The 144,179-nt window shown below is 32.1% G+C and overlaps 1 protein-coding gene across 2 annotated transcripts; it reads right to left on the bottom strand.

The window, feature by feature from the left end:
• Nucleotides 1-9,257: 9,257 nt before the first annotated feature.
• On the bottom strand, nt 9,258-117,775 carry LOC143244828 (protein O-mannosyl-transferase TMTC1-like). 2 transcript variants are annotated; one of them, XM_076490205.1, is made up of 18 exons: nt 117,364-117,775; nt 83,072-83,249; nt 72,327-72,400; nt 66,575-66,736; nt 55,809-55,878; nt 49,088-49,191; nt 45,269-45,458; nt 42,656-42,777; nt 42,279-42,443; nt 41,705-41,818; nt 39,121-39,264; nt 25,853-26,064; nt 23,473-23,608; nt 22,958-23,102; nt 16,103-16,240; nt 15,162-15,284; nt 14,567-14,644; nt 9,259-10,520 (listed from the first exon to the last, which is right to left on the bottom strand). In XM_076490205.1, the coding sequence occupies exons 1-18, from the start codon at nt 117,663-117,665 to the stop codon at nt 10,362-10,364; spliced, it is 2,616 nt and encodes an 871-aa protein (XP_076346320.1). In that variant the 5' UTR covers nt 117,666-117,775; the 3' UTR covers nt 9,259-10,361. The 2 variants fall into 2 exon arrangements, with proteins under 2 accessions (XP_076346321.1, XP_076346320.1); XM_076490206.1 differs by lacking the exon at nt 66,575-66,736 and having other exon boundaries at nt 9,258-10,520.
• Nucleotides 117,776-144,179: the final 26,404 nt, after the last annotated feature.

A 144,179-nucleotide genomic window follows, 5' to 3' on the forward strand; every position in this document is an offset into this window, starting at 1 on the left:
AGAAAGTTTGTTAAACACCTTTTAATATGTGTGAAAATAGCGAGCATATTGCTCAAATTATTGTATGAAAATCATTGTGAACTATTGCTCTTTTATCAATTTTCCATAATATTAAAACTGCATTCAACACACTTTTACAACTTGATGTCAGTATTAGTCCTAGGATTCACAATCCATGGATGACAACTACTAGATCATGTCAGGCCCTTATATATATTATAATTCCAGAGTTTTCCGGAAACCATTGTTGAAATCAAAATAAAGAAGATTTAAACTTTTCTTGGCCCGGCATGGCCAGGTGGTTAAGGTGCTCGACTCGTAATACAAGGGACGCGGGTTCAAATCCCGGTCACACAAAACATGCTCGCTCTTTCAACCGTGGGGGCGTAATTTCTTGGTAAAAAAGTAGCTTAAGAGTTGGCAGGAGGCGGTGATGACTAACTGTCTTCTCTATAGTTTTACAATGCTAAATTAGGGACGGCTAGCACAGATAGCCCTCGAGTAGCTTTGTGCGAAATTCAAAACAAACAAACTTAAATGAGAAAAGTAAAATAATATCTTCAAATACGACTTCGTATGTGAATATCTATTTTTTATTCAAATATTAACTTGTTATTACATCCAAGCGAATTTGGGTAATGTTTATAATTACGTGCTATTTTCGAGGCATAATAAGTATTTCAAGACTACAGGTGTTGTTAGAGCAAATATAGACTTGATCACCAACAAAATATTTATCTTTTTCACTTGTTCATTTATTTAACCTCATTTTAAATCAAAAGTGTGATTACCAGATCGTGCACGAGAATTTAATTATCCAGTGGTGAACATTGCATTTGTGTTATATTGAGAAACGTGTGAAACAGCGCAGAATGCAAATAATATGATTTGATCGTAAATTGAAATCAAGCAAATATAGAATAATTTAAAAACCTCTCTTTGGAAATCACTATAATACTAAACATCTGCTCAATAAACCCACTTCGATTTTTTATATTAAAAGTGAATATTATACATTTTTAAGATAACATAAATATCTTTGAATTTATACTTTCTAATTTAGTTTTTTTATAATACCTTCTCTGAACTATTTGCTGTTATCAGTAGTCCAGAAAATAATAATTAGTGACGAAATTACTATAATGATTTTGTAGCATCGCTTTAAAAATTCTCCATTTCTACCATTACCAGATTTTGTATTACTCAACTAACAAATTTTAATCTTAAACATGCCAGTAACAGTTCATTATTCATTTTTGATACATATTTCCTGGTTTTGTAATATATCATTGAATACGATTTTATATTTAAACAATCCACTTCTAAAAGGAATAACGAGAACAAATGGAAGAAACGTTGGCATTTAGTTTTCCAAAGTAACTAACATAAAAGACACTCTAAAGAGTACGTCTTTATGATTGTTGTTTGGCAACAATGTCGAATGTGTGGCGAAATGCAGCTAAACCTTAACTTTCTTTTGATAAGATTTTTCAAATTCAAACTAAGACCATATAAAATATTTTAACTTCATAAATATCAGATGTCGTTTTTAGGATGCATAATTTTATACAGTCTAAGTAGCATGGATCCATTTCGGAAATATAAAATCAGATGTCCTATTTGGTTACACCTATGCCATTTTCAATCTCTAATAAACACTCAAAAATGTGTGATCACAAACTGTTCGTTGCATTTGTTTACATAAATTAGTTAATTTTCTTACCAGAAACCGTTACACAGTGAGGCGAAGAAAACTTGAACTCTTAAATAAAAAGTTGATCATCCCGCTAACTCTTTCCCAATAAAAAATATAAAAATAGCGAGAGTAGAGACATTATGCAAAGCAAAATATAGTCAGTATTAATAAAATAAAACGAATTATTCAAATCCATGTAGATGGTTAAATTCCTTTATTTCTGAATAGAACAGATAAGATAAAATATGTTAGTTTTGTTTCTTCAACTTACTAAACTAAATTAGCAGTTAATGATGTGATACTATTCTTGTTGATTACTTAGTTACAATAAACAATTAGTGAATTTCTAGGATTCTGTTGATAAGACCTGTGATCCACACTAATTGCTTTAATCATGTCTGTCTCGGAAACTCCAGCATAGCCCGCTAATACCTCAAGAGCGGCACTGGATATAAGACTGGTGTATTGCTTGTCGTTTTGGTAACATGGAAAATACGTGCAAGTGCTATCTTATTAATATAATGAACGTATGCAGCTATCATGATAAGGGTTGTTAGTAAGTATGAGAGGTGTGTCTCGCAAACCTAACGAGAACAGATGGTAACGTTGAAGGAATTATTCTTGTAAATATAAGAAGGACTTCGCCTGGCATGGCCAAGCGTGTTAAGGCGTTCGACTCGTAATCCGAGGGTTGCGGGTTCGAATCCCGGTCGCACCAAAGATGCTCGCCCCTTTTAACCGTGGGGGCGTTATAATGTGACGGTCAATCCCACTATTCGTTGGTAAAAGAGTAGCCCAAGAGTTGGCGGTGGGTGGTGATGACTAGCTGCCTTCCCTCTAGTCTTACACTGCTAAATTAGAGACGGCTAGCACAGATAGCCCTCGAGTAGCTTTGTGCGAAATTCAAAAACAAATACGTATTTATATATATATATATATATTAGTGAAATTAAATGATTAAATCCACAAATGAAGCCAAATAAGTAAACAAAATCAGGGGGAAGGACTGCATTAAAAACAGTAAATCCCAACCTCTGATTAATTATATTATAACCATAAATCTTCAAGCCATAAACAAAACCCATTGAAATTAAACAAAATATGCTGCATATTTTTAAAGGATCCTCGAGTACAAGCTACAGCATGGGATTATAAAATGCATCTTAGGTTTTGGAGGTGGTTGCGGAAGTAGGACCCACCTTGTGGTGGCGATACACCATTTATCAGTCTTAACTTCCAATTTGCTAATCTCGCATAAGAAGTTTAGAAATTACAAGAGCGAGACATGGGTGCTCAAGCTCAAATGTCAGATAGCCCTCGAGTAGCTTTGCGCGAAATTCAAAAAACAAACAAAGACTTTATTATATATGTTATTAACATAACAAAGTCTGTATTGATAACGTAAGAAAACCATGTTCAGCCATTATAACAAGGACTGTATTATTAAGTTAAAAAAGGTGTGTTTAAAGACTAGTGTTACGCCAGTGTAACGATGATTATATTGGTAATGTAGATGGTGTGTTCACAACGCCAGTACATTGTATTGAAAAAAACTCCATATGAACATTAAGTAAACTATATATTCTAGAACAAAAAAATTGCAAATAACTTAATATAACCAATTCTAAGGATGTTAGAAACAAATGCAAATGTTATAAATTAGAAAAATATAATATGTATTGATCAGATTGCAGAAATGATTGTTTGAGTCGTAATCACAATAACAACTCACGAGGTTTTACCAGCTTGGAATACTTAGGTTAGTTCTAAGTCCATATAATAAGCTAACAATGCAATATTACCATTATATTTATAAGTTGTTATAAATATGTTATAACAAATCGAGCATGTTGAACTTGTTATAAAGTAGAATACTACTTAGAGAACACATAACCAGTAGCCTTTGTTTTTAAAATTCATACATCTTCGCAATTTTCAAATCACGAAAAAACGTTAATGTAATTGCTGTAATATATATCCAATAGCAACTGATGGCGGATACTAACATAAATGCAGTGTTATTATTAAGTTAAAAAGACGTGTTCTGTCAAATATAACAAGAAATAAGTAGCAATGAATAAGATATGTATGCTTCACAAGTATATCAATAACTAAATTAATGAAGAAGAAGACTATGTGTTTCACAAGTATTTGAATGAGTCAAGTCCTGTGTATGTCCAATCAGAGGTTCGCTAGTACTTGTAAAACAGTTTTGGTATTTAACAAAATTTATTGGATGATTCAGGAAGGAATAAATATATATATATATTACAATAGAGCTGTATTTCTGTATAAGACACGAAAAACAAGGGACCATATACTCCTTCAAAGCTTTCCTCCTACACTAAACCTTGAAAAACTGTTTATTTGTAGGAAATCAAATTCTAATCTTAAACACCTGCATGGTGAAGGTTTTCATTTCTGCTTACAGCAACTCATTATCATAACATAATGATTTATATTACTTTAAAACAATTACTCTGTTAGAAAAATAAACTGTCTTATATAAGCTTTGGATGTGTTTTACAAAATGAAAGTTATGTCCTTTCACCCTTCATAATACAACAAAAAGAAATCAATTGTATTTATCCTGTCGCGATAATCTTGTAAATTTCAATTTGGACATTACATACACTTCTTATCTCAAATCTTAGCATGTAACATCTCCATGTCTGGAATCATTCTAGTTATCTTTTTTCTAAACACTTTCCAATAAGTCAATATTATTTAATATGTACAAAAAAACTACACTCAGTAGTTAAGTGAAATCTCACCAGTTATTTGTAAGAAGGAATATTTATTATGAACATTTTGATTACAATATAAAATAGAAATGTTCATAATACACCCTAAATTTCATTTTCCTACTAATAGCAACAAATCACTGCTTTAACGACTTTATCAAATTGTCTACAATTATTTCAATATAGTTTCCTTAACTCACGCTATTGACAAGTTTCTCATCCATAACTTGTGTTCCAACTTACTAAACGCAACATGTTTGCACTTGATATAAATAAAGGCAATTTATAAAATATTTCTCTAATTTACTAATTGAACTGTGTCATACTGTAATACCTCAACGTCCTCAATATCGGCTCTAGAAATACCAAAGAGTTTAATGTCATTTTAATTTATTGATTTACTAATTATGTCCCTGTCAATATCATAAGAAAATACTTAAATTCAACCACTAATAAACGGTTCATTTGTAACAATATTTCACTTTCTCTCATTCAATGACCAGGTGGTTAGAGCGCTTAATTCGTAGTCTGAGAGCCGCGAGTTCGAATCACCCTACCACTAAATATGCTTGCTCTTTTAGCCGTGGGGGTGTTATAAAGTTACAGTCAGTCCCACTAGCTATTGGTAAAAGCGTAGACTAAGAGTTGGTAGTTGGTTATGATAACTAGTTGTTTTCCTTCTAGTATTTCACTATTAAATCAACGATAGCCCTCTTGTAGTTTTGCGTGAAATTCAATATAATCGAAACCAAACTCTCATTCAACCACTTTGCAATCATATCCGTTCCCTACCTCTATCGATGTGATTTTCTTAGCTAATCATCCATATACCACCTTATAAAAGGATATTTAAAATATAATTATGTAGCGCATATAGCTCTCGTGTAGCTTTGCATGAAATTCAACACAATTCAAGAGGCTAGAGGGAAGGCAGCTAGTCATCACCACCAACTGCTAAATCTTGGGTTACTCTTTTACCAGCGATTAGTGGGATTGAACGTCACATTATAACGCCCCCACAGCTGAAAGGGCGAGTATGTTTAGTGTGTGACAGTATGAAGAGAAAAATTATGCCAAGATACACCATACTCATCAGAATTAAAGAGAAGATTGTATAAATTTCACTTAGAAGATTTAATTGATTTATCTCTAACAGGATCAAGTGCCTGGACGTTCTTATTACTTGATTATCGCCAGATAATTGATACTCAAGTAGATGCGTAATTCTATAAAATAACAAAATATCCTACAATTAGACAGCATGCGACTTTTTAAAGTGCCTTTCAACCATAACCTTCGCTGCTACCTTTAACCCTAAAGAGTGATAGCAAAAAGAAAAGAAAACTCGACGGGTCATTCTAAAATTATACTTTATCTTTTATTTGTCAGCGTTGGTTTAATAACCATTACCAAAAAGGTAGTTCGTATATTTTGAAGTTTTTAGAAAATATCTCATTCATCTCTTTGAGTTTCAATAGTTTTTTTTAACTTTTTCAAACTTGTTTCGAGTATTGTGAAAGTATTTTCGACACCAAATATTACTTGTTAATATATTGATAAACTGGAATAAAGTAAGGTTCATCATATTACTTTAAATCAATCAATCTTCTTCTTTACACATTTTTTGTTGTAAAGTTATGTTAATTACTTTGTTTAGTTTAAAGCAAAACCACACTGAGCTATCTGATGTATCCACTGCCGAGAATCTAAAGTCGGATTTTAGTATTGTAAGTCCGCAAACTTACCACTGTCTCACCGAAGAATATATATATTTTAAACTAAACTTCTACTGCAGTTAATGTTTCAGTGAAGTTGAACATTCAAATACTTTATCCAATTTTAACATATTTCGTAAAAAAACAACGGAAAACACTAATTTAGCTTCCTTTAGAATTCTACAAACACAGTTTTTGAGAATGAAAGATATTATCTCTGAGTTAGTGGGCAGGGGATCATGTACCAAAGGCTTCTAATATTAAGATTAAATTTGACCAGGAAAAGATAGGACTCGATCTTAAAAGTACATTAAGTTATTTTATATGCAAATTAGTTATTTCAGCAAAACGATTGAGTTCGTATGTGAAAACAGAGAACACAGTAACGTCCTTTGCAAACAATAAACGTTTTAGATACAATAAACACACTTATGTAAACTTCTATGGAAGTCATTATTTTGAAACAACAAAAAAATCTATCATTTTGATTTTAAAATATAACTCAAATTGAGTAGATTGTACATGTCACCTTAATGTTGAAAAAAATAAGTTATACATAATGAATATATTAATAAGAAAGTATCGAGCTGTAGCAAGAACCAAAACTGTGACTTCATTATGCCAATATATATATTTGAAGATTGTATTAAATGAAGATGAAGATTTGCTCCAATGGGCAACTGTGTTCTCACAAGAGCACAACTGTTACGGTGTTTTCCAGAAGTACGTTTGTCTTCGATGACTTCTGCCAAAGTGCGATAAGCCTGAAAACTCGTTTAATTGTCTACGTAAGCAGTATTTTATGATTTGTAACTGATAAATCCAATAGTTCGTTTATAAAACACACCGAAAAGTGTACCAGAGCTGAGTAGTCTTTGACGAAATCAATAAATTGACGCAGTCAACAATACTATTGTGTTAAAACTTCGTCTGTCTTCGCGCTGGATATGGATTACAGTGTTACTTTCTTAAATATATATGTGTAGGAAAAGAGAACTTTTGTGTGTGTGCGAAATTCTAAATTCGTTCAGTTTGTCAAGTAAAGTATGTGATTGATATAAATTAAGCATTATTAATATATTTAAACATTAAAACAATTTCAAAATAATTTTGTTTTATGTAAAATAATAATAATAAGTTTTAGTGACCGACAACATGTACACACGTCGTTAACAGTTGCTACAAATTAGAAGATAAAAAGTAAAAAAATTAACGTCCCGAAAGATGCGCAAGGTGAAACGAAATTGGCCTTTACAGATAAAAAAGTCCTTTCTTTTTCAGAGATTTTTATCTATAATTTTTCATTGAAAACTACTCATTTTTTCAATAAAAGTAACAAAGTTAACTTTTCAAAGTAACTTGAGGATACAGAAGAAATAATTACCTAGCATCATGACTAGAATCACGATTAGTCATTCATATTACTAAACCCCTTTATAAACACCCAACCATTTTATTAAGTATCGGTTTTAAGAGAAGTAAGAAGATTATCATAACTATCAAATACTTTACAGGGAAGGTATGTATGTTCAGAAAGATAAATATTCATATTAACCTTAGTTAGTAAAGTTATTGGTGCTATGTTCCAAAATGTTACTAATATAACGTACAGGGTCAAATATTTTAAACATACACTTAATAACGTGAAATAAGTAAAGTTGTATTAAACGCCCGTTTCAAAAATATCTTAATGGTATACAAGGAAAACAGTTACCTAAACCAGCGGATATATCAAAGTATATAAATAAGAGAAGAATATTCGGAAAGCTCAAACACTGTACAGTGATAGGCTAACCAAGTAGTAGTGAATTTGCTGGGAAGTCAAAGTTAAATTTCTATAGAAAAGAATATGTTGTTGTATTAACAAATGTGTTTTCTGTACAGTTTGATAATAATTTATTATACGAAGCTGATAACGAAGAATATGAATGCTTCTAGCATACGTTGATATATCTAGACAATATGAACATCAAAACTGTATTTTCAATTAATTAAAATATGTTTTTTCATGAGTATAATAGGTGAAAATCTGAAAAATTATAGTCCATGACACTCTGGTTTCTTTTTGTGCTATTTTACAACAAAGGCTGAATTTGTTTATTTATAATGGTTATTTTAACTTCCTTTTTGCACCAGAATGACAGTTCTGTTCTTATCTCTTGATGTTCTTTGGTGTATTTCTTTGTGTTTCAATGTAAATAATGATTTATTTAATAGCTTATGTGTTGTTTTTTTAAGTTTTATGTAAAATAATTGTCATCCGGGTGTTATCTTTTAATAAATGCAGCTTTCTAGTTTTAAGCAAGACATTTTGTGAAAATAGGTTTAAAAACATAAATACTAACTACATTCCATTAAACATACAAAAAAAAACTACGTTAGTGCAATATCTGAGCTCTGTTGAGACACAGATGAAGTTTGACATGTCCCTCTGTAAGTGCGCTCACTATTGGAGAACTTCGTTACTGCGTATAAAACTATCTAATATTTCTATATAAACTAGCAGAAAACTAGAAGACAAAGACACAACATATCAAGTGATGTAAACAAAGGTTTTGACGTTTTATGGCGCAAGTAAACAAAGGGAAGGAAACCTTAGAATTCAATTACTAATTGAACTTTTTGAGTATATTTCTTTTATCTCTAGCATTTGGACAACGGTAGGTTTTCAAAGTTTCTGTTTATTTCTTTATTCTTAAGCACAAAGCTACACAATGGCCTATCTGTGCTCTTCCAACCACGAGTATCGAAACCCGGTTTCTAGCGTTGTAAGTTTGTAAACATCATGCGGTGTCATTGGAGAGTTTCTATTATACTTTCTTCAGAACTGTGATAAAAAAAAATGGGATCGTGCACAAAACTATACTTTTGACATTCTTCTATTTTAAATTAATTAATACCTTGGAAATCAAACAAATCAACCAGAAGGCACTCATCGCCATAATCACTGGTCGAATATATTCTATGAGACGAATAAGCCATGTGAGCTCATTTTTGTTCTGGATGTTATCTATTGTGTTGTATAAATTACTATTTTAATTCATTTTGAAAATGCCTTTATAATGTGCACATTATTAATACAATATTAAAGCGTGATTAAAAACCTAAAGACAAAAAGAAATATATCAAAAGTAACACGAGACGCAAGTGTTGAAGGTCAATATTTACTTTTAAGTTTAAGACGATCCTAAAGAGACTCTTTACACCAACACACCGTTGGAGGTCACAGCCTTTGAAATAAACTTGAGTTTATAAAAAAAAATACTGCTATACACCACTGTAATATTTGAATGAAGCGATACAAACGCAAACACATGGAGGGTTGCTCGACATATTTCACTGGATCGTCTTGTCGATTTGACAAAGCGACGAAGCATGATATAATGTTTCATTTTGACATTACTTCTAAAAATCAGGCTTATGGAACAAGCTTATATAAATGAATACACTTAAACTCTTCGAATGCTTAGGGAAATAAACAAGAATATTTCTGTATTTGGATTTAATAATAATACAAAATTAATTTCGTACGGATTTTTCATAGAGCGGTAGTTTTAGCATCTAAGATATTCTTCGTAATTCTAATAACAAACTTAGGACGAAAATATATATGTAGATGTGAGATAAATTAAATAGGTTCTTATCTTCTCAAGTTTAGTACTGAAAAAAATGCGACATACAAGTGAAAATTACACACACTCAGAAATTTATCAACAATATTTCTGACAAACATACAACATCCTTTCTAAGATTTTGGTTTATAGCTTCATTCACGTGTAAAACTCTCTACGAATTTTAGTAAATCCATGAGTCATCCAGTTGCTTTTAAGAACAAGCCACTTATCATAGTATATCAATTTTCTCAGATGTTATGAAACCACTTGGGTTATATTTTTAATAAACAGACTTAGAAATTTAGAAGTTGCAGCCGAGCGCTTCTGAAATATTAAAAATGTTTATTAAAATAATTCCAAGCATCCACAGTTTGTCTACTGTCGACACAAACACAGTTTTTTATTGGCCATACAGACCACTCTTTTTCCAGCTTTTTAAATTAAACAAATAACGTTTTTGCATCACTCCATACTCATTAGGTTCCACTTGTAACAAATATATTATACAAAAGACCACTATACAGTCTCATTAAGTGTAGATCATCCAGTTAAACAGAGATTACAGAACCCTGAAGCATGTCAATCTACTGCATTAGCACGTCCAACAGGTGGCACTCTGACTCACACACTCTCGCGGCGACGATTTGAACACTTGTTTTTTTAATTTTTTCATGTTTTCCACGACCACAGGGTTGTATGGGTCTAGATTTTGAGCTGACTGGTAGTGTTTCAAGGCTTCATTATATCGACCCTTCATTGAGAAACAAAATAAATGAAAAACATTGAAAGGTTTATGTAACAAACGTTTCAGCTTAGAGAAATTATTTTTATTTTGAAGTATCATAAATACAGTTAAATATATTGATTACAAGAAAAAACATAAATCAGAATATAAGCAAAATGTTGATTTTAAATCAGATACATATCATGTGTGTAAGAAATCAGTTAACTCCTAAATCAAAAAGTCTAATTCAATAATCGTAATAAGAAATAAATCTGCTGAAATAAGTAATCATCGTTAACACAATCTCAAACCAATCAGTTGGTATAATGAAATTAGTACACGTGACTATAAAATAAATAATTTATTAATTTATATATCGTTATAAACAATGCTCATTTAAAAAAAATTAATGCTATACTTAAGATGAGTGTGAATATATTTAAAGTGAAATATATCAGAAAAAATAAGTAAGTTGGATTTAAACAAAAGTTCAAAGCTTCTTTTATCCTATAAATGTATTATTTATTTTTATTTGTTTGGTTGTTAACACAGGAAATTAATTTTATTGCTTATATTCAATCGATATAGAATCTCTTAATCTTAATCAGGGACTCACTTTCACTACAATCAGAACCTGTTAATAATAATTGCAATATAATAAGTATATATTATTATTATAGTATTATATTGCAAGAAAATTATTAATTTTACATTAATGTCAAGAACTATATTTTACTTACTCTTTAATTTTATGGGTGTAGAAGTATATTACTCTGAAAATACAGCCATATTTACTATAAAATGTGACTGTATGCAGTTAAGGTTTTAACGACATTAAACGTTTTGCTTCTTAAAGAGAACCAAGTTGGACGTAAATTAAGTAATCTCTCATAACACAGCTATTCCTTTGCAAATCTTTCGAACAGAGGCTTCACTTGTACGATCATTTTTTTTCTCAAAACATATTAGTATGATGAAACAAGGCATACGCCAAGCAAATTAATTTTATTAAATTGAAATATTTGTGTGGAATTTTATCAAATATATAAAGTTTCGTAAACATTTTTTTTCATAGTTGGTTAATTTCCTTGATTTTATTGTCAGTACCGTATCTTCTTGTAAAACAAATTTCTTAGCAAGATATTTTGTGACTAAGTAATTTGTTGAGATTTATAGCTAGATAGGTAGGCTGATAAGGAGTGAGGAATGAAAAGTAGGTAGACAGATAAGCTGACGTAGAGCAAGACAGGACAAACACACAGATAGACTATCACAAAACAAGACAAGCAGTTAGGTATTAATGATAATGTTATATGGCTAGAACAAGCAAATAGCTATCATTTATAATGCTATGTGTTCCTTAATCAGATAATAAGAAAGCATATGTCCAGAATGTGTGGACATAGTTGAAGCTATATATCTCTAAATACGGTATTGCTTAACGTGTGAGGATGAGCAAGGAAATAATAGCAAAACATGTTATGTACTGCTCATCATAGTCTCTTATTTCTCTTATAATAATATAAGAGACTTTTATAAATACCTAACTCAGATTTTCGATGTTTTCAAAAGCTATTAAGATCCTCAGTTTAGCCAAAAAGAAAAACGTCGTTAAAGTAGAGAACCGGTGAATAGTGTAACAGTAAAATTTTTTGCTGATTATTCCAATTTTGTCGTGCAAAAAGGACTGGCTCCCTAATGCTTGAGACTGCTGCGATAACTTATATACCGAAATATTGCATTTTAACTTATGGAGTGCAAAAGCAGTATGAGGTTTCACCAACTTCAATACATGATGTTCATCAAGACACCTCATCACATAGGTTTAAACTGCTGTCTTCATAGCGACTGAGGTTCATTATAAAATATCCATTGGTATTGTTTAAAAAGAGGGGAAGCTAGTAGATAAAAATTTTGTAAGAATCAAGTGTGATATATGGATAACAAAAAGCATAGGAACGTGATAGGAATGAATACAAAAAAAATCGCACACAAATCCATCTATAAGTAGCCACTGAATCAATGATACAAACATATACCAATTAGCCATTGTAAGACTTTATAGCATTATTCAGTTTAAATGCCTGGATTCTTATTTTTCAATTTTTTTAACTTCTATATTTCAGAAAGGCGTTAGCACTTACCTAGGTTGGGATGGCCCGAATTTCTCTTCAAAATGATGTTTAAAATACAAAATCCCAGTAGGTCATCAGATCTCTACATTACTATACAACATTTCCTTTTATAGCAACATTTATCTAAAGGTGTGTTTGTTGATTGTTGTTTTTCGTGTGATTTTCGAAAGAATATTTTGCATTATAAACAAATATATCAAGTTTATGTTATTCAATAGGACAAATTACTTTCTCGGAATTTATAACGGAAATATTATTCTAAAGATTGGATGATGTGGATTTACAAAAATATTGTGTGAGCTTCATAAATGTCACAGAAGTGGAACGGAGAATTTTCTTCCGTTGTGAACTGGTGGATCTAGATTAAGAAATATAATCTATAGTTTGACTCTATAACTACTGTTCTAACAAATCGGTATGGTGAATATATCTTGGCATTTTCTTTTTCAGTTTTATAAGTAGTTTGAATGTTTTGCTAGGTTTGAAATCAAAATGTACTTTGGCAGTGGTAGTGTAGGGAATATTTACTTCGAGGATAGCAGAAAATTTTACTTTGGGACAAGTAGAAGGATCAATTTCAGGTTTAGTATTTATTAGAAGGTTGCTAGGAACAAAACGGATCATGCGGGTAGGGAGAATTTGTTGAAGAGATATAGAATATTTTCATTCTGCGTTTGGAAGAAGAAACGCCTCAGAGGTTGAAGCAGTTTGGAAGATTATCAGGATTTGAGCTTAATAGAAGGTTATTAGAGATAAAAGTGAAAGCCTTCACTTCGTCATAAGCACCAAATTTAAGAGAAGAGCCAATGTAAACTTTAGAGTAATTCTAGAAGAAGTAATGATAGAAATAATTTATTTACACGAACTTTAGGTTGAAAGATTATGAATGAGGCAGGATCACTGGTTGGGTGTCAGATTTAGAATTTAAGAAAAGTCACCCCTACAACAGCAAGCGTTGTCAAAACTGTAAGTTCTTGCAGAAAACTGACAAATTTTGTGATAAAGATAATCAAAGACAGTTTAAAATCATTAAACTAATAACATCTTTTTTATAAAAAAACGCTATTTATTTAATCCAATGCCGAAAGTATAACTTCCAGTGTGTTGGTCAGGCTAAAGCAACTATACTGGAACGGTTTAATAAACTAACAGGTATAGAGACCAATTTTTCATGGAGCAGAAACAGGGAAATTAAGGAAGCTTATGGAATAGCACCGTTAAATACTGTTAGAACTCTAAATGGTATCAATCTCTAATCAGTGAGTATTTACCTTCGTATTTACCTAAAACACTACCAAAACCAACTTAGTAATTAAATTTGATTTTTACTATTAGCATTATCCATACTTTTATTCATATTTTTATTTCTATACATTGGTGTTATTTCCTGTATATTGCTATACAAGATCATTTTCTGTAATTCCAATCCCTTTTTGTTTTTCTTTTATTTTTCTATCTTAGGAAAACACTTTAAATATTTTTAACTATAACTACCCTTATGTCTTTCATTTAATGTACACGTTTATTTTCTTACAAAATGAACCTGACATAAACGTCTCCAGTTATGATTAGCTAGTCTCCGAGGTCAACTCATCAGGAACATCTAATTTACGTAGCGTCAACATCTGTACCTTTATATTACAATGTACTCATCACTGATCGCCCGTTATTATCTTGAAAAAGAATAGTCAACTATTTGAAATCGCTTGAGCTTTAGGTTATTTTTGAAATTCATTGTACCTTTCTTACGTGATCCTGTGTTCTAACTCTTTTATAATAGTTGAGAGCAATATTTGAAAATTTAAGTGACACTTCCTGCTAAGGATGGATTACACCAAGGATGAGATGAACACGAGTAATATTTAACTGACGCATACGTGCAACGATGGATTACACCAAGGCTGAGATGAACATGAACAATATTTAACTGCCACGTACCTGCAGGTGATGGATTACACCAAGGTTGAGATGAGCGTGAGCAATTTTCGGATCAATTTGTACAGCTAAATTGTAGCTCTAAAAATAATATGTTAATTAACTAATTTGAGTCAACTGAATTAAAAATAGTTTAAGAAACAAAGATAAACTGGGTTCTTACATTCAAATATTTATTCTTTATGTAAAATGTACAATCTGTCAAGTTTTGAAAATGAACAAAAACTTTAAACTACAGAAAGTGTGAAAATACTGATATAAACTTTTCATTGAGAGCAACATGTATCGTTCTGAAATTTATTTAATTGTATTTTTAAATCATATCAGTTATTGTTAATAAATTTCTATCAGAGGCATTTTTTGTAATACATTGACTTTTCAATCGATACAAAAATAAAACTGTTGCTTGCATATATGTTTGTATTCCAAAGTTAACCTATATGGGAAAGGAGTTCAGGCGATATCGCTCCATATTTCTTTAAACACTTTTTAAATATTCACTTAGTGTTTCATCCTGATAATAAAACGTGTTAATCACAAAACTAATTGATGCATTATTGGAGCGAAATTATAATGCTAAAAATTGAACATTGGCTACCTGAGCAGCAGCATTCAGGTCCTTAAGATCTTTCAGAATGTCCCCATGACATACATAGAGCTGCGCACATGATGTTTTTGTGGTAGAACAAAGCTTGATTGCCTGAAGGATGCGTTCTAATCCCTAGAACATTATCAGTCAAACAAAATCAGATGAACTTCCTCTTAATTTTTTTTCATCTGATCAAACATCATCAATTTAAGTAAAGCTTTATCTATAAATGTGTCAAAGAATATCTTTACTTCACTAGTAAAAAGAAAGGGGCATACTCAAAACCCAAATAAATATACGAAGATATCCAACTTTCACTTCTAACACTTTTTGAGACTTAGCTTTACACAAGTCAGATGGATTTTATTCTAACAAAAATTATGAATAAAAAATATAACTAAATCTCCTAATCTAAACTGATTTTATCTAAGTAAAAGATCGAGTGATATATTTTAATAATGTAATTATATTCCTACAAAACTTCTTTTATTACGTGTTTTGCTTCTTTTAGTGGGTTCCATCTGTGGCATTTTGGTAAGTCTGGGGACTTACGATAGAAAAAGTAGGATTTTGATACCGCACAGGCAGAGTACATATGGTCCATTGTGTAGCCTTGTACTTAACATCAGAGTAACCAAAACAACTTTGTTGTAAAAAGGATAGAAAGCAAAATTATCCTAAACATATTGCAAAAATTTATTTCTAATAACTTAAAAATAAGTGCGATTTGCTTAATTAAGAAAGTAATCAATTGTTTGAAAATATCAAATACAATTTAGTTGTGTGACCATATGAGAATTACAGTTTTAATTCATAAAGAGAAAATAATCCATTTTCAGAATGAACAAACTCTTGACTCGGTATTTCTGTTGTTTTGGGTAACCCAATGTATAGTTATTGCTAGACGAATCTACAAATACTTAACACCCATAGAAGTATTACACTCTCACCTCAGCGCTCCTGTTTATATGAGTATACAGTATAGCCAGCTGATGGTATGCTTCGTAAAAGCTTTGGTTTCCTTTTATGACAGATAAGAGGGCGCTTTCAGCTTCTTCAAAACTACGTTCTTGTAGTAACAGCTGTGCCTGAGAACAGGAAAGAAAAATCTCATCAAGTGTTCTTGCCTTTTATGACGCTTTAGTGACTTCGATTGCTGGAGGCTTGAAATGGAAGAAAATAAACTTGGAATACATTTTTCAATAGTTTAGAAATGGTTTTAGAGCAATTTTAGGGACACGGGTCGTTGAGAATGAGCCAACGACCATATTTTTGTTGTCCTATTAATCATGAGTTACAAAGTAAAGTCAATATTTTTTTCCAAAGGAATTGTACAGCCTTCTAGTCTTATGGCTTTAACCACCACGAGTTTACTAAGGATATTTATATTCTATTTTATTTTATTTTTAGTAGAATTTAGTTGCGTTATAAATCTTTACACTTAATTCAAACTCTTTAACGGCGCAAGTTGGTGATGAGTTCTGTTTTATTTTGAACAAACAAACAACCAATAAAGTAGAATGAAACTGTGTTACGTTTTAAGTTTCGAAACATTTTGGACCATTTAATTCGTCTATCTGTATGTGTACACATATAGACAAATTAAAAGAGTGTACGAAATTACCAATCAAGGTACTGTTCAGCATACTACAAAACGTTGTGTTTGAATGAATGTATTATGCTGCTCACAGCTAAAATACAAACATTTCCTTTACAACTTCCCATAACCCTTAGCAAAAGAACTTTCTGATAATACTGTGAGACAGCTATAGAAATGACCTCTTCTTTCATGACGAGTTAAACAAACAGAATAGCATGCCGTTAAAGGATATGCACACATACTGCAGGTACTTTCGTCACAATCAATTGTTAAACTTTCATGCATTTTCTTTTTATTATCAAACTAACAAAACCAATATTTCAAGTTATCAATATTTTCAAAATAAAAAGCGTTAAAAACAAAATATATATAAGACAAACAAAATTTGTGAACCGGAAAAGGATGGGCAAAACGATGATAATATATTTCTTTTCCATTTACAACGATTTTGACTAATTTGTTGCATCGTAAGATATAGATATTACTGCGCTATACACAAAGTTAACATTTCTATCTATTTCCTTGTTGCAGTATCAAATCCCTAACAACCCATGAAAACGTCTTCACAAATTCAGGTTCTTCATTTCGGAATTTTTTCGTACACTGCATTTCATTCCGATCAAAGAAAAACAAATCATAGAGCCCCTACTTCCTACTGTTCTGCGTCTGCACGACGTCAACAGTATATTCTTTCTTTTCACAGAGGGTCGATTCCTATCTTTTCATATCCAGCTGGATTTCTGGTGGTTTATTGTGTGTAATTATTCAACCACCGCCGCCTAGTCGACAAACAGACCATGATCAGGTTATAAGGTTTCTATTGGTTTATCTTGCGTGTTATTATGTTTAAGTTTAATAAAATGAATCGTAGTAATTCGATGATGATTTATTAGATAAGTTTGTAAAAATAAACATTTTTTGTTGATGTGATATTAACAGAGCGAATTCATCTTGAACAATTACAAGATGTAACACAAATTTTGTTTCTGGATAGTATGACGCTATTTCTTAATTACTTATTTTGTAAAAGTACAGAAAATGGTCATTATTCCCTTCAAACTGCTTTTGTGACTTGGATAATGAAATTTAGAAAGTAACATATTTTCTATGTAAAAACGGGGAAATGTGCACATTTTCATTTATATTGGTTGTGTATAAAACAACATATGAATCAATATTTATACTAGAGTTATAGAAACATGAACAAAAATGTTTAGAAGTGAGTAGTTTCTTGAGATTTGCGACTGTAATGTAAATCACTTTCACCTATCAGCCACCAAATATAGTCTCCCTTCATGTTTTCGTTATACGCTTGTTGGTAGCGGCGTTCAAAGTCCAGTATATCTTTGTGGAAGCGCTTGCCTTGCTCCTCTGAGTATGCTCCCATGTTCTCCTTGAACTTATCAAGATGAGTGTCAAGAATATGGACTTTCAGGGACATCCTGCAGCCCATTTTGCTGTAGTTCTTCACCAGAACCACAACCAGTTCCACATAATTTTCGATATTGTGATTGTCCACGAAGTCCCAAACCACTGCGACAAAGTTGCACCAAGCTTTTTTTCCTTCCTACTGAGCTTCTTGGGAAATTCTGTGCAATCCAGGATCTTCTTTATTTGTGATCCAACGAAGACACCAGCTTTGACCTTTGCCTCAGACAGCTTAGGGAAGAAGTCTCGAAGGTACTCGAAGACTGCAGACTCCTTATCAAGAGCTGTGACAAATTGTTTCATAACACCCAATTTTATGTGCAATAGTGGGAACAACACCTTCTGGAGGTCCACTAGTGGGTCACACTTGATATTGTGCCTCCCCACAGAGAACTGGGTCCGTTGTGGCGAGTGCTTCTTGTTGCAGTGCGCTGCGGTGTCTCTTCTGTTCCAAAGGCAAAGATAAGAGGGAAACTTGGTACAGCCTTCTTGGAAACCCATCAGGAATGCCACCATTTTGAAGTCTCCGATAACCTCCCAGCCGTACTTCTAGCAAGATCTTGAGGCTTTTGTATTCCTCTTTGAGGTGCACCGAATGAGCCAGAGAAAGACATCGATACTTAGTCCCCTTATGGAGCAGCACAGCTTTGAAGTTTCTGGATGAGATTTCAGTGAAGAGAAGCCTCTCGTTCGGGTTACAGGCAATTTCAATTGCCTCGCACAGACCGGATACATTGTGGTAGAATCAGAGCCCATCTTGACGAGTGAAAAAAACTTGAAAATTGTCGATGACGCTTTCTCTGACTTCTGACTTGCATACTTTCATTTAACAAATCCCACTCTTTGATCCTAGATGTCAAAAGTTCGGCATTCGACTTTGTCAGACCAAGATCTCTGATCAAGTCATTGAGATCCCTTTGGTTTGTGTAGAATGGGTTTTTCTCACCAGCTGCACCTCTGAAATTGTAATCTGGATCTTCAACGTCTACCTCCTCTTCTGATTTGCTGTTCTCTTCTGATGATGGCTACTTTCTTTCTGATGGAGTTGATACAGGGAGTTCAGGGCAGTGTAGCACCGGGACGATGGATGATGTAAGGTTCGGATACATAATAGTAGATGCATTTTGTCAGCTCGACGTTAAGAAGGGTGCACTACGCATAAGTAGCAATTGCTTGAGTGGTCAGTGAGTTCACCAAATTCTTGGAATAGCGAACTTCATGGCTTTCTTTTCCATTCCGTACCATCCTGCAAAAGAGCAAAATAAAATTGCTGTTATGAAGAATAATAACTAATGTATAAGAGATTCATGCAAATATTTTATATGTTATCTTTATTGTATACTATTGGAAATTAAAAAAAAAACATAATTAAAAGATATTTAAATTTTAAAATATCTAAAACTTGTATAATATAAAATCTTACTATTCAAGCAAGCAAAAATTGTTCGTCTTACCTTCTAGAGTTTTTTTGCAGTGCTCGCAGCTAAAATGAGGTGCCACATTTTGTCTTGACCAACGACAGGCATGCGAAGATATGCCTTGTAGGCTTTACGCATTTTAGCAGATGCTGTCACAGAGTATTTTTTCGCTCTTGTCTTGATAAATTGGCTACATACATAGCAGAATGCGTCTGGAGAATGCTTGCAGCTTTTTGATGTCATCTCTGATCAAATCAAATAGGTCTATGTGTTCACTTAGGCAGCTAGAACTAAACTGAGGTAGTGAATGGTGAGCCCCTGTATATATATTACTATGGAAAGTTCTTGAAAATTTTAAAAGGTTCTTGTAAATTCTCGTAAGTTTTACAACATTCTAGAAAGTTCTTGAAAATTCTTGTAAGTTCGAGAAAATTCTCTATTAGCTACTCAGCACTGAATCTGCCTGGAATGTTCTGAAAAATGGGTAAATTTGAAAAATTTCATTATCCAGGTCACAAAATCAAAGTTTGAAGAGAAAAATAGCTCTTTTCCATTTACTTTAGGCATAAGCAACTGGAAAATAACACTTTCTGCCTAGGAACAAAAAAGTGCACATTTTTTTTTACATAGTGTTATAAAATACACAATTTCAGAAAGCGTTTCTATCCCTTTTCTTTTTAGTTTTAAATTCATAATTTCACGCTAACATTTCTTTTCATAACTAGTGGCAATAAGTACATTGAAAAATAATTATTCTTGCCTAAATCACTATCTTTATTATTAGATACTCTTTTTATCCTTCTATTAACTGAAATCAGTCAATGAGTAATCATATTCCACACTAAGCCAAAGATCAAGCTCTGTTAGCCTTGATTAATATTATAGTTATTATATTAATAATTTCTTAATACATAATTAAAAAGAACAAAAATGTATACTAAACATTACCTATATGTACGTAGGTGTGAGCGCCTTGATTTACAAAGAAAAGTCTTAGAAATATTTAGTATGTTTTTAAGAAATAGTTGTAGGTGATTATTAAAATTTATGTAGACGTTTATGAGATGATTTTTTCCACTGGAATCAGTCTACGAAATAAGTAATGAATATTACGTCAATCTAGAATATATGTATAATGAATATTGAACCATTATAGAAAGAGAGTGATGAAATTACACCAGTCTGTGCTTTGAGTGACGAACAGTTAACAAGAGAAGAGCGGAATAGTAAGTAATTGACCATTCTATGAGATTGCAATGAAATTTACATCGATAATATGCAATAATAAAATACTAACAAACCTCTAAAAAGTTTAATAATCATTAAACTAGTCTAGAAAATGCTTAGCAAATACTACATTAATGTAAAATAACGTATTGAATACAACATCATTCTGTGTGGCATAAAAGTTTATGTTGCATCAGAATATATAAATAGTGACGGTTACTACACCTGTGCAGAACACCATTATCAGAAATTATACAGATTTAGTAGATATGTAATAACGTAGAGAACGTTTCTTTCTAAATATTCTCATTTTGAACTTGACGCAAACTTCACGATTTTTATTAAAAAAAATACACGCTAAAAGGAACATTGAACTGATGGTGTTCTTGCACTGACCCATAACAGTGTTTAACAGTATTATGATCATTTTACAAATATTATATTCATGGACTATGCAAGTACATGTTTAATTTGTGAAGAATGGGAGATAAAAAGTTTCAAGAAATTTGTAATGGAAAGCTTTGATAATTATAAGCGAGAGAAGATACATCAGAGCCCAGCATGACCAGGTGGTTAAGGCACTCTAGACATAATCCACGGGTTCGAATCTCCGTCTCATGTTTATGCCCACTCTTTCAGCCGTGAGGGAATTACAATTTTCGGTCAATCCCACTATTCGCTAGTAAAAGAGTAGACCAAGAGTTAGTGATGGGTGGGGTGAATAGCTGCCTTCTTTCTATTTTTACAGTGCTAAATTAGGGATGGCTAGCGCAGATACATCAATTTTCTGAGACATCTGTGAATGTATAAAATAGTCGTTCATTATTACAAAAGTTCCAACCTTATGTTCCTTTGTTTTATTAACTCATTACTCTGTAATGTATCTTATTTCATATAGGTAACTCTTGGAGGGAGTGAAATAATTTTACTGTTTTTCATTGTGAAACGAAACGACTGTGCAATTGAATCGCATTTTAAAATAAATGATAAAAGAGAAGTTGAGCTAATTTACAGTCTAGCCTAGATTCGGATGTTTTAAAAAACATCTTTTATAATTCTATATAATCCAAGACAAACGATTAAAAATATTCCACCATTATAAAATATTTATTTTAACTTTTGTTACTCGGCGACTGTAAACGGGACTAAAACAAGCTCAATGTTATCATTCTCTCTTCCTTTTTAAGTCATTCTACAATAAAAAAACCAAACAACTAAGCTCATTCGTTCTAAGCCTCTTGGACCATTACCAAAATAGATGTTCAGATCTTATGCAAGTATATAGGAGACTGAGAGATTGTATAACTATTCGTTCGCTTTGACTTAAATATACAAATATATATTGACATACAATAAGTAATACCCAAGAGTCAGTCATAAACTAGTTCTCAATCCTGAACGATGTACACAATGCCACGTCACTTTCAGCATATATTTGAACTCATGTTAGAAACTCAGCTGTATATACATTTCATGTCTCAACTTTCATGAGCAACGTTATATGTTCTGGAAAGCTTCAATCTGCATACAATTTATAGGCTTTAATAGTTTTTACAAGTATAACTGCAAACACTATGTAACCATTGATTCATGGCTAATGTAAAAAGTAAATAATAAACTTTACTTTGGAACTTGACTTTACAGAAAAACGCTTTCATAATATCTGCTAGCATTTCGACAAAAATAGTAAAAAAACACTCGCCGTCACTCAGATAACAGATATTACACTTTTATACCTTAGCCTTTACAAATGGTGGACCTCCTTTAAAATAACATTAAACAAAATACAAGTATATATTCTTTTGTTTCTACTCAAACATTACTAACTTTATGATAAAGGGTAAGATATTTTATTATTTAATACTAAAACATATGATTATTTTTATTAGTAAATTTTCTGATTTTGTTTTCTTATTTATTTTCAAATATAGCAACTTAATTGTTTCGCTTAAATTTGTGAATTTAATGCATTTAGTCGTATTTGATGAAACAAATATTGATATTTTCTATGATTACTTATCGATTAAACGTATAAGACCGACTTATAAAATTCAATCAAAGTAGCTTTGATTGTAGTTTCCAAAGTCATATCGAATTTAAAAATCAAAAAGGCTTTTGCATGGCGTACTTACATAATGTATTTTTCCATCTTGGTATTGGCCAAACTGATTAAAAAGTTGACGATAAACTTGTCGAGCTTCTTGCAACCTACCAGACTTTATGTAAAGAATACCTAAGTTATCCAGTACTTGGGGGTCAGACTGAATCTGGAGTGCTCTGAAAAAAAAAAAATTAACATTTTGAAAGAGAAGTAAACAATTACAGAAACAATTTTAAATCTAAACTGACAACAGAAAAAAAAACTTGAAACAGGGTCAGCTGAATAACTGTAAATTTATAAAGTAATATATAAACATACAAGCAACTGTTCTTAAACCTTTACTGTTGGCACATAAAATAACAGCAGAATTATATTGTGGACTTCAAAAAAAGAGAATCAGAAATTCAAATCAGCGGTTTCTTTAAAGTCAAACACTTGCATGAACGATATCCTCAGCTCCAAAATTTGTGAGATTGCTGTGTAATAAATTGTCCTTTAATCAAAAATGTACCACAATTATCATGAGTAATGATTAAGACCACTTACCTTTTATACAAGCTCTCAGCATCCTCAATACACTTAAGTGATCGGAGGGTTCTTGCTGCGTTCAAGAGAGTCACAGTGTGATTAGGTTGAATTTGTAGAGCTCGCTGATAATGCTGTAGTGCTTCGTCTATCCGACCTGTTAAGAAATTTCAAATGAAAGACTTCCAATAAGAAATGTTATTACGTACATATTTCTTTTGCTTTAAATTATATCTTCTCGGGAGCAAGGATGAAGCTGTTTGATTAACATTTTATTCAGGACATATCTTGTGTATCCACAAACTTTTCTTATTCTGTAGAATTGTAGAGCTCATGTATTAATGAGCATGCGCAAAACACAGCATATAACCAGTCGTCCATCCTTCGCCGTTGTTTATTGGACTGACACATAAATGCCACTTCTAAACATTTCAACATCAATTAGAGTGTGGATAGCAAAGAAATGCTACGCACTAAGAAAAGTTTGTGCATACACAAGATGCATCCAAAATCAACCGTTAATTATAACTTTTGTAAACGCATACCGACTATCCAAATATTTAGCTTGATTATTCAAAAAATTAAGTACAAAATATTATATTATTTAATATTCAGGGTTTCTTATTGTCGATACTACTAATAATAAACGTCATCTATATCTAGCCTATTTTATTGAGAGTTTAGAAAGAAGTAAAATTAAGCTACCATTATCTTAAGACGAAAATGTAAATCGATCTTACTTACCGAAAATATTTACACTTTTCAATTAAATAATCATGAACTAAAATACAAAGTACTAAATGGATATTTGGAATGCCTAGAAAATATTAAAGAATTTTAGAATGTTCACATTAAATCCTGGCTAGGCTTTGAACTTTGTCATTTGTTGTTATCTAACAAATTTTACAGAGTATATAAGAGTCTTAATCATGTATACGGTTTTTAAGTTGTCCTCTGTTCATTATATATAATCAAATTTATATTCAGATATTTGAAGGATAACGTTTACGCTGCTGATATATTATCTTCAAAACTTTTCATGTTCAAAATGTTTAAGGTAATATAAATTTTATCTTTACCAAGGCTTAACAAGTATTTGAACATACTACCCCTGTCACTAAATTAGATTAATTTTGGTGACCCTGAGCAAGAATAAATTCAAGATGACAAAATCTAAAAACAGCTCAAAAGCCGAATGAACAAACTGTTTCTTTGAGTACTAAAGTAGTTAAATCAAGAAAGTTCAATAAAAACTGAGTTACTAATAAGTTTTTAATCAACAGGTGTCAAATCGCACGCGAAAATTTATTACTTTTGCATAATATGCAAACAACGCTCCATTCACTTTCTTTGTTCGCCATCAGGTTATCCACTAGGGATTCATTGTAAGAAATGTCAAAAAGACACCGTTTGAATGATTGTATGAAATGAAGAACTCTAAGATATGACAAGCGAAAGCAAGCTAGCTGAGATTAAAAGAAATATAAATGTTTCCAGAGGCGTGGTATCCATGTTCCTTTTTTAGAGCTGATATTGGCCCTGTTTTTATTTTAATTGTCTACAATGGTCGATGCTGTTGGATCAATGCCTTGAAAATGAAGATGTCGCCCATATCTAGTGGCCAGCGAGATCAATGTATCTGATGACCATAAAGCATATATACAATGCTTTAACATAGTTGAATTTTCAATTGTCAACCACTTTCAACAACCCTACGCAAGCTTGGATATTAATTACCTCGCACAGGAACGAAATTTATTTCCTTCCAGCTTGTTGAATGACCTCATGTGAAACATAAGAAGACGCTGTGAAGCTTTTGTTGTTGCAAGAAGTAACCATGTTCGTTTTTAGGTGCGTTTTGCTTATCAATTTCTATGATAATTTTGGAGAATTACTTGATTGGGCATAACTAATCGAAAACAGATATATTTACTTCTTTTTTCTATGTATATTTATGCGTCATATAACAAAATACGTTTCTATCTGATTTTCTTCACATTCCTTTAAGGGGTTTTTGAAAAGTGTTATCCTTTGCGCTTATTCATTATATATATATGATAAGCGAAAGCAAGCTGAGATTAGAAGAAATATAAATGTTTCCAGAGGCATGGTATCCGTGTATTCATTAACTACACGTGCACACATACAGACATATATATGTGTGTGTATGTGTGCACGTGTAGTTAATGAATAAATAAAATGAATGCTATGAATAAACTTTTCAACCATAAACCTACTTAAGATAGTGCTGCTATCTTAATTATTCTGATAATTACATAAATATATTTCTGTTGTGTGTATGTATATTAAATTACAGGCATGGATGCAAGTAATTTTTTTCGCTTAATTGTATATTACATTTTACCTTTCACTCTGCTTAACTTTTTCTGCTGAGACTCACCTAAACTTTGTAGAAAAACTCCATAGTTGTTCAGTGCATCTACGTTATCCGGACTTATACGTAATGCTGTTAAGTGTAGTTTTTCCGCTTCCTTGGATCTTCCGGTTTGAGCGTAAAGAGAAGCTAAAGACGAGTAAGCTTCGGCAAAATTTGGTTCAAGTTGAATGGCTCTTTTCCAAAACGATTCTGCTGTGGGTTTTTTATCTTGTTTACTACGAGAAACATTATAAAAGAAAAGCTGAATCGTTTGAACTAAGTTTGCAAGAATCCATAAGTTATTCAACTGGTTTTAACCTGTTAAATCACCTTATATGGAGATCCGATAATTTTGCAAATAACAGTAATACTTCAGACTTCTAAAATGATGGCTTCACCAAATAAATAAAAAAACACAAAAACAACAAACATTTTGTTATTCACAATATTTAGTATAAGATACGCAACGTGAATTTCAATGGCTGTACCCGAAACAAAGTTTACGTCTATCCAAGAACTCTACCGTTGTACCACCAATTCCTATTTTTAAATCCGTATATTTTGAATGCCTGTGAGTCAGTTTTATTCCGAATAAACGATTTCACGTTTAGTAAGATTGTATCATTTCACAAAACGTTTGTCCTTCCGTAATAATAGCTTCTTCTGAACGGTAATGTTTTTTCGTAACTTAAATACGCTAGTCTAATACAGATTGACAGAATTGGGTTTGAGAGAAAAAAAAGACACTGTGATATCAGCTTAACAGCTAAAATTTATTCAAAATATTCTTCAACTTATACGCAAACTTCTTTATTTATATACTCGTAACCCAATAAAATGCTTAATTATGATTTGCCGGTTCTTTAATAACTAATTGATTTTATTGTTGTTTTTTTAAAAATCAGACTAAATAAAAAAAGATTCATGAATCTAAATATTTTCATGCTAAACTACGGAGATGATAAATTAGATATTTTAACAATAAATAGACATTTTGTGCTAATGGAATGACTTGTAGCTAAAACCTATTCGATCCTTCCATCAAATAACTCCTGGGTCTGTTAGTTTACAATTATTTACGATAAATGTGGTTGGATAAATCGGCGTTAAAAAAGAAGAACAACGTTAGAGATGAGTGAAATAGTGACTTTGAAACAGGAAAGTTAATTTTAGCTTTACCCATAACATCTTTACATTTGATTTTTTGCACGATCTAAAGTTTAAATAAACTTTTAATTAATATAACGTGAATTATGTGGTTATTAAATTTGACATCTAAGTTAAAAATATTCTAAAGTTAAATTCAAGTTAAATCGAGATTTGATCTTTGTACAAAAACAAATGAATTGTCTTTCTTTAACTGGAGACAATAAGGATATTTAGTCTTGAAACACTATTATAGACACTACGGCATTATAGTGGGCACCAGTTGTTTCATAGTGAAACTGTATCTGATGTATTTAGTTTAACAATAGGGATTCCATTAAACAAATAATTGAAAATAAAACATTCGAAAATACTGAAAATATAGACCAATTATAATATAATTCAAATTTTTTGTAATATTGAAGATTAAAGACCTTAAAAAAATATATGTAAGTTCGGACACTTCGCTTAGAAGATGATCACAGACCACACAGTTCTACACATCACAAAACAGAATACCAAAACCCCACAATACTTATGGAAACAAAATCCACGAAATGAAAACCATAAACTTCATATACAGAAATACCACAAAATACACACATGTACATACTAAAAAACAAAATACTAGAGCCCTCCAAGATGATACAAACAGAATTCGAGGAATGAAAACCTCGTACTTTACAAGACCACATTTATCGTTTTTTCCACACGATTTAAAATAAGATAACTCTTATGTGTTTGGTACGAGGTCTGTTCAAAAAATACGCGGACTGTTTGAATTGCGCGGCTCCAGTTGGTTCCAGGGGAATCCGCTTGGTGTCGCTAGGTTCGCACAGATCAGCCGATTACGACGCCATTTTCCTATTGCAGATATCTTCATTTGTGTATTAGATACGCGTTTTTAAGTGAAGTGCGATTTTTTGGTTTGGCGGATTTCAGAATGAATGACCTGAAGGAGCAACGACTTGCTGTGAAATTTTGTGTTAAACTTGGAAAATCTGCGACTGAAACTTTTGCTATGCTTAACACGGCTTACGGTTATGTTGCTATGAAGCGTACAGCATGTTTCAAGTGGCATGAACGTTTTAAGGATGGTCGACAGTCCATTGAAGATGATGAGCGTCCTGGACGTCCTTCCACGTCAACTGACGACCCACACGTCGACAAAATCAACACGCTGGTGCGGGCAAAACGACGTCTGACTGTCAGGGAGCTTGCTGAAGAGTGTGGGATATCAGTTGGATCTTGTTACGAGATTTTGACCGAAAAATTGAAGATGCACCGCGTTGCTGCGAAATTTGTGCCTCAGAACTCGTGAGTTTTTAGCCAAATACTCGATCACTGTTCTTCCCCACCCCCCTACTCACCTGACCTTACTCTTTGCGATTTTTTCTTGTTCCCCAAACTCAAAAGACCCTTAAAAGGAAGAAGATTTGAGACGATTTACGATATTAAGGCAAATGCGACGAAGGAGCTGGAGGACATTACAAAAGAAGCGTACCAGGACTGTTTCAACAAGTGGAAACACCGTTGGGATAAGTGTGTGCGTTGGGGAGGAGAGTACTTTGAAGGGGTCCCAGACCTGTAACTTCTAAATAAAGTACATTTTGTTTTATGACGTCAGTCCGCGTATTTTTTGAACAGCCCTCGTATATTTAGAATTTCGCGAAAAGCTACACCAGGGCTATCTGCGCAAGCCGACCCTAATTTAGCAGTGTAAAACTATAGGGAAGGCAGCTAACTCTCATGGGAGAAATATATATATATATATTTAAACATTAAAAACTGGTTGCCATACAAAGCTGAAAACTAAACACTCGGATATAATTTTACTGACATAATACTTTTAACGTCCACATAACCCATGTAAATACATGAATATGCAGATTCCACATATTTCGCTCTTCTATTTATATATTTCATAATTACAATATTTAAAAAAAATTCTCAATATTTAATATGGAACATATTAAATCCAGCCAAGATCCTGTGCTAAACTAAGCCCAGCAAGAAATTACTTTCTGAAGCGGGAACAGACAACGAAAGCTGACTAATGTTTCGTAAGATAATTATATTGTGTTTTCTTTACTTTGTATACGTGGATTGATTACACTATTTAATATATTCTTTCAGTTTATTATTGGTCAAGCATAGAAAATTGAAACTATAAACGAAATTTTGTTGTTTTCAAACAGATTCGTTTCGGCCTGAGAAAGTCAGATATCGTAAATTAAGTCATTTTTTTCATAGTTTTCTCAGTACCTTCTTATTGTGCGTGGTTTGTCATAGTTTTAGTGAAGTTTCTTTTGATTGATCCTTTATCAAGTACATTATTCGAATATTTGTCTTCACCTTACAATCAGCCAACTTCCTTTTTTATTATTCTACTGAGTTTACAAATAATGTTTTTATTTTATTCAGTTTCTCACCAAATCTTGTCTTTTTTATTTTATCCGTAAAAAACAATCCCTATACAAGAAAAATTAACACAAAATACACAAGGATGACCGTCATAAACACCAAGAAGTTAAAAAATTATTGATATTTCGTGATTAAATAGAACATATTTCATAAGAAAATATACCAAAAATTTAACATGGCAAACAAAATAGAGACTTTGAAAAACTGAAAACCACAGACTCCATAAGACTAATGGACCGTAAAATTTATAATGTTGAAGTCGCGAACGTTTTACAACTACTTCAGACTACAGAGGTAACAAGACTACAAACCTTAGAGTTAAAACATGTAGAGACATAAGATTAGAAAGATAGTAGAGTATCTACAATATTAAGATATTGTAGGTATCAGCAAATTAAGACCACAGTACTAAAGACAGAGAGCACTTCAAGACTAAAGAACATAAGCTTCCCTGTAACAGAATAAAAATAAAATTATTTAAAAACAAATACAAAAAGGATGATTTTACAAAACTTAAAACAGCAAAATCGATAAGATTCCAGGTGTAACAGAATTAAATTAATCAGTAGAAACAAAACTTCACCATGTGCATTATTTTCGAAAAACTTTTAAAGATATTTATTTCAATGCTGTTGCTGCACCAACCTCTAGAGGTTTCTAGCAAAAAAAACAGAAACATATTTCTGCAGTTGCCGTACAGTGCTTTAACACTCCTACGAAAATTGGGGCCTAATAGGCCCAGAGCAACTTGAAAGGTTATTAATATTAGGCTAATAATTTTGTATTTAAATGAAATTGCCATTAACTGACCTTATCCCTTTATATTTTAAGGAGCAATAATATTTTAACTTTTCAGAGATTTGCGAAATAATATTTAAAATTTTTTTAAAACATCCATTAAGGGTATTTTGGGGCCTATTAGCCCCCAGATCAAAAAACATAAAATTGACTTTATTTATTTCCTGAATAATTCTAGAACAGGCCTTGGCAACCGAAAAAAGCAAATTATAATAAAAATATATTAATTTTACAACTTCTTTTCAAAAGATGGATAATTAGGATAATAACTCTACTCCAACAATAATTTTAGACGGTCCTGATTATTGCCTAGTTTGCCCACGCCTGTTCTAGAACATTCTAGAAACTTTACAGAAGTATTTAGAATAATCTAGAATATTCTTGAAGCTTCTAGAATATTCTAGAAGAATCCACAGATCCTATATATATAGGAGCTGAAATCTTCAAACCGTGTCAAAAATGATATCTCTTGATGAAGCTGTACATTTACTGACAAAACCATCCGACGATGAAAGTGAACATGATAATGTCGAAGACTACTCTGAAAGTTGTGATGATGATCCTTCTGAAGCCGAAAATGATGAACAAATCGCGCCGTACCCTTCTGAAAGTGAAGAAAGTAATCAAGAAGATCTTACTACGATGCCAGTGAACGAACTTTTGTCCAAAGATAAGAATTTTAGTTATTCAACAACACCTTCAAGGATCAACAGGAGAACCGCAGCTCTCAATATATTCAATGGGAACCCAGGCATTACAAGGCAAGCTGCTCCAAGAGTCTCTACACCATTCGAAACATTCAAAATTTTCATTTCTGAAAATATGATGGAACAGATCATTCACTCAACAAACACCGTCATGAAAGAACCAATTTTTGAAGAAGACCTCTGGAAATGGATCGCAGCTAATCTTTTCCTTGGAATAAGCAAATCCAAAAATGCATCGATAGACGAAATGTTTTCAACCGAATTCGGTTTGCCATTTTTGCGAAAACTGATTACACAAGACAAATTCAAAAAAATGTGCTCAAAAATCAGATTTGACATCCACTCTCAAAGACATAGAGAAATCAAAGATGCCGCCATCTCTGGAGTCTGGAATTTTTTCATTGAAAATTGCAAAAACAGTTACAACCCAAGCGAATACCTGACAGTGGATGAACAACTATGTAACTTCAAAGGAAGAGTTGGCTTCAGAACATACATTCCGCCAAAGCCAGGCAAATACGGAATAAAGATTTGGTGCCTAACAGATGCAAAGACAAGTTACCTCCTCAACGCTCAAATTTATACTGGAAAGGTTGAAATATGACAGAAACAAATCAAGGAGAAAGAATAGTCAGAGAACTGAGTCAGCCATTTCTTGGAAAAGGAAGGACAATAACGACAGATAATTTCTTCACAACAATGACACTTGCCAAGTACCTACGAACAAAAAGAACAGGACTTGTTGGAACCATACGGAAATCAAGAACCTTCCTGCCTCCTGAAATAAATGCAAAATCTAGAGAGTTATCACCAAAGTTTTTCTACCATGACGACATCACTCTTCTCAGGCACTCAGACAAACCAGGAAAATATGTGCTACTACTGAGTTCTCAGCATCAGTCTGGTGAAGTAGAAGAGAATGGAAAGCCCGAAATCGTCAATCTTTACAATGCAACGAAGGCAGGTGTCGACACTCTCGATCAACTGGTGAGATATTATACAACAAAGAGGCGATCAAAGCTCTGGTCAGTCTGCATATTCTGTAACATTCTAGATCTTGCTGCGTACAATGCTTTCGTTCTATACTCGACAAAACATCCAGAATTTCTTCGTCAACATAAATCAAGAGCCAGAAGAGAATTTATACGGCAATTGGTGCTTGAAATCAAAGAAATTTACTGTAAAGATAATGACAAAACAACCTCATGTGAACCGCCTAGAAAGAGAGCAAAAAGAGGACGATGCCATTTGTGCGGCAGATCTAAAGATAGACAGTCGAAAATTGTTTGATCAAATTGTAAAAAAAAAGTTTGTCAGAGCCATTCTAAAGTTGTTTGTAATGAATGTTGCTAAATCACTGTGTTTCTATTAGAAAAATATATGGGGTCTGATAGGCCCCAAAATCACTTTAGTGGATATAAATATTTTTTCGTAGTAGTGTTAATTTAATCGATATTCATCAGTTTAATAGACACATTTCCTGTCAGGTGTTTGGGTTCTTTACACAATATAAAGACAGATCGATAGATTAATTGGCAAATAGCTAGAAAAAATAACTAGCAAGTTAATGGAATTAAAACCGTACGTCAGTTGATAAATACAGAAATAAATCGATGAAAGCAAAAAACGACGAAATTTCTAAAAAAAAGATTATATATGTAATTATAGTCAAATTCTTAAAGGTTTCTATAGGCATAACCACTTTTTAAAATATGACTGACAACCGGTAAAATTAATCATACTATATTTTATAAACTGTTTATTCAAAACCCATTGTCTAGATTACTTTCATTACGTTGAATTTGAAAGCACTCTTACTTCATGATACAATATCAATGATATTGACTCATCAAATCCAGAAAATTAATTGTTCTTCTAAAATATGACCTAGCTTTAACTTTATTTCCTTCTTTTATAAAGGAATCTTAACTGTAAAACTTGTCCCCTTTAAAACTGTTAAATAATTTACAAAGACAGATCCTAACAAAAATATATTTTAGGTAAATAAATGTAGTTTACTACAGCATCTTATGTATTTTATTAAAAAATTCAAAGAATACGTTCAGAAATAGATGTTTCAGAAGAAAGACTTAGTAAAACAGCTTAAACAGAATAAGTGGCCAAGATTTCATAGGTACATATTAAATCCCATTTCGTCAGGTTCATATAACATCATTACGTTTACACATGATATGAGCACTGTGAATATGCTAGATCAGTGTTTCTTACATTAGGTGGTGCGACATAGAGGGAACATGGGTCGACTAAAAATTAATACACCTATTATCCTACAAGGTATCAACTGAACACCCCAGAAACAAACTTGGCATCAGTAGCTTTACACATTAAAATTGTTAAATATTGAAAATTACGTATATGAATATAACTTTATTTCCTTTACGTGAATATTTATTTTGGAATATTCAAACATAAAGGATGAGCATTTGTGATACATTTGTACAAGAAAAGAAATGGTAAGATTTTGTTATAAATTTGGATAACGTCAAATGTCAGTACATAGACTTTTATTTTAGACGATATTAATGTAGTCTTTATGTATTTAGCATGATCAATATTACCTGATTGCTTACCAATTCTGTTCAAGTTTATGATATGCAGCAACACAAAGTTATTGTCAGTTATGCAACAAGAGCTTTAGCCATGTTCATAGCATGAGCAAGAGAAGCCCTTCGGGCCTTCTAATGACTATTTACTTTATGATTCGGATGTAGTTTAATGTCTTACGCTTGTAGAAGTGTTTTTCGAAAATCTTTCTTGATAACGATAAAACAAAATTTTCAGTGATTATTGTATTTATTACAAAACATTTGACTATACAAGTTGTTTATGCTCGAGATTTTTCAACGAACATTTTGCAACAAAAGTAAGATTTGATTTGATTTAATTTCGTCACTAACTATTATGTGCTAGACTAAATAAAGGGCGACTCTTTAACAACCCTCATCGCAAACTCTTTACGAAAAATTACGAGATTGAGCGCTCTAACCACCAGATCATATTAGGCTGAACGACCTCAACATTGTTATTTCTTAAACTTTTCATTGAATCATTTGGTGAAGATTTTCAGTTGTGGTTTAAAGATAGTTGTATATCCATGTAACTACTTCACAGGATCCTCACCACACGATGTCGATGGGAAGATACATACAAATTTTCAGTGTGGTATTTTGCTTTTTGAATTTTTTATATCGGCGTTTTTCATTTTTTACCATTATTCGTCTCCTGTTGAGGAATCTTCTCCAAATTTGGCAAGAAACATCATTGGATCCATGAAGAGGTACATGCAAGATGCGGTTTAACATTTTTTGTTTGCAATTTTATGAGTGTTTTTTTTTTGCATTTTTTGCAATTATATATTCAGAAGGCAACTTTTCATGTCCTAAGATAAAATTTTATTGAACATGAATTTACATAGCTTTCGTCCAGGTGACGGGTACTCAAGTAAGTATATATATTGTGTATCAGCTCTAAATAAAACTCAAAATATTTGGTAAAAATCAAGTTGAGTTGCTGTATATTAACGACTGGAAACACTGCAGTGGAATACATTGATTATTTTTACTTTCCCTTTATTCCAAGTCTGCACCCCCCATTATTAAAAGAGTTTAGTTTCATAACACACACCCATACAGAGGCTCAACGGTAAATCTGCAGGCTTACGATGTTAAAACACTAAGTAAAATACTCATGACGTAAAGAGCATAAATACCTAATTGTGTAGCTTTAGATTAACAGCAGGAACTTTATATGCTGCAAAGCTGTTAAAATTAAATTTTACTTTTTTTTGCAAAACGAAGTATCAACCTCTTCCCACTACTCTACAAAAAAGTCTCGGTTAAAAGATCTGACGAATGTTTGTATAAGGTTCTGCTATTCAGATTGTAGTGACACCTTCTGAAAATTATGTCATAGAACAAAATAGCATTGTATATAGACATTTCCAGCAACCAATAAGCAACCCTCATAGAATTCATCACGATGAAGACAAACTTCATGTTCAACAACCACAACTACATAAAAATAAATGACCTAAGCATGGGCAATCCAGTATCACCAGTTCTAGCCAATATTTTTATGACACAAGTTGAAACACAAGCAATTAACACAGCATTACATCTACCACTATACTGGTACCGATATGTAGACGACACGATTGCGGGATTCACATCTACAGAACACACACTTAATTTTTTCAATCACATTAACTCTATACATCCCAACATTAACTTCACATATGAACAGGAAGAAAACAATCAAATATAATTTCTTAATCTCAAATTTAAAGAACCGATACACAATTTAACACAGAAATCCACCAAAAAATCACCCACGCTGGATTATACATTCCTTGGGACTCAGCACATGAAACAAAACAAAAACTTAACATACTAAGAAACCAAATAAACACAGCCATAAAACTATGCCCACCAGATAAAATTAACGATGAATTAGACAAAATAAAACAATACTTCATCAGCATCAATAAGTTTCCTCCACAAACCGTAGAAAACATTACACGCACACACCTAGACAGAAAGCAAAATCAACCAACAAAAGTAAATATATCTCACGAATAAAAAAGTCACGAAACCATATACTGCTGCATACCATATATTCCTGACATCAGCAGAAAAATAACCAATATTTGACAAAAACTACTAACAAAATATGACATTCTAGTTAATACCAAATTTATTCAAAAACCAGGCACAAACCTAAGGTCTATACTATGTAAAAACTACACTGACAAATACCACACCAACATTATTTGTAAAATACAATGTGATAACTGCCACGACTTCTATATTGGAGAAACAAGTAGAAAAATGGAAACCAGATTCACAGAACAAAAAGTTACCTTCACACGTTTTCGAACACTGCAAATCAAATAAATACAACATAACCATAGAAATCACCCAAATACTAAATAAAGATACAAACATAAACGCAAAATTAAAAGAAACCTTACTTATACAACAACTCAAGCCCAAAATAAACCAATACAAAGGAACATCTTTATACCTATATTAATAAATATATCCAACATCTAATCACGCCCTTTACATTCCTACACTCAATTACACAACCATCTTCAAACATGTGGTCAGCTATGGGTCAGTTACCTCTTTCTTTCTTTGTGAACATTTCGATGGCCGAAGAAGGTCGAAATGTTGTCTGCTCCTCCACATAGTGCTTTTTCTACTCATACCATCCGTTTTTACATGTATAATTTTATACCTTTCAATCCGTTTTGAGAAGATTTTTCCCAAAATTCCTAGTCCCTTCGTTATATTCTCATTTCCTTTCTTTCATTTCTTCTAAACCTCATATCGATACCGTACCTTTTTACATATTCTTCTCTTCAATATGTTTATTTTAACATTATGTTTAGAGATAACATGGAGCCTATATGTCCATCTCGGTATACACATCATCTAAATTATTATACATTTTTCAAAAAAATCTTTAAGCCAGCTCTTGCCATTCATACTGTTATCAAACATTCTTTTAAACTCACTTAAATATACTGCCTCCACAACATTCAAAGAGCAACCACCATCTTAGAAAAATAAAACTGCCTGAGGTGAAGGTGACTATTACAATATGAAAATTTATATTTGTATACCCTAGTCCTATTATTCTCGTCGTTAAGTATGAACACATAAAACATTAACACTATCAAGAGAAAACTATTTCAAAGATCTTAATCTCTTTTTATGTGACAACCCCTACACACTATGAACCATTCTAGAACCCTTTGTATGAACCATTTCTAACAATTCAGTGTCTTTTCTAAGGCGAGGCGCCCAAGTCTGAACACAGTACTCCAAATGTGGCCTAACCTGTGACCTTAATTAAATTATATTTTATTTACATTTTATTCAGTATTTCTGTAGATACAACCTAAAATCCTATTTGCCCTACCACTAGCAAGAGCACACTGCTTGGATAGCTTAAGAGACTAATCCACCATTACACCAATATTCTTTTCTCATCTTTTCTGACACTATTAAAGTTATTTTATCCAAATTATGTTGCCCACCAGTGGCTCAGCGGTATTTCTGTGGACTTACAATGCTAAAAACCGAGTTTCTATACAGTGGTGGGCAGAGCACAGATATACCATTGTGTAGCTTTGTGCTTAATTCAAAACAACAACAACCAAATTATATTTATAAATCAAGTTATGATAATCCTCGTGCATTATCTCACATTTATTATAATTAAAACTTATCTGTCATTTACTTGTCCAACTCAATACATTATCTAAATATTTTTCTAAATCAGCAGCATCCTCTTCACAGCTGGTAAACCTCAAGACCTTAATATCATCTGCAAATTTAAGTAACTTTTACTATTCCTTTATCTATGTCATTGATTTAAATCAAAAAAGCACACATCTTAAAATTAAGTCCTTATGTACCCAAATTGTGATATTAATGCAGTTCGATTGGACTCCATTTATAAAAACTATCTGCTTTCTTACATCCAGCCACTCTTCTGTCCAATTAGCTACCTTACCACTCATGAAGAGATATTTTTTTTATAAACTTTTCATGTGGCATCTTGTAAAATGCATTCTGAAAATCCAGATATACTATATCTACACCCTTACTCTTATTTACATAAGTAGTAACTTTTTCTAAGAATGAAAAGATTTGCAAGGTAACATTTTCCTTTTGTGAAACCATGTTGCTTATCCAATAAAATTTTAAACTTTGTTAAATGACTTTCTATAGCATCTTTTATCATACTTTTCGAAACTTTTCAACAACTTATGTACGACTAATTGGCTCATAGTTACTGAAATATATTTTGTTATCTTCCTTGAAATGAGAAATTAATTTAGCTAACTTCCAATTCTTTGGCACCTGCTCACTACTCAAGTACTTAGAAAAATAGCAGCAAATGGCTCAAATATCAAATTCTTAACCTCTTTCAAAACCCTTGGAGAAATATTATTTGGCTCAGGAACTTTATCATTGTTTAATATTCATAATTTATTTAATAAGATCATAATTAAGGCAGTCATATTGTCTGACCTTGTTTAAGATGAGAAATACTACTTAATTCTTTATTAGTAAAACGTGAAGTAAAAAAGCAGAATTTAATAACACAGTCAATTCATAATAATCAAATACAAACCTTCTTTTATCATTCATCGAGAGCCGTACTTCCATTCAAACATTTTTTATATTAATTTAGTTGAAGAAATCCTTGCTGTTAATCTTTATCTATTTTATCGGCATGCCTTGTCAAAGAATCACATATAATTATTATAACCTCCTTATGATACACATCCTTCTATGATCGTTTTATTTCCCTACCTTCCAGTAGTTCTTCATTTTCAGAACCCAAGAGCTGAAATCTGCTCCTCAATAGATTAAGCTCGTTGGAATTAATTCCACAACTTTGAACAGTAATAGTATCCTTTCTAACTTTCTGAAAGTCACTGTTAACTGATGTCCCTCTTACGCGTAAAAGCTTAAACTCATGAAATTCTGCTGCCATTTCCCACAGTCTACCCTTCTCTTTATCTATTGCCTCCACTTTAATTAGGGTAACTTCCAATTTCTCCTCTAACTTAAAAACTCTACATATAAATTACACGTATTCACTACTAGTATTAGCTTCCTTAAACGTACTGACGATGTTTGCCTAACAAGTTCTTTAAAAAAGGAAAACAGTCAGTTATTTTTGACAGAGATATTGCTACCAGGTAAAAACTTGTGTTCGTTTTTAATATTTATAGTTTTTTACAGTGTCTAGTTTGTTTGAACTTAAGCATAAAGCTACACAATGGGCTATCTGTGTTCTGCCCCCCAAAGGTATCGAAACCCAGAATTTAGCGTCTAAGTCCGCAGTCTTAGTATGACCAGAGTTGTTATGTATATGTTACTGGTAAATATTAAGTCCCCAAGAAAAGTTTCTTACTGTAAACAATTCTATATTAATTTTACAGTTCTTTACATAAGCCTTGAGAAAAAATATACGTATGTTATAAATTTCCTGTAGACATTTTGAACTTCTTACATTGAAAAAAAACAAAGACTTGACAAAAGTTATTTTTAAAGAAAATCATGTATTCTTGAAAACTCATAATTTTGCACACCATTACATGGGCAGAGTGCTTTTACAAACAAATATAAAATTAATCCTAAAGGTTTTCACATGAAAAATATATTAATTTCTTACCTGTATAGATTAGCTAAGTTAAAGTAAGCTCTGGCGTGAAGTGGGTTAATTGACAGCGCAGTTTTAAAATGACGCTCTGCTTCTGTCGGCTCGCTAAGCAACGTCCCTAAATTGTTGTGAGCGCTGGCGTGGTCAGACCATAAACTAAAAGAATAAACAGATAATAAAGCAGGAAGAATGTGTAATTTCTTACTTGAATGTAATGTCAAATACATCAATTTTTAATAGCAAATAAATGTAAGAAGTTAGTATTAAATATAAAATAAATAACTGATTAGGTTTTCAAAGAAAGAGATAATATAAATTTTTTATAATATTATTATTCGTCTCAATAATAATATTCCATCTGATAGCGTCGACAAAGTCTTTTCTGTCCTAATATGTAACTGTTTGTTTTCACATTTGAAGAGCGTTATCCGTTCTAAAATGATAAGTAATATGCATAAATACGACTGTACGATGTGAAATTGTACATTCCTTATAACAAAAGTAATTAAAAAAAAACAACGATATTAAAAATTAACTTATATTATAAAAACGAGCTACGCTTTTTGAAATCGTGGCTGCGTTACAAAAGTAACGGTCAAACCACATTATTCGATTAGATAACAGTAGCTTAAGAATTGATAGTAAGCGTTGTTCACTGGTTGTCTTCCGTCTAGTCTATAAGTTTAAAATTAGAAAAGCCTATGAGCAGATGGCCAAAATTTTTAAAAAATCAAAGATTATTGTTTGTTAGTTGCTTGGTGTTACGCATAAAGCCGATATTTTAACATCATAACTTTCAAACTTATTACTGAACCACTGGTGGTGGGGGTGGGATAATAATTATTGATTACATATATTCTCCTCCGTAGTGAGTTGAAAATACCGCCTACTCATTGTGTTTATCTGTTTTTACCCTTTGTTAGAATGTATTAAATGAACTTCCATTAAAACTGGATAGTACTGAATAGACGCTAACGAGGTCATAGAAAAATATTAAAGCTTATTACAAGTGAGGTGCAAGAGTGTACGAATATGCATTTTTCAGAGTCTTACTCAATTTGCTCTTACGTAATTTAGTGTGTGTTCCTTATAGCAAAGCCACGTTGGGCTATCTGCTGAGTTCACCATGGGAAGTCGAACCCATGAATTTAGCGTTGTAAATCCGTAGACTTACCGCTGTATCAGCAGGGGGACTGTATTTTACTAAAAATTCGTAACTGAAAATAAGTTGTGTGCCCTTACTCTCTGTGATATGTCATAAGTATTTTTTGATAACTAAATACATATAATACGACATTTTTAGGGGGAAGGAGAATCTTTTCATCAGATCTTCTTGATAGAAAAATGCTGCAGACTGTCTCTTTATAACTAAAATGGAGGTTTTCACGTTTTCTTGGTGAAGAAATTGCGGACGAAACGTCGTCTGTAAATCTTTACACAAATTTTGTAACTTTGCTTATCTAATTGACTGTATGATATATTCTATCAAATATATTGTATCGAAATAAACAAAAGATGCTGACAATTATTATAACATAAAACAGCCACTCAATAAATTTTACCAGATCTTTAGTCGTTACATTTTTATTTTGTATAGTACATTCTATGAAGGACAGAGATACTTTCATTAATAATGGATGTACCTGTGTGATGCACGTGTTAAGCCAGTAAAATAAGTGAGTTAAGATCAATCGAATAACAACGTATAATGTTAACACACAGTCAATAACTTCGATAGAGTACTTTAAACAAGTATGTAAAAAGTTAAAACAGTGTAAAACAATATCCGTTCTAATTGAAAGCAACCACAAGTAACGTATTTTGGTTTCGTCCGTTGCCAAAACACTGGTTCTTTTAATGCAGTGAGTTGGTTTCTACAACTACCATTGACGACATCATCTATGCAATGTACTGTTCTTTAAAAGCCCTTTCCAAATAAATCGATTTTTTCCGACGCAGGAATTTCTCTGCTCTCTCCTCCTTTGTAAGTCAAATAAGGTTTTCTTCGTGCTGTTAGCCAGCTCAAATTAAAGAGCAAACATGTTTTTTGTGCGTCCCTAATGAATGTGCTAACGTTGAAAACTTATAAACTTACATACCTGGTTCATTTCACTGAATATTTTTAGTTGCATTCTTCTATTATATTGGCAAGCTCACTGTAGTATCTCCATGGGTATAGCAATAGTTGAAAAATATTGTCTTCCTAACCATATGATTACAAGTAACAAAAGACTTGAAGACCTCTGCAAAGAGTAATTCAATTCCTTTATACATAAGTCAGTGACGAAAGAAGCGTACTGTTTCTCACCCAAGAGATTAAGTTTGTTCTGTTATCGCTACAATTACACTATCCAAGCTTTAAACCTTACATGTAGTACTTGCTTTTCATTATCAACTGGTCCAAACAGTCAACAATGGAAACAGTTATTATTCTTTAATCCAAAACCCCTACCGGAGAATTACATAGATGTTTTGGAACAGTAACATGAGGTGAAACTTAAGCTGTAGAAAAATATATACAATATTTATTTAGTTGCTCTGCTCTGAATGCACTGTAAATTTTTATTGTTTGTTAAGAATGAATTAGATATATTACCTGATTGCTATTCTGTAGTGTTTTACTGCAAGGTCAACCTCACCCAGATCCTTTTGAAGATTAGCAAAATTGTAATGCACCTTTGCATTCTGAGGTACTGATTCTAAGCCGGATCTAAAATAAAATTTTACCTTTTCGTAATAAGCAAAACATCTTTGCAATCTTTCATAATCTTTAAAATAATGCAGATGTGACAACTATCAAAGGCTCCTAATTGCAATAAAAATATCTTTAAATAATCAAAAATGTTCTTTGAAATAAAACGTTAGGCAGTATTTTATGTTGAATACTTTTATATCTCATCTTTTGCTTTCTTTTTAGTTTTGAAAAAGATGGTACGGACTCAAGACGAAGTCCAAAATAAACTCAGTACACTATAACAAAACTAAACATAAGGCAAGATCAGTCTGTAGGAAAAAATTTGTAAAAAGTAAGTTACTGTTTTTTCATTGCACATTCTATGTTAAAAAAGCCAGATCGAGCTATTAAGACAGTATTTTTTGGTTTTTAGTAATTTTTAGGTCATAGAAGTTATACCTAGTTATTAAAATTATTTTTAAAGCATGCAACTTGCCGGAAAAGTGCCTCCCTAGACGACCAAACATTGTTTCTTCTTGTCGTTTTCAGCACAAAAATAGCTAGAATAGCTAAAGTAAAACATCTACATGCCCATATAGATTTGGGACATGTGCTCTTCAGCTTCTGAAGGCCGTGTACAACAAGTATGAAAAATCCAGCGCTAAATGAAAATGAAATAAAAATATATGTTAGTTTAGAGATAAAACGTCCTTTAAACTTATCGTAATCCTCATATAAAGTGTACATATCGAAAAGGAAAACAAAATTAGAAGGCAAAAGTACTTAGTTTTGTGAAAATCCGTGTTATGATTGGCGCCTGTCTTTTAAAGCTCTGTGAACAGCTGAGTTATCTCGTACGAAGAGTAGTCTTACCTCGGTATGTAGAGGACCCGCTCAGCTACCACAAATCCTACTGTTACAAGCAGATTTGATGCTGGCAAAAACGAAATAACACATGTTGCCAAGGCGATTGTTACCGTCTTTGTTTCGTTATTCTAGAGAGGGAAAATAAAAGAACGAAACGAAATTCAAGTATAAAACTTACTATGGTTTGATTTCTTACAAGTGTTATGTTTTGTTATTACTTACGACGGCAACAAATGTGTGTCATATCATTTCAAAGAACGTCAGAAACTAACTTCGACAATAATCACAAACAATCTCAGTTCCCTGAAATCTAACATTACAGTATTGTTATTCTAAACAATAGAGTTAGATGTTACAAGTACAGAATCCTCATCTTTATGTTCTTAGTAATCATTATTAATTACTTTATTATGTTAATAAATCAGTAAACACATGTGATAAAACAATCCCATATCCTGTATTTCTTACATTGTTGTTGTACGTCGTATCACACCTATGAAAATCGATTACAACACAAAACTGATTTGTTAGATAATAAGAAAACATCAAGTATGGCTCTTCTTTGAAAATAACAGTGCTAAGATAACATAATTACGTACTGTTTACAAAGTGAAATTCTAACAGAAAACAAAACTCAGAGTAAAAATCTCCGTTCCTGTAGCACAATCTGCAATTCCGCTCAGTGTTTTGGTCTGACCTAATGTTTACCATAATCCCTTTATCTGTGAGAAAATACTAAGAGACATGAGAATATAATTAACAATCCCATAGAAATGTTTGAGAAATCGTTTCGACCTCAGAGATTTAAGCATCTATCATATATTTTTATTATTTTCTTTTGGACTGTACCTTTTGAAACATGAAAGCTACTATACATGCATAGACATATTCGTGTAAGTGTGTGTTCACTGTTTTAAAGAAATCCTTTCCTCAAAACTATATAAACCGATGATGACATAAATTTTTAATCCTAGCTCTGTCTTATTACAACGAAATAGACCTTACTTAAATATTTTCCCAAAAATTATTGTTGCATATGTGTCAACAGTGTTCAGTAACATTGACACGAATTAAGTTATAATTTGTGCAACTTACTTCTATAGCAACTTGCTAGGATCTTCATAAAACAGATAGCGTGTTTATACTGGTATTTAAAATGTTTTAGTGTACGTGGTTTCACTAGTCTTTCTAAGAGAGGCTGAAGACAGCCTAGAAGGTTCATCTGTCTTAAGCACTTACACCATGATACAGTAGTGTGCTGTCTATCAGTCAGTCGGTACACACTAAAATGGCATCATAAAAGGGGCGCTCAACGTTGCAGTTTGTGCTGTTGTGAGTTTGTTTCTTTTATAATTGAGCATAAAGCTACACAAAGGGCTATCTGTGTTCTGTCTACCATGGGTATCGAAACCCGGTTTTCAGTGGTGTGAGTCCGTAGAAATACCTTTGTGGCACTGGGTATCATCATGTGAATAAAATATACGTACGTCATGAATAACGACAGTAATTATGAACTCTGTAGGCTACAACACAGCATGACATGTGACATATGAACTTCAAAAAGAAAAAATAATAAAAGATATATTATTCTTAATTTTGGTATTAGTGGTATATGCTCTTGATAGAGAACACTTTTGAGATCCTGCGCAAGTACTTTTAGTTTGATAAATGTGGTTTGAGAAATTGAACACCCTGTAACGTGAGAGTAATTAAAGAAGTTATTTTAATCAAACATCTTACCCCTTTTCAATAAGAACTCTGGTGTCTCTCTTTATATTTCAAGTAGGTATACAATGGATCACGGTAACTTTACGGATTAAAATTAAAAACGTTAAAATCTGAAGTTCGGTTTAACGACATGTGTAGTTTTGAGGGGAAAATAAATAGGTTTTCAAACAGAGACATCTATTTTATTATATATGTATATATATATTGATTGTCAGGTTAACTTTGTCGTGGCTTATTATGTAATCATGTTATTTATTTATTTTATTCTAGATTCCAGTTTTAACTGAATATATAATTTAAGTATCTGAAAAACGTAAGGGATGACTTGAAATCTTTAAATATTAATTATCGTGATGCTAAAGTCTCTTGTATTATGTAGAAAGATTTCATGGCGATTAATAACATACTATCAAGTATTAGGTTTTATCGGATTAGAAATTACTCGTTGTTTAAATTATTTAACATACCGAAATGCATACTTTGTTTTTGTAAACGTTAATTAAAATAATATTTGAAGAAGGCTAACAAAACCTAGTTATAAGAGCTTAAAAGCAAACTGTAACACATCTTATCACACATTTTTTCTAGAGCATTGACAAGTATTCTAAATGAACTGTCGCATCTCACGTGACTAACTTTGAAGATATGTGTTAACCGTGTTAAAAAAAGAAAAGCCAGATATGGATACAGCGTTTGTGCAAGGTGATTTTTCTTCTCAACACACTTTAGAAACCTCACGCAGATCCAATGAAAATTTAACGTTTATAGTTTTTAGGCTTAGATACTATGTAACTAATCTATAGAAACATTGTATCAGTGTAATCCCTCTACATTAAATCAATACGTCTACAAGTGCTCCACCCAATGACCACAACACCTACCTCGCCTTACCTTAGGTGACGAAGTAGCAAAATGGGTGATTACAGCTAGTCCTGTGAAGGAGGATAACGTAACCAAATTTCGCGGATCCAACAAAGACTCTACTAAGGGGATACTCCCCATCTGCCAGTCGTAGGAGAGACATGCTGGGAAAAGGAGAAGACCCACGTTGAAGGTGGTTAAGTAGCAGTACGTAAGGAGCCTTTAGAATAAAAATATTATGTTCAAGCCAGAGTTTAATAGATACGAGTTACTATACTGCATCCTTATACAAGAAACGAGGAGTCTGAAATGCAATAGTATTATCAAGTTTTCAGAACAAAAATTTAAAAAAATAACAATTTAGTTAAACAATATCACATTGTTGCCTAACGCCAGCATACAAGAGCATCAGAACGTTTCATATAGTAGATTGTCTGTAACGTTAGTCACAGTACTATCGTAGGTTTGAAACCGAGAGAAGATGGAGAATATTGGACTAAAAGTTTCACAAGTTGTTAAATAACAGAAAGCAGCATAATTGAATACAGACCATCACAAAGCTGTCTAAGAAAAGAATGAAAGGAACATAAAATATCATACAGTTGTCTTGGAAAGGAATAACAGGAATGTCAAATATCACACAGTTATCTATGAAATGAATGACAGGAACATTAAATAAAATGTTAAGAACAGAACATAAGAAATTTTGGAAATATTGAATTATTTATACAAGTTTTGCTCAATAAAACTCATTGATATATCTTGATTTTTAAGAAACTATTCAGAAACTAAAATACTGGAAACTAATGTTAAAACCAATCATTTTTTCCTGTACACGAATGAAATATGTAGAAATAATTAGTTATTTTTACCGTATGAGGTTGCCTGTCACATGAAATTATTTTGTGTTTTTACTCAAAATACTAAAAGATAACGTTTTTGGAACATCTCAGATAAATTGTTATTTTGTTACATATCTTACAGAGGTAATATAGTGGGTCTCATATAAAACAAATATCTCTTTCTAATACTTTTTCGTACTCGCTCCTATATAACATATTTTTTAAACTGTCTTTTTAAAGTTCAACAGATTCTCAGAACCTGGGTACAAATATTCAATATTTCTTCAACTTTGCCCATGTTCTGTTCGTGTTTAAGATACACCTAAACTCTGCATGTGTTTAATGCTCCTACTTCCATAACTCTTGATGTGTGGACATCATATATAACCATAAATAAATGCTTAACGTGTTTTGCAATTCTTAAAAAGACATAAATGTTTCAAATTACCTTCACAAGAATAACAAACCAATCTTCTCGTATACCGTTCCATTAAAATTTAAGTTAATGTTTCTTTTATTAAAATAAATAATCATAAGACAAAGTTAACAAGTCAAAATAATATTTTTATGATGTATTTACTTAATTTTCTACGAATATCTTTCGCACCGTTTGAGAAATATTCAGATTTAATACTTTTTAAACTTAGATACGTTTTCTTAAATTGCTTTTACACCTTATCTAATAGCTTTGTTTCTTGAAGCTCTCGTACATATATGACCCGGCATGGCCAGGGGGTTAGGGCGTTCGACTAGTAATCTGAATGTTGCAGGTTAAAATCCCCATCACATACCAAATAAAGAGGCTTCATAATGTGATGGTCAATTCCATAATTCGTTTGTAAAATAGTAGCCCAAGAGCTGGAGGTGAGTGGTGGTGACTAGCTGCATTCCCTTTATTCTTACGTTGCTAACTTAGAGACGTCTAACACAGATAGCTCTCGTGTGGCTTTGCGCGAAAATTCTAAACAAACAAACATTAAATTAATCGCACTTGATAGAGACAAAGGTTCAGGATCTGTTCTGTCCTTGAAGCTACCCTCTCTATTGCCTAATGACCATCATTGCACACTATTGACCGACACCTTAATAATTCATTACAACAAGCGCTTACGAAGCCCGAGATTTCAATATTAGATCAGCATCTTGATAAACTTTTCATAAATCTTCCACTAGATATTGAGATTATCTAAAGCCAAATTTAAATTAGACAAAAGCATAAAAATCCATTGGAATTCCATTGAGGGACTTGGTAGGTATGTAGTCGAATCGATTTGCTATGGTTTCAGCATTTTTTACCATTTTTCACAGAAAATCAGCCCTTCCTTTTGAGATGTGGTTATGAACTTGTGAACCTTCATCAGATTCAAATCTTTGTTTATTGTCGGGGAATGTAAGTCGAATTTTATTGAGATGTTTTATTTTTGTTACAGATACGTTATTTTCATAAACACAACCTTGATTTTACACAGTCTGTTTTCCATTTCTATGTAGAACGCTTAAGACTCCTTTCTTCAGCGTATTGTGTCATTTGGAACTGTATCGTTTACAAATTTCGTTATTGGAATATCATTCCTCAGAAATATCTTTCAGTCAATTCGAAATGTCGAGAAGTCACCGTAAGCGAAATATATAGATGATAAGCAAACTTTCGTGGTATCACAAAATGACAAAATTAGTACTGTTATAAAATGTTTTTAACTTTTTGTAAACTGCAATATTTACGTTACCACATACTACCTCGCAGGTCTTATAGCTTCAAGCACCCCAAGAGATTAATTACTCTTAATACTTTTAGAATTATTGGTAGGCACCGTTACAACACTAATTGTTCGCATACTTCATATGGCTGTCATTGGCCTTGAACAAAAAGCATTCTGGGAATTGGCTCTGGAAAAAAAAATATAGAATTATTATTATATTATTATTTGGTTAATTTTTTAGTCCTATAATAATCCAGTAATGAAACTTATGTAAAAATATTTCAATTCTGAACTTATGTTTCATCATATTCTTTAGGCCTAAAGATCCTTTTACGGTTGACAGTAGAGGCATTTAATTATATAATAAAGAATTTTTTTAAGGGAAGATTCTTCACCATATGCACAGTAAAATGTATTAATTTATCATTAGCATAGTTCTTTATAATTCTGATTCGTAGAAGAGAATAATCAATTTTCATCTACATATGACTTTCTTTGAATTTTGTTTAGAGTTAGGCTTGTTTTCAGGAGGAGAAAAAGAGAAAACCACGTGCACAGACCTTTTTGTTTTTCTTTGATTATAAATTATTGTTTATAGTTGTTTTCATAGTTCAATGAATCATTATTTGTCAAGTTACTGTGGCGTTAGAGTAAAACTATTCAGAACACGTTGAGAAGCTTTTTGTTCGTAGTTGATTTTTTCAACCAATGGTGTTGCAGTCGGATTACTCCACGTTCCGTACTGATATACAGGTTGTAAATGTATATTTGAGCTTTATTCTTAACCACTCTTTGGAAATATATTATTCATCTGTAGTTTTATTGAAAAGTAGATTCAGATGGTTTTGTACTTAATTAACATTGGCTTGGAGAAGGCTGCGACCTGCTAAGCAAAGAAAGGGAGAAGATATATGATTAACAGCATCCTAAAGAAGGTTTTTGAACGTAGTTGATAAAGACTTGTAAAAGGTTTGTTTTTTATCTATTTAACAAGGGATTGGAGGAAGGTTTCTACTTGCTAAGAATGATATGACTAAGAAGTAACTTGAAGTGACTGGAAAAGTTTCTACGATTATAAAGTAATGAGAGAAAAGCTATTACCTGGTGAGGAAGAATTTGTTGTTGTTTTTTTAACCCGGAGAGAAATTTCTGGGAAAAAAAGTTCTTCCTGGTGAGGTTTTATAGAAAGTTATTGCCAAGTGAGAGAAAAATGATTTTAATGAGAAGCAGTGGGACGGAGGAAACTCTGATAGTGTGAGAAATAACAGAAAACGTTTTTACGTTAAACAGTGAGAAAACTGTCTTACCTGGAGAGCAATGACTGTGAAAAGGCAGCCGGATTGTCTTGTTCAGAAAACTGAGGTAAACTTCCGTTCAGTATCCACACCCGAAAACTCACAAGAATACTGAGCTGTAATACGAAATAAAAAGCTTGTTTTGTAGAAAATTCGACATCGTAAAGTAAATGTATTTGTAATATTTCTTAAACAGTAAATTTTTGTTGTTTTTCAGTAATTAGAGCAGTTTAATATATGAGCCAGTTATCAGAGACCTTCAGTAAATATTTCTCATACCGTAAAGTTCACAAATAACTTGTTCGCTATTTTCAGTTACCTGTTATCCACGTTTAATTTTCGTGCCGAGAACTTTTTGTATGCAATACACTAAATATGTATTTGCAGTGAACCTTAAAGCCAATTATATGTCGATTTTCAAGTTGTTGTTTTTCTCATGAGACGTGCTAAGTTTAAAAGCTTGAACATCTCTATGACTTAAGAAATTTAACTTGCAAAGCAATGCATTTGATGGTAGACATAAAACTCTAAAACTACTAAACCAACCCATTAAACGTATTTGTTTCAGAATGTTCGAGTAATTCTACAGAAAAGGCGATTCACGCATAATTGATGATAGTGTGTATCTAGAGCAAGAAGAACTGTATTAAGATAACTGAAACGATGTTTTACTTCTGCAGCAATACAAACAATTTATTACCAAAGAGCACACCTATTCTAGATGGGAATCAGCATGAAACGCACGTAAGTACATCCTTCATCATACGAACTTGATGCACTTCAGTATATTTACCCATTTTGGAAGACGTTACAGCAACAAATAATTACCAAAACTTTAATCCATAGGGAAAATGGATTTGTTTGCACGTGTGTGCCTGTAATACTACTTTAGTTTTCAAATCAGTTTACTGAGAATGGGTTTTGCGAATTATATATATATATATATATATATTTATAAAAGCTAGAAATACATCTCTTTTTTGTAGAAATTCAAATAAAATACTTTCACAAAAGAGAGGGAGAAGTGGTAACATGAGAAATGAAACGAAAACAGAAAAATGTAGCATAAAAAGTTATCGCAGAACCTGTTACCTTACAACGACCAGTCTGTGTCGAATAGTTAATGAGCTCAGTACCTGAATTTTTACACGATCGAAACCACACAGTTGAGTAAATTCTAAAAATGAATTTTTGAAAGCCCTATAACAAAGGGTGATACAAATATATGACAGTGGCAGTGATAATGTAGCCTTATATGAAACCCCACCACTTTTAATCGCCGATCCAGAATAATGATAAAATAAAAAGCAGTAAGATGTAAATAGTCTTCATTATATATAGAGATTGATTCTAAATCAATTTTTAAAAATGAGGACAAGTTGATAACAACAACAATATAAACATTTTAATCTTTCTACTCGATACAATTGACAGTAGTAATAGCATTTTGTTTATATTTTAAAAGCAATGCCATACAATGTTTGTGATGTCATTACTGGCATAATTAGAAATTCTGAAATATTCTATATTAATTGTAAAGCATAAATTCACTATTGTGGATAAATAATAATATCTGCAACTTCTGTTGGCTCATATGAATGACTTATGTTTGAGCTTTAAATCATCAAATTCAGCATTATGGAGAGAGATCAAAATCATTGTCACATTCTGGGCGTAATGGATTTGACAAAGTCTTGATAAAGCAAGTATTGATACCTCGTCTTACAGAATCACAGGCTTAAAGTTCCATCACTGATTCAGGAGATGGAGGTGCCACACCCAATTTGTAGTGAGTTTACCTTAACTTTCACTAGACTCGAGCTTCTATCCAAAGCAAAGAGGACTTATAATGTAAGGGATGTTTTCCAATCATCTCTTCCAGTGCATATTTGATAGTTTGATCTCTTCATATTTAACCAAACAGTTGGCACACGGGGATAACTATACGACGCAGTGTCATTATTCCTACCATAGAATAGGTTGTACAAAATCATTCCTTTCTATTGTTTTGGACTTTTATCCACGCTACCATCGTGTCTAGCTCGTAGAAAAAAATTGGAGAAATATTCACTCTAGGTCAAAGTTCCGAAATATATATTGTATTAATTTGTTAGTTTTCAGCATTTTAAGAGCACTAATCTTTCCAGCCCAGCAATATACTTACAGAATCAAAACTTGTGAATGTACAGATTTCTAGTATCCTTTTTCACACACCTGAACCACAGCTATTGGAAACCGATGTCAGCGAATATTGTGCTAATGCTGATTCCACAGATACACACTACTCTCCTAAGAAGTAATGACTTCTGCTCTTCTTTCAGAGTTCGTAGTACAATTCGTGGAGGAGAAGTCTTGTATTTACTTCTTGGTGTGACTTTAAGTCAACCATCTCTTCACTGGCGTTCTTGATGCTTTATCTCAATACACAGGAAACAAAGTGTCACTTCGTGATCTTCGGGGAATTTTGCTGAGGGCTACTAACAGAACTGAAGAAGTACCCTGTACAAAGGTTCTTTATCTCTTTTTACGTTGTGGCTCAATGTCGTTTTAAGAATAGTTATTGTTGAGATCTAATAAATGCTCTCAGTAACAGTTGCCTCTTTCTGAAATTCTCTTGTTAACTTTCTTTGCTTGACCTTCTGGTGTTGACAGAGTTGACAGAGACCATAAGTCTAATAGGACGACAACGAATATTCTTCGTATTTAGCTCTTTCCTGGTTTGGGTGAAATGATAATTTGACCAAAGAGTTTACTGTCCTTGCACTTTGCTTTAATTTTTTGTCATGACTTATTATATCTTCTTAAATACTTGCCAGTAAAACAGTTTCATTAGTGCATTCATTAATATATATTTTTTCATAATTTGATATACCTTTAATTTACCCCAAACAAAATCACAACTCCTGGACCATCATCTTTGGTGATAAAGAAACATATACACTGCATACTGCTTATTTTCCTTTTTGCAACCACCTTTATTTTATATAAAAAGCTAAATCTATCACATTGCCGTCATATATGCTTAAACATCTCTTAACTAGAACTAAAAACTAGCACAGTTTACATTTTGTCACCAAAACAGTATCGATTAATCAGCTGCACGCATGGACACAAAAAAATAAAAACAACGAAAACAACTCGAACAATTATTATGAAGGTTTGTCATTAAAGAAACATCTAATAACCTCTAACAGATACAAAAACCCAAGTAAGACACTGTGATTGACATGAACATTGGACAGAATGTCAATGGAAGGAATGTTTTTTTATCATACATATAATCTTTACTTTTCCATCACATGGACTAGTTTATGTGTAGCAAAGGTTAACATAACAAATTCTTAGAATCCTGAATTCCAATGCCATCAGTTAAGTAAAGTGAAAGTTTTGTGGAGGTATGGGTAGTTTTCTGTTGGAATGGTTTAGGACCTATGACTTCCTTGAAAAGTGGGTAGCAGCAAATGGTTACTGAAGCCCTATAGCAAACAAATTTGCCCTATGATCAATACTTTATACCAAACAAAGATGTATTTTTAAGGAAACAATACACCAGTTCATGCTGCTGAATTTTTAAATATTGGTTAAAAGAGCATAAAGAAGAGTTTGGACTCCTACCTTAACCACCACAATCATCAGGTTTAAATATTATCGAATTATCTATGCTCTATAGTTAGCATTTGGCATCAGTTTATAAAATATATTTCAGTCACCATTATCACTTCAATAATTATAAGAAGTTTTGATCGACGAATGGTTATAAAATATCATTGAATGATGCACAACACCTTGTTTTATCCGTCCTATTACTATTGTATTCTGTACTCGTGAAGGACCAAATCTTTATTGGTAAATATTATGTAGAAATTATCATGTTTTCGTTACTTTACTCAATCCCTGCATTTATATTTTTCTTTCAAAACTGTACAAATAGCTTCTCTTTTAAGAACTTAAAAGTTTAATTTCTTTACATTTATACTCTCTTTGATTGTTAATTATAAAGGCTCAACATTGAAATATATTTGTTTAGATATTTAAAATAAGTACATCTCAAAGTTTAGCTGTATAAGTTTTTGTGAGTTTAGACGTCATTTCGTTTTTAGTAAACTTCTTTGCTTTTGTGTGTGTATTTATATCATTACGGTTGAAAGTACGTCTTTAAATTGCTCTCCATTTCATTTTTAGGTAACAAACGTTACAAAACACTTTCTTATTTTTCAAGTTTAGACAAGTTTCATATTAATATTTGTAGAACATAATTGTATGTTTCTCACGTACCAGAGAAAACAGTTACGTTGGTTTTCTTTATAGGCACGATATGATGGTATAATTGAGAAGAAAAAAAAACAACATAACTTCCCAGACAAATATATCCTTAAGCATAGATTGTTTATCTTTCTTTATGACTGTTATTCAAAGAAGATATTCCGTTCTTGAAAGGCTCTGAAGAAAAACATAAGTGTAGTTGCTTTATTTAGCTGTGAGAATACATAGATTTAACCACTAGTTGTATTTGGGATACAATAAATAGTAAAATAGTGTTTGTCAGACAGTATTTAAAGAATTGCAAACAACCCGTGTGTTTTTATCAAGTCAAGAAAATTATGAATAACATATAATACAATGCTTAAGATTTTAAAGTAGTTTTATCTTGATCTTGCAAAATAGACAAACCCTAAATGTAAAGTTTAACACAATATCATTACTTCAATTTTTAGTTTAACAAAATTTATTTCCTTTGTCATTTGATTTATCTTAAACACTCAGCTACTTTAAATTAGCGTACGTTTACGTAACTTTATTGAATCGAAAATGATTTCAATATCGAAATAAGAAACTTTGGAATAAGCAAAAGCTGTCAGAGAAGTCACGTGACAAAATATGAAAAATTTTGATACAAATAACATCGTTAAAATAGTATAACACAAATATAAAAGCTACATAACTAAAGCATTTTGCGTGAACTTGAAATAAATGGTGAGATTTAAACACAACAATATAGTTTCAATGTTACAAAGTTTCTAGCTTGAAGGTAATGAATGCATTTAATAGTCGAATGATTTTTAATGTCCATCGGCTGGTTATTTATACAATGCATTACACCACGAATACATCTAATATGAAGTTATGATTTACTACACTTTATAATAAATAAATGTATATATGTGTAGATTAAACAGTTTAATATATCGTCAAAGTTTCAAAAAACACTTATGCATTAGCTGAAATAATGAAATCTCGAGATTGAACACAAGCATCACTGGAAAGCTTGGAGACTTTTATTTAATGGAATTATCCATCTTTCAAGTAATTTATGGAAAGCGTTACAAGGAAAATGATTTATGAACAAAAATAGGCAGGAAAAATAAACAAAAAAGTAAAGTTCCTTAAAAGTACATTGAACAAAATCTTGTTGCTAATCGTGGTTTCTGAGTTAGCTATCGTCTTCAAGGTAATTGGTAATTAATCTAGTTAGTGCACCTGACTGGCAAAACATCTCGTTTTTTTAGTTTTTGTACTAAAATTAATTGGCTAGACTTCATCTCCACTAATTGACGCTAAGGAAAACCTCGAACCTCAAAGTGGCTTCACTAATACATAGAACTATATGCAAACATTAATTTAACCATAATTAGCGCCACATACCCATCAAAAGGAAAAAAAAGGCAAGAAAGTATCAAAAATTTGTTTCAATATCTCCTGACGGCATTTTCAGAGTTTACTTTACAAATTTTGAATAAGACGTTAGAATCTTTAGTTACAACATACTGACGTTTATAAGAAATACCAAAGCTTTTCTTCACTACAGAAAATTAACATTTAAATCTGCCTATTTTCGAATATTCGCGCAATATAACTCAAAAGCATTCTGCTTTAGCATTCTCTAATTTTCTTACTGATAAAATACAAGCAAGGTAGGTAGTCGAAAGCACCCACCGCAAACTATTGTGTTACGCTTATCTTTCTTAATAGTAGGATCTACACATCAGCTTCACAACACAGATATAGCCCTGCATGTTAAACTGGGTCACGCTAGGCTTTTTAATCTAAATAAGTATATGTTACCTATTTCTCTTCCAGATCTGTGAGGAAAAAGAATAAAGATTTTGTAAAGTCATTAGAATCAATTCTTCTTACTATTTCTTTACACTTACTTTTCATGGTGTTCAAGGTATAGTTCATATTTTTGCTAATTTACCATACATTTAGTTTTTAGTTCATACTTATCTATTTCATAGAAGATCCAGGGCTGAAAACGTGGCTGCTCTGGTGGTTAGGAAGCTAGACTCGTAATTTGGGAGCGGCAGGCTCGAATTCCTATCACTGAATATGCTCGCACTTTCAGCAGTGGGGCGTTATAACGTAACGATTAATCCTAATATTTGTTGGTAAAAAAGTAGCTCAGGAAGTAATGGTGAGTGATGTTGACTAGTTTACTTCCCTGTAATCAGTCTATCTATCACTGCTAAAGTAGGGAAGGCTAGCGTAGATAGCTTTCTTGTAGCTTCGAACGAAATTCAAACGAACTCAGGATCGAATACTGGCTATTACCAATAGAGAACTAGACCTTTCACGTTAAGAACTGAAACGTAGGACAAAAATTAATAATTAATTAATATCTATGTGAAAAACTTGTTACTAATTATAACTAGATTTAGATGATTGTCTAAGTTACTAATTATGACAACGTCAAAATTATCACGACCACTTTTCTACTATTGGGCAACACACTTACCATACTAACTATTGTAAGGGTATATTTGTCCAGTCCAGGCCACTTAAAGTTACCTATTTCCTTTCCAGATCTGTGAGGAAAAAGAATAAAGATTGTGTAAAGTAACTTGAAACAGTTATTCTGACTAAAGTTTTATTCTCTATTTTATCATTAACACACGTCTGACATATTGTTCACAACAATTAACGGAAAATCATTTATTCTATATTAAAAGGCACAGTAACTGTAATTAAATAATTCGAATGGCATCTATGCACTACTCTTTAAGGAAAACAAGTGTCGAATGACATTTACGTAATTTGGCATGCACTTTTAAATTGTACAAATAGTGAAGAAACATAACGTGTTTTCATTAAACAACTTGTACAACAGTAAAGTAAAAATAAAGACATCTAGATTTGTAGTAAACATGCCAAGACCCCCTTCGCTAATCAACTCAAAAATTAGGAATTTCCAGGAGAAGTTGAAAGCAGTACGTAAGCTAGAATCTTGTCAAACACAAAAATTATTGCAGGATATCCAAAAACATTTCACAAAGTGTGGTTTACAGGATCTGGACTCGTTTGCAAACAACTGACACAATTCGTCTGAGACCAAGAAAGGATAAACAAGTGTTAAAAAGCCCACGAGAATTTGGTAATAATGGCTCAAAGCAATCAGCAAATCTTAGTTTTTTAACCAATTAAACTGTCCAGAGGAGTAATATGATAACAAATCAGTATGTTATCTTTATAAGGTTGGCTTAGTTTCTCTACCTAGTCTTCACATTTGTGTAAAAAAAAGTGGGTTAATCAAACGACATGTGGGCTAATATCGTACTATAAATGAGTGTTTATCTCTGATTTTCTAGTTATTGGAAAACAGCAAGTCAACATCACCCACGATCAAATCTTAATCTACTATTTGACAATGAAAATAATGACTTACTGGCACATTATAATGCCCCTGACTGAAAGGGCGAACATGTTAGAAACCACGTTTTGATCCTGCAGCTTGCGAGTCGATCGCCCAAACCATTATGCCATGGCAGACAAACGCACAAATAAATTATGTTTCACTATGTAGCCAGATAAGAGACGTAAAGATATTTGGAAAGATCCAACCTCAACAATATGGAGCAAAGCCAAGTTAGTTTTCAAACAACTTTAATATGTCACTGATTCAAAATTTACTAAAGTTCAGATTCATTTTATTTGTGCATTTCCTTTTGGTTTTAATTATACTCATAATTAGCTATTTTCTTTAATGAAAATTAGGTTGTAAAACTTGAAATAAACTCATATAAGGTTCAATGAAAGTTATTACATTAATAGTAACTTTTCTTGTTCCTGTGGTAAGTAGAAAACATATTTACAAGTTGCTACAAAATTAGAAATATGTTTCAAATTTGAAAGTGTTGAGCAAAATGTAACATCAACGAAAAACAGATTTTTGGAATGCTGTAGATTGTGATGTCAATATACAGCTACTTGTAAATACCCATCGATCCAGGAGAGGTCGATGGTTTCCACGGTAGTCTTTAACGTGCCGTCTCGGGAGTTTCCTAGACAACGGCTTCTCCTGGAGGCTTGGGACAGGAAACCAAAATTTTTACATTGTAACTATGTTTCTGTGTCTATCAAGAAGGATACACGTCACTTTGAAATAAGAAGGTCGTCTTCAAAGTTTACAAAGAGAAGCAGCTGTCATACAGTAATTCAGTAATTCACACACGCGCAAATTTTGTCTAAGTAAATTTAAATTAATTTTACGTCACTTCAAATTAATGAAGAAATATTTAAAAATACGTCTTGAAGAGTTACATTTTTAGTGCATAATCCCAAAATAAAAATGATAAAAACAATACACCACGTGTCAAAACAGAAAAGGTGGCATCTTATAATTTCAATATATACTAGAAGAATAAATGTTAAAACAGACTGTACTATAACAATAAACATTTTACAATTAATTAAGTGAACCTAAACATATGAAGGCATTAAGACAATAAACTTATACGAATACTTGAAGAGTGAATCTTCTGGTAAACATTCTGTAACAATGAACACTAAACAGATACTTATCAAAGATCCTAGTAATTCAGTAACTTGACCCAATAAATCCTTAATAAATGCTGTAAGAGTAAACGTCTCTTAAACAATACGAAACAATAAACCACAAAAATATTCTTGAAATGAAACTTGATATTAGGACAATACATTTTATACATATGTTATACCGTAATCATTAAAACATGACAATTTGAGACCTTAAGAAAATCATACAATGATACAAGAATATCCTAAAAACACAAAAATGCTATAGCAACTTACCCAGTTTAACACAAACATAAAAGTAGAAAATTAATTTCACTACCAGTAGGAGAAATTTTTAAAATACAAGATAAAATTGTTAAATTAAACTTTGAGCAGACACTTGTATTGTGATCCTAGAAACGAATAAAATCAGAAAAAAATAATATCGGAAAGATAAACCAATAGAAACAAATGTTAAGTATGGTAATATAGTACGATAAATCGTGTATAATACTTGAAGAGATGGCCCTGAAAGACATCAAGTTAACTAAAATAAAAGCTATTAAACACTTTTAGCTGAAATGCTCCAAAATCAAAGGTAATAACCAAAAACAAGAAGTAAATTATACCAAAATAACAATAAAAATAAAAACGATAAATTTGTAGAAAGTGAAAACAAGAAAAAATAGAATATTTTAATATAGAATATTTTAAAAAATTCAGAAAAAAAGTCAGGCGTCTATAGGGGTGAGAACAAATAAGTAAAATAGAAAAATGGAATTCAAATTGATCAAGAACAAGTGAAATGCTAAAAAATTATCACATTATAGTTCGTTTGCGATTGAATTATAAATGGCAATGAACAGAAACCAGAGGTAAAGCTCAAATCAAAGCTGACTGCGGAGTTTTCTAATGAAAAACTAGGAAAACAAGGGACTTCAGAATATTAACCTGAAATGCAAATTTAACTACAATAACCTTTAATAACAAATACTGGGACAGTGTTAACATCAATCTAAATAAAATCGTCTTTATTATGCAACAAAAACTAATACCATAACATCAACATAACCAGAACACAAAGAGCATTACATTATGGTATTATAAAAAATTATACACAAGAATAAGGATCCGGTTACCTTGTCTATCATGATATAAACAAAAATAAACCAAGAGATTTACTTTATGGTATAATAACAGCTAACACAGAAAGATTAAAATACGATTAATTCCTGCGAAATCATATCTATTAAAAGTTCAAACGGGAATACCTATCCTTCAGAGAAAACTGGAAGATTTAATTTCCAAGAACCTTACGTGAACAATTTCATCAGCAGATAAAATGCTTACAGAAGTAAAATTAAATTAAAAAATAATTTTATTTCTCGACAATCTTGATCAATTTCATTGCTTAATATCTTCCTTGTATATTTTTATATTAAGTTTGAGTTAGCATTCTTCCAAACATATTACACGTATTTAAAAGTTTGAAATGCCAAAACTAACCCAAAGTATTGTATACGTTTCTTTTGTTTTACTTTCAGCAGTCATTTTTGCAATTTATCATCTGACCACCATAATTCGTTTCTATAAAAAAATGTGGATAAGACTGTTTAACTAACTGAAGAAATTGTTGCAACCTATGTGAAGTCACAGTGAACTGGCATATATCAGTACTTCATGTCGAGACTATTAGGTATTTGATGTAACCAGTTAACAAGGAAGTTGCGTTTAGATCAGGGATTTAATTGCACTGAACAATAAAGGAATATGGATTAACTTAGAAATAAAGACCATCTAAATAGATACCTAATGTGGGTGACATACCTTTTAAGTGTACAGACAATCCACGAGTTTATTCATGTGAATAATTGTAGAAGTTATAGTGGATTGTATAGAGTTAGAATTCAAACACTTGTATGAATAACGATAAGTGAGATGTTTTACTTCAGGCAACCTTTCCTACTTTTGTGTTACGTAGTCCTTAAAGTAAGTATTATATACGTATGACTTACAAGTATTTACATTGTTAACCTTTTATTCGGAGATGGGGATTTCTTTTGCAACTTAATCAAATGTTTATGGACTCTTAAAATATCATTGGGCTTTCAGCGAATCATAAATTGAATATGTAGTTTGGAAATATTGACCAATTCTTATAACTTCTAATATATACTCCTTATTATAAATTATTCCTGTTACTTTTAGAAAATATGACATAGAATTTCACGTACTAAAATAAAAGTAACAAGTAATTTATTTTAGTAGTATCCATAATATCGTAAACAAATTGCCGTATCTTGTAACAGGTTAGTAGTTAAGTGTCGAAAACCAGCCCACGTGCTCCAGATGATCAAAAAGGACTCAGTTTTGAAAAGCATCACAAGTCAGGTGTATCCAAACAGCTTCTACGATATGTCAACTCAACTATTGCATACCTCAAGTAGCTGGAGAATGAAATTGGCATTCATGCTATTTCACATGCTATTCAAGTCATGAGGTTGGATATAGCACTTGGATTTCACTGTGATTGGACGGTTGAAACGGATGCTAGGAAACCGTCATTCTCGTACACTGGATAAATTATGAATGTTGTTGGGAGGAGAGATGTACTGTGCATTCTGAACATGATAGCCTTACGGCAGATATTTTTCCAATGAAAACTATGCTGCAAGTCTGCTGTTGAAATGCACAGTCGTTAGAAAGAGCTTACTGGATATGGCAACACGAACTGTAATGACGGAATGAGGCTTCAAAGTTGTTTTAATATGATGTTCTCAATATGAATTATTCTAAATGAATAAATCTGAAGTGTAAACCTTAACTATATTATATATAGAGAGGGAGACAGCATAAGTTTTGAACATTTTAAATAATTGCTGTTAAATTTCGACAAATGTTTTTTTTTCGTATGGTTTGAAGTGATATTGGCAGTCTTTATGATGTTTTCAAACTTAATTTTTAATATTTATTTCATACATATGTAACAATAAATGTGGTTATCTGCGTAATATTCTAAAGGTTTCGAAGCCTTTGGCACTATACATAATGCTAACTCCTGCACTACGTTTAATAATTTCTTATTATTGGTTTTTCGTAACAAGAGGACGCCTGAAAGAAAGCTATATCTATGATTAGATCGATATGGACCAGCTGACCTTATTCTTAGTTTCGGTTCAAAAAATTATTTAAAAAATCTAAGAAAACCAAAAGCAAAAAAACCTAATTTTTGTAAAATAATAGCTATTTATCGTAATATATTCTGGTGATAATGACAAATATCTCAGGGTTTGTTGTTATTTTCGAATCTTACAGAGATATAGCATAATTCAGTGTACGTGTATTTAATCCACGATCCCCTTTGCAGGATATATAATAACGAAAATACTGACAACTTTAGCTTTTTGCAAAATATTTTGACAAACATCTTCATTATCATGCTTTTAATTAATATTCATAAGTTTAAAATTGAGACTTAGGCTCAGATTAGTTATGTTAATTTAAGAAGGGGAAAGTATTGTCCACATCAATTAGAGATGAGTAGATACAGAAATATTAGAGAAAGTAAACAACGTTATTAAAATGAGTTTAGCTCCAAGAAACTGTCATTAAGATCAAACACTAACTGGTATAATACTTGCCTGGATTGTGTTTTACACGATATACAAATTAAATGAAGTACTGTTATTTTACCACACTAGTTATCTGGTAAAATATCAAGAACTTTTCAAAGAAAAAGATGTTATGTTTAAATTATGTTTTTACATTACCTTTGACCCAACACAAAGGAATGGGTGATATAACATAGTTTAATACCAGACCACAGTAAATCGCAAGCGGAGCTGCATAAACAATAATCATTGCGACAGTCATAACCTAAGTAAACACCATTATTAATATACGAACTGAATTTACCAGTTTTGGTATTGTTTGTTAAGCAAATCGCTTACACAATGACCTATCTGTGTTGTGAACACACGGGTATCGAAAACTAGTTTTAGACTTATAGACCTCCACATATATCGCTAGGACACTGGGGGTTTGGGTTAATGAATTATTTGAAAAAAAAAAGTCACTATCCAGTGTAATGAAACATTCTACTTATTACAGATGTAACTGCATCGTAATGTATATTTCTGTATTACATGAGAGTTTTTCTATAGAACCGTGGACAACTAAAGCAATTACCTATGTTTGATGCTCTCACCAACCTTTATTTAAAATTTTAAAACATCCTTGAAAATCCTGGAATTGTGTTCCTTTCATTATCTTATCATAAGGTTTTAATTAAAACTAGTATTAGGGTTTTATGTATGGAATCTTCTTTCTTTTTTTCATTTTAAACTTGTTTAGCTTTATAGTATTTTATTATAGACTGAATAATATAAAATAATTAAGTATTTCAAACTCACTTCGTGTTAAATATACATGTAAAAACGGCTTCTATGAGTAAAGAAAATTCCCAGTAGAGGAGCGAACAACGTTTCGACCTTCTTCGGTCATCGTCACGTTTACAAAGAAAGATAGAGGTGACTGACCGACAGCTGACCACATGTTTGAAGGGGGTTGTGTAATTCAGTGTAGGAATGTAGAGGGTATGCTTAGATGTTGGATATATTTATTAATATAGGTATAAAGGTGTTCCTTTGTATTGGTTTATTTTGGGCTTGAGTTTTTGTATAAGTAAGGCTTCTTTAGTTTTGCGTTTATTTAGTATTTTACTTTATTTAGTATTTGGGTGTTTTTTATGGGTATGTTGTATTTATTTGATTTGCAGTGTTCGAAAACGTGTGAAGATAGCTTTTTGTTCTTAAAATCTGGTTTCCATTTTTCTACTTGTTTCTCCAATATAGAAGTCGTGGCAGTTATCACATTGTATTTTACAAATAATGTTGGTGTGGTATTTGTCAGTGTAGTTTTTACATGGTATAGACCTTAGGTTTGTGCCTGGTTTTTGAATAAATTTGGTATTAACTAGAATGTCACATTTTGTTAGTAGTTTTATCAAATAATGGTTATTTTTTTGCTGATGTCAGGAATATATGGTATGCAGCAGTATACGGTTTCGTAATTTTTTAATTCGTGAGATATATTTACTTTTTTACTTGATTTTGCTTTTTGTCTAGGTGTGTGCATATAATGTTTTCTACGGTTTGTGGAAGAAACTTATTGACGTTGATGAAGTATTGTTTTGTTTTGTCTAATTCGTCGTTAATTTTATCTGGTGAGCATAGTTTTAGACCTGTATTTATTTGGTTTATCAGTATGTTGAGTTTTTGTTTTGTTTCATGTGCTGAGTTCCAAGGGATGTACAGTACAGTATGGATTCGGTGGATTCCTGTTTTAAATTGTGTATCGATTCTTGTAACTTTAAGGTTAAGAAATGATATTTGATTGTTTTCTTCCTGTTCACATGTAAAGTTAATGTTGGGATGTATATCATTAATGCTATTGAAACAATTAAGTGTGTGTTCTGTAGATGTGAATCCCGCAATCGTATCGTCTACATATCGGTTCCAGTATAGTGGTAGATGTAATGCTGTGTTAATTGCTTGTGTTTCAACTTGTGTCATAAAAATATTGGCTAGAACTGGTAATACTGGATTGCCCATGTTTAGGCCATTTATTTGTATATAGTTGTGGTTGTTGAACATGAAGCTTGTCTTCATCGTGGTGAATTCTATGAGGGTTGTTGATGGGAACGTCTATTGATGGGTTAGGGTCTCGGGTATAGAGTTCTGAAGCTATCTTGCAGGCTTCAGCGGTTGGGACTTCTGTAAAGAGGGATATAACATCAAAACTAGCCATTAAGGCTTTGTGATTAAGTTGATTAAGATTAGACTTGAAATTAAAAGAGTCTTTGATGAATGAGCTGGCTGATGTTACATATTTGGAGAATGTCCATGCTATGTATTTACCAAGATTGTAATTAAACGATTCATATGTACACATTATTGGTCGTAATAGAAAATCTGGTTTACGAGGTTTGGGGATGCCGTATATTTGTGGTGTGCGTGAGTCGGTCTTGCGTTGGTAGGAATCAAGTGTTTTTGAAATTGTGTTCGCTTTTTACATTTTAATAGTATTTTGTTTAGTTGTGTTTCATATGCCTTTGTTGGATTTGTTTGTGTCTGATAGGATGTTATTTGTGTCTGATGTTAGTCATTATGACCAGAGTGTTTCCTTTATTTGCTTTTCGAATTTTTAGTTTTTATCTTGTTTTAGGTTTTTAATGGAATTAATGTCACTTTTCGTAAGATAGTTTTTTAGTTTTCTGTTTTGTAAAAGTATATCGATGGTTTTGTGAGAAAGTTCTTTAAAAATCGTTTAAAATGCTGTTTTTAGGTGTTTCTGGAAAATATAAATTTTTAATTTTTTCTGGAAAGTTTGGCTGCTTGATGTTTTGGAACACTACAAATCGAATAAACACAACATAACCATAAAAAACACCCAAATATTAAATAAAGAAACAAACATAAGCAAGTGCAAAATTAAAGAAGCCTTACTTATACAATAACTCAAGCCCAAAATAAACCAATAAAAAGGAACACCTTTATACCTATATGAATAAATATAATCGAACATCTAAGCACACCCTCTACATTCCTACACTGAATTACACAACCCCCTTCAAACAAGTGGTCAGCTATCTGTCAGTTATCTCTTTCTTTCTTTGTGAACCTGACGATGACCGAAGAAGGTCGAAACGTTGTTCGCTCTTCTACTTAGAATTTTCTCTATCCATACAAGCCATTTTTACACATATATTTTTCTCTACAAGTAAGTTTTCTCGTCATCACGGATCACTTCATGTTAAATTTTTCATATACTTTGAGTAAAGAGTCGAGCTCTAACTTTCCTCTTTAAAAAAAACTGGATTTAATAGTTTATTACGGACAGATAAAACTTTACATTGCATTTGTTTCAACGACTGCAGAATGTATAGAGTTATGTAAACAGTGACGTTTCAAAGATTAATATTTGGGAACAATGGAAGACTGTTTTGTAAAAGAATTATTTATTTCATCAACTGTAGGAGTAGTAGCTTTTAAGTATACAGACAATTCACGTGTTTATTAGTATGAATAACTGGAATTCCGACACTTGTATGAACAAAAATGGGTGAAATATTTTACTTCAGGCAACATTTCTTACTTTTATGTTAAGGAATCCATATGACTTACAAGTATTTACATAGTTGTCTTTTTTTTAGCAACTTTTTCTGCAACTTGCTTTAATATTTGTGGACTTTTAGGATAGCATTTTAAAATATCATTGTGCCTTCAACACACCAAGAATCAAATATGCAACTCGAAAATATAGGTCAATTCTCATAATTTCTAATAATTTCTTAAAACCTTCACAAAATATGTCATTGAATTGCACATGATAAGGTGCACGGAACAAAAAAGTTTATTCTAAGAGTTACTAATATCATTCTAGTTTTAACTTGTTTTATCATGTTTCAGGATGATTGTGCTTTTTAAGTCATTTTTCAGATATAAGCATTACTTATAGAGAAGATTTGCTACACACCCTGGAGTAAAATTAAGTAAACTTGCAAAGTAATTTGTTTCATTTACATCATTATTGGTATTCTGAAATCATAAAGAAATATTTCAGAAGACTATAATAGTAAATAGTTGATTATTCTATGCGGTAAGTTTTTCCCCACATCAGATAATTTATCGTCAAATACATACAAAATGAATTAGGGTTGTTAACAAACCGATTAACATTATTGATACCACTTAATCCAAGCAACTTTTACGATTACACAATCTTATGTTTTGTTAGAAAATCGTATTTTGTGGTTTATTTAGATTAATATAGTATGTGTTTGTCTCTGTGTGTGGTATTTGTATAGCAAAGTCTCATTAGGCTACCTGCTATGTCCGTCGAGGGGAATCAAACCTCCGATTTTAGTGTTGTAAATCAGTAGACTTACCGCTATCCCAATGAGAAACACGTTAATATAGTAAATGCAATTTTCTTTTCTAAATCTATATTGTTCACTGCATTTGTTGACAGAGATTAAACTAATCCAATTTCATATTCTATTTTATTGAAGTGCGACTCAAAATGAGCAATAACTTGTGATAATTGAAGTCTTCAACTAGCTTACCAAAGGCTTGGTTTCAAACAATATGGCTCAACTGTTTTATAACTATTACAGTTTTAATGCATTAGTTAGGATATTAGTTTTATTCCTTGAAGTTTCTGTACATAATATATTGGGGGATTATAAAGAAAACTACATATTTAAAATGATTATATGTTTAAAAACATGTCTTATAAGAACTAAATTTTATCAAAGGAAGAATGTTTTTATTATATATCCACGCAAAGCTGAGGGGTTGTTTGTGCTATCCGTCTCTATTGTTGAACTAAAAATAAGAGGGAAGTGTACTAGTCATCAGCAACAATTTCTAGTTTTTGACACTCTTGTCAGTTAGCGGGATTTGAGATTCTCTCTCACACGCAACTAGTGCCCAAGAAATCATAATAAGTCAGTATCTCAAAATAAAAACGAAAAAATTAAAGTCAGGATATGATTTACGTGAAGTGTAAGAAACAGTTTATATCCAAATAAATCACATTTTACTTCGACGATTGAAATTATTTATTGACTAGTTTATAACAATAGAATATTATATATTTTCGTTTTTGAAGACACTGGAATTCACAATTCAAGTGTATTAAAATTAAAACCAGATCATCTAAAGTAAATATAACTATTGTGATACAAACCGTCCCCTTTGGTGTGCGCAAACCAGTTGAAGATGATAACACAAACAAACAATCAGTACCGTAACACCTTGTTCCTTAGCCAGCAGTGCCAGCCATGCTGAGATAACGCTTGAGGCTGGGAGAATAACTGATCGGGATGGTTTAATTGTTTTCGATTTCCATCTACAGCAAAAAAAAATTATTTATATGTATATATTCGTACAAACTTATAATTTGTAATAGTCTTTTCGTATATTAATATATTATTGCGTTACATAAATTAACTGAATTCTGCATAAAATATGGTTTGGTTTATTTTAGATTGCGCATAAAGCAATTTGAGGGCTATCTGCGCTAGTCTTCCCTATTTCAGTAGTGAAAAACTAGATGGAAGGCATCACCACTCACTGCGAACTCTTGGGCTATTCTTTTAGCGAAGAATAGCGGTCCCCCGCTGGTACAGCGGTAAGTCTACGGATTCACAACAATAAAATCAGCGGTTCAATTCCCCTGTGTGGACTCAGCAGATAGCCCGATGTGGCTTTGCTATAGGAAAAGTACATACGCTAACGAATAGTGAGATTGATCGTCACATTATGATGCCCCCAGATGAAAATGCGATCATAAACTATGACACTTATTTGAGATATATAACATATTTATAGCACAATGCAACATATAAGGACTTTCACTTTTTAACATTAGGTCTCCATAATCATACTGAAAAAGTTTCGAAGAGCTATACAAGATTTTTTTTACGTAACACGATATTCTTTTCAGATACCAGAAATTCTCAAAAAGAGTTTTTGAAATAATATCTCATCGAAATATTTAACTTGTTGAAGCTATTTTCTAGGTTCTGCTCGAATAAAACGTGGATCAATTAAACACGTTTTCTATCTATTTAGTTAATAATAAAGTGAAAAAGACCTAATGGGAGAGTCGTGTTTCTTGTAGCTAGTAACACTAAAATAAATGGCCCTGCATATTTAACTTTTAACTTCACACATCGGAAAGCATCATGTTTTTTCTCATTTCCAAATTCTATAAAACCAGCCAGACAAACTAAAATGGATGAAAAGAAACTATATGAATGTTAGCATAGCTCATAAAACTATACTACAGGTGCAAATCAACATGTCATATGACAACCATGGTCGATATAAAGTCGTGATGAACAAATGCATCAGAAATAAATTTTGAAATTGTTAGGTATTTTGTAGGTAGTATGACACCACCGAAAACTGAGAAAAACTTTTAAAACTTTTTTCAACCCAAACAAGCCGTTTTTACGTATATATTTTAGTATTTGGATGTTCACTCTTTAAACCAGTACATAAATAAAACGATTAGCGTACTCCTTTAATTAAAAATAAAAAAGTATAGTAAAAAGGTTTCAATAGAGACAGACACCTTTCAGTGACTGTTTTTTAGAACTATAGCAGGTGCAACTTTATATTCAAATATTATGATTAATATTAATATAAGAGAGATTTAAAGATCTTTACAATGAGAAGCCATGGGCTATTAGCCCTAGTATAGCAAAAGAGATTGCTTTTGTTTTTAACTTATGATATTAATGTGTCTGTTTTTCTTGACAGATACATGACTATTGTAAACTGAATATTGAAATACATTTTTATCATCATTTTTCAGCAATATCAACCATAAATTTTTTGTTAAGTAAAGAACTCAGTAGTACTTGCAGAGCAATTGTTCAGATTTCTTATCAGATGAAAATCAATAGTGTTCTATTTAATTCTTTTCTGTATTTTCTATATGGAGTTATAAAACATGACTGTAATCTGAGGGTCGCAGGTTCCAATCCCCATCACACCAAATATGTTCGTTCTTTCATTCGTGAGGGAGTTATAATCTGACATTCAATTCCACTATTCGTTGGTAAAATAGTAGCTCAATAGCTCAAATGTATAATGTCCCTTTTCAGAAAATCCGAACTTACTAAAAAATAATTATGAATTTTTATATTGTCGTTTGATAGTAATATAACATTCTTCTGTAATTGTTTTCCATCAAGTTATTCAATGTGAATGAAAAATATATGCTATGGTAGAGATGCACTAGGGAATAACAAAATTTCATACTGTCTTTCCTTTCTGTTTTGTAAAAGCATGAAATACGCTGCTGGCTAAATTCTTAAAGCCAATAAACATAGAGAAAAAATATGCATTTTGCGTTGATAGACTCAACCACTTACTTGAGTAGAGCTTCGAAAGATGAAAATTAGAAAAGGGAAAATAAAATAAAATTTTTTTTAGTATTTAATAAGGAAAATGTGAAAACTATGAAATTAGCCTAAATACTAGCTGGTCAAAAGTTAAGACAATACTAAAAAAAAGTTTTAAACAGGGTAGGAAATGCCCACCAAGAGGTCTCTGTAGTGAGTTGCACGGCCATCATTACAAATAACATCAAACATTTGCTTTGGCATGGTCGATAAATGCGTTTACAGAAGGCTGGCTGGAATGTTATTCCAAGTGGTGAAGATGGTGTCACGAATATCATGCACTGTTTGGAATTGACGTTTATTTCTATAGACTTCCCCTGACATCCACCCCCAAACCTTTTCAATGGGGTTAAGTTCGGGTGAACACGCTGGATGGTCCAAAAGAATCACATTATTCGCCATGAAAAAGTCCTTTGGCCTCCGGGCCTTGTGGATTGCAGCATTGTCCTGCTGATAGATCCAGTCATTTCCACACAAGCGAGGACCTTCAGTCAATAAGGATGCTCTCTTCAATATGTCAATGTAGCTAGCTGCTGTTTCACGCCCCTGTATAACCTGAAGCTTCATTATTCCATGGAAGGAGAAAACACGCCAGATGATGATGGAACCTCCTCCATTGTGTCGTGTAGAAAATGTCTTCGGTGGGATATCCTTATCGTTCCAGTTTATTTCTCATCAAAGAACAAAACCTTCTTGCACTTTTTATGTCCCATGTTTGGTGCTTCTCAGAAAAGTTTAACCGAGCTGTTTCTTGGTGTGGAAGAAGGCGTGGCCTTTGAATACGTTTACGGTTTTTAAAGCCTTTCTCTCGTGGATGCCGTCTTATTGTCCTTGAGCTGCATTCTGCGTCCGTAAAAGCCTTAATCTGGTTCGACGATCGGCTGGCGTCTTGCCGGACAACCCGTCAAATCCTCCTACTCAACCCCGGCGAAATTTTCTTGGGCCAACCACTTGAAATTCTCGTTCAGTATCCCTCAGGGTGTTTTAAGAAATTTGCAACAGCAGTTTCACTACGCCCAATCTCACTAGCAATGGCACGTTGAGAGAGACTTTGCTTTTGCAGCTCGACAATTCTGCCACGTTAAAACTCTCAACTTTTTTAGCCTTTGCTATGTTTTTACTCAATGTAACACAGATGTCAGTGTGAGATGTTGATAACGCTTATGCTTGAACACAAATGACTAATTTTCGTTACGTGTTTACCAATTAACGCTTCGTTTCAATATGGTCTTAAACTTTTGATCAGCTAGTATTCTGGATAATATCATAGTGTTTACATTTTCACTATTAAATGCTGAAAAGTTTTTTTTCTCTTTTCTTATTTTCATCTTTCAAAGCTTACTTAAATAAGTGGTTGAGTCTAACAACTAAAAATGCATATTTTTTCTTTATGTTTATCGGCCTTAAGATTTTGACCAGCAGTGTATATTCATTTTGGAAACAATTTCTTATGATCATGTGTTTAACACAAGAGAATGTTTTTAGTACATATGCTAATTATCTTTTCACAGCTTTGTACGCTAGGCCTCATAAATGATCTTGTGTTTTCAATTTCAATGATGAAAATGTAATTGAAACACTCAATGTAGAATATTTTTACGAGGGATTTAATCTTTCTTCAGTGTTCAGTGTCTAAATAAATTCATGAACAAACGATAATTAAACATGTATATTGGCTGAATAAAGGATTTAATGAATTATTCATGAGAAAGAGAGTTCTTGGAAATTAAGTAACTTACTGCTTCATCAATGAATACGTGATAACGTTAAATATCCATGTAAATTTATGCTGCATATGCGATTAAAGCTTAAAATAGACATTTTTAAAGCAAATGTTCCTGTTTTTATATTTAACGAAGTAAATTTGTATATTTTCACCGAATTATTTAATTTGATTGTTTTACTCATAATTAAGACACCCCACTGCCTAACGATAAGTCCAAGGACTTATAACGCTACAAATTGGTTTCGATATCCACAGTGGGAAGATCAGACATAACCAATTGTGTATCTTGTAGTTAAGAAACAAAGACAATTATAGCCATTTGTCATCATTACTAATTATTTTTAAAGAATTTTCGGTAGCTATTCTGGTCTCCCGCTAGTACAGCGGTAAGTCTCCGTATTTATAACGCTAAAATCATGGGTTCGATTCCCCTTGGTGAGCTCAGCAGATGGAGTGATGTGGTTTTGCTTTCAGAAAAACACACACACACACACACACAGCTCTTCAGACAGAAGTTCTTAAATAAGGGTATTTCTTCTTACATCTGCTAAACAGCGTTGATCGTATTTGGGTCTCACAAAATTCGAAATTGTGTCATTATGTCCATTTTTAACAACGGACACAGCAAACGAGGAATAACATTCTACATAAATCACTGACTTTTGTTAAAATCCAATCATTTGTGACTGAATTATGGAATAAAAATAGTGTGAGAAAATCGCCCATGTTATCAGATAGGAACACTTTTTAGATTTTCGTGACCTTGCTGTAATCTTGACAATCACAAACTAATCACTTTTACGTTGGGTTATAGTCCAAATGTAAGTCGGCTTTTGTCTAAATCTATTTACCTGCTTTCGTCAAAAACACATATTAACAAATAAACATAGAAAAGATAAAAATTTAGAGTGAAAACTAGCATATTGATAACAATTGCTAAAATTAACCACATTTTGTATTAAGTGTAAATTATGAAATAAAAACAAAGACGATTTACTGGAACTAAGCACAAAGCTACACAATGGGCTTTATGTGCTCTGCCAACTACTGATATCGAAATCCGGTTTCTAGCAGTGGAATTCTGCAGACATATCACTGAGGGGGCAAACAAAGATGATCGTGTGGTGTGGTCTGTACAATGTATTGTTTTGTCTATAGGTCTTCAACTCTTTTACTGGCTTTCTAAGTTCTGGTGATAGTTGTAAAAACTTGTCTAAATTGATAGATATATATTGGTATTTATCTGATCGAGATTTGAGTTTATTGCCCATAATTTAAGTTGTTTTTTTTCAGCAAGGAAGTAAAGATTCCAAACAATTTCCAAAATAAATTGAACTAGAAACATTTAGTATCAATCTGTTTATCACCCAGCAGAAACGCTATTAAAAGTGTTACTTTCTATCCTAGATACAGAAAAGCAACAATTTTGAAGTTTTTCAACTTATTCAAAAATGTAAACTTTGATTTTTATAGTTTACTCTTTGGTATGTGTGTGTGGCAGATTAGATTATCCTCGGCTTTAAATCGAGAATATTGTACCTTTTCCTTATTGTTCTTAGCAATAAAAAGTAATAATTGAACTAAATAGGAATAAATGTAACTCAATGAAAGCAAATTCAAGTGGACAAATTACAATTAGAGTATCCTCAGCGTGTAATGTTTCAACTTTTGTTTAGATCATGGAAGAGAGAAAAACAAAAGAGAGGGAAGAAATAAGACTATATAAAGTTTTTCTTACTATTACCAAGAATCGAGACAAATATTATATATATATAAGAATAAATGAAAACGTATCTTACTTGTGAAATGCGATAAAAGACAGGAAAAAAAACATCCCACTCAATAACTCGGCTCTACCGACAATACTGGATACCTGAAAATAAACATTTTATGAAATTGTTACTTGCATGTTTCACCTTTAACCTTAAGATGTAAAATTGCTTTCTAATTTAGGACTTATTCTAATTTGTTTGCTGATTCGCGATATCAGTGTAAGTAAACAGAGCAAACTTTAAATAGAACGATAAAGACAGACAAATTAAGAGTTCATTTATCCTTGTAAACAGTTCTCAATTCCATCACATCTAAATATGTATCAACTCATACTAGGCCACTTGCCTCCGATGGCTTAAAATAGGTCTGAAGGCTTATAACGTTAAATGTAGGGTTTTGATACCCGCAGTGGGTGGAGCATACATAGTCCATTGTGTAGCTTTTTACTCAACAACCAAACGAATTTCATCAGTTTCAAATTGCCACTTCTCTTTTTTTCATGATATATTTTTTTTCCTCTTATAAACTAAATCTTATTACGAATTAATAAAATTTACTCATAAGGAGGCATACATTTAAGAAGTTTAAGTGATTTCACACATAGGAAAGCAATTCAACTTTCTCATAAATGTTAGAACTTTGGAGCTGTAACACTATTCTGGCTTTGAGACTTTAAGTGTTTAATAATACCAGAGGCAAACAATCACAGTGTAGCGTAAAATAAGATGTTACCTTTAAAAATAGCGTGATTAATTATTATTAGATACATTTAAAAAGTTATCAAACTCTCATTTTCAGGGCAATATGGATAGTTTAATGGTTAACTGTCAAAACTATGTTTATTGACGATACATAAACCATAACACTCATGACAATGAAATAAGTAAACTAATTAGTTATGAGTAACTGAATGTTTATATAGATTTGTGTGTGTGTGTATAGAGGTAGAGGGAGAAAATTAATGTCTTTAAAAATATTACTAGATGAGTGATTTGAGGCAAAGATTATTCAAGATTTATTAAATTGCCCTAATTCTTTCATTATTGACCCCCGCTAGTACAACGGTAAGTCTACGGATTTACAACGCTAAAATGAGGGATTCAATTCCCCTCGTTGGGCTCAGCAGATAGCCCTCTAGCTTTGCTATAAGAAAACACACACTCTCTTTTATTATCAAACCCTGTTATAGCTTACCTGAGCAAACAATGGTGTAATAAGACCATTATAAGCGTTAACATATCTTACTTCATAGTCATTTCTGAATATTTCGTTCGATTTCCGAAATCCCTATTCACATACAAATCTCGGGACGTCATTGCATTTTGTAGATTTAGCTTATTTCAGTAATGAACACTCGGCTTTACGTTAGAAAATGAATATCCTTATCGTTTATATCATTATAAATAGTTAACTTGTTTTGTTGAGTGCAGCTACCTCCATACTTTCAACCAGGCGTATTTAATTAGCAAACGTATGGTACAGTCATGCACTCTGTGATTATTCTCAGTATCGTTCTTGAAACTAATAAAAAGGAAGGAATGCTTTGATCACACAATATTTTTCATGAAAGCTTCACTGAAAAAATAGTTTGGGGCTCATTTTGGCGCACTTAATTCAACCTGGAGAACAATAGTTTATTATTTACACCGATTAAAATATCAGATTTGGGTCATTGATACATAAAATTAATGATAATCTCAACAATTTGATTTTTTATCTTCATATCAATTTATTTTTTTACTGTTCTGAAATCAGACGTATGCCGGAAAGAAAAACTACTGCAGTTATTTTGTTGGCTCGCACTGTTTTACATTTATTCGTTGTTGTACTAATCAACCCTCACTTTAAACTAATAAATTAGAGGGAAGACAGCCAATCTACAACATCCACCATCAAATCTCGGGATTCTTTTGTCTGATCGAATAGTAGGATTTGAATTTTACCTTTTAATGCATCAATGTCCCGAAAGTGTAGAATGCAATTTTTATGTAATAAAGGAACTGATTTATAGCTAGACTTACAAAACACTTGAACACGCTCAGCCCCTGTTGTGTAGGTTAATATAGAAAATTACATGAAATTTCACATTAGGAAGATTTATCAGTTTCGCTAAGGTATTCAATATTCTGATGAAAACTAACCATAGCATATATTAAATACACCCAGAATATAAACCAAAAATTAAATTATCAATTCAATATGATAACATTCTAGTGATTAAAATTAGAGATAAATATTGAAATTTAAAAGATTGTGGGATATTATCCAGAATCTTAGCAACATACTTAGCAGCTAGTCATCATCACCCACCGCTAACTCTTGGGCTACTATTTTACTAACGAATAGTGTGATTGACCGTCACATTATAACGCTTCTACAGCTGAAAGGGAGAGCACGTTTGGTGTGATTGAGATTTGAACCCTCGGCTCTCGGGTTAGGAGTCGATCGCCTAACCACCAGGCCATGCCGGATGTATGTAAAATATACTGTTACAATTCCACTCATATTGAAGAGAAGAGATATTAAACCAACGCCACATGACATGAAAGTGATACTTAAACGTGCGGTTCCTAGCCTTTCAAGCTTGATCAGTTTTAATAATCAAAGTTTTAAGTAAATTTATCCTCCCAAAACTAGAAGAAGCCGTTTAGCGTGCAAAATTGATGAAAATTGAGATATACACGACCAGAAAAAAGTTACTGTGAATGGCGTTTGATTACAAGCTGAGCAGTGAAACTGAAGTTATACAATATATTTTAAATCCATTTAACAACAGTAATATACATACATATATAAATGTATACACAATGTAAGTTATGGTTTTAATTGTGAACTTCACTTAAATGAAAATTAGCTAATACTGGCACCAAAATAAGGCACTTATAAAAGGAGGGGTAGTATAGAAATCAAATTATAAAGTAATATGTGTTAACTGCGAATAGTATTAAGATAAACAACTTTTTCAGGTATAGATAAAAATGAACTAATATAAGTTTACAAAATATACATCTTCATATCTCAGTTACATCAGTAACAGCCATATCTAAGGCTATAAATATATTTATTTAAACTTAAAATCAAATTACGTGTTGAGACTAATTTTAAATTGTCAGTGAAAATTGATTTGTTTCTTTACAATTAAGAAAAAGCTACGCACGGATCCATCGGTGCTTTATCCACCGCGTGTATCGAAACCTGGTTTGTAGCGGTGTGAATCCGCAAACGTTCTGCTGGGACACTGGGGAGTAATTATAATCGAATTCCGTTTATAATATCAATAAAAAATAAGACTACAGCATCTATTTTTTACTATCAGAAATATATTCTTAATGTCTGGAAGATCTTCTTTCATTATTTTTGAATAATAGTTTATCTCGTGAAAATGTTTGTATTCGAAAAATTATCCGATCGTCCATTTAAGGTACAAATTAAAGAAAATACATAAATTTTTCAGTGTACATTTCTTTGAATACTTTGCGGTAAAATAAAGTTGTGAATAATATATGATTAGTAAAGACTAAAATCTAAATGCATTTGTTCGTTAGTTGTATATTCTCGGTGTTAAAGATATTTTAACCACAATTGAATAACACTTCACACTAACAGCTTGATTAATCTAGTATTGGCTCACATAAGCATATCTCTAGAATCTAGGTTTCGATACTCATGATCCGCAGAGCACAGATAACTGATTGTGTAGCTTTGTACCCAGTTACAAACCAATAATAACATCACTGGCCCGGCATGGCCAAGCGCGTAAGGAGTGCGACTTGTAATCCGAGGGTCGCGGGTTCGCATCCCCTTCGCGCCAAACATGCTCGCTCTTTCAGCCGTGGGGGCGTTATAATGTGACGGTCAATCCCACTATTCGTTGGTAAAAGAGTATCCCAAGAGTTGGCGGTGGGTGGTCATGACTAGCTGCCTTCCCTCTAGTCTTACACTGCTAAATTATGGACGGCTCGGTGCAGTGGGCTAACAACCTACTCCCTTAAAAACCTGTTGAAGAATCCGCAAGGGATTGCGGTTCTATGTTCCTTGATGGAATCGAGTGGTGAATGAATGAATGAAAGAATAACATTACTATATTAAATATTACATTGATATGTGAATGTGAGTTTAGTGTTCGAATAAATGTGATAAAATAGTACTGATTAAAATAACTGAATTAATATAATAAAATTCAGAATTAATTACTGTTTAGAAAATAAATGTTTATTTACTTATTCAATTAATTTTTTAAATAATTTAGTAGTTTTTACCCGACACCATCTAAGTCCATATCGAATTTTGTTTTTGTTGTTTTCTACTTAAAATAATTGAGCTTACTCTATATCGTTTAAAAATACATTTGGAAAAACGGTAAACTCCGATATGATATAAACTAAACTTATAAACACAAACTTAGCCTCTTACTTCTGTTTAATTAAGTTTGGCTAAGTAGTTTGTTTTTATTTTAATTTCTTTATGTATTATTTGTGTTTATTTAAGATTATTCAGTCATATATCTGATAATGATACTGTTGCTAAGGCTTTGTATCTCTGTGTTTGTTTGTATTTTTATAAATGTTTAAAACAGATGTATGTTTGCTTTATTTAAAGCAACGAACAAAATAATTAGGTATTGAAAATATGTGTCCCATATTAACAGCAGATTAATAAAGGTAACATTATTTACATAATGTAATGACTGTTAGGTGTTTATGGCGGAATGAACTTATCAAATATTTAATATAATGAAGTACATACTTGAAATTGTGTAGCATAACGTTCGTATGTTATTATTTCACATTTATGATGCAATTGATCAATAATCAGTTACAATATTGGGTTCATAAATAAAGGATTTGTTTGAATAAACCCAAAACATATATATAAATATATTCTTTAAAAGTAGAAAACTATTTAATTTTATGATTGATTTCAGTAAAAAGAAAATTGTACAATAATTACGAATATCACACGAAATGAGAATCAATCCCCTATTTAAATTTTTCCATTAAGTTGTAATACAAAGTAAAATAATATTTTTATTTCCAATATATTTTCCCCTTAATACATATAAATTGTTTATATAAAACTTATCTTGGACCTCAAGTTTGTCTTGAGGATAGCACAACAGTAGCATTTGCTATCTTCCTCCATCTCCCAATACCGAATCAACCGCAAGTCTATGGGTTATTAACGATAAAAACCGGGTTTAGATACACTTGATGGGCGCTGTACAAAGACCCCATAGTGCTGTTTTACTGACCTACAAAGAAGCCTAAATTTAGTGCACTACGGTATAAATACTATTTGACAGATGTTACCCATGAATGAAAAATTTCCTAACTGCTTATAAATTCATTGGTGTTTTAGAAAATATAAGTCAAATGTCAGAAATTTTCTAATTCAGTTACTGAAACTGATATTAAGAATAGTTAGTGTAGTATGCGGGCATAGTAGGTTTTTTTTACTCATTAATTTAGCTATGTGAAAATTCCCAACATTTTTGTACTTTTGAGTGTATGTAGATTTAACACAGAACATTGATAAAAGAAGTAGTGATTATGCTCCTTTCGCACCAGCTACCTACCTACTGTTATGGGTCACTACCCAATCCTATCATGTGCGCCTTTTCATGGGAAATATTTTTCGTAAAGTTGAGCATACTAAATGTTAATAAACATCACTATTTTTCACTAGTAGGCAGGGTGATGCAATGTCTCTTTTCTTTCAAATGAAATGACTAACAGTGACGTAGATAGCGCAAGTGCCTGAGAAAGTTTGTGGTATGGTTTGAATTTCTCTTAAAGTTACACAAGGGCTATCTACGCTTGCCGTCCACAATTTAGCAGTGAAAGACTAAACAGAAGGCATCTAGTCATTACCACCAATCGCCAACTCTTGGACTGCTCTTTTACCAATGACTATTGGGATTGACCAAACACGCAACACCCCCACGACTGGAAGGACAACCGTATTTGATGGGACGGAGATTTGAACCAGTGACTCTAAGATTACGAGCTGAGCTCCCTAACCAACTGGCCATGTCGGGCCACCCGTGGAAGGAATTGCGTTATTATTTCGTGTATGTAAATCTATGTTTCTCAGTTTGTGTAATATCTTTCAACAAATATTTTGAGAGCATTTAATCTATAGCAAAGGTGTTGTTCCTCTTCATGTTCGTATGTTTTTACGTTTTGTTGAAATAAATAAACATTGTTTCAAAGTATTATACACTTCATTCTTCAGATTTCAGTCAATTTAAAAGAAAAATGGAGTTTACTTACGCATAATATTGGTATGATATTTTCAACTCGAATGTCTTTATTCCTGGTACTTACCCGCTTATGTAAGAAAATATTACCTCAGAATACCAGACCAAATATTTACCAAATATAGTAAACCCTGTCTAAGGCGGAATCGCACGAGACCGAGTAAAATTTCCGACTTAATTAGGTTTTCCGGTTTAAACAGTGAACATGCATTTCTTTAATTATATATAATTTTTGAGCGGGACATTATACTTGCTTGACTCAAGGGAAGTAAGGCGTTTGTGAAGAAAGTTATTATACTGTTTATGCTATATTTATCAGAATAAGAACAAAAACAGACATTCAAAATATATATAAGTACACAAAATGTTAATCAAATTTATTTGAAGAAAGTGTCCATTTTCAACTGTCTCGTTTTTTAATAGGCTTTCTCATGTGGTTAAAAGAGAACGCCAATTTTACGGCCTTTTCATGAAGTTCATTTTCCCCCTTCATTTGTGCAAACAATTTGATAGCGTTAATATAACTTAACACTTGCGATAAAGTAGGAATTTCTACTTCCTCAATATCTTTTCCATTTTTTTCATTTCTTCATCTGTTACCATATTGCGATTGTTTTATAGATTTTAAGTCAGTTTCATCAGTTTCTCTTAAAACATTCTTGTCAACGTTCACAAAACTTTTCGCTTTCAGAGAATTATCAGCATCAGTCTTCTCAACCAGAGTTTGTATTTCACTAGAATCATCATAACAAACAACTTTTGGAAAAAAATGAGGCTTTTTAGTAGCTTTTATTTAATAAATGATGGTATTAAGTAAATTTTTCCTAAATTTTAAAATCTGGGAAGATAGGAATTTATTTTTTCATGAAAATTATTTAAAGAGTAGAATTTTGCACTTAAAAGACAAATATATTTCAATAAATCATGAATCTAATTTAACTGCAAAAATGACTCCAGAAGAAAGAACGGACATTTTGTTACAGTAAGTATTGGTTAAATATATTCTGGGAATTTATATCTACACAAATTATTAATTAAGCAATAATTTATCAATATTTAAAGAAATTATTAATTTGAATAAGAAATTAATATTTAATAAAAAACATTTTTTCCGCCCTACTCTTGGCCCGGCATGGCCAAGCGTGCGACTCGTAATCTGAGGGTCGCGGGTTCGCATCCCCTTCGCGCCAAACATGCTCGCTCTTTCAGCCGTGGGGGCGTTATAATGTGACGGTCAATCCCACTATTCGTTGGTAAAAGAGTAGCCCAAGAGTTGGCGGTGGGTGGTGATGACTAGCTGCCTTCTCTCTAGTCTTACACTGCTAAATTAGGGACGGCTAGCACAGATAGCCCTCGAGTAGCTTTGTGCGAAATTCCAAAACAAACAAACAATCAAACAAACCGCCCTACTCAGGTTTCAATCCTACTTGTTTGTAGATGAGGTAGGTGAAAGATAGTTTTTCGTTTGCGTTACGCAGGTTTCGCCGTATATAGGGCCTTTTATAAGAGAAATCTTAAGAAATTGCTGCAAAATTTTTATATTTCCGGCTGAGATAGGTTTCCACTCTATGAAGTTTCCGGCTTAGACAGGTTTTACTGTGTATCATATTAACAGTTTCATGTTTTGCTTTATTATTGAATTGCGTTTCCCGAAAAATGAATAGAGGACAAGCTAGTCTAGTGATGTCAGCTTTTAGTGTTAATCATACGCCATAGTTTGAGTAAAATACGGCTAATAAACTGTTACCTTAACTGAAACAAACAGCAAACAAACGAGATTTTGATATCTGAAAATGACATGTAAGCTTATTTCTACTTTATGAACTTAATGTTCCCAATACACGGAAATAAACTGTTACAAAAACGCGATTTTATTTTATATCCAGTCGTGAGCCCAGGCACGCAAATAAACTTCACTGTATTCAGCTTATAGTTTTCAATCTGGAACACAAATGAGTCTTACTAATATGTCTCATATTTATTCAACTAGTTCACCTATTCAAGCCACATAGTGAATCATTTCGTGTTATAATAAAATAACTTAGGTTTTGTAATGCTCACATACCAATGACATGATATGTATGCATGTTCTTCAAAAACTCAACTAGTAACTAACCTAACTTGCAGAAAACTTACTTATCGGTTTTGTGCAACTTGATTCTATGAATGCCGATCAACTTTAAACATCAGAAAAACATTAACACATACAATATCTATAAGCACTTATTTAGATAGGTAAATATCAGTTTCGCGCTTGTTAGTTAACCACGTGAATTCTTTCCGGTCGTGTGAATATGTAATGGTACTTATACGTCTGACTACATATACTCTATTACCAGGCGAATACTAAACAATAACGTAAACTTTACTTAACCTAATAAATATATAGCACTTCTCCAAACCAGGAAAACTTCTTGCAATTCCTGAAATTTTTAACAAAAGGAATGATTATCACGAGTATGTAGATTGGATAACTTTGGGAATATTTTCTATTCTTGCGCACGATCAGTAATCTATTAAGTTATTAAGTGTTCACAAGTGGTACATAGGTTGAGTAAATACAGGATTATTTACAACCAAATGAAGACACACAATCAACGTTATAACGTGTGAATTTAAATGAAGCCTTATCCACACAAAAGAACGAAAATAACAAATACAATGTAAACAAAGAAAAATATAAAACTATTGTTTTACTAAACAAAAACCTTCATTGTGCTTTTACAAAACCGATAAGGGTAGAAAAATTATTATTTTAAATGAATAACACTACAAAAAGAGTAAATGCACTACTCTGAGGGTCTTATCAAGTACTAACGAAACAAATGTCACAAATCTTGTCATAACTTCTGTAAAAAACAGTAAGTTTAAATCTAAAACATTATTATTTCAAGTCTTCCTCTACATAGATTTTATGCATTACTCAAATTACATAAAATTACTTTACCCTTTCTATTGATTGTAGCCACAGTCGGCAATCCTAACTTCAGTCTTACTAAATACTTCATTAACAGAGTATATGTTTTGTTAGAGCTAAATTCCTATACGTGCAAAAAATCTACTGATTATGTTTACTGTTAAAGTAAACGATTCTAGATTAAATGACAAAAGTAAGGTTTCTTTTTATGTTAAATCTGTTTTTTTACAAATCTTTTGGGTGAAAAATATCTCATATTTAAAATAACGCTTTAAAACAACTAATAAAATAATTGAACTTAAGTAAAGTATCATCCACATCTACAAAGGTAATTGCAGAAACGAAACCATGTTTAAAGTGTAGGTTCCCCCTTGTTACGTATATTATATGATATTTACATGGGCAACTTTGAATCAAAAATGTTTCAAACATTAACCATTAACTCAGATTTCTGAAAAAACATGTGAACCATATTTTCATTCTTTATACAAATGATTTGGATTCAACTTTATATTTTCTGTCATATTTAAACAGTAAAGAGCCGAATATTTAATTCATTTATAAGTGACAAAATAATTGTCAGTACCATTTCTTTACGTCTACATAAAATCTAAGAGATAACGCTTTTTTCCATACTTTTAAACTTCTATTTAGAGCATATTCAGTCTTGGAAAAGTTTAATAAAGCATTAAATTTCTTTCAAAATATTGTCTTAAGTCGAAAGCATGAAATTAACATGATTAACGAGGTGTACATTAAAGTTAAGAAATAAATAAAAAAAGAAAAATGACGAGAAAAGGAAGGAAACATTCAGTTTGTTAAGTCACAACCTATAAGTTTCTGACAGGATCAATATAATTCTAGAGAAAACAAGTAAGCTAGTGTAACTTTCAAACCTACGAGCAAGTTACAAAATATTTTTTATAGAGGAATAGATAGAATTTGAAATCTAAAAAAGTGAGAAATTTATCAAACAACAAGTGAATATAGCATAATATAAATTGAACAACCAATACAGTCACTTGAAACAAGAAAAAAAAAAAGAACAGAGGAAAACTGTAAAATTGGAGAAACGAATACATCAGTTAAAGCCAATGACATAATGGAAAATATCATATTATAAATCTCAATGATGCATAACACAGATCAGTGCATAACACAATAAAACCGTTGCATCGACAGATGTATTAAAGAACAAAAAATTATAACCTAGACGAAATGGTTAGGATTGCATGATATATGGAATATACTTTTCTAAATGTTTTAATTGTGACACCATGAGAGCAGAAAATAAAAAGTACTCCTTTTCTAAAGCACAAGGATTACATAATAGTATTTCGCATTGCTATGTTGTACCTCTCTTCAATTTTATAAAGACGCCCTTACGTACTTGACAATTAACTATAAATGTGACAGTCAGGAACTACTGAAATGTAACAAGCCCTTTAAACTGGAATTAATCTCTCCATGTCTTAATTTAGTACCTGTGAGAAAAGAGAAGCCTATATATAGTATTTTCTGCTTGTGACTACATTATATAAGCTCATAAGCGTTTAGTACTTGTATGTATATTAGCCAAAGTGGTGAATACTTACTGCTTCTGTGTGAACAGGGTGACAAGCAAAAAAAAGTCCAGCGGTTGCAGAACTTTCATGCGACCACATAAGAACGTCCAGACATGTGTAAGTAAACAACAGTGTAACCACAACGTGTAGGATTACGTTTACCAAATGGAATCCGAACACTGAACCTTCTCCAATATGCATGTTCCACCTGTAATGAAATATATATATATATATATATATACGTATGTCGTTTTAATACTAGGAAAGGTTAACGTTATAAAACAGGAAATAAGGTAAAATAAAAACAGCGTCTTCACGCCACATGTGTACCGATTGACGCAAGAAAAATGGAAGAATCCAGAGCAATTCCTTATATTAATTAACTAAGGACACTCTATAGTTGTACGCTGCAAAATATGATTGAAGAATAATTTGAATCTTGTAATATTAGAGCTACAACAAACAAAAACATCGTAACAAAATAATGTATTATTTAGATATTACATTATCTTACTCATCTAAGGTAAATATCTGTTGTATACAAACTTCTTTGGTTATTCTACAATTCAATACTTAAAAATTCTAAATCCTGTAGAGGTCAAGTGATAAATTTAACATGAGTCTTACTTATTTTTGAAGCTTGACCAATCGAAGAACTTATATGCTGTTATGTGAAATTATGTTTAGTCAATATCTTGCGACTGTGATGTGGAACAGACATTTCAACACCTTGGCGTCCTCTTCTGACTGATTACATAATTCGTGATGATAAAAAACCCACTTGAAGTAAAAACGTATCCTCAAGACGGCTGGTATGGATATTAACACTTTAATTAAAATAAAGTACAAAACAACGTTTTGACCTTCGTAGGTTAATCTGAAGATGATCTAAGAAGGTCAAAACATTGTTCTGTACTTTATTTGAATTAAAGCTTTAATACCTATACCAGCCATCTCGAGAATGCATTTTGACTGATCATGTGATTTGAGTTATGTATGTAGTAATATGACACAATCTTATATTTTTGTACTTTTTAAAAAAATATTTGCAAAGTTCAGAGTGTTTAGAATTCTTCAAGGACCATGGTTAGGGTTCAAAGAAGACATTTTAATGTTTGACTTATGTGAAGACGAGTAAGAGCATAAGAGCAACAAACTGATTCAACTCAACTCGAACTGTAATTAACAGAATATGGAAACACGTGCGAAACTAACGTTGAAATGCTCAGACTTCTGGACAAGGTAGATCATTATCCACAACACAGTAAGACGAGTCCGGCATAGCCAGGTGGTTAAATTACTCAACTCGTAATCTCAAGGTCGCGGGCTCGAATCCCCGTCACATCAAATATGCTCGCCCATACAAGAAAATAACGTGTATGAAACCAGAGTGCAATGTGATGTGAAAAGAAATAAGCAGTGGTGAACATATCAAAGTTATATTCTGTGAAATAGTGATATTAATGTTACATATTAAATGAACTTCCTTTATTTACCACTCGCTCTGCCATACGCTGGTGTATTTTACCCTACTCTCTGAAGCCCAGCATAGTCATGTGGTCAGGTCACGCGACTGGTAATTTGAGGGTTGCAGGTTCGAATCTCTGTCACACCAAACATATCCGCCCTTTCATCTGTGAGGGCGTTATAATGTTACGGTTATCCCAACATTCGTTAGTAAAATAATAGTCCAAGAGGTGGCGGTGAGTGGTGATGACAGCTTATTTCTAGTCTTTCACTGCTAAATTATGGACGGCTAGCGCAGGTAGCTCTCATGTAGCTTTGCGAGAAATTAAAAAAACAAACAAACTCTAGTTTCTGCTTGATGGATGATAACGCGCCTAACTTTGCTAACTTTGTCATCAAAATCCTTGGGCGAAAAAGAAAAGATTGACTGTATTTAGTATCCTACATACTTAAAGGACTTCAGTTCGAGCATGAATGAGAAAAACTTGTAGAAAAGGCATGACGAATTTTGAAGTGACTCCAAACGTTAAATATGCCAAAAAACCGCTTTCTTAGCTGAGATACTGAAAATATCTTAAGATTGTACCCAACATCTTAGTAGTAAACATATATTGTCGCCGACAGATTTTCCTTGCTGTTCGTTGTGACCATAATTCATAACGAAATAAAAAAATTATGAACTGTCAGTATGTAAAACTACTTACGCTAAACGACCAATTAGTGACATTTCAATTCCCATGACTGACCATTATATCGTTGATTTGCCTAAAAATGAGCTAAAGTGGAATTTGTGTGTAAATCAGACTTTTTAAATACTACTTGAAATATTTATTATACGAGTATTGAGTATGGTGGAAAAAATGTAAAGTCTGTAACGATAATAACGTAAATACAAGAGGAAAATTGCACTGATACGTTCAAATAAAGGTTATGATTACGGAATGTCCTGTTCCTAGGTTACTGTCTGTCATAAAAATCATGGTTTCTGTTGTGAATTTAAAACAAAATTATTTTATAACTTCTATGGATTCGTTTCCATGTTAAAAGATTAAACGTGTTTTTCCATAGTGTCTCGAGATAGAGAACAGAAAATTATTAAAACGTTTAATGTCAACTCAACTTGAATAAAATATAAGTTTTATGGGACGATAAAATGTCTGTATCTTTCCTAATACTATAGTTCCTCGTCGGAACAATGTACTTACAGCGCTGGAAACAGAGTTTCAATTGTAGCGGTAGACTTAGCAGACAGCCCAATAAAGTTTTTCTTTAAAAGAAACAAAGAATCAAACAAGCATATAATATATTTGGTGATAACGAAATGGGTAACTGGTTGAGTAAACAGTATTTTGAATATACTTTCAAAATTACATGACTAACTACCTTAATGTTCATTTTACAATAACTTATGAAATATTTTAACATAATAATAATAGATTACAAAGCTTTAAATATCTCAGGTTGTATTAAAATACTTGTTTTTAAGGTATTGTAAGTACAGCTTTATATCTATATTTCCTACAACGGGAACAATTAAAATGAATAATTGAAACGATGAACCCTCTTGTATTTACCAAGTTATACAAGAACCAAGCTTTTAGTTAAACATTGTGGTGTCTTACTAATAGTTTACTGTTATTATTATTTAGAAACATTTTGTAAAGTTTAGTTACTGAATTTTGTTCTATTTCACTGTTTGTTAATATTTTATGTTTTATCAGCATTTTATCTAAAGCTATCATGTTCTTATATTTCTTTTTTTAACCTACCAGTAATGCATGTTGACCTTAGAATCAGATTATTGTATCTTATTTTTCTTTCTCTGTCCTTTACATTATTCTATTGTACGCTTTCTTTGGATCACATGGAATAGCTATGCTACATATATTGTTAAAATATTTATCATTTTTAAGGTTGCTTTCAGATTTTCATTATTTTTGTCATAAGTTTTATTTTATCTTACTATATTATTTCTTGTTTTTATCATTAGATGTTGTAGGTTTTTATATCACTTGTATTTAATATATTCTGATGGTGTAACCCTTTTTTCAACGTAAAAATGTATCTCAGGACGGATGGTGTGGGTATTAACACATTTATTAATAAAGCAGAGAACAACGTTTCGACCTTCTTAGATATTAACCTGAAGATGACCTAAGAAGGTCAAAACATTGTTCTCTACTTTATTAGTAAAAGTGTTAATACCCATACCATCCCTCCTGAGATACATTTTTACTTCAAGTGTGTTTCTCGTCATCACCTTTTCCAACGTTTCTGCCTTACAATAACTATTATTCACATTTGATGACAAGGCTAGTGTGATTTTTTTCTACAATATCTGATAATTTACAACTTCATTAAACGCATAGATAAAATTAGTAAGTCTGATAAACAAAGATTTATTATCAACTTCAACCACCAATTATTTTACAGAACGCCAACTTGTTTCGAATTAAGAAATTTTAAATAAATTGCTTAAAATCAGGAAACATATTTCAATAGCAGAATATTATGTCAGATGTGTCTGACAAGTTAATTTCTCAACACAAAATCTGCTTAAAAACAGAGTGTGCAGTTTCTAAGTTTCACTTTATACAAAATTATTTCTGAAAATAAAGTACAATCTAGCAAACACTTGAACTAATTTTGGGTCAATTACATTTTCAAAATCTCCACAAGTTTTTTGTATTTACAAAGCTGTATTAGGACTAAGACTATTTTATATTTTTCTAACGCGTACAGTTTCTTCACAAAGTGGTCGACTTGAATTCAGTTTAACTCTATTTTCCCTACTCTCTAACTTCATCTTGTCAGCTCTCCCATGAATAAAAGAGCCGATTGATGCCAGTACCAACTGACGAGAGTAAAGCTGCAAACAAGGAAACATGTACTCTGAATTCACTGAATTCCAGACTATTATTTTACTCTTATGGATTTCCGATCTGCATACCTTGAGCAATGCTAACAGCCGTGGGGAAAAGCTGCTAATATAATAAAATTAGTTTTCCATTCCTGACAAAGTGTCGCTTATGAGTTGCTGAATCTGACATGAATGAACACAGAAATAGTTCAGCTGCAAGAAGTTAAGAAACGACATAACTGAATTAATTTTGACTCTAAAAATGTACTGTCCATAATTTTTAGGTGGATAAATTAGTAAATGCTTTCGTTATTAATCGAAAGCTAGATAGACTGAAACAACAACAATTAATTGAAACAAACTATTGTTATTTCGTTGTAAAATATGTACTTTAAGGAGACGTAATAATCAGATTTACTGTTAATCATATTTAACAATTGTTTAATTCGCATTCAACAATGGGAGACGAGTCGTCTAGTTGACAAATAATAATGTAATTTTCGTTGTTGCTGTTCTCCCGCCTCAAACAAATAATCATTATTTTTAACAGTTCACACGAAAATAAATGTGATTAGCAATACCAAACTGCTTCCGTGACCAAACTCAGCGATGCTTTCACATCAAAACTTCTTGAACTGACACTTTCAAATACGAACAACATTCGACATACAACACTCACCTATAGTTAAAATAATTTTGATTAAGAAACACATACGTCTATATTTCAATAAAGGATATAAAAATAACTTTACATCCAAAGTGATCGATAAGAAGTAAATCCCACTAGTTATTAACATTAGGATACAAAAGGCAAACAATATAAAACAGTAGTAAACTGCATTGTTTTCATCACTTCGATATTCTGATTGTCTAGGGCTCTATAACGCCTAAATACAATCTTTTGTACAGTTTCAGTTAAGTATGTCTTTTGGGCCTCCCTGCACTTATGCTCTTCGTATTATATTGTGGTGATGTGCTTCCGTTTGCACTATAGTAATGTTCTTCCCGTTATATTGTAGTAAGATCCTACTAATTTTGTGTATTTTATAATATTGTTAAAATTCATATACAGTAATGCATTTTACTTGCATTTGATACCCAATAAATCACTGTTTGTTTGTTCTTCAGTTTAATGTAATTTCCATTCCAACTTATTGAAGCTGATTATAGTCTCGTGCAGTAATTTCATTAAGCTGCTAAGCGGAAATTTACTTTTAGTTCTTATTTGGTAAAGTACTTCATGGACAGTTAAGGGTTTTCTGTTCATTTAACTACTAAAAATTAACTGTACATAAGGTAGAGAAAGAAAGAGCATTCCAGAGCTTCACGAATGAAACTTGATATATTATTCTCCATTCTGATTTATTATTCTCTGCTTTGTATCTTGAAACAACATCACTTGTTCCTCAAGATCTTAATTTTTCAAAAGCAAGTCTAAATGCAAGTAAGTAAAGTCATATATTATCTGAAAACGGAAACATCTACTATTTTCTCCCTAAAACGTAAAACTTATTTCGGAAAGGGGAATTTAATGCTGCAAGCTACAAATACGTTGGTAAAAATGCCAGTGAGTTTATATAAATACAGCATTTGGTTGTATGCATTGAAACTAAGATGAGACTGGAAATAAGTATGTTTATTATAACTAGAAACATCAGAATGATATTTTCGTACAGCTTCTCAGTGTCTCAGCGGTAAGCGAGAATGTTCATAATGTTAAAATTCAGAGTTCGATTCATCTAATGATTACACTAGACAACTTATTGTGCAGATTTTGTTCAAAATAACAAAAAAAACTTTTCATAAAAGTTTTTCGTTTGTGAGATATTTATAACATAAATACTATTAAAAAATGTATTAAAGTAAAGAGCGAGTTAGCTCGGATACAATTTACTAATATACTAGCCCCCGAGTGGCTCAGCGGTATTTCTGCGGACGTACAACGCTAAAAACGGGTTTTGATACTCGTGATGGGCAGAGCACAGATAGCTTATTGTGTAGCTTTGTGCTTAATTCCAAAAACAACTAATAGACTAATATTAAACAAGAATTATGAATTTAAACAGCGTTCACCTTGTTTCCCTGAGTTAACTCGAGAACTGTCGAATATAAAACATCAGATGAAAACAAAATTTGAGTTTATTTTTTAACAATGACCATCAGGGTACGTGTGTTGTTATTACTGAATTTGCTGCTTTAGATGAGTAAGTTTTTTTAGGAAAAGATAGTCGAGAAATCAGTTTGTTTGCGGATACTTGGATTGTTGTAGAAAGCGAAGACTGAAGATTTCTGAATTATTTTTTAAAGGAAATTCATTATTGTGCCTTACGATTCGAGTAGTTTCTATTATGGCAAATTGAAGAAGACAATTATATAATGTTTCTAATTACCTAATTCTGTAACATATTTTAAGTAACAAAAACAAAATATATTCTGTTATTTAAATTTACGAACTAAATAATATCAGTAATAATAAAAGAGGGAGAAACTAAAAAGAGTCTCAAATGTTTCGTTTAATTAACTACAATCTCATCAAGAAAAAATATTAACATGCTTCAAGTAATGTTACAAGTACTTAAGCTTGTGAATGTACAATGTGACAATACGTATTTCATAACGTATTATGTAAACGAAAAAGACTGGATGTGACTGGTTCCTCAAGCAGAATTTATACTATTAATAGCATCAAGAACGATATACCATAGGTTTTTATTAAAATATGTTTTTATTTAAATGCACGACAAATATGATGTGACAGATTAAGAGATGCAGCAATAGTATTTAAGTTGGTGTGTGAAAACCAGATATATTGTTATGTAGAGGTATTTAACATTTTCAGAAAAACAAGCTGTAATTCTAATAACGTTTAAAATAACCTCTAAGTTAGTGAATTAGCACAACTCAGGGGTTATATTTCCTGTAGTGAATAGAGTGCAGTTTACCCATTTTGTAACTTTGTATTAAATAAAAAAAAATCCTTCAATAAACATATAAATATCAGCAATGAAAATGTCAAATTTGGCAATGTACTTTTAAATAAGTTAAAAATAACAAAATGTCTACTGTCAAAACTGTACTGTCTGAATAAGAATGACATATATAATTAAATAAAAAACGTTTCTTAAAATCACAGGTGTTTTAGGTCGAACATGATAACCAGCTGAACAGTATAAATTAAGTTAGATATCGTACAAAACATATGTATATATACATGGTGCGAAAATTAATGCAATTTAATACATTTTATTTAACATTAACATCACTAAAAGTGAATCAACAATTCTTCCAAACTTAAGATGATTACAGCAAGAATGATAACAACACAAAATTACAAATTATAGTGTAAGATATACATTTCTTTTTGAAATATTTCTAGAAATAGGACTTATGAATCTGTAGAAATAAATACAATCTCTACCAGATATAACTTCAATAGTTCACGTACCTTTTCCATTGAAAGAAACATAAATGTGACAGATAACACCAAAAACTCTCACATCTATATAATCTTTCAATGTCTGCTACCAAGTGTAAGAAGGTGGCTTATTACAAAGAAAGTTTTCAAAAACGGAGAGAAATAAAAAAATGAAACCAGCAGGTTATTAAAAACAGACTACTGATGTGATAATTAAACTTATCCCTGAAGTAAGATTTAACCCGACAAATTAATCAGAAAAGTAACCAAACTCTAAGCAAATAATGAAATATATATGTTCAGATTCATAGTAATATATGATGCAAAAAATATATTATTCTTAGCCGAAGTTCTCAATACTGTTATCCCACTTTTAATAGTCTACCAAACTACGCATTTCATTAGAAAACGTGTTGTTTCGTAAGTGACTTTATCAAGATACGACTTTTCACTCGTGACGCACCATCAAAAATCGTTTATAATTTTGTATTGTTTTTTTTTTACTTGTTTTTGTTGCACTATCATGACTTAATTGTAGTATATATGATTACAAGAATATAAAGACACCGTTTAATTATGTAGAAATAAATAAATAACTGAAAAGGAAAACAGGTATATACTTACATTGACAAAAAGATAAAGTGTAGCAAATTTAGTTTAAAAACAGTTATACTGAAATATTGCCATGAGTACTTCATAACAAAATTATTTTGAATATGTTTAACGGTAGGTCACATGACAGTTATAGTAATATCAACTTGTGGTGTAACAGATTGTATCAGCACTATATTTTTACATTGTTTTGCATTTCTTAGGTAGGTTAGGGCACTAAAAATCGATCGTATTGGAGAAGAGTATATAACAGCCCTTTCCAACGAACATTATTTATACACTGAAATAAAGATGTATTCAGACAGTGGGTTTGAAACGACAAAATGACAGTATCCATTGTATTTAATGGCATTCGAAAACAAGGGAATTGTATCAAGTTAATTTTCCAGGGTCATCCAGAAATAAACTTGCAACGAGTTGTATCTAAGACGTAGTAAGTAAAATACACTCTTGTAATAGATGAGATTTCACGAATACAAAGATCAATGGTAAAATTCGGTCTCTGTGTTCCAGGAAAATTGTAACGTGTACACAAAATTTCTTTACGAAATATCTGATTAACTTTGGCAAACCTAAAGCAACTAGAAAGAGAAACGAATATTCATGTTCTTCCATAGAAAGATATGGATTTCTGTACCATAGGACTATTGAAACGGATTCTGGAAAACCGTCATCCTCTTATATTATACGACTAATGGAAAGTAAGGAGTAATGTGTGTTTTACATGTAAATCTTACCACAGAACCTTTTTCTGTATAAATTATGCTGCAAGTCTATTGTCAAAATGTATGGACGATTAGAATTAGAGCCATGGGCAGCACCAACGTGGTGAGGCTCTAATAATCATTATACTATAACGTAAGTAATCTCTGTAGGAGGTTTAAATGTACTAAATATACTCCTCAAGTTTTTAATGTTACTTATTCATATATATATATTATGAGTAACAGACTGAACTAGTTCTTAAACGGAAAAAGAGTTTTCTAGACGTTTTAATCATTAATAATTAAATGTAGAATAGAAAATGTAAAAAAAATTAAAATGTAACATTTTTAAAGTACAGCATTACCTGATGTTACATTGCATATTGATAAAATTCGCTTTTCTTTTAATTATGATGTCAGCCAAGATATTACATGAAAATAATCACAGACGTGTGTAACAGTGTAAAAGTAAAAAGTTTAAGTGCTAAAACGTAAGTGTAAACTAAAGACACATAAAATATTTGTGTGTGTGTACATTTAATTTAATTTAAATGCGGAATAACTAATTAGCATACAAGTCATTGGATTAAGTAAGTAAATTCCATATCGTTAGTATCTGAATGGTATTGAGTAATTAATTAAATGAGCTATATACAGCTTTCAAATCAAACTTCTATTCATAAATTGTGATCTATATCAGTTCCAGATATGGTTAAACCAATAAAGTAAAGCTACGTATTAATTTGGTTCTGTATCAAATACAGAGTTAACTGTTTAAATATGTTAATTACAAGTCTAATTACAAATAAACTTAACAATAATATGTTCTATAATATTATTTACTATGTGTGTTGTTTTGAATTTTAGATGAACCTTTGTAAATACGAAACAAATGAAATGTATTCATATTTCTAAAAAAATATGAAAATATTCTACAAAATCTAAATAATTAAGAAACAAAGAGAGAGAATTCTCATAAAATACTAGTATTTGTAGGTTATTTTGACTTAAAAGAATAAAAAAATTTAAAACTTGTGATCTTAATATTGGTGGTTATTGTACATTTAAGAACACAGAACTTTACATTTCAATAATTGTTCCGATATCCCACTTATTTATCATATTTATCAGATCGTAAATGAACCTTTTGAAAAAGAGTTGAGTGCTGAACTCTTCTATGCAACCATTATTACAGCAGTAATAAAAAAAAACAAATAATTTATTTTAGCTTTCTCTACATGAATATATTCAAAAGAATATTTTAATAATTACTATCAACAAGGGACTTTCCGACCTACGAAAATTTAATGAAACATTCTTGATGACGAGAAACCCACTTGAATTAAAAATGTATCTCAGAATGGCTAGTATGGGTATTAGCTCTTTTATTGATAAGCAGAGGTTAACCTGGAATGATCGAAACGTTTTTCTCTGCTTATCAATAAAAGTGTTAATACCTATACCAGCCGTTCTGAGATACATTTTTAATTAAACATGTTGTGTTGTCAAGGTGGAATTATAGAGCCACAATGTTAATAAAATAGAATGGTCTTTTCATTGGATCTTGAAGAAATATTGCTAGTAAACGATGAATTTTTTAAAATGAAAATTTAACAAATCCTTAAGATCCACTTAATAAACTTTATGATATATAAATCAACGTTTCAGCAGTTTTCTTGAAGTAACATAAACTTCATCACATTTTATATCAAAATGGGTTTCTATGCTCTCAAAACGAAAGCCAGGAAGACTGCTGCAGAACACAACAGCGATCTCTGGAGATCTGTAGAACAGATTTTTCTAAACTTATGTTGTTCATCAAGATAACGTAGTTTTAGTATTTTACAAAGAACTGATACTCAAAGACGATCTTGTAGATTTTTTCGAACAATAGCAACCATTATTTTGAGAGAACAATAAAGAAACTTAAATATTATGGATGACCAAACTTTTCATTTGGTTATACGAGTTTAGGCTTAGCAAAAGAGAACTTCGCTACTTATCAAATGAAATGAAAAATCTCACAGTCATGTCACTGGTAAAGTCGAAAACATTTTATTGAGCCATTCCTTTGTCTGTGTTCATTTTTTACATCAAAATTATTTAAATATAAATCTGAACCAAACTGCACGAATTATAATTTCCTTATTTAATGAATTAGTTTGACATCTAAAAAGGGAAATACACCTGTAAATTAAACCAACAAATTTTCCATCAATAGTTCGTTATATTTTATGCAAAAGAAAACTGTAATTAGAAAACTTTAAAGACGAAAATATGTGTAAATAAACAAGCGTTTTAATGAACAAATGTGTATTCAAAGATAAAGTTTATGCTTATTTTTATAAAAACTTAAAATAATTCGTAATTAAACTCATATAAATTTGGACTATGATCAAAACACTTCATTTCATTAAACTAAAAAATGGTTATTATGATGTTTTTTTCTGAAACAATAACTTGATTTTTTCTACGCATAATTTATCGCGCAAAAGGTATGCTGGCATTGATTTTTAGAGCTTTTAACACCCAAAAATTTATCGTGTGATCATCAGAGAATGGCCATTATTAACAGAAAAGAGAAAACAAGGTATCCGCTGAATAGCTGCATGTTTTTGTAAAGACACATATCATGCCCGATGTTCATATAAGGAATTTCAAGTAATCTGGATGTCTATTCCCATGAAGGTTGATAATGTTTTGTACATCTACAATTAACAATGTAGATCAGACCCAGATTCTATATTGTTCCTGTAAGTCTCAATAAATTGAATCTTACAAGTCTCTAAAGCTAAACATGCATGAGATATGGTATATAATCTTAGTATACGCTATCTTAGCTGGATCAGTACTCTTTAACCTGGATGCCCTCAACAGCTTTATGTCATAGTGGAAGTTGATATTCTTTTGCATAAGTACATAAAATAAATACTGGTTCTCACTTGCAGAGTGAGTAAGAACTCTGTGAAACTATGAGAAACAAGAGGAAGTCAGTATAAGCCATTACCTTTAAATAAATCAAAACTAGGGATTTTATTGGCCCTAAGATAAAAAAGTACCCTAATCATCCTTAATAAATGATGACTTTTCTTACGTATTACAGTTTCAAATACCCTCAAACAGAGTTCAATCATAATTTAAATTTCGAAACTAAATGAATGTTGATATGTATCCAATTTATGATACATGCTAACAAGATTGATACACACAGTTTTCTTTTGTAGTACAGGTATATTTTAATATACAAACCATAACATAATTTACAATAATGGTTATTATTGATGATCTATGTAAAAATTTTGCAATCTTACAAACAATGTTTATTCTTCTTTCTGGACATACCTGATATCTTAACAAGGATTCACGATTAGTATTTTTGAGTTCATGTCAATACAATTCACTTTACAAGGAGCTAGTTAGATATTTCTTCTTCTTTTTTTTTCCGTACCACACGCCGAGATGTTCCACCGCTGAAGTCATATAATGTTTTCTTAAAAATACTAACGCCCGAAGTGAATTCTTTGAAGTTAAATGGTTTGTAATGTTCAAAATATATGAGCGTTCTTGTTCAAATATCTTAAATTCCCATTTAATAAGTGTTAATCACAGTTATAGCTTCCGAGGTTTGTAGTATACCACTTGTGCAAAACAATAGTACATACTGTCTCTTAGTGTTTCTCGTCGGTTACATTTATAGGCTTGAGAAGAGTTTCTGGAAAGTTCAGCCTGAACAGCAATATAAACGATACACTAGTGTTTACGTACACACATGTATATATGTTATTAATTCTTACGCTAGAGAATCTTCTACAATTTTAGTGTATAGGTGGGAGTTTTGCAATACAAGTTCAAGTGTATGCATTATGGATATTTCTGAATATAAATTTTATATAAACAAACATCGATACTAATATATATATATATATATATAATAGTAAGTCCATTACACTTTTAATTAAAGCAGTTTGTGATTTTGAGATTAAGAAGATAGAAATATGTATAAAAAGAGTTTTATAAAATACGAAATTAAAGCTAAAGAATTTAGTTTTTCAAGAGAATAAATTCCACGACGCAAAGCATAATTGGTTTGGCTTAGAGCAACGTTTCCAAAACTTTTGTCATTCATGCTCCACTCTAATAAATATGCTTTCTTGCACGTCATCCTCTTTTTTTTAAATGAATGAAAGAGTAAGTTGAGTGACGAGATGTAATACACAAATACGCATCAAAATGTCATACGTTGTCAAACTTACTTATTATTTTCATTAATTAAAAGATATTAAAACACTTTATTCTACATTATTGCACTATTGATCCTCTTTACCGCTCGTCCTCTTTCCAAAGAGATCATATGTTCTCCCATGGGGATTGAACCCTAAAGTTTGGGAATTCCCAACGACAATAGAGTTTATACAACGCTATTTTGAGATTAAAGACTCGATAAACTTCAATATTTCCGGCTTTGGAGTAAGAGTAATGTTACACTTTGTCAGGTAGTATTTTAAAGTTAGTCAGTAAGTACTGATGTGGTTTCAATGTTGGCTTATATCACTTGTAACAAAAGAGCTTATGAGGTTTTTCCACCTTCCAACTCAGCGTTTATTCCAATTTTCCTTTTTTTGTAGTGGCAGATTAAAATATAAGACATTTTTACTGGAAAACAACTTTCATATGATTACCACATCAGATGTGTATCATCCCCATCAGCTTAGCTTCTCAACGATAGAAAAAGTTATCCAACCAAAACCCTTTTTACACAAATCTAGAAGAGATCAAAATGTGAATATCCTTAATGCGCTCACCTATCAGTTCTTAAGATTAAAATATGTGGCATTTGTACTTATACTTACAACAGTAAGTAATTGATTTGTCCACTAAAATCAACTATGTATATATTAGTGTTTAAACATTTAAACAAAGAGCAATGAATAACTAAACTATACTTAGTAAGTTAAACACACCCTTGATTCTATGGATAGAAGGTTTTGTGTTTGTTTTTATGATGTTCTTCATCAAGGAAAGAGGCAGTTGGGACAAAACGTTGTTTTGTAGACTAATTCTCTTGATATTTTCTACTTCCATATGAAAAGTATTAATACATTTAGAAGCTAGTGTATCAAAAAGTTTTTTACTAAATGGGGAAAATTATGTAAATGCAGATATGATCAAAAAATTAGATGTATCGACCTTAATTGTGCGTTTTGCCCACGCGAGCTTAAAGCCATCAAAACAGAGAACCATAATTTTATAGGTGTAGCCGTTCACAGTTTTCAACTATTGAATAAAGGAAGAGCGGATAGCTATAAACATCCGACATCACAAAATTGATATCCCACTCTTTGATCTAGATAATAGAATTATCTATCATTTATAACACTTCCATAGCTGAAAATGCAGAGTAGGTTCGGCAACATCGTATCTCAGAAGGTAAATAAAGAGCTTTTATTTTCACTAATATTTTCACTATTTTCGATGTTCAGTACTATCCAATGCCAAACCTTTTCGTGTATTATCTTTTTTAAAACATAAAATTGTGTCATTATATATGAGATACATTAATGATTTACTACCCATGTTGTAACAGCTTTTGTTCTTATAATATACGAGTAAATTAGCCAATTTAAAAGCTGATTCAGAACCAATATCAAATGTATTAGTAATATATTTTGTAATTAAGCAAAAATAGCAATTATTTTTGACGGCAAACTTCTTCAATTTAATAAAAGCCTGTATCATATCACTATCTTTAAAACCACTTCAATACATAAATAACTTCTTCAACTGTTATGTTGAAAACATAAGAATTCAATAATAAAACATGCACAAAAAATACGTTGATAAAACGTACATCCTATAATAAAAGTGCCTCCATGACCAAATGGTTAGGGTGCTCAACTCGCCATCTGAGAATCGTGGGTTTGAATCTCCGTCACACTAAATATGTTCACCCTTATAGCTGTTATAATGTGACGGTCAATCCCATTATACGTTGGTAAAAGAGTAGCTGTAGAGTTAGCGGTGGTTGGTGATGACCAAGCTATACAAAGGCTATCTGCGCAATCCGTCCCTAATTTAGTAATGTAAGACAAGAGAGAAGGCAGTTTTATAACACCTACACGGCTGAAAGGGCGGATATGTTAAGTGTGAGGGAGGTTCGAACCCAAGACCCCAACACCCTAACCACCTGGCCATGCCGGGCCTGAATAAAAAGAAAAAGTGCAAGAGTTTTGTTTACTTACACAACAAAAACATTACACAAAGTAATTTGAGAAGTTACACAAGTAACAAAACAAGTGTGCAATTAGTATTCGTTGATATTGGCAGGAATTAAAATTGTTTTAATATATTTTCGAAATTATCGAAGAAGAAAAATATTTTAATCAAAATTACTAACTGGAAACCTTAATCATTTAGATAAGGTTTTATTCATTTCTGATTGTATGTAATTATGAAGGATTGTAGAGATTATCTACAAAAAAGTATTACATTAACCTTGTTGTTGATTAAACCCTGATTGTTTATTCAACTTTTGTAAATGAAATAAACGATTTTGGATTTTGTTTTGAATTACATTATATTTATCAAAATATATTAGATATGAAGGCAAATATTGTTTTAGCTTCGCAAGAGATTTATTAGAGTAACGCCATAATCTTGTGTATAAAACTCGCATAGAATTCATTTCAGTTTCAGAAAAAAAAATGCAAATTATAATATTAAAGACTATGTCTCATTGAATTTCAGGAAAATTTAACTTCAATCAGCTTTAGAAAATTACTTTTATTATTTGTTCAAACTCAGTACTAAACCGACTTTTTGACAGTTTCATTATCATCACTTGAAAGTTTTGTTCATACAAATTAGCATTAAATCGCTTCTTTTTTTTTACCTTCATTAAAATAACAATAAAGCTCTGTGTTTTTAAATGAATGATATTCGAAACTTGGAGAATTTCACATGTGAGCAAACTCTTTATAACAAGAATATCGGCTGTAAAGTCAGAGTTAATTTTAACCAATGTCATTTCTCACTATTAATTTTTACGAAAAAATATAAAACCTTTTTCTCCGAGTGAAAATTCAATGGCAAATGTTAGACACTGAAGTTAAGTCGTATTGTTTTATTCAACCACTCGGTGGCGCACAATATGTATACAAACGTCTACTGAAAGTTCCACATCCGTCACTTTCCTAAAGCACAACTTACCATCCTGTTGTTGTTGTTTTGATTTAAGCACAAAGCTACACAATGGGCTATCTGTGCTCTGCCCACCACGGGTATCGAAACCCGGTTTTTAGCGTTGTAAGTCCGCAGACATTTACCATTCTGAACGTGAATTAGGTCATTGTGGTGTTAACAATACTTTTCCTTTTGGATTAGTAGGTTTTCATTTTTGCTACAAGATTATTCGAATTTTATTCAATTTTATGTTTTCGAGCTTTCATATATTGGGATTTTGGTCAGTTTAAAAATAAAAAAACAGATGGAAGAGACTTGAACATATCGAAATTGTTTTTTGTTATCCGAAAAAACTTAAAGACACGTTTCATTTTCTTTAAAATACGAAGAAAAAACAATTTTACAAAAATAAAAAATGCTAGATTTGTAAGCTTCATCCTCGACTTTCAAGTCTTAGTCAGAATTTTAGACGTTGTAAAACACTCACAAGTCCTTGCAAATGTTCAATGTTCTGTTAAAATGAAGAATATTGTTAAAGTTTCTAAGATATTTAACTAAAAGATCTCAGAAATTCCTCAGAGGACATATCATGCTGAAATAATATATTTTCCTTTCATAAAACATAGAGACAAAACATGAAAGCCTATTATCACAGAAAATTCCAAACGAAATAAGTTTAAATTGCTCTGGTTAGCCAGTAACTATTTTGAAGCAATGTTTTAAGCGTATAAGATACGCCCTCTAATTTAAGTTTTATAGTAAACTATATTTCAGCAGCAATTCAAATGCAATACCATTATGGAAAATATAGCATTTTCAACCTTAACAAAAGTATGTAGAAATTATATATATTTTTTTTTTCTGATAAACATTAGATATACTTTGTTGATTTTATCAATATATAGAAAGTTCGACAATGAAATACTTTATAGTGTCAACATATATCTAATTATGTTAAATGGTAGTAATGTAAGCGATGTAAAAAAAAACAACTAAACCATGTATTGTTTCATTGTTATATCTTCTAAATAAAACAACCAATGGGAAATCGATAGTTCTATAGCGTACGCATTATATGTGTGAAAAATTGGTGGTTTGCAGTTTGAATGTTTCATATTATTCTGTTAAATGCGTACTTATGCCTGTTGGCTATGCGAGATATTATCATGAATTCATCTTATTTAATTTATATGAAAATGTTTATATATGTATTTTTCGTCAAGTAAAGTATTCGTCAAAAAATTCGAACACAACGCAAAGCTTACAATTGATTGTTGCATAGCTAGTTTTGGCATTTATCTTTTTCCTTATTTGTACGTTTTTTTTAAGAGGAAAGCAGCACAGTGGGTTATCCGAAATGCCCATAGCTGATATCAAACTCAGTTATTACTGATATAACTGCCCAGTTTTACTACTTGGCCAGCAGGGAGCTGGTCATAAATCAATAAATTATTTCTTGAATTTTAAACATGTTTTTCTGTAGTTTTTAAACTTGCTTGAAAAAATATCGTAAGCGGAAGTAGTAATAAATTAATTTAAGAATAAGTGATTATTGGAAATCAAAAGCAACACTGCGTAATAACCGACAAAAACTAGGACGTGACAACTTAAAGGTGACTGGCAAGGCCAGATAGTTAGGGTGCTCGACTCGCAAGTTGCGAGTTCGAATCTCTGTACCAACGAACATGCTCGACCTTTCAGCCGTTATAAGTGATGGTCAATCTCACTATTCGTTGGTAAATGAGAAGTCCACGAGTTGGCAATGGGTCATGAAAATAGCTGCTTCACCCTCTAGTGTTTCGCTGCTAAATTAGGAACAGTTGGAGCACATAATTCTCGTGTATCAATGCGTGACATTGAAAAACAAAACAACTTAAAGTAGGTTATAAAGAAATCTGTTTTAAAATCAGTCACCAAGAATAATCCAAATAAACAAAACTTTAAGACCTCAATAAACTACATCATTTCGGGAGAAATGACAGAAGAATATGTCAAAATCGAGATCCTTCCAAACCAATCTATTTCAGCTCTTTTTAAATAATAAAAATTTGAATTAGTTATTTGTTCTTTGTGCTGATAATGTTTACGAGTATAGATGTGTGATATGAATATTTGAACGTTCAACCTCTTTTTCTGCACACAAGTTGGAATAACGATAGTTTGCTCATTTCAAAAGTAAGTAAGTTTCTTTAGAATGTTACGTATTTAACGTTTATTATGCAAATAAATATCAAGCAGTAGCAAAAACTCGCTGGGGTTTGGTAGTTCTGTTCAGACATGAAGCGACATATTTAAAAACCGCAAATAAATAAATAAAACTTATAATCAGCCCTTCAATCGACAGATATTTTATTTTACTTGATCTTACAATCAGTAACACAAGTTAACTGTATGGGTTTAACAACAAAACAAATGTCTAATATGAGATAGAAGTCTATACAACATGGGTCAATTATCAGTTTATTGTGAAAAGATATCCTTTCAAGTTTTCGAACTAAAAGTAGAATTTACTATTGATCTTTGCAGTAATAACTTCCTAATAAAAATAAAGTTTTTTTACTAAAAAATTTACGGAAACAATGTTTTGAGCTTTTGAGTGTAATAAGCAAAGAATGTTCTAAAATTAATACAAAATATGAACTAAATCACCATAATGTAGTGATTGTAAGATTTCACTGACATAAGATACTTTAGTAGATTACGTTCTTCAAAGTAGTGAAAATAAATGGCTGAGTCATGAAACAAAATAATCAGGAATCCTCGACTGGAAAAGCTATTAAAATAATTTATAATGATAAGTGTAACACATAACACTACTAACTTTCATTCATGTATACACTATATAACGTATACATATTGCTGTTTTAACAGCACAAATTGAATATATGGTTTACTAAAATGTTTGACTTGTTGTCACCATCAAGTGTGATGCTTATTTTTGATGTCGACAACAAAAACTATTGAAAAACTGTTTCTTAAACAGAACTATTGTCTGTCTTCAACGACATAAAGATATAACATACATTTCAAAATTGTTTGCGCCCAAATTCACTCTATCTCTTTCCATGTAAAATTTCATTTTCAAGTCTATAAAACATGCGACTCGACGAGTAATCTCAGGGTCGCGGGTTCTAATCCCCGTCACACCAAAACATCTTTGCCTTTTCAGCCGTGAGGGTGTTATAATGTTACGGTCAATCCCACTATTCGTTGATAAAAGAGTAGCCAAACGTTGGTGGTGGGTGATGATAACTAGCTGCCTTCCCTCTAGTCTTACACTGATAATTTAGGAACGGCTAGAGCAGATAGTCCTCGTGTACCTTTGCGTGAAATTGTAAAACAAACAAACAAAAAAACATACGAGAAAAATGCGTTTGTACTGGATCAATAAAGCGCTGTAAAAATCTTATTACTGACCTTGTATATTTGTAAACACGCGCACTCTTTTTCAAGAACTTTTCTTCTTACAGCAGTCTACAATGGTTACTTCGTTTATTAATTCTGGTGTTTCTCCTAATTAGATATTGATAAATGTGAATTTGTTTGCACCGACAACATTTTGTTCCTTAGCTTACATTTCAAATAAAGATATATTGAATAAATATATAATATTGTACTCTGTGTTGAAAGCAATATATTTAGTGACGTAAGACAGATGGAATAAATGTGAGCTAATTAGCTTTCATTGGTTTCATTAAGCTACACCATTTCTTGGTAGAAAGCATAAACTGTCAGCGTCACACTTTTGGAAAAGATTGATTAGATAGGAATAAGTAATAAACCTAGTGAAATTAATAAAGCATTAGTTTCAAATGCATTTTGATAAGTATTCTCAAGAGCCTTGGCTCTTCCAGAAAGCTTGAATACATATACATGTACTTAAGAAACTTATAATGCATAACGTTTTAAATTATGAATACTTTAACTTTTGCAATCTGGTATTCAATTAAAATACTATTTGCGTTTTAACTCAGTAATAGGCATGCAGCCAACAAACATATTTTATTAAATCATCAACAGACAATGGACTATTATGTATCTTACACTTCTAATTAGTCACGGTTTAGACTAATTTCACCAATTTTATGCAGAAAGTGCTGCAGACAACATTAGGTGTCAAATACGAAAACGTTACCATTGACTCTATACTACTGCCTTGGCAAGAGTTGATAATGGGCATACAGCGAAGAACGTAAGGTATAATTTGACAAGTTTAACGGTTCTGTCGATATTTACCAAGTGGTAATCATACTCACTCATATATAGTTTTTCAGCTGAACGATCACGTTTTCAAAAGAGTGGTGCAATCTTATGAGCCACATTCTATTTTTTGGTACAGATTTATAAAACTTCTTCACTCAAACTGTTGTCATAAACACGATGGTTTGACTGTATAAATGACTCAAAATTGCTCACCACGTTCATTCTCGAATATTTTTTTTACATCGCTGTGTCGTTACAAAGAACAATTTTAGCCCATAAAAAAATAAAAGAAAACAATAATAAGATTAACAGAAATATTTAAATCGTAATAATGAAACAAGGGATACATGTCTATGTTGCATTTATTACCTCTTAATGAATTTGGCACCAGTGCTGTTTAAGATTAGTTTAAACAAAAAAACAGCAGGTATGTTAACAAGATACTTAGGAAGTTAAACATAAGATACAAGCAACCATAGAGAAAATCTTTAACACCAGTACATCAGAAAAGAATGCTTACAAGTTTTCTTGAAACGAAAATACTTTTATACATAATTCAGTTCATCCAGTTCAAAAGTTGATTTTATTCAACACGGAATGGAATAGACAAAGAACTCTCAGTCACTGTGAAAACGAGTTACCCAAATAATATATAACACTTCAATAAAGCCATGAGCCCAGCTCATATAAGTACGTAATTATATGTAACATAAAATATCTTAATGTAGAAGGGTCTTCAACTTTTGTAAAATCTGATTTCTAATAATAAAGCTAATTAACTTCTTCCCTGTAAAACATTTTTTTTTTGGTTTTAGAAAACTGTTCGAAAGCAAAATAGTGAGAAAAATTTGTAAGAATCAACATCCTTTAAAATTAAATGATGCTACTTTTTTAGCAGCTTTGCAAAACAAAAAAGTCAAAAGAAGTTAAATCATAAAAAATATAAACGTAGCTGCATACGTGTGTATTGAATGTAGCGTCTTTATAAAGATCTAGATATGGAAGTCAAATATTTTAGTAAGCCTATTTGACAGTATTTCTCATATAAATATTTCAATTTCTTGGGTTGCAAGATGTTGGTATTATCTGTGGAATGAAATTTATCTGGTGAAAAGAAAGTAAATTGGAATAACACATACAGTACTGTTAGGATAAAGTAAAAACAAATTAGATTTCAGACTACTTTCAAAGAACAATAGAAGGTAAAGCACAAGTGAAACACCAAAATTTTATTAATCTTAATATTTGGTGCAACAGAAATTCAGTGTACGTGCTTAAGTTCATTTTTTGCTTTAATAATTGCAGACACTTTGTCAGGCATTGTTACAATATATTTAATCAAAGTGTTCTTCAGGATTTTATTCCAAATGTCTCTAATATACACCAGTAGAAATTCTTTGAAAGTAACTTTTCATTTATTAATTTTTTTCATTTATCACTTCTCAAATCTGCCCAAATGGATTAAGATCGGGGCTCTGTGGGGGCATTGCATCGTTTGAATGATACCAGCAGCTTCTTTCTTAGCTAAATATTTTTTGTATAGGTTGTATGAGTGTTTAAAATCATTATCTTCTTCGTAGTAAAATCATTTACGAATAAAGTGCAAAACACTGGGTATACCATGACGGATCAGTATGTGATGGTACTTGCGCTAGTCCATTATTCCATCTATTTTGCAAGTATCTTCTGTCATCTCAGCAGAAAAATACCCACAATCTTTCATACTACCTCCCCCATGCTTCATGGTAGGTGCTATGAATTGAGGTATGTTTCATTTTTCTTTAGCCGGGCGTAAAACCTACGCTTTGAAACAAATATTTCAAACTTAGAATAATTCGTCCATAACGGTCTTTTACAATCATCAATAGTCCAGGTTTTGTACTTTTTAGCAAATTTCAGTCTATTAACAATATTTGGACATAAAAAGCAAAGGTTTCTTAATTGCTAAACCAACAAATATTTCGTTCTCAATCAGTTTTCTTGATACTGTAGATCTGGACACTTTTCTAACATTTGATACAAAGTCATTTATCACATGCTTGAAATCATGGTAGCCTTTCTTCTGTCTCAAATACTGTATAGACAAGATAATTAACATCAGTATTACATAGCTTAGGTGTTCTGCCTTTTTCTTTCTAATTTTCAAATTTACCTGTTTCGGTTTCAAAATCAAGGGTGTACTTGATAATGTTTGGGGAACACTTTAATTCTATAATAATTTGTCTGAAAGTCCAACCAGCATCACATGAAGCTTTTATGTAACGTCTCTGCTCAACTGACCATCCTTTATAATCTTTGAGTCGTGGCATGACAACAAAAGTTAGTATATAGTGTTAAACACTGTTTTCATCAAGGTTTATTTATGAAATTCTATTAAATTGAATTCTACTAACATATATCTGTACCATATGCGAGCTTTTTTTATAGAGGTCAAACAATACTACAACAGACCCTACATTTGATCAGCATGTTCATTCAAGCAGAACCCTTATGAAATATCCTTGGTAAAAGTATATGGGAATAATAAAGAATCATAAGTTTGTTTGTTTTTTTAATTTCGCGCAAAGCTACACGAGAGCTATCTTCGCTTGCCGTCCCTAATTTAGCAGTGTAAGACTACACCGAAGGCGGCTAGTCATCACCACTCACCGCCAACTCTTGTGCTACTCTTTTACCAACAAATATTGGGATTGACTGTTACATTATATCGCTCCCACGGCTGAAAGGGCGAGCATGTTTGGTGTAACGGGGATTTGAACCCGCGACCCTCGATTACGAGTCGAGTATCTTCACTACATTTGCACAAAGGATATTTCAATACATTCCTTTATTGTAAAATATTTACACATTGAAGACTGGCGAAATTTAACAAAATAATCAAAATTTCGAACATGAATAGAAATTGACTTGTGGATATTGTAATAATAAATAAATCAGAAAAATATTTTGCTTTGTATCAAATTGAAGACATTTAAATTCACTTAATTATATCAACTAATTTATTGTTTTGCATATTTATACTTTATATGCATTTAAATCGTTTACTACAATGCAAATGACATCAAGTTGACAGATTGCACAGAGTAAACTTACATACTTTTATACGATATGTCGAATTCAGTATCACATGCCAGCTAACATTCTTTAGATAAAAATATAAGTTGGTTACTTGTAGTTAAAAGGCGTATTTTTAATATTTTGTATGTAATGTAAATAACACAGAAATCAACTTAAAGCAAACAGGTACCTCAATAAATTTCTTACTCAAGAGGTGTTGGGGATGTAAATTACAACAGTATCTGCATATAAATTGGGCTTAGATACTTTTATTTTGTTTATCACCAATACAAATATGCATTTGGTTATTTTTGTTATAAAAATTGCTTATGGTAAGCAGATAATCTTTTATTTAAAACATCATAATTCTACAGGGTGTTGAAGTTGTATTTGTAAGTTCTTTTCGTACCAACCTCATAATACCATCTAAATCAGCCATATAGTTCCATCTGTATTACAAAACATATAACATCATAATTTTTTTCTTTAATTTTGCACATGCTTGTTTTTATCGGTTGAGTTACATATTTAAATATAAAAACACCAATGGCGAATAATCTACATTTAGTTTTTACCAACATTACTGGAATAACAAAAACAACAACAACAGAATCTATCTAAAGTAATCAAATGTGAGATGTTTTCAGTCTTACTTATAATATATTGTTTCTTCACATAGGTCTCACTGTTTTAATAATATTATTTTTTTTCTAATATACAATTTGAGCCCCTGGCCATAAGCTCGTGAATTGAACTGTTATCGAAATCAAGTAGTTCAAAATACATAACACAAAAAAACCTGACCTTCAAGTTCAATCTGGTCGATTGTTAAAATCATTCGATATTATTATGTTTTTCCGCGAGGCTGCGAATACGCTACAGTTTTTTATATTTGATGAACATGCTTGTATCAGTAATAGCAGATAACAGTCATGTTCCATAACGCACAAAATATTGATAAGCGCTAGAAATATATTTTTACTACGAGGTATTTGTAGACGAATGAATTGCTATTTGTTGTATGTTATTTATTTCTTCTTGTTACCGAACGTATTTACATATTTATAATCCAGGTTTAATTTTAATTACCTTGTTCATTTCCAAACACAAATGTATTTAAAACGTTTAAAACTGACTACGTTTCCTGATCTTCATTTGAAAACTTTGTGCTATCACTTTTCTTATTTTCAGTATGTTCAAAATTATATATGTAGCCATCCTTTAGAAAACGAATAATATCGACAACAACATTCCTGGATTAATGCACAATTTGATTGTGATATTCGTTTGATCGAAAACTAGGAGTCACTATTTAAAAGAAACAGTCCGAACATGATTGGAATTTAATGGTTTTTCGATAAATGCGGCGATTCAACTAAGTTTGAAAAACAAAGAACAACGTATTAAAAAGTTCAACCTACTTTTGTTGAACGTCAATGACATTGTAATAATAGTTTCAAATAGATTTGTATCCAATGGCTGAATTTGATAAATCTGTAATACTGTATCGGTAATAATTCTTTCGCGCATAAATAAAATAAACGATTTTTTCGCTTTACAAATTTGTAACTTAGGTAAAGAATCTGTATAAAATAATATTTCACTTTATAGATTAATAGGACATTTACAAAAAAATTGAAAGGCCCACTAACTATGTGCTAAACATTCTGTTACATAGTTAGCTCTGTTAAAACAACAAAAAAGACAGTCACTTACAATACTGTTTTTCAGCAAACATTTCTGTAGCTATGTAAGTAGTGTTTTTATACCTTCCAACACAAAAAAAACACTTGAAAACAGTATGCCCCCCACCGCTAGTACATTGGTAAGTCTACTGAGTTACAACGCTAAAAGCAGCGGTTTGATTCCCCTCGGTGGACTCAACAGATAGCCTGATGTGGCTTTTCTATAAATAAAATACACATTTCTATAGCATGAGAAACTAGGAGTTGTCAGGTGATCACGATAATTCATTACATAGTATCAGTATTACAATACAATAACGAAATATCTTAGTCTTTCAAAAATAAAGTGACATAAATAAATAAATATTTAAGTTGTATTCTTTATACGAGCCAGCTAGTGTGTGTCTTTATAAATTTCACGTAGAGTTAAATAATGGTTATTTACGTTTCTCATCCCTAAATTTGAGCTTTTAAGACTAGAAAAAAGGCAGCTAGTGAATAGAACCCACCCCTCTGCTGAAACTGTTGATCTACTCTTATCTAACGGAATAGTGAGATTTGACTAACACCCTTATAGTGCACAAAGTCCTCAAAGCTCGAAGCGCGTTTTTGCAGCAATGGGAATAAATGTGAGCCATGACACCTCAGTTTACACTTGGGGCAAGGTAACCACTATATTGCACCTGGCTGCAACATCTAACTTCTATTGGGTATTAATTATAATCAGTATTAAATGACAAGAAAATGAATCACCAAAACAGTAATAAATACAAATGAATGCATTTATCATGAATTAAAATATTTTTAATGTAGGGAACAGATAACTATACATAAAGTCAAACTTTTGCAATAACAATCTTACTTCACATAGTATATAATTTGACATTGTAATCAACATATTACAAATCATCATTTTTGTCTCTTGTCGGTTATGGACTTTCGCTCTTTTTAAACATCCTTTCAATGAATTTACTTTTATAGCTCTAATTCCATAGCTCATGCTATAAAGCGTATATTTTCTGCGCAAGCTTCACAGAAAACCTTAGATTTAAGTTTATTTACTGCTTTGTACAACTTTTTATATAAATTTTATATATTACTGCACAAACTACAATAGAAAACCCTAGATATGTGGCTCATCTGTCTATCTGTAGGCTTATAACGTTAAAACTCAGGTTTCGATACTCTCGATGGGCACAGTATGGAAAGTCTACTTGTAACTTTGGGCTTAACATAACAAACAAGCCGTAGATCTAGGTTTATCCATTACAATACAAACAATATTTTTTGCATATATTTCAGTAAAAAGTTCTAGATTTAAGGTCTTTATTACCTTGTTGAATGCTGTTTATGCTTACATTATCATTGAAGTTTGATTCTAAATCTGCATAGTGTGTTGTAGAGCTGTCTTTTTTTTTTTAATGATGTGTTTCTATCACAGTGAGGAAGGATAATTACACAAACTGGGGTTTGGAGCAAGGAAAAGTATATTTCCATCAATCATACGTCCCCCCTTGTGACAGCGGTAAATCCACAGACTTACGACGCTAAAATTCGAAGTACATTTCACGAATAGACACAGAAAATATTTCCATGCGACTCTGCTCAATAAACAAACAATTGATCCAACGCACACTGTAATGTAATATCAAACTTTCATGTAGTTACCATTTAAACGAATTAAAAACGTTAGTTATTCAAGTAAAAATATTCTGAATTACTATTCCTGACAATTTGAGAACCATGGTTGAATACAGCTCAAATACTAATTCTACTAAGTAGGGTGTATACACTGTTATAGTATATAAGTACATTTCCATTTCATAGAACGCGTGTATATGAATTTTAATTTTATTCGCCAGATTAAAATCATTTAAAACAGAGCTACAATCAGCATCAAACAATGTGATTAACACTATGAAACCGTTTAATATTAAGTCAAGTAATGTGGAATCAGTAACAATAAAGAAACAATGAGATGATTCCCTTTCCTCATATCGCTAGGCACACGTCGACTTCCGGAATATTTTCGCCCCCCAGTGGCTCAGCGGTATGTCTGCGGACTTACAGCGCTAAAAACCGAATTTCGATACTCGTGGTGGGCAGAGCACAGATAGCCCATTGTGTAGCTTTGTGCTTAATTAAAAAAAAACAACAACAACTGGAATATTTTCATACAAAATTTTGAAACAAGGCCAAAAATACAAATTATGCCAATTTCTTATTTAATTGTCAATTTAAAACTTTCTATTAATAATATTTTTATTATCTAATTAAGGATAGAAAATATTATAAACAAAAACTGTTACCAAATTAATACGTGACGTAACGCAAGAGAAATCACCTTTGAAATAACACTGTCAAGCTTAATCAGAAAAACTATTGCGTGTGTATTAGCTTTCACTCTAATCGAATGAACAACTACATATTTGAATCAAGTGTATTTCGAATCCTTGTCACTGAACATGATTGTTCTTTCAATCATGGGGCGATGTAATGACACAGTGAATCTCACTATTCGTTTGTAAAAGCATTCCAAGAATTGACAGTGGGTAGTGTTGACTAGCTGCCTTTTCTTCAGTATATCACTACTAAATCAGAGACACCTAGTGCAAATAGCTTTCGTGTAACTAACTGTATGCGAAATTAAGCAAAGAAATAAAGAATAGCACAGTTCTGCAAGTATTACATATATATATATCTTTCAGTATAAACCTTTTAAAACAACTGACATTTGTACTTGATTTCATGCTTTTATTTCTTTATTTTGCCAGTTAGGTTTTGTATCTCCTGTTATCTTTTTTTCTTTTTTAAGAAATACATTTAAGTTCACTTAAAATCGTTTTTTTTTTCGAAATCTCGAAAATCTTGTATGTATCAGACTTTACGTTTCAATTACCCTACATTACTAATGAAAATTTTTTGTCTCTTGGCCTCAAAATTGGCTTTATTCTGGTATATCACTGCTAAATTAAAGAAAGCTGGCACAAATAACCTTCGTGTAGCTTTGGACGAAATTCAAAATAAACTAAACAAATAAATGAAACTCAACATGAAAGTATCCTCCACTAGAATACAACACAAGACCACATAAAACTAAAAAAAAAAAAGAAACCTTCTAACAACATTCACAAAACACGTTCAAAACACATTATGAATCAAACATTAATACACATTTATTGTACAAAGTAAACTACAAACAGTATAAAACTCACTACAGCCACAACTGCTTTTCAAGTTCTTAAAACAACTTTCTCCGACTTCATGTATGAATACTCAAACACAAAAACAGTAACAGATAGGGTCTTAGATAGTATACTAAATCACTTCGAGAAAAAATTAGAGAAAAAAAGAAATATTATGCAAAATTGACAGATACTGCATACCTGATAATGACAGCATTAAGTACCTCTCTAGTGAATACAGAAATGAGAAATAAAAAGCAGGCCACCTGATTACTAGACATTTTAAATCTAACATAATTTTAAGTTATTTTATAAAGATTGTAAGTTATTTATGGAAATGGTCACATATTAGCTTAAAATGTTTGTAAAATGCTGAAACACAGCTAGAACTGTTTGGGTATTATATGCCAACCAAATGAAGTGAAAGTTTGTTCCGTGCATCTAATCTTTACTCACCTACATGAACATGACATCGACAGGGGTCAGAGCAAATGCGCGTAGTTAGCTCTGATCCTCCTGTAGTAAATGAAATAACATTAATATGTAAACAACAACAAGTGTAGGAGAGAGGCAGAGATCAAATGCTCCTGACCTAGATCTTCAACGACCAAATCCCGACGTAGAGAAAGAAAAATGCATTGAAAAAAACTAGGTCTCTCAAAATACTTTGGAAGTTTTATTACCTGTGCAATCCATTTTTTGTCAGTTTTAAATTTTTGAATAATAAAAATTCTTAGTAACATTGCAACCGTTTCTCTGAATTGGAGGCACAATAAATGAGTTCAACATTTGCGGGCGAATACTAAATGTTTCAGTCATGCAATACCAACATGACCATTTTTGGAATAACAAAAATCATGGAATATACTGAAAAGTCGAAAAGTATCAATATCACTGCTTAGTACCTGCAAGAAAGTATCTTTTACCACATGTCATGTAAACTGGCCAAACTACAGCAAAGTAATTGTCAAAAATCCCTAAAATTATGTTTTTTTAGCATCCTAACTTCTCTGTAGTTACTAAAAGTGAACAAGTCTCCATTATTTTTGTTTGTCAATGCTTAAAAACTGTAGGAAAGTATTTTATACCAAATCTCATGTAAATTGGTCAAAATACGGCCCAGTTATTGATTAATTGGTTATTTGAAATTAAAGTTAAAGCTACACATAGGGCTGGGTATCTGTTTTCTGCCCATCACGGGTATCAAAACTCGATTTTTAGCGATGTAAGTCAGCAGACATACCACTATTGGGGCTCATTTAATTGACCAAGAACTTTAAAATTATGCTTTTTTGTAAGATTACACCCCTCTAAAAGGTATCAAAACAGGAAAATTCAACTTTTCCTAAGTCAATGTATTGTGCGCATAAAAATATATTTATGGCAACTTTCATCACAATTGATGGAAATATTACTGCATTGAAGTCCAAAATTACATTTTTGGTTTGTTTGATCTTTGAAACCGTAATATTCTTAAAAAGGACTAAACCAAGATATAAGCATACAACATTTTTAGTGAATCAGTTAAGGTGTGAACGATTAGCAATTGATTAAAAAGGTTTTGGAAAGAGTTTATGTTTTCTTATAGCAAAGCCACATTAGGCTATCTGCTCAGCCCATCGAGAGGAATTGAACCGCTGATTTCAGTATTGTAAATCCGGAGACATACCACTGTATTAGAGGAGCAAGAAGAGAAGAAACAATAAAAACGGTATGTCTCACTGCGGAGACAATAAACGAATATATACACTGTGTGTTTTAAAATTAGCTCTAGGTATTCGAATATGAAACATACAGTTTAAAAAAATATTTAAACATTTTTTTTTATTTAAAGAAGTTTGGTTTGTTTAGTTTGTTTTGAATTTTCCAGTAGGTGGTGATGACTTCACTCTAGTCTTACACTGCTAAATTACGGACGGCTAAACCAGATATACCTCGTTTAGCTTTGCGCGAAATTCAAAAAAAAACAAACAAGTCATGTTACAACGTCCGGTCATGCTTTACCTGAACACGGGGCATTTTTACACAAGCCCAGCAGCATAGTTTTAACGCAAAATACACTAAAAGACTTCATTTTTCCATATCCTTCGTCTCAAAAATATACACAGAGATGAAAACTCAAAACTTTAAATAGGCCAGGTTAAGGATTTGGAAGTCCAAAACAAATTTTATAGGACGACCCTCATAACCATACTTGATAAATCAAATACAATTCGTGCTGTTTATTTACTCCAGTTTAAATGATGAGTACATAATATACAAGATAATTTCAAATATTTATTATAAACATAAAACATGACAACGAGTATTTTGTTGAATGGTCCAATAAATGTTTATGAACGAACGTTCATATTAATGAAAAGTACAAAACACAGTTTCATATGAATCAAATCAAATCACTGTTTTAAAAGTGATACAGTTACAAAGATACATTTCTCAATGAGACATCTAGATTTTGGTTGACTGTTTTGTTTTTTCATCTTACTATGCGGATCCCTTCGACTCAGGAAACATGAAACAACTGTACACATTTACTACCCCTCCCCACTTTCTTGAACGGCTCTGTCTTCATATTTTATTGATCCACTATAGAAATAAATTATTGTATTCTAGGTAATAAAATTTTTGTCACTGCTGCTTCACGTGCAACTGGGTATTTGGGTATTAGTCAGCTTTTGGTTTTGTAAAAACATTAGTCTAAAGATGACCGTTTTCTGATCTCCAACCCGAGACTTCTAGACAAAACAAACAATGACTGACGCTAATATTGAAGTACTTTACAGCTGCTGTTGAAATTGTCTAATGATCTGTTAGAATATTTAATTAATGTTAATAACTGTACTCTTGTGAAACAGAACAAAGCAAATGAGAGGTAATCTAACAATTAAATTTACTTGGAAATACTTTGTCGTTCACACTCTACTAGTACGTTCTACAATTTTTGTCGCAGACATCATAAGAGTAAACATTTCTGTTTTACCTACGCGACCATTATAAGAAAGATTCTGCTCTTGCATTTCACATACGTTAAATATTTAGTACAAAGAATTAATTTCTTTGAAAAGCTGTTTCTTTATGATTTCACGTATGAATTTTTTATGAAATAAAAGTTTTATCAAGCGCTTTATATTCACTAGCCTTTGAGTTTGAAAAGATTACTTGTTAATTGATATAACGTCATATCACAATAAAAGTGTTAATAGTAATAATCCCATCCTTCTTTTCGTAAGTCAGAAGGCTTATGACGCTAAAATCCGAGTATCGATACCTGTCGGTAGGTACGTCACAGATAGCCTATTGTGTAGCTTTGTACTTAATTACAAACAAACAAAACGTCCTGTTTAACTAAAGGGACACTCAGTAGAATGCATACCTCCGCGACGCAGGGTTTATCATATCTGACTCTCAGAAAATATTAAAATGTACCTGTTAGTCTCTTTTTAACAACAAATGCGGATCAATAAATAGGATGAAAAGTAAGTTCTACATACGTTCACCAAGTTTCATCAACAACCTGTCATTTCTGACTAATAATAGAGCAAAGATAGTGGGAAAAGGCGGTCCGCATGCCAACAGGTGGGAAATTTCTTTTATTTTTGTGACTTTGACAATCCAAAAAAGCAATCACTTCTATGTTGGTTTATAGTCCAATTGTGTGTCAACTTTCGTCTAATCCATTGAGCTGTTTTCAAGAAATCTTGCTAACAAATAATACACACATGGGTGATAACATAAGCTCCAACATCTGCGGTGGCGGAGGTAATAAACAAAATCATCGCTTAAATGAAATGCTGTTACCCACATTTATTATTGAAAACTTGTATTGGACAGATAACGACAGGTGTGAGAAAATATATAACAAGTCTTATTGTCCAGAAATGTCACATTTATTTTAATATGATACATCACGCTTAATATAAAAGATGAATTTTGAAATAATGTAAGCGTGTGTGTTTTCTTACAGCAAAGCCATATCGGGCTATCTACTGAGTCCACCGAGGGAAATCGAACCCCTAATTTTAGCGTTGTAAATCCGTAATCATACCGCTGTACTAGCGAGGGGCAATAATTTAAGCAGTTGCACTTTCCTATCTTATAGACACGCATGTAGTTTACCATAGTAATGCTATACATTTTACGTTATACTATACCTGACATAAGTAAATACTACAGTTTCGTGACAAACATAATTTATGCGTCAGTTTTTACATACTTGATCAGAATAATGAGCTTTTAATCTATGTGATAGGTGTTGTGATTTCATGAGGGTTGAGATAATTATATTACAACATATCTGATGCCTCACCACATCTTTACTGTCATGTCTATGTCAGGTAGTGCTTTATCTCACGACCAGAGATCTTTACAACAGCTGTACAGCAAAATTTCTATTACAAAGAAATCAGTTGTAAGGTTACAATGCCCGCAGCACACTATTCCACATTGCATCCTTTCCATAATACATCTGGTATCTGAATACGATGTTTTCTCGCACGTTTAAATAATACAATCTCACATAAATCCGTAGGCGACCTGGAGACTCAATTAATATATTTTCAAATGAAATAAAATTGTTACTCGTTTAATTTTCCAGCTGTTTGAAGTATGTGATATGACGTTGAAACAATGTGTGTCACTTATCCAGTCAGAGATTATTATTTATTACGTTGTGTAATATTGTCTAGGGCAGTAGGAAGTTTTTTTGCCACCGATCTTTGTGTTCGTAAATTCTCACATGTTAAAAGACGTCCATTTTACTTTCTATGACTGGTAAGATTTATTGAATGTCTCTCTTTGGATATTTCTGGCACCCCAAATTGATCCATATTTCTTTGTTTTCCAGTATTATTATGTACAAGGGATATTCCTGCCTTAAGAATTATAAATTGCAGATCTTAATCCATCTTTTCGATGTGAGTATATGAATATTTTTGTATAAAATGAGGTTGTTACATATCCTTTCAGAAAGCGATTATTTTTTGTGACATCACATTACTTAATAAAAGAAGAAAAAAGTCAAAATATACCTATAATCGTTTAAATAGAATGTACTAAACCCTGTTTTCATTTAATACATTTCATCTCATGATGCCAGGTTATGTTGATGAAATATTGTCAAGACTGAAACCATTTTACAGTATTTTTCCCTAAGTATTTTTTTGAAAGAAAAACTGATTAACTGCCGTTTTCTTCATATAATTTATATAAACTTACGTTTAATCCCATAGGCGTAGGTATTTAGGTAAGGGTACACTACATAACCAAACGAACTAACTTTAAGAATTTATAATTTTTCGATAGAAATCAGACGGTTGTCATCGATTCTATAGGAATTATACCTAGCGATTAATTCTTTAGGTATTTCTAACTTCAGAGTATTTCTCCCCAGTAGCTCAGTGATAATAAATGTTAAATGCTTTTAATGTTAAAATTCCCCCATCACTTGCTGCAACGGACCCACTACAGATAGCCTATTGTGCAGCTGTGCGTTTGGTAACAACAAATACAAATCGTTACATCGATTACTATTTTTTGGGAATATATAGCTATCCTTATAACAACAAACACATACACACACAAATTATGTGCACCAAGTTTATTACGACTTATATAACGTTTGTCTTGATTGGAAGGTGACATTTCAGGCTTCATATTGAGTGCTTCAGATTGGTTTTAAAACAAATAAATCAACGAAAAGGGCAAGAAAAGTACATAGTTAACTCAGTCTACATGTTAAATGCACTGCCTAAACCCACCTAAAAATTATGAACATGCAATGATAGAAACACCTTTTCGTACTTAGCTTTTAACATTCTGTAAATGTATAGGATGTAAAATATATATATTTTAGGTTTGGTTAATAGATATATTTTAAATGTAAATACGAACATACATTGTGACTTGTAGATACGATATCGCTTTTCTAGAGAATTTCAATGTTGAAGTACAGCTTACCTGAACGTCAAAACGGTCAATGGTCTGTAAGACTTGTGGCTTGAGGCATCGGCCATAGGCTTTCCCCAGAAGTCATTCTGAAAAACATGACTCAAAGAAGTCTTTCCTAGAACATCAGGGTTCGTCGTTATGGCTACTATATCATCGTGTACAAAGTCCCCAGTGAGAGAGTTCAAATAGCACATTCCTGCTAGCATACCTACACACAGGTACACGACCAGATGACCAAGTGGTCTTGACCACCACCATGAACATGAACCCTTGATTGTTTGATAAACTCTAGCACCATTTTGGCTATACATGGGATGACCGGAACGACATAAGCTAGCCAGCAAGTTCGGCCCGTTGCAACGGAGTTCACTGTCCACCCACCTCAAATGCTATGAAATCTCTTCTCCGGGAGTTGTGTTGTAAACCTTCTCCTTGAGTTGCGTTAACAACCACCACTATACAATCAATGCTGAGCTACGTCATATTACGTCACTCAATTGGATCTATCCCGACAAGTAACACCACCTGGCAGAAATATTATACTTTGATCCTAATAAATTAATAAATTATTCTGACTGTTAATTACACAGCCTTTAATAACAATTTTCTTAGACATAACATTATTTATTTTGCCTTGTCAGAGAAATTTTCTAAGCTATGATGTTAATTTTAATTTTACTGCCTGCACTTTCAAAATTTGCTTCTAAATAAAATCATTTGTTTTGAGTTAAACACGAAGTAACACACTTCACTTTGAGTGCTCTACCTACCAATGGTAACGAAACCTAGATTCTAGGGGTACCAGTCCACAGACATACCATTATACTACTGGAGATCTACAGAAAAATAACTAATTGAAGTTTTTTTTTTATAAGAAACGTTTGCAAGAGAGTTGCTATTAAAAACCTTGATTTGTAAAAACCGTCATCACCACATAACTGTCTTAAATCTATGCTTGAAAATCTGTTATACTATGTTTACTTGTGAAATAGCGTGTTATTTCTACAAACAAAACTGCACAGTGACTTTCCGAACACCCTGTATATGGTTCACTTCTGGTGTGGCTAAATATGTTTGTAACTTATTGAATACGTATGTAAAGAAATGACCAAAAGAATTGGGTAAAATTTTTCATTTTCCAAGCACAACATACAGTGGACTAATTAAAAATTGATGGTATTTTTAAATACAGTTTTATGAATGATTCGTATGTTATAAGGGACGCTATAATCAACACAATAACGGTCCAACAGTCAACTGAGTGTATGTTATAAACAGTTTTGAAATTGTCTGTGTAAAAATATCAACAGTCTAACAAGAAGCATATAAACATTTAAGTTGCAGCAATACTTTTAGTTAAAATTTAGCTGTGTTTTTCGCTCTCCATTTTTGAATTACGAATTTCCTTCAGCTTTGTGTAGAAGTTCCTTAGGGTTCAGAGTCATAATCTTCTTTCGGTTTTTAATACATTATTTTTTATTTGTTATCCAGGTCTTTGGAATTTTATTGTAAATCGAGAAGTATATCTATTTCACCATTCCTAAGCTCATAAAATGCATAATATAAGTTAATCTTACAAAATGTGACATATAACACACTGAAAGCAAACTATTAAGTAAAAAGTAAAGCATAGCGACGAATTCATCCTCGTAAAAAAAAAAAAAGGAACAAGTAACGCAGCAGATTTGATGTATTTTATGTTTATCAATCAAGCCCGCACTGGATATTCACTGCTAAATGAAATAGAATTCACTAAATGCATAACAATAAATGAGATATATCCTGCATTATATATGTTTTATATGACATATATATATACTACAGTGACTACACATGCCAAATGAAATATTGTTTACAATGAATTCACATTTTACAGTGACAAATCTTACACCAGTAGTTCACTTCTAAATGAAATATTATATCCATTGAATACACACAACTTATGTGATTATACTCCATGCTTAAAACACTTTATTGAATTCTTTTTATATCTTCACTACTTAATATAAATCACACACTCACTAGTAAGTGAAACATTCCACCCACTGAATACACTACCCTAAGTACATACACCTAAGGCTAGGTACATTAGCCTAAATAACCTACATCTGATATTTTCCCTAAGATTATCTATATTCTTTCTTTTTTAACCTTTATGACATTGATTTATTTAATCGAGCTTCGCGTTATTTTCTACGTTAGGCATCAAAGGTTCTTTGTCCAGAAGACGTGAAACGCGAGAAGATGGTATTGCAAGCAGTAACTTAAACTACTGCGATATATCTCTATCGTTACGTGTCACCATCGTAAAACCCTGGACACATGAAACAGGTTTAGAAGTTGTTATTGCTATATTGTTACATATATCATGATAAATACAACAGCCGTACTTCTGGCATCTGCGTAGCAACTTATTGAAAATATCGATAACGGGTGAAGAAATAAAAAAACATTATCTGACAAAAATAGCGTGTTTTTAGTTAGCAGCAAGTAACCACAAGTTCTATTAACACGATCCAGATAAATAATTCAATAGCTTTTTCAAATTTGATAAAGTTGTGCTATGTAAGGTTTGTGTTTATTTTTTAATGATACTTCATAAACGTCTACGTAGAGCTTATTCAATAACGAAGTTGTGTTTTTATTCAAAGCTGCGTTTACCTTAGTTTACATTTTTTGTATTGAAGTAAGTTGGTTTGATGTTCTTGTTTGTTGTTTTGAATGAAGTACAAAGCTACACAATGGGCTATCTGTGCTTTGACCACCACGGGTATCAAAACCCGGTTTTTAGCGTTGTAACTTCGCAGATATACCGCTTAACCACTGGAGGGCAAGTTGGTTTGAATTTCACGTAAGGCTACACGAGAGCTATCTGAGCTAGCTGTCCCTGATTTAGCAGTGTAAGACTAAAGAGAAGGCAACTAGTCATCACCACCAACTCTTTTACCAAAAAATAGTTGGATGATCCGTCACATTATAACGCCTCCACGGCTGAAAGGGCGAGCATGTCTGGTGCGACGGGGGTTCGAACCCGCGATACTTAGATTGCGAGTCGAATGCCTTAACCACTTGGTCAGGTTATTAAGTAGACAGTAATAAGTTTTAAATGTAACTGAGATGTGATTAAAACTGTATCAATAACTTAAGAGAGACTACAAGTGTAAAGTGTTTATCTAATCTACTGAGTTGGATATTAAGAAAAGGTAATTTACTGTATTTTTAATAATTTTACTTATGAAAATGAAAAAAATGGTAAATTAATTTGGGCGAAGACATATATTTATTATCAAGTACAGACTGAAAGGAATATAATAACATTGCTTAACAGATGATATAAGAAAATAAACACATACAAAATTATTCAGTTGAAAACTCAATGACCTTCTTGTACATTTTTATGTAAACAAAATAATGATATATGGTATTCAGGGACGCATATAAACATTTAAAGGGTAAAGTATAGACACTAGGATTTCATGTTTAATGTTCAGGATCTTTATTCAGTATTCAGGATCTCGTGAAGAATAATCGTATTATCGTTGTTAAACATTCAGTACTTTATGTTTATTCCCCAATATCTGTTGTGCTTTATTTTGAATTTAAATTTGGGATCAACGTCTAAAATACGCTATCCGCTAAGAGTCTCATGGTTAATGTTTGTTGTTGTTGTTGTTTTTTAATTTTGCACAAAGCTACTCGAGGGCTATATGTGCTAGCCGTCCCTAATTTAGTAGTGTAAGACTAGAGGGAAGGCAGCCAGTCATCACCACCCACAGCCAACTCTTGGGCTACTCTTTTACCAACGAATAGTGGGATTGACCGTCACATTATAACGCCCCCCACGGCTGAAAGAGCAAGTATGTTTGGCGCAACGGGGATGCAAACCCGCGACCCTCAAATTACACGCCTTAACACGCTTGGCCATGCCGGGCCTCATGCTTAATGTCCAGAATTCGTTGTGTTTTATTCTAGGTATTATATTCATTACTCAAGGTCTCATAGATAATATCAATATGACCCAGCATGGCCAGGTGGTTAAGGCACTCAACTCATAATCCGAGAGTAGTGGGTTCGAATCCCCGTCACATAAAACATGCTAGTTCTTTCAGCCGTGGGGGCGTTATAATGTTACGGTCAATCCCACTATTCGTTGGTAAAAGAGTAGCCCAAGAGTTGGCGGTGAGTGGTGATGATTAGCTGTCTTGCCTCTTGTCTTACACTGCTAAATTAGGGACGGTTATCGTGTTGCTTTATGTGAAATTCAAAACAAACAAACTTAATTTCAGAAATGATGTATAAAACACTTAGGAGTTTTATGTTTAGGGACCTGTTTTACAGCAAGACGTTTTTACTGTCAATGGTTTAGTACACTCTGTTTCATGTTTACGATCACACGTTTGATGTGCACAGTATCGGTCAAAAGCCTGAATTAATGTGCCAGCTCTCATTTTTCATAAAATGTTCAAAAGTGTTGTTTTATTTTACTTTTTATACTTACACCTATAAATATAATAACACGATGTAACACAAATTTTCTTCCTCGAGAATATGTGTTATTTCTTAATTGCTTATGTTGCAAAAGTACATAAAATGGCCATTATTCCCTTCAAATTTTATTTTTGTGACCTGAATAATGAAACTTAGAAATTAACCTATTTTCTATGTAAAAACGGGCAAATTTGCACATTTTCATTTACATAAGGCCTGAATAAAACAACATATGAATCAAGATTTACATGTATTTATACTAAAGTTATACAAAAATGTTTAGAAGTGAGTAGTTTATCCAGACTTGCGACTGTAATGTAAATCACCTTCACGTATTAGCCACCAAATATAGTCTCGGTATTCGATTTTGTTAGACCAAGGTCTCTGATCAAGTCATTAAGGTCTCTTTTGTTGGGGTAGTATGAGTTTCTCTCACCAGGTACACCTCTGAAATCGTAAGCTGGATCTTCAACGTCTACCTCCTCTTCTGATTTGCTGCTCTCTTCTGATGATGGCTAATTTCTCTCTGGCAAAGTGGGTACAAGGAGCTCAGGGCAGTGTGGCACTGGGGTGATGGATGATGGAAGGTCTGGATGCATGATAGCAGATGTATTCTTGCCAGCCCTACGTTTGGAAGGGTCCACCATGCAGAAGTAATAATTGCTTGAGTGGTCAGTGGGTTCACGCCAAATTCTTGGAATAGCGAACTTCATGGCTCTCTTTTCCCCTCTGTATGATGCTGCAAAATAGTAAAATAAAATTGTTATTATGAAGAATAAATTTATTTCATCCATAACTAATGTGTAAGAGGTTCATGTAAAATATTTTATGTTTTTTTTTTCACTATACTGTTGGAAATTTAAAAAAAAAGATTGAAAGACATTTAATGTTAAAAAAGTTTAAAATTAGTATAATATAAAATCTTACTATTCAAGCAAGCAAAAATTGTTCGTCATACCTTCTAAAATTTTTTGCAGTGCTTGCAGGTAAAATGAGGTGCCCAGGGTTTGTCTTGATCCCCGATAGGCGTGCCGAAATACGCCTTGTAGGCTTCACACATTTTAGTAGATGCTGTCACAGAGTATTTTTTCGCTCTTGTCTTGATAAATTGGCAACATACATAGCAGAATGCGTCTGGAGAATGCTTGCAGCTTCTTGATGCCATCTCTGATAAAATCAGACAGATCTATGAGTTCACTCAGACAGCTAGAACTAAACTGAAGTATTGAGTGGTAAGCCCCTGTATATATATATATATATTACTATGGAAAGTTCTTGAAAATTCTGAAAGGTTTTTGAAAATTCTCGTAAGTTTTACAACATTCTAGAAAATTCTTGAAAATTCTTGTAAGTTCGAGAAAATTCTCTATCAGCTACTCAGCACTGAATCTGCCTGGAATGTTATGGAAAATGGGTAAATCACTCGATTTGTTACGTATATAAAATGACTATCTTTTTATATACATAACAAATCGAGTGATTAATATGTAAGAAGTTCTTTTACGCACTTATTCGTTTAGGAAAACTTTAATTAGTTCCTGTTGGATATTATGTTTATGTCCGGAAATAGATGCATTTATATATATATGCCTGTGTAATTACATATAGTGTCTAATACAGTAACTAATAGTGTTGTACATTTAAATCTGATATTAAAGCAAATCGTTTTGTACAACAAAAATTAAGTGTACGTGCTGAATTTTCTATCGAGGTATGATAAATATTTAATGCAATTCTGTCGTCAAACAAAGCTAATTTTTATTAATTATTGTGTGTCGTTTGTGTCTACTTTTTATGAAAACGCTGCAACATATTATTTTGCATTTGTACCGAACTGTTCAAAAGAACTTTCGTTTGGTACGTGTTTTAGCAAATTCTTACATCCATGCTAACAGGAATAAATTTCAATTGATGTAACTATCGCGAAAGTTTATTCTACTGTTTATTCTACTATTCTGTTGTCTACTATTTACTTACTACATTTCACAAATAACAGATTTTATTGGCATATGCCATTTGTTTCTTGAAAACTAGAAAACTTATGACTAATACGAGTGATGAAAATATCCAAGTAGCCGAATGTTTAACTGTCGTACATTAACTTCTTGTTTCTGTTATCGTCCTGGGAAAATCGAATAACGGCGCGTATAGGCTAATGTGGTATAATTACACTGCACGAGGGTCGAGATTTTGCTGAGTCTGTATATCAAGATAAGTGACATACAAACACAGTTATGAATTATTCAATAAAAGTTTTTTATGAATTTTCCCACCTGAGGATGGTATGTGTTTAACTGAGAGCAAAACCTCATTGATGAAATGATTCAATTCATTATACAGTTACTGACATCTAATACCTACAGTAACTGGGTTAAAATTAAACCTTGAAAAACACGTTTGATCTTGAAATGGATGAACAATATTGTGACAATACATGAGTTTCTGAAGAACATCATAAAGTTATACATTGTTAAAATTATATGTGAACAAATAAAAATACTCGTATTTCCTCAGTTAGCTTATACATTTTTTATTGTTTGTAAGTCTAAAAAGGTTACTTTCTGAGAAAAAATCTGTCATGATTTTCTTGAATGCACATTATATTAATCAGTGTTTAAAGCTCATATGTCAAACAATTCTAACAGTATAACCGCTATTTGGATGTCAACTTATGCCACTTACTGTCATTACCATTAAAGCATTGACATTACAATTATCATTAGTTATTAAGACAACTAAGAATGAGTTCAACCATCAATAAATATTCAACAACAAGCTACAAATAAAGTTAGATATCAGCTGATGTCCGACCAAATTAGGAACACGTTCATGTGTCATTCAGTATTGTCATCAAACTACAGATAAGTTTAGATAAGAGTCAATAGTTCACCACAACCATGTATGAATCCAAGTATTGATGGATATTCTCAAAATTAGGTAGAATTTGTATGTAATTAAACACAGGAAATTTAGTAATTTGGGCTCTTTTTGGCATAATAACACTTCTCTAAATCTTTTCGCTTACGTACTCGTAGAGTTTATAATATCAGGCCATTAAATATGTTATCACTTCTATTGTACATAATTATTTATATACATTTTACGTTCGAGAACTCCACTCTTATCTTTGTGGTAAATAGTGATACTTTCTGATCCTCATTTTTCTCAAAAGCTCATTTGGTTTTAAAATTACTTATGTGCTGTACCAGCAAATGTTTTTGTTTTATTAACACTGTATTTTCATTTAGAAGAGGTTTATCAAATTTTCCATATATTCAAATAATAAGAACAGTTCACCAGGCTCTCTACCCTTCTCGTTACGTTTCTAAACATTCAGTACTGAATATGCATTAAGGATGTGAAGTTCATGTTATTTTTATAAAATGAAAAATACTCATTAATTCACTCCTTATACCTTTGAAGTACTGAAGTACATGATCTTTTTCATTTGAAATATATTTCATTACAAACTACTATTTCAGGTCACTAGCATCAAGATTTTTTGATTTATAATATAATGATAAAAGACTCGCAGTAAAAACAAAATATTACGAATTGTTTTATTAGGCATTTTATTTCGTTACTAACTTGCTATCTTAAGATTTATTACTGCATCTGCAAATCGAATACACATGCTTGAAAGGTATAATGCAATAACGTTTCAATATTCTGTGTACTATTAACAAGTCACAATATATGTATGCAATATAAACAAAGTCAATACGCTTTGCGAAGCATGAGTAATTTCTATAAACAAATTAAAATAGTTTTTGTGCAAGCAAAGTACGATACTCTTTATGTACTGACAATATTTCCATTGTAGCACAGACAAACTACATCATTATTTATGAAGCACAAATAAGTTAAAATTATTTTTATACAGTGAAAAGCTGCAATACTTTTCCATTAAACAAGTAAAGTAAACCCTAATATTGTATTTCATAATACAAACTTTGCTTGATGTAATGTAGAAATTTACTATAAATACAAATATATGAAACTAGCATGTTGTATGCTAATCTTGAACAATAAAACTGCATAGAAAATCTTTTTTTCCTGTTCATTACGCCATTTTCTTATATGTGATTTTCATCAAAACTTGGTAAACTAAGCTTTGTTCATAAAAGGTAATGAATATTTCATGATAATCCTCTGTACATTCACATCTTGATGCGGTGCAACTTCACATGTTCTAAAATGTTCTAAAAAATTCAGATCAAAATACTACGCTCAAGTCTTATTTTTTCTAATATTTTTCATAAAATTTCCAAACCGCTCTTTTCCTCGTTCTGGAAAGTACTATTTTGTTTTAAATTATTAAAACATCAAAAAAATATTTAACCTCCATGCAAGCTCTTTTAAACATCAACGCTTGCTTTAACGATTTAAAATGCTAAGAATAAAATAAAAATAGAACAAAACGTTCAAATTTTCGTATTGTATAGTCTTCTGAAGCATACTACTAATATAAACAAATGCGTAAATTACAATGTACGTAATACAGTCTCTACGTCTTGTTAAATAATTTTGCCAAAATTTATATATAGAGTTTTTCAGGCAATTTCCTGTTTTTAACAGCTATTTATTATGTACTGATTTTAACTTTACATTGTTTTAAATTGTAAGCAAAATATTTCTCATTACGTTTTATTTAATTAATGTAATATCTGACTGATGAGTTTTTAGCGTAATTACGTGTTTTCATAAAGTAGAACGTTTAAAAAATATCGAATTTGTTTTTCCTTATTGAATACAAAACCACACAATGGACTATCTGTGCTGTATCCAAAAAGGTTATTGAAACCAGGTTTTTAGCGTTATGAGCTCGCTAACTTACCGCCGAGCCAATGAAAAGCGAAAAAGAGAGAATATATTACTAAGTTTCATGATGTATAAAAAATACAGAAGATCAGTCATTTTACAAATGCTAATTCAGCAGCGCGTCGGGGCAGATGCAAAACGTGAAGTCACGGAAGACATATACAAGGTAAACCTAGTATTCCAAAAATTCTTTAATTTCAAAACCTAAGTTCAAGGGAGGTCCCATTCAATCTATACTTTGATCAAAATGTTTTATTGGGTTATATGATACTAGTTTCGAAGAATTCCACTCCTTAACAGCAACCCGAAACATATTATTTGTGTAAATGTGCTTTGCACTCAAAACACATTCACACCAACAACATGTTTGACCTTTACATATATATATATATATATATACATATATATACTGTCAGTTCCAACAATTCGAAAACGTTATACTAGCCAACAGTGTTCGATTATGACTGATTATATCAAAACTCTCTTTGAGGAAGAGTATTTGAAAAAAGACATTACTGAAATATCTACAGCTGAAACATGCATATTTAAAAAAAACGATTCTCCATTATTCTTAGTAAAAGAGGAGGAAAACTCATTCAGTAGACGTTTAGAATAGAAAAGATCTGTGAAAACTCATCCCAAGCTCAGCTGGATCAACGCTCTTACCTGTTAAGTAATGGCTATGGTTGAGAAAAAAAAATTCTGGTTCAAAACACCTTTGTAAAGAAGCTAGGTAAATATGTTACCATTAACAACATGGCGAACAAAAAATTTTTAGAAATTCGAAATGAAAAAGGTTTTAAATTTCAGGCGGACCTTGAAATCAATAAATGCTTTCATAAGAATGTTGGCTGAAATCACAGAAATACCATTCAATTACATATATTTCATGTCCATCGATATTTCTGTCTTTTGGTCTGCTGATCTTGGAAATTGACGTTTGTGGGAAGTTTGCCAAGAAGCTTGTTATAATGCATGGTTACGGTATGGGGCAATAGATTATTCTTGATGACCACTAAAATAACTTTTTATGCTTATTGGATTCTACGCAACACTGTACACTGACAGTCTGCACCAACCATCTTTAATGTCACAATGATATATAGTAGAAAACTCAACAAATCAACACCACTCACCGCATCTCTTAGACTAATCTTGTAAACCTCAATAAACGATGGAAAAATCAGTTCCAACGACAACAAGGAACCAAAAACATCGTTCTTATAAATTGCAAATAAATAACATTTGTTATATAAAATGAATGTTGTTTATTTCATTTTGAGAACCATTAGGTAAAACAGTAAACATAAAATGTATATATAAGTGTTGTACCAAAAACGAACTTTTGTTAATTTTATACTCAAAGATTTGTCATCTGGATCATATCTCTTTATGTGTCAATCTCGTTCAAATTGTTCTCTGACTGAAACAATAGCAAGACATGGTTAATATGAAGTCTGAGCCAGCTAGTTGTGAGATAGATTTATTTCTGTACAGCGTTACGTCTCAAACAGTAAGACATGATTATGTACAATATTAAAGGTACAAGTAGGTTCACATTTCTAGCTCTCATAGGCTTAAATGTAATTAATGTACTATAAAAATAATAACGCACGTGGTGTTTTATTAATATAATGTTTTAATACTTTGATTATTTGTGCTTCGATATTTTTTCTTTTTCTCTGTATTCAATACTTTAATATTTATTTATTTATGGTATTAACAGAAGTAACTTCAAGACTACTTCGATTTATAAGCAGTCTAGTAAAGGCAACTGTCCGTCGTTCAAAGATGATACATACACATTATTTTATTATTTATATTTTCTAGTACAAACTCTTTATTAATTCGTAATATATGTTGTCAATCTTCAAGATATACAATTGAGCTACCAGATAAACTCATCAGAAGAATCAGTTTTACCTAAAAATACAACAGAACTGGTAGGAATGAGAAATGTGTTGTTACCTTGGCCATAGAACATTATGGTAGCATTTCTTTATTTATGTTAACATGTGTATTTCATTTACTTGAGCTCTTACGTTATCGAGTTAAACGAAACCCACTTGTAGAGAAATATATATGTAAAAACGGCTCGTTTGGGTTGAGAAAATATTTTACGTAGAGGAGCGAGCAACGTTTTGACCTTTTTCGGTCATCGTCAGGTTCACAAAGAAAGAAAGAGGTAACTGACCGGAAGCTGACCACATAAACCAGATTGTCCACTACAACCAATATTGTCTACATATGAATCGTTTAATTACAATCTTGGTAAATACATAGCATGGGCATTCTCCAAATATGTAACATTAGCCAGCTCATTCATTAAAGACTCTTTTAATTTCAAGTATAATCTAAATCAACTTAATCATAAAGCCTTAATGGCCAGTTTCGATGTTATATCCCTCTTTACAGAAGTTCCAACCACTGAAGCCTGCAAGATAGCCTTAGAACTCTATATCCGAGACCCTAACCAATCAATAGACATTCCCAGCAACCAACTAGCAACCCTCATAGAATTCACCACGATGAAGACAAACTTCATGTTCAACAACCATAACTATATACAAACAAATGGCCGAAGCATGGGCAATCCAGTATCACCAGTTCTAGCCAATATTTTTATGACACAAGTTGAAACACAAGCAATTAACACAGCATTACATCCACCACTATACTGGTACAGATATGTAGATGAAGCGATTGCGGGATTCACATCTACAGAACACACACTTAATTTTTTTCAATCACATTAACTCTATACATCCCAACATTAACTTCACATGTAAACAGGAAGAAAACAATCAAATATCATTTCTTCACTTCAAAATTACAAGAACCGATACACAATTTAAAACAGAAATCCACCGAAAATCACCCATACTGGACTATACATTCCTTGGGACTCAGTACATGAAACAAAACAAAAACTCAACATACTAAGAAACCAAATAAACACAGCCATAAAACAATGCTCACCAGATATAATTAACGATTAATGAGACAAAATAAAACAACACTTCATCAACATCAATAAGTTTCCTCCACAAACCGTAGAAAACATTAAACGCACACACCTAGACAGAAAGCAAAATCAACCAACAAAAGTGAATATATCTCACGAATTGAAAAATCACAAACCCGTATACTGCTGCATACCATATATTCCCGACATCAGTAGAAAAACAACTAACATTTGGCAGAAACTAGTAACAAAATATGATATTCCAGTTAACACCCAATTTATTCAAAAACCAGGCAAAAAACTGAGGTCTACACTATGTAAAAACTACACTGACAAACACCATACCAACATTATTTATAAAATACAATGTAATAACTGCCATGACTTCTATATTGGAGAAACAAGTAGAAAAATATAAACCACATTCAAAGAACATAAAAAGTCACCTTCACACGTTTTCGAACACTGCAAGTCTAATAAACACAACATAACCATAGAAAACACTCAAATACTAAATAAAGAAACAAACGCAAGTTAAAGAAGCCTTACTTATACAACAACTTGAACCCAAAATAAACCAATACAAAGGAACACCTTTATACCTATATTAAAAATAATAAAATAAATAATATAAAATTGTATATTCAAACATGTAACACCGCCCTCTACCTCCCGACACTCAGTTACACAACCCCTTTCAAACATGTGGTCAGCATCCGGTCAGTTACCGCTTTCTTTCTTTGTGAGCCTGACGATGACCGAAGAAGGTCAAAACGTTGCTCGCTCCTCTACGTTAAATATTTTCTCAACCCAAACGAGCCGTTTTTACATATATATTTCTCGAGGTAAAGGCACTCTCCTTGTTTACAGAATAACATTTTCTGCAGGTGTAAATACTAATGACTGAAAAAAGAGTTGATTGCTTAAGAAAGTGGATTGCTTAGATGAAGTTCTGGCGTAGGAAAAGTCTCCTTCTTAACTTGGGACTTTTGCTAATAGTGTAAATGTCTACGACTTTTATTTTTTTATTAGGAAAATCAGAAATGTTAAGTGCACCATAACTAGCAGATGGGGCTACTTCTAAGGATTGATCTCAGCATGGGGAACGCCCAGGAAACTTGAAGTCTCTGATTGGCATCTAGCAAGTCTCCGACTAGTGTAAGACTGTTTTTACAAGATTTCCAGGCCATTTCTCACCAAAGTAGCACAACTCTAGCTCTGGTTTACGCCAACCAAGAATGGTTAAAAACTAGAAGCGTTATTAGTAGACAAAGTCTATCAGCCAGAGTTACTTTCCTGGCAAGTGAAATAGTGGGAACAAATGGTATAGACCATAATCTATAGGACAGTCCAAGGCCTCTCCGAGCGAGGAAGCATGTTAGAGTGGCTATGGATCACAAATAAACTGGAAGTTGACTAGAACAACTTGTCATGCTGCTACACTGGCCTAAGGACAAACAACTCAGCTGAGATTCAAAGTCTCTGAACAAAATTACTTTGCTGTATCTGCAATTGTAGTGCTGTGTTAGCCAGTAAACTAGTTAAAAAAGAACCTGCAACTTCGGCAGCAACCACAGCTCCGTGCATGTAACGTAAATACGTTTTTACCTCTAATATTTGAATCCTTTCCTAAAAAAAATTTATGTAGTCTATCTCTTGATCCTCAGCTTGAACTGTCAAGCCTTGTACCTCATCAAACATCTGAGTACTGTGAAAATATGAGATTTAGATACAGTCACGACAATGTTGTACAAACAGTTTGACTAAGTGGAAAATCCAGCATTCTAGCTAGCCTAATTCGAGGCTTGTAATAGGAATGCCATGAAGTTTCTGGCTATCTATATGGATGGTTTGTACAATCTGTGTGGTAAGTCATACTCTGCAATGGCTTTTGCAGATTGAGAAGAAATATTGGTGGATAGATTTATAGAGGTACATACAAACAAATAAATGAGGTATACCATGATTATGAAGGGCGTCCTTAGTCTTACTGAAGCTCTTTCCATTGCAGCAAGTTAGAAAACTATAACTTTATAATGGTCGCTATAAAAGACAAAACCCACAGCAGTGTCTGCTGTGCTAACATCATGAAAAAATATAATTTCGTTATGTTAAGTTAAAATTATGCTGAAGGTTAACCAGTCGCCCACACATCCTGAAAATGTGCGAACCAGACAGTTTCCACTAAGTGTGTGAGATTACCTCCACCAAGCCATTGTTCTGGAAGAGAGAAAATGCACAAACTTGAGTGTAGTATGTTAGATCACTTTCAAGTGACATACATACCATACTTTGTCAAGCAGTAATTTAGATAAGACTATCGGTTTCAACTAATGGCTTAGCAAGTGCAGGAGAACCAACATACCTTTCCAAGCAACAAGGTTGGCAAGTATATTGATTTGACCAATGGCTGGGCAGATCTACGAGAACCAACATCTAACAGTAAGTGCTATAGTTCCAAATAACAGACAAAGACCAATTTGGAACTTCCAACCAAGTTGAGTAAGCACAGCAGACATTTTATGCCAAATGATCTAATTGTAGCTCAGCTTTTTATAGACCACGTAGAAACTTGAATATAGCTTTAATTGGCACTTCAGATTAAATAATACATATTGCAAATAGTATTTATTTAAATACCAAGATTTACAGCCATGGGTACACATAAATAGATTTATATAAAGATTAAGGACTCAGTTAGATATCTCAAATAGAAAAAAGACAGACGTTTGTTATTACCTTGATAATATACATTGACGATGCATCATTTGATAAATACCAACAAAACAAATCGCTTTTGATGAAACGTTACGTTTGCCTGCTGATATTTTAAGTATTTTGTTAATATTTTGATTAAATTAATACTAGTCTTAACACAGATTTCTACATTTAAAAACTCATATTTTAAGGTAAAGTTGAGAACCTGTTTCATATTCATATTTTTAAGACTTAACTGTAGATGTATAAGAGCAGATTATTGATTAAAATTACTGGAGAAAGACTGAAAGAAGAATGAACAGGACAAGGACTATCTTATGATCACTTCAGGCCAATTTTTATACAACATATTTTACAAGGTTAAAGAACCAGAACAACACCTAATTGATGTGATTTTGCACTTAGCACAAAGATATTACATTCAACACAAAATAACTCAAAATCTCTAAACCTCAAGAATTCTCTGTTTATCCTCAGGCATGTAGCTAAGGGTTCTGAACTCATTCATGTTGAGTAACCTTTAGTTTGGCACATTCTGGGTTAAAATCTAAAGTTTTACCTCCAGCGCTCCAGTTTCCTTCAAGTGTTCACCAAATTCCTTCCTAAGAAACCTCCCTCAGGATATGTGGTACTAATTCTCACATACTTTTCCACTTGATATTTTACTTATTGTAAATATTATGGCAGTTTTATAGATAAAGTATTGTTTAACTGCTGAAATGAGACGGGATGTTATGGCTAGTTAGAAGAGCTTCCGACTTAAGTCTAAACATTTGTTATAATCTTGCATTCTATTGTTATCTGATTGCATTTTTTATGAGGTCAACTCTTTTCTCAACATTCTTTTAGCTGTTTTGTAATTACTTGATGTTATAAAGTCATTACGTCTTGCTGACCAATTTATATTTTGTTTAGTTATATTTGATAGCACGTTGCTGTTTCTCTTCCATATTACAAGTTGTATTAGAATAAATATAATATTCATACCTGTGAGGGTATAAGAATGAAAGAGCTAGTTCTTGGTTGATGTTAGAATAGTAGATCTCATGCAATATCTTGCATTCCAACTGATACTGCTACTTCTTCCAGTGGATACAAGTTTAATTTTAGTAAATTATAACTGGCTGAACACAAGTGGAGAAGAAAATCGTCTGATGTATCTAGGAGATATCACTCAAAGAGTTAAGGTAGTCATAACTGCCTTCATTTCTGGCATTGACATCTTTGGAATGGGTGTACTGCAGAAATAATTTGTCAGTTTCATCAGTGCAACACTAAAACCAAAATCAGTGGACAGAACAAGTGTTTATATAGCTGAATATATTATATTATCTCCATATAAACAGGTGGGGTTTCAATATTTGCTGTAAATAAAGTATAGTACGCTTGTGCCATGTAATGCAATTATAGATCCCAGACATGAAATTAGGCATTATCTGTCCAAAAGTTCAACAGCATTTCCATTGGGCAGAATTCTTCCTAAAGTGAGATGTATCCAGTGTTGTTTCCTAATAATTGGTGATTACCATTCCATTTCATGCTATAATGGTCATAAATACAGTATATGAAATAGATGTAGCTGAGACTAGTAGTAACACTAAACTCCCATAAGCAGGTACATGTGTTCTAACAATTTTGCCTGTTGGTTGAGAATTGTGTGAAGAAATTGGACCAAATGTAGTGAAACCAAATCAGTGACTTGTTGATTAAATATCCTGCTATATTTCCTGGACAAGATGGCTGACTGGATTAAACAACGCTAACTTCCCATCACATACATAGAGGCAATACATGTCTGGCAAATTGTGTCATCTTCCTTGAAGATATACAAATTTCATAACATGCATACTCGATCATCTTGAATAATTACTGTCAGATAAATAAAGTTATGCCAATAATTTTTAGTAACTTCATGTATTAATGAAATAATTTGGTTTGATGACGTTGACATGCCAAGAACTGATGAATGGTTGGCTTTATTGGAAGGTTTGCATTGTTTCAATACTTTTTTCCTGATACTAATATGTCAAATGGGTGATGAAAGTAGCTTTAAGACTGCTTTTACTCAGATGGCTTTTATAAATATTGCACCATGCCACTTGGTTTTCTTAATGCATATGTTTCTTGTAAGATGCTGATGGAGCTTACAATGGAGATATGTCCGGTATCCGTCGATGACATTTTAATGTATAGTCACTCATTCGTGTCTGTGACTAAGACCATGAGAATAGCATTTAGTATTTCAACGGATAAAGATATTAGCCTAGAAATTATAATCATAAGATATGCACTAATGGTCGAGAAATTGAAGAGCAAGAAAAGTAAGTGAGCTTTCTTATCCCAAAAGCTTGATTTAATGAAAACTTTGGCGCCAAAATTTTGCATAACCTTGACAATATCGAATGCTTATTTGTTACTAATATTAGTAATAGTGTATACGGAGCAGTATTATCAAAGTAGAGGAATGGAAAAGAATCTTTACTCACAGATTCTGAATGTTGCATGATTAAGAAAAGAGTTGCGTGCAGTTATAGCATTCATAAACCACTATGAACAATAGTTTGCCAAAATATTGGAATAGATGAAAGCATATTGGAAAGGCCTTATCCACTCAATGAATGCCCTAATTTTGGACACAATATTAGAGTTGAACTGTGTCCATTTTAGCAACATCAAGGTATACAATAGGATATTCTAAAAGTAGATGGATGCGACATACAACTTTAAGAACTGTAAAAGACACCGAGATCTAGCACGATCACTTCTTGACATATAGCAAGGTAAAGTATGGCCAACTCAGACAAAATAATGTAACCGATGTGCTTTTATCATCAGTTACAAATTCAAAAATGTGTGCTTTATCACTGTTTCTTAGGCTTCACTGCACTTGGAGGTCCTCATAGATCTGAGGTAAGAGATTCTTCAGACGTGAAGTTTCACAAATACTGAAAGGCACAAATATTTTACCTGCACTTGTGTTAACATTCATATGTGGTTCTTACTTGCCACATTGATTCAAAACGTTTAGTGATGATGTGAATGCTATCCAATTTGTGTCTTCAAAAGAACGCGCTAACCAAAACAAGGTAGCCTTCAGTAGAGAACTATTGGACTTTCTATACGTAATATATATATATATATATACTACTAACAGCAGTTAGTCCTTTCTCGTGAGAAACTTAATGGTATGATCTTACACTGTCTTAATTTTGCAAATGATTAGTTACCTTACCATGAAAGAAAAGGGTTGACTCTAATGTCTCTTTCTTAGATGGCAGGACACTAAAATACCAAAGCTATTGAGATGTAATCTACTTGACATAGCCTGTTTGTTTGTTCTTAATTTCGCGAAAAGTTACGCGAGGGTTATCTGCGCTAGCCGTCCCTAATTTAGCAGTGTAAGACTAGAGGGAAGGCAGCTAGTCATCACCACTCACCGCTAACTCTTGGGCTACAATTTTAAAAATGAATAGTGGGATTCACCTTCACATTATAACGCCCCCACGGCTGAAAGAGCGAGCACATTTCATGTGACGGTGATTCGAACCCGCGACTCTCGGATTACGAATCGAGCGCCTTAACCATCTGGCCACGCCGCGCCTAAGATGACCTTATACGTGCTTCAGAAGTATTGTCACAGAAAAGGATGAAAAAAAAGTTATTTAAATTACTAAAAAATATATAGATCTTATTAACCAGATGAAAAATACTTGAAAGTTAAATAATAAGAAATTCGAAGATCAACTAAACCAATAAAAACTGCAGGAGATGATAGAAATATATAACAATAACCTCAAAGATTTATTTGCTACTTCTTTTCTCTCATGATCATTGACTAAACTCTGTCAAGTTCGGTCTAACAATACCTGAAAATTCTACCAATTTAATTTGTAAGAAAACCAGACTAAATGTGTACTAAGCTACAAGAATATGTGAAAATGCGAGATGTTAACATGTATATATACACTGCTGGCCAAAATCGTAAGGTCAATGAACATAAAGAAAAAATATGCATTTTACGTTGTTAGACTCAACCACTTATTTGAGTAGAGCTTCGAAAGATGAAATTAAGAAAACGGAAATTAAAAATAAAAAACGTTTTGAGCATTTAATAGGAAAAATGTGAACACTATGAAATTAGCCTAAATACTAGCTGGTCAAAAGTTTAAGACCATACTGAAACGAAACGTTAATCGGTAAACACGTAACGAAATTTAGTCATTTGTGTTCAAGTATTAGCGTTGTCAACATCTCCCACTGACATCTCCTGTGTTACATTGGGTAAAAACATAACAAAAGCTAAAAAGTTGACAGAGTTTGTACGTGGCAGAATTGTCGAGCTGAAAGAGCTGCAAAAAGTTTTTTATTTTAACTTTCCTTTTTCTTATTTTGATCTTTCGAAGCTCTACTCAAATAAGTGGTTGAGTCTAACAACGCAAAATGCATATTTTTTTCTTTATGTTTACTGGCCTTAAGATATTGGCCAGCAGTGTATATGCCAGCGAAAGTACCCAGCTTCACTTGGGTTATTAAGTTGAAAGTGTTTGTATTCTTTAATTGCTAAACTATACGACATAAAATCTATTGTTGTAATGCATTGTTACCAAAACACACTGACTTTTCTACATACTAAAAGTTGTTATATAACGAATCACTTCTATTCTATGCGGTTTTTTACTGCCTTGCCTTATAAAAAAATGCAAACGTGCATGCGATTATGCCCATGGATGAGTAATACTCAGGTGCACACCCTCAGGGTTCACTTGGTATGGGTAGAAAGTTTCGGGTTTATAGATTCTTTCTTCTTGGAGATATGGTGGTCATATACAGATCCACAGATATACCCTTTTTATTATAAATATCTGTATCCAAAAGAATATGAACATTACATGAAGTCTTCCCGGAGTGTTTAATAATATAAATAGATCAGTTGCGAAAAGAATACAATTATTAAGCAGCCTATAATTGTAAATAAATGGTTTCATCCAAATATTATAACATCGTTATGTGAGATTAACTGTGAATACTGACCTATAAAATAAATTTTCAAGTTACAGTGCATCTGCTAGTTGCATTAATATTGGAAAAAGAATGTTTCAGTTATGACACTGAAATGACTGGTAAGTAATAAATTATTATCGAATGAAAAGAGTAACAAAGAAACTTCCAATACATCTTTAAGATAACACAATATTATCTGGTGTTTTTGGGTAGGCATGGTTGAAGACATTTCAGGGGGAAGAAATATGAATATTCATAAGTGTGTGAAGATATCAGTGGTAAATAAAACATATGGGAAGTACAATATATATCATAACAAACGTAAACGTGATATATTCAGTACTTTATTTAGTTATTTAGTTCAATCATTCAAATTAAGATGTCATATAAGTTCAGAGATTTAATGATTATTTTAAACAATGAATGAGTGCACGGTTCAGTTAAAATATATTTAAATGAAGACTGCGATGTACTGCTGGAGGCAGAAAGTAATACTTTTGTAACTTGCACCTAGATAATCCTTAACTTGTTATTGTAACAAAGTCCCAAAGGCAAGTTTTAGTGAATTACAATGGATAGAAATAATGGTATGCCAACCCAAATTAGTTCATCTGTATAGAAAACAAGATCTTTAGATTTGTGTTATTTCCTTTCCAAATGCACCTGGACTCTATCTGATAACAAGATAGTTAGAAATATGACTGAGTTATCTTATTAGCCCAATGAAGACTAAATACCAAAAAGTTCACAGGTATTAGAAATATATTTTCTATGCTTGAAATTAGGTACGAGTATTCAAGAAGCCCATAAAATTGTGAGTTGGCTACGACATATTTTTCATGCGCTACTTCTAAACATGCTTTCACAGCAGGTCGTGTTGTAACCAAAAATTATGTTTTTTTCAACCTACAGATCTTGCTAATCTTCTGTCCAGTTGGAATTCATCTGACCTTAGATTTAAAATAAGACTTACACTATTTAAGATTAAATTATTGATCCTACTGAATATCTCTTTCTTTGAATAACTAACTGTCAGCCATTTTGTACATTGTCTGCATGGCCTACTCAAGGTGTTAGATTCACATTCTGTGAGTTACAGATTTGAACACTAATCATCGAAAATGCTTACCCTTTCTACAATGGTGTTATAGTATGGCAGTCAATCACATTACTCTGTGTTAAAAGAGTAGTTCAATAGTTGGTGGAAGTGGTTTTCTTTAGCTGCCTTTCCTATCACTGCTGAATTATGAATAGTTACATAAAATCTCCCTGAGTAACTCTTCGTGAATTAAAAAAAAAACATGTTGACAACTCCTTGTAACTATATTTATACCATGTTAAGAAATACCAATATAACTAAGACCAATACGTTAATAATTATTTATCTTTATCAATAAATTAGAATATGTAGCTAACCCTCGGACTCCCAGTACTGGTTTTGTGTTCTTATAGTTGAGCCAAAGGTTGAAATGCATTGCTTATCAACATTTCTTATCAAGAGCAGCTGTTATGTCTGTTATTGGATTGGATACGAAGTCTGGAACTAGGAAACCCCATTAGCTGTTACTAAATGCATCACTGATGAAAAGAGAGCATTGCGAATAGCCACTTCATTGAGCACCTGGATATCAAGATTCCAAAGGTCTAGAAGTGAGTAACTTGATGACTTCCATGAAAACAGAGTTACTCTTTTTACGAAGAATACCATATGAATGTCATACTAAAATGCCCCATAAAAGAACTGTTCTTATTGAGCATCATTGACACTAGATGTGCTCAAAACTCTAACAGGAACAGTTCATTCCGAAACTTAAAAAAAACTGGATTATCTTAAGTGTAAACTGGGCACTTGAAGGCACAGAGCAGGATGAATTTTCAAATGATATCTACTGTCTCTGGAGTTGGAATCCCTAGACACAAACCTCCATGAAAATTATCTCTACAGTGGCCCAAGAACGCTATTTGACTCTAGGGCCACTGCCATAGACATAGTTTGCTTACTTTGAAAGGACATTATCTTTAAATACTATACCTATTATTTTCCTAGCAGAAACAAAGTGAGAGTCTCTATTACAATGGAGGTCAAACTACCACCATCAAAGAAACAAACGAAGATTACAAATGAGCTCACATTAAAGCCACAATGATAGGTAATAGCCATCAAATGTACCAAGGCCTGGGTCTTCTACAATTAAAAGAAGATCTGGTTGGGGCAGAGAGCAATTCAATCTTTACAACTCAAGAAAGAAATGCATTTCTTATGGGTCAAGCGAGCTGACACATTGAGTGTCCTTGTCAAGACCTTGGACATCATGAGAAACTCAATAATAGCCAACCAAAAGACAACTGTCTCGTTTGAGGATATACAGGCAGGGTTATAATAAGGGAACTAAAGCCTTTTGCTTGACCTGGATGAATAGTGTGCACACGGTGCATGTGTACACATTTTTTAACATTTAAGGGTAATTGTAAATATGACCTGCATTTCTATTTCATCCTAAGTTTTGGCCCGGCATGATCAGGTACTTAAGACGTTCGACTCGTAATCTTAGGATCGCGGGTTCCAATCCCCGTCACACAAAACATGCACGGCTGAAAGGGCTAGCTCAATCTCACTATTCGTTGGTAAAAGAGTAGCCCAAGAGTTGGCGGTGAGTGGAGATGACTAACTGCCTTCCCTCTAGTCTTAAACTGCTAAATTAATGATGGCTAGCGCAGATAACCCTCGAGTAGCTTTGCGCGAAATTAAAAAAAACAAACAAGTTTGTTTATTTAATTTATGATTCATTTTTTATATATGTAATTTTTTTATGTATGAGCTGTTCTTGAGATAAGGGCTATAAATGTTGCTAACACGTAGCGCACCTAACTGGTGACCTATGCTAGAGTACTTGTAAAGAATTTTTGTGGATTGCTCATTACTCATATTTAAAACTAATTATTATTAATTGTATTTGCAATAGAAGTTATTGAACTTTTATTTTATGGACAAGTGTAAATATATTCCTTTTTTATTACTTCTGTAAGTGTATATATCACTTCTAAATGTACTTCTATTCATTGCATCTGTTGTCGTTTTAGTTTGCATTTTTAGTTGTGAGGTCCACTTTAGAGAAATTATTTCAATTTTTAAACCAAAACGGCTTTTTTGGGATATTTCATGTATGTATCTTTGAAAGATTTATAATGTTGTATAGCATATAGGTTTTAATGTGTTTGAATTCGTTTGTTTTTGTAGTTATTGTGTGTCACACTTATTTAGTACTTTTATTTACTTTACGAGAGGTTTCTGGTAATTTCTTTATGTTAAGTTGATCTCTATTTGCAATATCTCTGAATTCATTATTAATTTTTTTTACGTAAAATGTAGTTCTGTTTCATTGTCTATTACAATAAATTTAGTACATACTGTATATTTTTTTTTCTGTCTTGTTCATAATTATGTTTCACTTTATTATGTGATAGCTTTAGTTATACATATATATATGCAAAGTAAGCTTTAGCATCTTGATTGTTTATACTTCTAGTAAATATCATCCTGAGTTTTGGTTTTAAAACATCTGAGATAATGCTGGAGCACAGTGCAAGCAGAAAGGTCTCCCGTAGCGCCAATCAGTTTAAAAAAAGAACACCATTATCCAAACGTTTCAGTAATTTACAGTTACCTATTACAGTCCGTAGCATTTCAAACATTGATGGACTAGCGTTGAGTTTCTAACTCTGCGCGACATACCCAACAGTGGCCCTTGACTACATATATTGTCATAGGACCTGTCATTTAACCTATTTATCTAAATGTGCAAAGTTGTTCCCAACTTTAAACTTATAGACTAGAGTAAAGGCAGTTAGTCGACAACACTGGTACCAATTTTTTGAAGCTATTAAGCTGAGCATATCGCATCGAAAACCTCAAGTTCACAAGACATTTTGTGACAACGAAACACAAATCATGTATCCTTGGATTCATATTCTGGTCATGCTAACCAATAGACCAAACCTAGGTCTCTCTCTTTCCCTCTGTGGCGAAAATACTTTGAATAATAATATAACAATTCTTACAACTACACTGAAAACACCATTAGAACGACTAATAAGTTTTGTACTGGCAGTTTATTTCGGTGTTTTATATCAGTTATGCAACTTAACAAAGTTAAAAATAAACCCGTCAAAATTTGAACTTAGTCATTTCAGCAGTTGAGATACATCTTCAAAGATTCCTCCAATAAAACAGAAAAATTTGTTCTTGAATCTTTAAACAAGTTATCCTTATATAGCTGTTCTCTGTTTTTGTCTACCTTTACTCTCTTGTTTCCATGGCTTTCAGCTTAAGTCAGTAAATATACATATAGCCTGTTATAAATATGAAGCATTTCCTACAGTAGTAAAAATAACGTAAGCAACGTATGTGTACATCACCTGATAAAACTCTTTATTTTCACCTAAAGTTAACATTAAGTTATCAAATATCTATATATATATAATTATTTGCTAATATAAGTATCATTATATTACTTATAATGATACTTATAAGTATCATAAGCGGCTATAAAAATCTCCAGTTTAAAACAACCTTTGAAATATCTGAATATTAACAAAGATTATCTCACCGAAATGGATATTACTACATCTGTATTAAATGAAAGAATGCGCTACTTTAGGCATATAATTAGACTTGAGGGTAGGTGTGTAAAGATCCTGACGAGTAATTAAATCGAATCAATTATACACGTGTCACGCTTGCTGTTGCTGGAGCACAAAAGTATAACTAATAAAAAGAAAAAAGATATGCGTAATGAAATAACTAAATTTTCTAAAGAAAAGTAGGAATCGATATATACATCAGCTAGCTAGCTATAGTGTTAAAGAATATTTGTTTTTGAATTTCGCACAAAGCTACTCGAGGGCTATCGGCGCTAGCCGTTTTTAATTTAGCAGTGTACGACTAGAGGAAAGGCAGCTAGTCATCAACACCCACCGCCAACTCTTGGGCTACTACTTTACCAACAAATAGTGGGGTTGACCGTCACATTATAATGCCCCCACGGCTGAAAGAGCGAGCATATTTCATGTGACGGTGATTCGAACCCACGACCCTCAGATTACAAGTCCAACCCCTTAACCCACCTGGCTATGCCGGGCCGGAAGTGTTAAAGAAAGATTTAATGCTATAAAAGGTACAAAACTACAGAAACTGAATTACTTAAAATTTAAATACATATATCCCTAATTTGTCCCAGACTAACATAAGTAGGGACATTTTTTAATGTAAACAACAGAGATATTTTTCTTACTTTTTTGTTTCAATACATTTTGTAGCATAAAAAAATTCAACACTTCTGTAGGTAACTAGGTTATGTACGTATCCATCCCTACTTGTCTTTATAAAATTTTAAAGTTTTTTATTAGATACGTACTTCTAAGAATTCATCCTAATCTTCTTATATAGAAAACATAACAAAAACATCTTACAAAATAAACTTCGATTCCCCTTGGTGGACTCAGCAGCTCAATGTGGCTTTGCTATAAGAAAACACACATACAAAATAAACATTATCATTCTCTAGCTAGACAACTTTCTTAGAATGGTATAAAAGGGATAACAACTGACTACTTCATGAAAATGCTCAAGATTTTCATGGATTTCTATATTAATTTTGTAGTGGCTCACAGGCTTTCATTCTTTTAAGCGTTTTAAAACACTTCCTTAAATTACACTTTAATATGCCATCAGGCATTATGGCGTTCGTTTGTAAGAATATTTTCCTTTTGACGGCAGACCATCCCCTAAAAATAACAATATGATTGACACAGCTTACTATTATCTCAACAAAATTTGACGTTTTTTTTAATTACCATTACAAATACTCAATACGAATTAATCTGTAAAATATTTTGAGCTCTACACGTTTTTACAACGCTAGAAACAAGCAGAGAACAAATAGTCTTTTCTGTAGCTTTCTGCTTAACTTCAAACAGACAAACAATTTTCATATTAAATTTTATAGGAAACGTTTAAAACAGACGTGATTTTCGTAGTTAAATCATCCAACAAGGAATTGTGACAAAACAAAAATTAGCCGAAAGAAACATTTTAATAAATAAAGACACTTATAATAGCAATTCACGTGAAGCCTTTAACGAAAGAAAACGTTAAATATTTTGAATTATTTCATACATTTGGCAAGAGTGTTCCAAGCCACACAGCACATTAATCTTTTGACACTTGTATAATTCACCTAACTTAATATCCATACTTTTGTACGTATTATACAAACATTTTACTATTGTACCAACCTGGCATTACTTATTTGTAAACCAATCAACAAAGCTGCCTCATCAATCAGTATTGAAAATTAATATATCTGCACAGATTGTCACGTTAAGTTTGAAATGAGTTATATGTAACGTTAGTTGTGATTCATAGATAGAAGAAAAAGCTTTTTTGTCATTTATAGTTTTCATGAAAAGCTACTTAAAAGCTAGTTTTACATAGCCATTCCAAATATTAAGCTAAGACTACTACGTATGGTCGAATACTGGAAATTAATCAAATACTTTATATTTTTATGATTATAAATTCGAAAACAAATACAGGAAAATGCTAAGTATTCTGATACGAATACATGGGAATATGTTCATGAATACTTTGTCAGACATAAACATTAACGATAAAACAGCAGACAATATATTTTGTTTGTTTGCTTGGAAGTAAGCACAAAACTACACCCTGGGCTCACTGTGTTCTGCCAATCACAGGTATTGAAACGGGTTTCTAGGATTTACAGTCCACAAACATAGCGCTGTGCTGCTGGGGGCACAGACGATAAGATTT

This window comes from Tachypleus tridentatus, chromosome 2 (genome assembly GCF_004210375.1).
Source record: "Tachypleus tridentatus isolate NWPU-2018 chromosome 2, ASM421037v1, whole genome shotgun sequence".
In the NCBI taxonomy this organism is placed as follows: domain Eukaryota; kingdom Metazoa; phylum Arthropoda; class Merostomata; order Xiphosura; family Limulidae; genus Tachypleus; species Tachypleus tridentatus.

What these genes read in the sequence shown, in the direction of transcription:
- LOC143244828 (XM_076490205.1), bottom strand. Translation starts at nt 117,665, where the DNA reads ATGTATAGCCAAAATGGTGCTAGAGTTTATCAAACAATCAAGGGTTCA. An exon ending in TCTAGGGAGGCACTTTTCCG is followed by an intron (nt 41,819 to 42,278) that starts GCAAGTTGCATG and finishes ATTTTATTTTAG; the next exon opens with ATCCGGCTTAGAATCAGTAC. An exon ending in AGTTTTTCTACAAAGTTTAG is followed by an intron (nt 23,609 to 25,852) that starts GTGAGTCTCAGC and finishes ATTTCTTAACAG; the next exon opens with GTCGGATAGACGAAGCACTA.